The sequence below is a fragment of the Salmo salar genome, chromosome ssa02 (genome assembly GCF_905237065.1).
Source record: "Salmo salar chromosome ssa02, Ssal_v3.1, whole genome shotgun sequence".
Taxonomy (NCBI): Eukaryota; Metazoa; Chordata; class Actinopteri; order Salmoniformes; family Salmonidae; genus Salmo; species Salmo salar.
In genome coordinates this window covers 40,427,186-40,559,425 of record NC_059443.1, presented here as the reverse complement: position 1 = coordinate 40,559,425, position 132,240 = coordinate 40,427,186, and the positions used below count along the sequence as shown (strand labels likewise).

Below are 132,240 nucleotides of genomic sequence, written 5' to 3'. Positions count from 1 at the left end.
TCAGGACAACAAAGTCAAGGTATTGGAGTGGCCATCACAAAGCCCTGACCTCAATCCCATAGAACATTTGTGGGTAGAACTGAAAAAGCATGTGCGAGCAAGGAAGCCTACAAACCTGACTCAGTTACACCAGCTCTGTCAGGAGGAATGGGCCAAAATGTACCCAACTCATAGTGGGAAGCTTGTGGAAGGGTTACTTTTTTTAAAATGGTATAGAATCAGCTTGATCCCCTCTGTTGAAGACGCTTGGACCTTCTTTTTTTATATTTTCAGTGATATTGTTAACAAACACGCCCCGAATAAATAAAATGAGAATTAAAAACAGGTTTAGCCTCGGCACACGCATAATCAGGCTGAGTGGCTATTGTTCAGGCAAATGAGAAATAAGTGCACACAGGCTATCCGGAAGGCCAAAGTTAGTTACTTTAAGGGGCAGTTCTCTCTCTGTGGGTCTAAGCCCAAGAAGTTCTGGAAAATAGTTAAATACCTAGAGAATAAACCCTACTCCCCACAGCTGCCCATGTCCCTTATTGTTGATGGCGGGGTTGTTACTGACAAGAAGCACATGGCTGAGCTCTTTAATCACCACTTCATTAAGTCAGGATTCCTATTTGACAGCCATGCCTCCTTGCCCGTCCAACATTTCCTCATCTCCCATTCCTTCTAATGTGACTATCCCCGATGCTTCTCCCTCTTTTTCCCCTGCCCTGCTACAATGTTTCTCCCTGCAGGCAGTAACTGAGTCCGAGGTACTAAAGGAGCTCCTTAAACTTGACCCCAAAAAAACCATCTGGGTCAGATGGGTTAGACCCTTTGTTCTTTAAGTTTGCTTCCCCCTATTATTGACAAGCCTATCTCCAACCTTTTTAACTTCTCTCCTTTCTGGGGAGGTTCCCATTGCTTGGAAGGCAGCCACGGTTCATCCTTTTTTTAAAGGGGGAGATCAATCTGATCCAAACTGTTGTATACCAATTTCTATTTTGCCCTGTTTATCAAAAGTGTTGGAAAAACTTGTCAATAACCAACTGACTGGCATTCTTGATGTCTATAGTATTCTCTCGGGTATGCAATCTGGTTTCCACTCAGGTTATGGATGTGTCACTGCAACCTTAAAGGTCCTCAATGATGTCAACATTGCCCTTGATTCTAAGCAATATTGTGCTGCTATTTTTATTGACTTGGCCAAAGCTTTTGATACAGTGGACCATTCCATACTTGTGGGCCTGCTAAGGAGTATTGGTGTCTCTGAGGGGTCTTTGACCTGGTTTGCTAACCACCTCTCTCAAAGAGTGCAGTGTATAAAGTCAGAAAATCTGCTGTCTCAGCCACTGCCTGTCACCAAGGGAGTACCCCAAGGCTTGATCCTAGGCCCCATACTCTTCTCAATTTACATCAACAACATAGCTCAAGCAGTAGGAAGCTCTCTCATCCATTCATATGCAGATGATAAAGTCTTATACTCAGCTAGCCCCTCCCCGGATTTGGTGTTAAATGCTCTACAACAAAGCTTTCTTAGTGTCCAACAAGCTTTCTCTGTCCTTAACCTTGTTCTGAACACCTCCAAAACAAAGGTCATGTGGTTTGGTAAGAAGAACCCACAGGTGTTATTACTACCTATGAGGGTTTAGAGCTTGAGGTAGTCACCTCATACAAGTACTTGGGAGTATGGCTAGTTGGTGCACTGTCCTTCTCTAAGCACATATCAAAGTTGCAGGCTAAAGTTAAATCTATACTTAGTTTCCTCGACCGTAATCGCTCCTCTTTCACCCCAGCTGCCAAACTAACCCTGATTCAGATGACCATCCTACCCATGCTAGACTACGGAGACGTAATTTATAGATCGGCAGGTAAGGGTGCTCTCGAGCGGCTAGATGTTCTTTACCATTTGGCCATCAGATTTGCCACCAATGCTCCTTATAGGACACATCACTGCATGCTATACTCCTCTCTAAACTCGTCATCTCTGTATACCCGTCGCAAGACCCACTGGTTGATGCTTATTTATAAAACCCTCTTAGGCCTCACTCCCCCCTATTTGAGATATCTACTGCAGCCCTCATCCTCCACATACAACACCTGTTCTGCCAGTCACATTCTGTTAAAGGTCCCCAAAGCACACACATTCCTGGGTCGCTCCTCTTTTTAGTTTGCGGCAGCTAGCGACTGGAACAAGCTGCAAACAATCAAACTGGACAGTTTTATCTCAATCTCTTCATTCAAAGACTCAATTATGGACACTCTTACTGACAGTTGTGGCTGCTTTTTGTGATGCATTGTTGTCTCTACCTTCTTGCCCTTTGTGCTTTGTCTGTGCCCAATAATGTTTGCACCATGTTTTGTGCTGCTACCATGTTGTGTTGCTACCATGTTGTTGTTATGTTGTGTTGCTACCATGCTGTGTTGTCATGTGTTGCTGCCTTGCTATGTTGTTGTCTTAGGTCTCTATGTAGTGTTGTGTTGTCTCTCTTGTTGTGATGTGTGTTTTGTCCTATATTTATAATGTATTTATTTTTTATTTTTAATCCCAGGCCTCCGTCCCCGCAGGAGGCCTTTTGCCTTTTGGTAGGCCGTCATTGTAAATAAGAATTTGTTCTTAACTGACTTGCCTAGTTAAATAAAGGTTAATAAAATTAAATAAAAATATTTACACCACTGTAACTAGCAAAGGGAAGTTAGACTTTTCCACTCATAGCAATAGCTTTGTTCTCAAGACGCAACACAGCCTATAACAGGGCCTGCTGGCAAATAACCTAAAGACAGTTCTTGCTTTTGTCTTTAAGTCCTGTTTTCTACTGTGTAATACTTGTTCTGTCAAGTGGAAAACTCATTGTGGGACAACCGCATTGAGTGAAAGAGAAAAACATATCTGACGACAGAATGACACTAAGCTCCTTGTGAAGCTTAGTGTAGCGTTACTGGCATGTGTGGCATGTCATCATCAATATTTAAAGAGTAGGGCCTGTATTCATAGATCTAGGTTCAGATCCCCCTGTCCATGTAATGTTACTCATTATGATTTTGAATGTAAAATTCATCCTACATCAGCATTCCTACTCTGAGATGCTTTGTGAATATGGGCCCTGGTCCCAAAATCCTCATGTAAGATAAAAATCCTAATTTAAGATAAAAGAAAATAAGAGGCCTTGGAAGGTTTAAACCTTGAAACAGCCTGCCACTTTTGCCAGAAACTTGGACAGCGATGATGAACCTATTTTGCATGGTGAAGACAAATTTCTATAACCAAATGTGTGGCACAAATCAATCTCAAAACAAATAGTGCTATCTGAGAGCTTATTTGATTAATTTAAAGCAGGAAGCCAAAAGCAAACGCCTACAGTACATTGTTTACCTCATGAGTAGATGTAAGAGCAGGCAAAGTAGGGGTCAGTGGTTGTAAAGTGGTTAAAGTGTCAAAGAGAGTTGTCTCTCCATCAAGCAGGGGTTGATTTGCAATGTTTACGGTTCAAGAGTTCGCATTGTAAGGGGTCACCCACCAAAAGGCCTCAGTATCGTACTCTTTATCCACAGAAATAATTTAGCTGCAATACTTTTATTGAATACACTGTGTGTGTGTGTGTGTGTGTGTGTGTGTGTGTGTGTGTGTGTGTGTGTGTGTGTGTGTGTGTGTGTGTGTGTGTGTGTCGGTGTCGGTGTCTGTGTGTGTATGAACTAAAGAGTGGTTTTGCATTAACACTTACAGTTGAATAGTTGCCCCCTGAGTCGCGCCCCTCATGGACTTCCCCACCTACCCTATTAGACCTGGACTGTGACCCACAGAATTGGTATAACCCACGAGTGTACAGACAGCAGGGAGGTTTATTTTTGGGCGACCCACCTGACACCACTTTCTCCATCTGTGCCTGGATAAACGAGGTCTCACTCCCCCACATACTGCCCACCTGTTGGAGCCGTTTTCTCCCTAACTGACAGGTCAGGACACACAGGTCTTTACAATATCCAATCTAACTTCCAGAAAACCGCCCTCATCTGCAGGGGTCCACAGACAGTGTAGTTTCATAGTAAAGAATAACATAAGATACTGAAGCAGGAGATGCTTATGGACGACAAGCACAGACTCAACCAACACCTAATGTGAACCTCAAGCAGAAAAAAATCTAAACTCTACTGATTGAGATCAATGATTAACCAATACCTTACTAGGGATCAAGGACACACTTTAAATAGAACGTGACGTGAGCACTAATATCACAAATGGACATGCAGTCTGAAACAGACATGTTTTCTCAGAAGCACTTCTGAATTTGACTATTTTCCTTTTGCCCCGTGCCAGGGATTTTGCATGATATTGTTTTAAAGCCTTTTAACCATCTGTTAATGGTTACCACATCGTGGAGGGATCTACAGTTTAGCAATACAGTTGGTCATGTTTCGATTATTGAACTACGAAGCATTGTGATGACATGAAGGCATTACAGATGTATTTATTTAATTTATTTAAACAACATTTTCAAGATTCAGATCAATATCTCTGTAAAGCCCAGACTATGTAAGTGATGCACAGAGCAGTGATACATAGAGCACGTAGTGGTGCACACTTTCGCCGTTTCCTGCCCGGTAACAGCGGTGTGGGGAGACGTGGTTGGTTGGAGCCAAGACGCCATGCTATCGTCAAATCCCACGTCAAGTCCCAAATCCAGCCTCTACTCACTTTCCTACTCCATGCTGACACAACCATGGCACCTGTTCCATGCTCTACAAAGCACTGCTATTCAATTACAGGCCTTTTTTATGTGAGCCTCTTGCAACTACCCAGCTACAAAGGATCCCAAAAAGGTCAGCTTCAAAGAAGAGGCCTGTGAATTTAGATTAAATTTAAAGGATTCGAGTTGAGGACCCATAAAGGTCTACTTTTTCACCTAAGTACAGAGGCCTTTAACCTTTCTAACCAAGGTTAGAATGAATTGAAGGAGTTTATTGATTGTCCTGATTCAGGTGGGGAAGTCCATATATTTCACAATGTCCCATACAAATTATTAAGAGAAAACAAATAAATGAAACAACAGTTCAATGTCCATTACCCTCTGTTGACTGTCACTACTATTCAGCCCCCAAACTGCATTTGATTATGCTTGTCTAATCTGTTGGTGTTTGCTATCCATTGAAGGATGGGTTCTTTTTGTGCCACAAGGCTAGAATTAGCGACTTCAAGAATATAAATGCCAGTGTGTGGGAAAGTACATTTCACCATTTCAGTTGTAAATCCCTAAAGCCACAGACCACCATCAGATGTGTTAACAATCTTTATATTTCAAGATGGTAGAGTTAGTTAGATGTCATATTTATTCATAATGAGTCCAGTAAATTGATATGCGATGTCTCTACCATCTGGCCAGTCCTATCGTAGTCCACAATCAGTCTGGACATCTCACACTTTACCAAGTCGGACTCCATGTCTCTCTCAGTCTCTTCGTCCTCTTCTTTGAAAGACAGGCCGGGGCTGACCTGTGGTTGGGTTGAGAGGATGAAACCGTTTGTGGGGGCAGCTACCCATGACTCCAGACTGACTCCAGAGGGGCTGTCACCCAGCTGTTCGGAACCTCTTATCACCTTCTAGATGTTTCCAGGAACCTGAGGGCTCGGACCTCCTCAGACCACATCGCTCTGTGTCAGCGCTCAAGGGAGTCGAGGGTCGGAATCCAAGGAGGTGCCATCTGATCTAAGACTTTATCGACCGTGTCATTATAATCAACAGTCCAAATTTGCTGAGCAGACAGATGACACGTAAAGTTGACACGCAGATTTACGATCATCTTAATTGATGCAGTTCTTTGCCATTACATATCAAGAAATGTAGAACAGAAAGGAAACCTACACCCTGGTAATGCTCCCAAACTGTTAGTTTAATCAGAAAAAAAACATTTATGCTGGTGCAACTGGGTCTGCACCAGCATAAACTTGTCACCAGCATACCAGCATAAACCATCATCAAAGTGCTTCATTATTTAAAACAGTACATTACATACAGAGCATTCGGAAAGCATTCGGAAAGTAGTCAGACCCCTTCACTTCTTCCACATGTATTTTGTTCCTCATCAATCTACACACAATCTACAGCCATAATGACAAAGCAAAAACACGTTTTTAGAAATGTTTGCAAATGTATTAAAAACAAATAACAGAAATACCTTATTTACATAAGTATTCAAACCCTTTGCTATGAGACTCGAAATTGAGCTCAGGTGCTTCCTGTTTCCATTGATCATCTTTCAGATGCTTCTACAACTTACAGCTCCAAGACAGGATCATTTTTTTGTAATTCATTATTTATTTATTCTTTATGTAACTAGGCAAGTCAATTAAGAACAAATTCTCATTTACAATGACAGCCTACCAGGGAACAGTTGGTTAACTGCCTTGTTCAGGGGCAGAACAACAGATTTTTACCTTGTCAGCTCGGGGATTCAATCCAGGAACCGTTCGGTTACTGGTCCAATGCTCTAACCACTAGGCTACCTGCCGCCCCTGATTGGTGTCAAGACACAGATCTGGGGGAGGGTCCCAAAAAACGGCTGCAGCATTGAAGATCCCCAAGAACACAGTGGCCTCCTTCATTCTTAAATGGCAGAAGTTTGGAACCACCAAGACTCTTGGAGCTGACCGCCCGGCCAAACTGAGCAATCGGGTGAGAAGGGCCTTGGTAATGGAGGGCAAGGTTTTGTAAGACCAGCTCAACCAGCATAGACCAGCATGAACCAGCTTTGTCACCAGCATACCAGCATGAGCTGGTCACCAGCACCATTCTGTATACTTCTGGCCCTTCTTTGGACACTGTGTTAACAACCCTCCAGACGAGCTTCAATGCGATACAACTCTCCTTCCGTGGCCTCCAACTGCTCTTAAATACAAGTAAAACTAAATGCATGCTCTTCAACCGATCGCTGCCTGCACCTGCCCGCCCGTCCAGCATCACTACTCTGGACGGTTTTGACTTAGAATACGTGGACAACTACAAATACCTAGGTGTCTGGTTAGACTGTAAACTCTCCTTCCAGACTCACATCAAACATCTCCAATCCAAAGTTAAATCTAGAACTGGCTTCCTATTTCGCAACAAAGCATCCTTCACTCATGCTGCCAAACATACCCTTGTAAAACTGACCATCCTACCGATCCTCGACTCTACTCAATAAACTGGATGCAGTCTATCACAGTGCCATCCGTTTTGTCACCAAAGCCCCATATACTGCCCACCACAGCGACCTGTACGCTCTCGTTGGCTGGCCCTCGCTTCATACTCGTCGCCAAACCCACTGGCTCCAGGTCATCTACAAGACCCTGTTAGGTAAAGTTCCCCCTTATCTCCGCTCACTGGTCACCATAGCAGCACCCACCTGTAGCACGCGCTCCAGCAGGTATATCTCTCTGGTCACCCCCAAAGCCAATTCCTCCTTTGGCCGTCTCTCCTTCCAGTTCTCTGCTGCCAATGACTGGAATGAACTACAATAATCTCTGAAGCTGGAAACACTTATCTCCCTCACTAGCTTTAAGCACCAGCTGTCTGAGCAGCTCATAGATCACTGCACCTCTACATAGCCCATCTATAATTTAGCCCAAACAACTACCACTTCCCCTACTGTATTTATTTATTTTGCTCCTTTGCACCCCATTATTTCTATTTCTACTTTGCACTTTCTTCCACTACAAATCTACCATTCCAGTGTTTTACTTGCTATATTGTATTTACTTTGCCACCATGGCCTTTTTTGCCTTTACCTCCCTTATCTCACCTCATTTGCTCACATTGTATATAGACTTATTTTTCTACTGTATTATTGACTGTATGTTTGTTTTACTCCATGTGTAACTCTGTGTTGTTGTTTGTGCCGAACTGCTTTGCTTTATCTTGGCCAGGTCGCAATTGTAAATGAGAACTTGTTCTCAACTTGCCTACCTGGTTAAATAAAGGTGATATAAAAATAAATAAATAAATCACCAGCTTGACCAGCTGGTCGGCCAGCCTAACCAGTTAGACCATGCTAGTCAGACCAGCATGACCAGCATAGACCATTGTGAACCAGCATAGACCATCTTGAAATTTAGGATGGTCTATGTAGTTTTTTTCGGCAGGGAAGTCTGTCTAAGGTAGTAGTGAGTTGGTTATTGTTCCGTCGCTGGCATTGCTATGGTTCAGATTCCCAAAACTGCCCAAATTTCTCGTTTCTGTACATCTGGATTCAATTAGCAGAGCACAAGATTAAATATGAGTCCCCATTAACATGGCTAGCCTTTTCCTGAAAGCTAATTTAGGAGTCCACAGGTGAATGTATTTTTTTTATTTTATTTAACTAGACAAGTCAGTTAAAAACAAATTCTTATTTACAATGACAGCCTACCCCGACCAAACCTGGACAACGCTGGGCCAATTGTGCACCGCCCTAAGGGACTCCCAATCACAGCCGGATGTGATACAGCCTGGATTTGATCCAGGGACTGTAGTGATGCCTTTGCGCAACTCGGCTGCCAAATCACTTACATTTTTACTGTGCTACACTTGTCAAACTACTCTGAATTTTTTTGTTGATGCGGAATCTGTTTCCTGACAGACATAATCGCTGTTACAATAGTTGCGGAATTGTTCCAATTTGATACATTTAAGGTAAATACTGTAAGATGAGTAAAACTCAGCTATAATGGCATATGAATGATAAGTCTGCTAATTGTGTAAATGGTTACATGCAGTAGAAACAAAAAATGAATGTATAGTACTGTCTGTATGTACAGTAGTGAGGCAGTTTTGGCCAGTCATTAGATGAATGGACTGGCTGAGGATAATTTCATCCAGAGACGAGATGTACTTTAGAGCCTTGTCACAAACAGGATGCATTTTTTTGTTGTTGAATATTTTGATTATGTAGAGGCTTCCTTCTTTTCCTTATGTCAGTTAGGTTCATATTGTGGAGTAACTACAATGTTGTTGGTCCATCCTCAGTTGTCTCCTATCACAGCCATTACACTCTGTAACTGTTTTAACGTCATCATTGGCGTTGTGGTGAAATCTCTGATCGGTTTCCTTCCTCTCCGGAAACTGTATCTTTGTAGTGACTGGGTGTATTGATACACCATCCAAAGTGTAATTCACAACTTCACCATGCTGAAAGGGATATTCAATGTCAGCTTTTTTTTATTTTTACCCATCTACAAATAGATCCCTTTTTTGCGAGGCAATTGTATGTGTGGGGTACAGAGATGAGGTAGTCATTCAAAAATCATGTGAAACACTATTGTCTATGCAACTTATTATGTGACTTGTTAAACTTATTTAGGTTTGTCATAACAAAGGAGTTGAATACTCATTTACTCAAGACATTTCAGCTTTTCATTTTTAATTAATTTGTAAAAACTAAAAAAAATAGAAAAACATAATACGACTTTGACATCATGGGGTATTGTGTGTAGGCCTGTGACAAAAAAAAACCTCTAAATTTAATCGATTTTAAATTCAGGCTGTAACAAAACAAAAACCTCAAGCAGTTTGACAAATGTGATAGAAGCTGTCAGCAGAAAAGAAAACAAAGGACACTACTGTATTTAACTGGGCCAATGACAGTGTATACAGTTGAAAACAGTATCAGTAGGTTTGCGGATTAGCACTGGTTTCACTATTTATTCCCTCATGAGAATAATTAACCAACATACCAAGCATTTCTGGTCTTTAGAACTCTGGTGGAACAAACATAAACGAATGATGTTTCTGTGTCGTATTATGACAGGGATGAATAGGGCTAATACATTTTAAGTAAACAGTGTCATTAGAAAAATAAGAAGAAGTCCATACAAGGAAGCTAATGTGTTTTCCAAAATATACCCTTTGCGTTGGAAACACATATTTATGGGAAAGATGTTTGAAAAGGGTATTTTGTTCTTAAATGATATTGTACATTGTAATGGTAGAGTTATGTCCTTCATGGAGTTATCAGAACTGTACTGGAAGGTCTGCTCAATCCAAGAGTACAACCAATTGATTACAGCATTGCCCCAAAAATGGAGGAGGCGGGTGGCAGCGGGAGGAGGTAGGGAACTGGTCTGTCTGCCCAATATAAAGGATCAAAACTGGCGGAGGAATAAAAATAGCATAAATAGGAAAGTATTCCAGTTACATTTGAGGACCAGGATGTTGACAACTGTGCCATACAGATTGCAAAATAGTTGGGAAGAGATTTTTGATGTACCAATTCCATGGTACAGGGTGTATGAGTTGATATATAAAACAACGCAAGATTCAAGAGTTCATGCTTTCAGCTAAAATTATTATATAGAATTCTTGCCACCAACAAAATGTTGAATATTTGGAGCATAAAATCATCGAAGCTCTGCAGAATTTGTTGTGAGGATACAGAATCAATAGACCATTTATTTTGATATTGCCCTCAGGTAGCCTGTTTCTGGTCTCAGGATCAGGATTGGCTGAAAATGCATAGCATTGATCTAATATTGACCCTGGAAATTGTACTGTTCGGAGATCTGGAGAGACCGGGTCAGTCAATTACTAATATACTAATACTCTTAGTAAAAGTATTTATCTTCAACACGCAAACTGTAGATGCTATTCAATTAGATAGATTGAAATGGTACATTAAACATCATAGCATAGTTGAAAGATATGTGTTGCGTAGAAACACGAAGTGGGTGGCCAGCAGACATAGATGGGATGGGCTGAGGGAAGCTGAGGGTTGGTATGTGGAATTGGAGACAAGTGGAACTGGAGTTGCTGTGTGAAAGAGAGAATGATGGTCAAAAGATAAAGGGGGAAAAAAGTCTAAATAAAACATAATAAAAGTACATTTGAATGACACTATGTGGCAGTGTTTTTACAACTAATGCCGGTTTGCCTGAGGCTGATGCCGTGCAGGTGTTTGTAGACATGCATATACACACACTCTCATTCAAATAAACACATACAAGAACACACACATATATCTAATAGTGCAAGACATGGACATAAACACATACAGTTGGCATTGCTGTTATGATTTCAGTTGTCCTTGATGTCCTTTGTTTTAAATTTATTATTTTAGTTTTATTTTTTTGCATTGTTGTTTGCTGGTTTCTTCTGTCTTTTCCTTTTTTCTCTTTAGTTCATTCTCCTGGTTGTTGGTGCATTGGGGGGGTTCTTGGGGGTTGGGAATGGAATTAATTGTAATTTTAATTTTTTTTCTCTTCCGGGGGGGACTGTGGGAGGGGTCTCGAATGGTTGAGGGACAACTATTGGGGAACTGTGGGGGGATCTTGGAGGGTTCGGGTTTCACAAGATTGTGATCATGAAAAAGGAAACTATAACATATATTTTATATCACTATCATGCACATGCACCGTCACACATAAGGATGGCTCTGTTGTGGAAAGACTGATACATGTTTGATAGTGTCTTGATGCTGTATTGTTTGTCCTTCATGTTCTAATACTTTAATGTTACCCCTTCCTTGTGTTTTTTGTAATAAATAATAAAACATTTAAAAAATGTAAATAATATAATAATAATAATAATAATGTTTTTGAAGAGAACCGGCCAACGCATAATAAGACAGTATTTAATTTCCTCTGTAGACTAGACCCACGTAGTTTGGATTTCAGACTTAGAAAAGAGACTGTGTCATGGTGAACCTGAGCTACAGTGCCTTCAGAAAGTATTCATACCCCTTGACTTATTCCACATTTTGTTGTGTTACAGCCTGAATTCAAAGTGTATTAAATTCGTTTTTTTCTCACCCATATACACACAATATCCCATAATGTCAAAGTGAAAACATGTTTTTAGACTTTTTTGCAAATGTATTGAAAATGTAATATCTAATTTACAAAAGTATTCACATCCCTGAGTCAATACTTTTGTAGAAGTACCTTTGGCAGCGATTACAGCTGTGAGTCTTTCTGGGTACATTTTTAAGAGCTTTCCACACCTGAATTGTGCAACATTTGCCCATTATTCTTTAAATAATTCTTCAAGCTCTGTCAAATTCATTGTTGATTATTGCTAGAAAACCATTTTCAAGTAGATTTTAGTCAAAACTGTAACTCAGCCACTCCGGAACATTCAGTCCATAACGATTACAAGAATACCCATAACATGATGCAGACACCACTATGCTTAAAAAGACGGAGAGTGGTACTCAGTAATGTGTTGTATTGGATTTGTCCCAAATATAACAGTTTGTAATCAGGACAAAAATTGAATTGCTTTGCCACATTTTTTGCAGTATTACTTTAGAGCCTTGTTACAAACAGGATGCATTTTTGTTGTTGAATATTTTGATTATGTAGAGGCTTCCTTCTTTTCCTTAAGTCAATTAGGTTCATATTGTGGAGTAACTACAATGTTGTTGGTCCATCCCCAGTTGTCTCCTATCACAGCCATTAATCTGTAACTGTTTTAACGTCATCATTGGCCTTGTGGTGAAATCTCTGATCGGTTTCCTTCCTCTCCGGAAACTCTATCTTTCTAGTGACTGGGTGTATTGATACACCATCCAAAGTGTAATTAAGAACTTCACCATGCTGAAAGGGATCAATGTCAGCTCTTTTTTTTTTTACCCATGGTCCAATAGATCCCCTTTTTTGCGAGTCATTGAAAAATCTCCCCGGTCTTTGTAGCTGAATCTGTGTTTGAAATTCACTGCTTGACTTAGGGACTTTACAGATAATTGTATGTGTGGGGTACAGAGATGAGGTAGTCATTCAAAAATCATGTGAAACACTATTGTCTATGCAACTTATTATGTGACTTGTTAAACTTATTTAGGTTTGTCATAACAAAGGAGTTGAATACTCATTTACTCAAGACATTTCAGCTTTTCATTTTTAATTCATTAGTTTAAAAAAAATTGAAAACATAATACAACTTTGACATCATGGGGTATTGTGTGTAGGCCAGTGACAAAAAACTCTCAATTTAATAAATTTTAAATTCAGGCTGTAACAAAACAAAAAAAACTCAAGCGGTTTGACAAATGTGATAGAAGCTGTCAGCAGAAAAGACAACAAAGGACGCTACTGTATTTAACTGGGCCAAGGACAGTGTATACAGTTGAAAACGGTATCAGTAGGTTTGTGGATTAGCACTGGTTTCACTATGTTTTCCCTCATGAGAATAATTAACCAACATACCAAGCATTTCTGGTATTTAGAACTCTGGTGGAACAAACATAAATGAATGATGTTTCTGTTTCGTATTATGACAGGGATGAATAGGGCTAATACATTTTAAGTAAACAGTGTCATTAGAAAAATAAGAAGAAGTCCATACAAGGAAGCTAATGTGTTTTCCAAAATATACCCTTTGCGTTGGAAACACGTGGGAGAAAATGAAAAACTAAATGTTTTTGAAGAGAACCGGCCAACGCATAATAAGACAGTAGGTAATTTCCTCTGTAGACTAGACCCACGTAGTTCGGATTTCAGACTTAGAAAAGAGACTGTGTCATGTTGAACCTGAGCTACAGTGCCTTCAGAAAGTATTCATACCCCTTGACTTATTCCACATTTTGTTGTGTTACAGCCTGAATTCAAAGTGTATTAAATTCATTTTTTTCTCACCCATATACACACAATACCCCATAATGACAAAGTGAAAACATGTTTTTAGACTTTTTTGCAAATGTATTGAAAATGTAATATCTAATTTACAAAAGTATTCACATCCCTGAGTCAATACTTTTGTAGAAGTACCTTTGGCAGCGATTACAGCTGTGAGTCTTTCTGGGTACATTTTTAAGAGCTTTCCACACCTGAATTGTGCAACATTTGCCCATTATTCTTTAAATAATTCTTCAAGCTCTGTCAAATTCGTTGTTGATTATTGCTAGAAAACCCTTTTCAAAGATATGCTTATCCACATTCCAGGAGGTGGCTTTGACACAGCTGAAATAGGCCTTTGAGAACACTACTTCAAGTCTGCTGGTATAATGCTTCATTACTTGTATGAGCTTTCATAACCGTTTCATAATGCCTTATACTTGAAGGTTTCGGTAAAGTGTTATCAGGCCTTTTTGTGCATAGAGTCAATGACTTGAGAAGGCTTAGTAACAGAGGAGATTCTCTCTCTCTCTCCTGGCCCAGGCCTCTTTCCTCATCTAAGTTTGGTTCTTAAGCCCCTACTTAGAGGTCACTGCCAAGAGGCCAGACCTAAATAGACTTCCCCTGTTATAATGCACTGCGGTGCACTCATAAAATAGGAACTCTCCCCGCGTGTGGCTCACACACACAGCAGCTGAGTCAGTTGGAGTTACTGCTAAAGAGCAGTCTTTACGTCAAGCAGGGGAGGAGGGGAGTGGTGGTATTGGGGGGTACAACCATTTTCCACCTGGGGGACTTAAGAGGGAAGCCTTGAGCTAAAATTGAATGGCAAAATATTTGACCTATATGAACCCCCCTGGGTGGAAAGGCCTGTGGGCGGGTTGGGGGGAACAAGCGGGAGGCGGATTCTGCCCTAACATGATTCGATTTATGTTGTTTATGGCTTTGTCCGTAGCTGTAGTCATAACTCATCTCAACGGAAAGGGACCAGCAGCTGGCAAAGTCATTAAAACCTCTCCACCGATGACCAATACATGCTCAGAAAGTGAACTCAGAGGGGTCCAAGGCCACATGACACCTCTTGTGGTGGATTCTCCCCAAAGTAATTAATGAGATGTGAAATGAAAACCTGCTGTCAGGTTGCCCAACTTGCCTTTCATTGCCTTTGCAATGGAGTTCCTCCAGTTTGATAGATCCTCGACCATAGGATACCAGACAGAGTAGCGTCACCCCAAGATCAACTGGAATGTTCATCTTCAGACCCAAAATTCATGGGAGCACTTTGGCATGTTCCGGGCCTTCTTCCATGTAAGGAACAGATAATATGGCACCGATGTGAAGCATGATATCGCACAAGTAGCAGCTGACACATGACATTTCCATCTACTATGTGCTGATAAAATACATTTTCTTCACTGCGTTCACTGGGGTTTATATAAAACCCAACTGATCCCTATTAAACTCAGATCAGACCAAATGGAATGGAATTAGACATACTTATGTAATTGACGGAATGCTTCTGCAACAGCCTCCTTCCACAACTAATAAGGCTTCAGCTTCTTCATAGTCAATATCTACATTTCTGTTGAACATTTTAGAGCTAGTCTTGGAGAGTTTGTGTGTAGAGAGAAACGAGAACAACGCACACATCCAGCATGGAGCCGACATTATGCAAATGGTTGTGCGTTTGTGAAGCTCATTTCTCTGAGGACGGCGATAGTGTTGTAAACAATACAGGTGGGGCCACACAAAAGACACAGTGCTCCAGTTGGGCAGGTTGTGTGTACGTGTGTGCGTGCATGCACGTGAGTGTGTGTTTGTAAGGAAGTATGTTGAAAACATGGTAAAGTACAAACCAGCTGCCTTCCCAAACTCTTAGGAAGAACCAGAGACCCTAGGCCAGAGGGATGCCCAGAGGAGCAGATTTTATTGGGCAGGGGGAGGGGGGGGCAGCTGAGACCTTGATTCTACGAGGGTTAACAAACTGAACCGTTTGCTCCATAGCGATAGGCTCAATCCCATGGTGGGAAGGTTGTGATCTGTTATTTCAATAAAGAAGAATACAAGCAGGCTCTATGGTCTGACACTGTAAACAGGTTTCTCTTCGCTTGAGGTGAAACATCACAAACACGTCCCTGATGGAACCCCATCTGCCTACACATTCCACATGCACACGCACACACACGCACACAGCACACGCACGCAAACACTCCACACAGACTCTTACCACAATTGCACCCCAATTCCCCATCCCCCCACCACCCATGCACGATTGGGTAAAATGAGTGCCCGCGCAAATCCCACCCTACCTCGGACACCCTATCTCCCAGGCCTGTCTGTCAACATTGCAGGCTATTAACGATCTCGCTTACCGTTAGCGTTACAGAGTATCACTGGTAACCGGAGATCGTGGGTGAGGGATGGGGCGACAGTGAACGCTCCTACGGTTTCCATCATAAAACGTTCATATGGCCTTCGCTGACACCCGAGAGTCCAGTTTGCTTTTTTGTCTGGGAGGCTTGAGATTCATATAGCACATTGCTAATGTACCTCTAACACACACAGAAAGAGGTTCAAGGGGAGTTCATTTAAACTTAGTTTGATAATCATTTGGTCTGTGAATCTACTCCCACACCCCAAGTCATTTGTTTTCTCTTCGTGTCCCCTCTGCCCTTTAGAAGTGCCCCCAGAAGCCAATCAATCAATCAATCAATCAATCAATCAATCAATCAATCAATCAATCAATCAATCAATCAATCAATCAATCTCTCTCTCTCTCTCTCTCTCTCTCTCTCTCTCTCTCTCTCACTCTCTCACTCTCTCACTCTCTCACTCTCTCTCTCACTCTCTTTCAACAGAAAACATTCTGCTCTTTTCTTGTAACGGTGAAACTGATTCGGCAGGGTGGGCATGCAATAAATCTTGTTTATTTGTTGGTCTTTTCCCTCTCTCATTTACTAGGAAGAATATTTTCAAAAGGCCATCTCGTTTGCCGTAACTTAATCGCAGCAATCAATGGCTGACATACAGTACTTTATTTATGCCAGTCTCTATGAGCTTTGGTTTGTCCCCATAGGGGAACCTTTTTTGAACCCTCTGTAAATGGTTCTACCTGGAACCCTATTAATGGTTTGCACCTGACGTCATAAACAGTGGTGCCTGCCGTGGTGCCCTCAATACTGTTTCCCAACTCGTTAGCATCATTGCATTAAAATCAGTTGCGGAGCATTAGCATTCACACTATTTTCCTCAATAGTTTTATCTAAATTGCTGAATTAGCCAACATGCCTGTAATATGTTGTGCTGTCGAGTGTAACAATTGCATCATAATGGAAAGGGTTATCTTCCATCTGTCACGCCCTGGCCATAGAGAGGGTTTTATTCTCTATTTTGGTTAGGCCAGGGTGTGACTAGGGTGGGCATTCTATGTCCTTTTTTCTATGCTTTGTATTTCTTTGTTTTGGCCTGGTATGGCTCTCAATCAGGGACAGCTGTACATCGTTGTTACGGAGCTAGCCAGCTAGCCAGCTGAAGAGTTCCGTCAGCCACTCCTGGGCTATTCCTGAGCTAGCCAGCTGAAGTGTCTCCTGGGCTACAACTCACCTATCCTGACCCGTTTTACTGCCGATGCGGAGCCCCATCGGGTCTTCACGACTGGACCACCGACGTTATCTGCCCGAGGGAGTTATCCAACTGGCCCCTCCGTCGCGACGTAACCTGATCGCCCATCTGCGGCCCGCTAATCGTTAGCTGTCTTTTCGGCTGCGATCTGAATAGGTCTATCGGACACTTTTCTTGGGCCACTATAACTAACTATTTTGCCAACTTGGACTGGTCCCCCCTTCCACACGGAACCCCACTAACCCACAGACGGAAACGCACGAGGTGGCTAAAAACAGACCTCCCTCCCATCTTCCACCAGCTTGCTACCTATGGCCCGGCTAGCTGTCTGAATCTCACTGGACCCTTTGATCACTCGGCTAAGCATGCCTCTCCTTAATGTCAATATGCCTTCTCCATTGCTGTTCTGGTTAGTGTTTATTGGCTTATTTCACTGTAGAGCCTCTAGCCCTGCTCATTATACCTTATCCAACCTCTCAGTTCCTCCACCCACACATGCTATGACATCTTCTGGTTTCAATGATGTTTCTAGAGACAATATCTCTCTCATAATCACTAAATGCCTAGGTTTACCTCCTCTGTACTCACATCCCACCATACCTTTGTCTGTACATTATACCTTGAAGCTTTTTTATCGCCCCCAGAAACCTGCTCCTTTTTCTCTCTATTCTGGACGTCACAGACGACCAATTCTTATAGCTTTTAGCCGTACCGTCATACTTATTCTTCTCTGCTCCTCTGGGGATGTAGAGGTGAATCCAGGCCCTGCAGTGCCTGGCTCCACTCCTACTCCCCAGGCGCTCTCTTTTGATGACTTCTGTAACCGTAATAACCTTGGTTTCATGCATGTTAACATTAGAAGCCTCCTCCCTAAGTTTGTTTTATTCACTGCTTTAGCACACTCTGCCAACCCGGATGTCCTAGCTGTGTCTGAATCTTGGCTTAGGAAGTCCACCAAAAACTCTGAAATCTTCATCCCTAACTACAATGTTTTCAGACAAGATAGAACGACCAAAGGGGGCGGTGTTGCAATCTACTGCAGAGATAGCCTGCAGAGTTCTGTCCTGCTATCCAGGTCTGTACCCAAACAATTTGAACTTCTACTTTTAAAAATCCACCTCTCCAAAAACAAGTCTCTCACCGTTGCCGCCTGCTATAGACCCCCCTCGGCCCCTAGTTGTGCTCTGGACACCATATGTGAACTGATTGCCCCCCATCTATCTTCAGAGCTCGTGCTACTAGGTGACCTAAACTGGGACATGCTTAACACCCCAGCCATCCTACAATCCAAGCTTGATGCCCTCAATCTCACACAAATTATTAATGAACCCACCAGGTACAACCCCAGAGCCGCAAACACTGGCACCCTCATAGATATCATCCTAACCAACGTGCCCTCTAAATACACCTCTGCTGTTTTCAACCAAGATCTCAGCGATCACTGCCTCATTGCCTGCACCCGTAATGGGTCAGCGGTCAAACGACCTCCACTCATCACTGTCAAACGCTCCCTGAAACATTTCAACGAGCAAGCCTTTCTAATCGACCTGGCCCTGGTATCCTGGAAGGATATTGACCTCATCCCGTCAGTAGAGGATGCCTGGTTATTTTTTTTAAATGCCTTCCTCTCCATCTTAAATAAGCATGCCCCTTTCAAGAAATTTAGAACCAGGAACAGATATAGCCCTTGGTTCTCCCCAGACCTGACTGCCCTTAACCAACACAAAAATATCCTGTGGCGTTCTGCATTAGCATCGAACTGCCCCCGCGATATGCAACTTTTTAGGGAAGTTAGAAACCAATACACACAGGCAGTTAGAAACGCCAAGGCTAGCTTTTTCAAACAGAAATTCGCTTCGTGCAACTCCAACTCTAAAAAGTTCTGGGACATTGTAAAGTCCATGGAGAATAAGAACACCTCCTCCCAACTGCCCACTGCACTGAGGATAGGAAACTCTGTCACCACTGATAAGCCCACTATAATTGAGAATTTCAATAAGCATTTTTCTACGGCTGGCCATGCTTTCCACCTAACCACCCCTACTGCATTCAACAGCACTGCACCCCCCACAGCTACTCGCCCAAGCCTCCCCCATTTCTCCTTCTCCCAAATCCATTCAGCTGATGTTCTGAAAGAGCTGCAAAATCTGGACCCCTACAAATCAGCTGGGCTTGACAATCTGGACCCTTTCTTTCTAAAATTATCTGCTGAAATTATTGCAACCCCTATTACTAGCCTGTTCAACCTCTCTTTCGTGTCGTCTGAGATTCCCATAGATTGGAAAGCAGCTGCTGTCATCCCCCTCTTCAAAGGAGGTGACACTCTTGACCCAAATTGCTACAGACCTATATCCATCCTACCCTGCCTTTCTAAGGTCTTCGAAAGCCAAGTCAACAAACAGATTACCGACCATTTCGAATCCCACCGCACCCTCTCCGCTATGCAATCTGGTTTCAGAGCTGGTCATGGGTGCACCTCAGCCATGCTCAAGGTCCTAAACGACATCGTAACCGCCATCGATAAGAAACAATACTGTGCTGCCGTATTCATTGACCTGGCCAAAGCTTTTGACTCTGTTAATCACCACATCCTCATCGGCAGACTCAGTAGCCTTGGTTTCTCAAACGATTGCGTCGCCTGGTTCACCAACTACTTCTCTGACAGAGTTCAGTGTGTCAAATCGGAGGGCCTACTGTCTGGACCTCTGGCAGTCTCTATGGGGGTACCACAGGGTTCAATTCTTGGGCCAACTCTTTTCTCTGTATACATAAATGATGTTGCTCTTGCTGCTGGTGAATCTCTGATCCACCTCTACGCAGACGACACCATTCTGTACACTTCTGGCCCTTCTTTGGACACTGTGTTAACAACCCTCCAGACGAGCTTCAATGCCATTCAACTCTCCTTCCGTGGTCTCCAACTGCTCCTAAACACAAGTAAAACTAAATGCATGCTCTTCAACCGATCGCTGCCTGCACCTGCCCGCCTGTACAGCATCACTTCTCTGGACGGTTCTAACTTAGAATTTGTGGACAACTACAAATACCTAGGTGTCTGGTTAGACTGTAAACTCTCCTTCCAGACTCACATCAATCATCTCCAATCCAAAGTGAAATCTCGAATTGGCTTCCTATTTCGCAACAAAGCATCCTTCACTCATGCTGCCAAACATACCCTCGTAAAACTGACCATCCTACCAATCCTCGACTTCGGCGATGTCATTTACAAAATAGCTTCCAATACCCTACTCAACAAGCTGGATGCAGTCTATCACAGTGCCATCCGTTTTGTCACCAAAGCCCCATATACTACCCACCACTGCGACCTGTACGCTCTCGTTGGCTGGCCCTCGCTTCATAATCGTCGCCAAACACATTGGCTCCAGGTCATCTACAAGACCCTGCTAGGTAAAGTCCCCCCTTATCTCCGCTCACTGGTCACCATAGCAGCACCCACCTGTAGCACGCGCTCCAGCAGGTATATCTCTCTGGTCACCCCTAAAGCCAACTCCTCCTTTGGTCGTCTCTCCTTCCAGTTCTCTGCTGCCAATGACTGGAACGAACTACAAAAATCTCTGAAACTGGAAACACTTATCTCCCTCACTAGCTTTAAGCACCAGCTGTCAGAGCAGCTCACAGATCACTGCACCTGTACATAGCCCATCTATAATTTAGCCCAAACTACTACCTCTTCCCCTACTGTATTTATTTATTTTATTTATTTTGCTCCTTTGCACCATATTATTTATATTTTATCTCTGAAGTTTCTTCAAACTACAAATCTACCATTCCAGTGTTTTTCTTGCTATACTTTATTTACTTTGCCACCATGGCATTTTTTTGCCTTTACCTCCCTTATCTCACATCATTTGCTCACATTGTATATAGTCTTATTTTATTATTTTTTTTCTTCTACTGCATCATTGATTGTATGTTGTTTTACTCCATGTGTAACTCTGTGTTTTTGTATGTTGTCGAACTGCTTTGCTTTATCTTGGCCAGGTCGCAATTGTAAATGAGAACTTGTTCTCAACTTGCCTACCTGGTTAAATAAAGGTGAAATAAATAAAATAAATAAATTATGAACGCCTGCTCTTTCCATGACATAGACTGACCATGTCACGTTCGTCGTAAAGATGGGACCAAGGCGCAGCGGGAATGTGTATGCTCATCTTCTTTATTGTGAAAAATTAACCCCACTTAAAACGAAAACAACGACGAGACAACAGTCCTGTGAGGCACACAGCTACACTTACGGAACAACTACCCACAAAAACCCATGAAAAAAACACCCCTACTAAATAGGACCTTCAATTAGAGGCAACGAGGAACAGCTGCCTCCAATTGAAGGTCCACCCAATAAATTACACATAGAAATAGAAAAACTAGAACGAACATAGAACATTAACCAAAAAACCCAGAAACACATTAAACAAACACCCGCTGCCACGTCCTGACCAAACTACAATGACAAATAACCCCTTTACTGGTCAGGAAGTGACAGACCAGGTGAATGCAGGTGAAAGCTATGTCAAATCAAATCAAATTTATTTTTATATAGCCCTTCGTACATCAGCTGATATTCTCAAAGTGCTGTACAGAAACCCAGCCTAAAACCCCAAACAGCAAGCAAAGCATGTGAAAGAAGCACGGTGGCTAGGAAAAACTCCCTAGGAAAAACTCCCTAGAAAGGCCAAAAACCTAGGAAGAAACCTAGAGAGGAACCAGGCTATGAGGGGTGGCCAGTCCTCTTCTGGCTGTGCAGGGTGGATATTATAACAGAACATGGTCAAAATGTTAAAATGTTAAAATGTTCATAAATGACCAGCATGGTCAAATAATAATAATCATAGTAGTTGTCGAGGGTGCAACAAGCACGTCCGGTGAACAGGTCAGGGTTCCATAGCCGCAGGCAGAACAGTTGAAACTGGAGCAGCAGCACGGCCAGGTGGACTGGGGACAGCAAGGAGTCATCATACCAGGTAGTCCTGAGGCATGGTCCTAGGGCTCAGGTCCTCCGAGAGAAAGACAGAAAGAGAGAAAGAGAGAATTAGAGAGAGCATATTTAAATACACACAGGACACCGGATAAGACAAGAGAAATACTCCAGATGTAACAGACTGACCCTAGCCCCCGACACATAAACTACTGCAGCATAAATACTGGAGGCTGAGACAGGAGGGATCAGAAGACACTGTGGCCCCATCCGATGATACCCCGGACAGGGCCAAACAGGCAGGATATAACCCCACCCACTTTGCCAAAGCACAGCCCCCACACCACTAGAGGGATGTCTCCAACCACCAACTTACCGTCCTAAGACAAGGCCGAGTATAGCCCACAACGATCTCCGCCATGGCACAACCCAAGGGGGGGGCGCCAACCCAGACAGGAAGACCACGTTAGTGACTCAACCCACTCAAGTGACGCACCCCTCCCATGGACGGCATGGAAGAACACCAGTAGGCCAGTGACTCAGCCTCTGTAAAAGGGTTAGAGGCAGAGAATCCCAGTGGAAAGAGGGGAACCGGCAAGGCAGAGACAGCAAGGGCGGTTCGTTGCTCCAGCCTTTCCGTTCACCTTCACACTCCTGGGCCAGACTATACTTAATCATAGGACCTACTGAAGAGATAAGTCTTCAGTAAAGACTTAAAGGTTGAGACTGAGTCTGCGTCTCTCACATTGGTAGGCAGACCATTCCATAAAAATGGAGCTCTATAGGAGAAAGCCCTACCTCCAGCCGTTTGCTTAGAAATTCTAGGGACAATTAGGAGGCCTGCGTCTTGTGACCGTAGCGTACGTGTAGGTATGTACGGCAGGACCAAATCGGAAAGATAGGTAGGAGCAAGCCCATGTAATGCTTTGTAGGTTAGCAGTAAAACCTTGAAATCAGCCCTTGCCTTAACAGGAAGCCAGTGTAGGGAGGCTAACACTGGAGTAATATGATCAAATTTTTTGGTTCTAGTCAGGATTCTAGCAGCCGTATTTAGCCCTAACTGAAGTTTATTTAGTGCTTTATCCGGGTAGCCGGAAAGTAGAGCATTGCAGTAGTCCAGCCTAGAAGTAACAAAAGCATGGATTAATTTTTCTGCGTCATTTTTGGACAGAAAATTTCTGATTTTTGCAATGTTACGTAGATGGAAAAAAGCTGCCCTTGAAACAGTCTTGATATGTTCTTCAAAAGAGAGATCAGGGTCCAGAGTAACGCCGAGGTCCTTCACAGTTTTATTTCAGACGACTGTACAACCATCCAGATTAATTGTCAGATTCAACAGAAGATCTCTTTGTTTCTTGGGACCTAGAACAAGCATCTCTGTTTTGTCCGAGTTTAAAAGTAGAAAGTTTGCAGCCATCCACTTCTTTATGTCTGAAACACAGGCTTCTAGCGAGGGCAATTTTGTGTCACTTGTTAAGTCTGCTTCAGTCAGTGTAGATGAAGGGGAGGATTTTTAAGCCTTGAAACAATTGAGACATGGATTGTGTATATGTAACATTCAGAAGGGGAATGGGCAAGACAAAATATTTGAGTGTCTTTAAACCGGGTATGGTAGTATGTGCCAGGTGCATCGGTTTGTGTCAAGAACTGCAACGCTGCTGGGTTGTTCACGCCAACAATTTCCTGTGTATTATGAACTTTTTTATTTATTTTGAATTGAATGTAATATCTTATGATGTTCTTGTCTATTACTGTTCTGTACTTTGTCATGTATTTGTACATTTTATGTGTACTAATAAACTAAACTTGGCCATCTGGTGATGGCTGTTTAACAGTCTGAATCCCTGGGAATAGAAGCTGTTTATCAGTCTTTCGGTTTGCGGATGGTGCAATTGACGTACCAGGCTGTGATACAGCCCAACAGGATGCTCTCAATGGTTCATCTGTAGTTCGTGATGGTCTTAGGGTCTTAGGTGCCAAGACACATTTCTTCAGCATCCTGAGGTTGTATATATCAGCTTCTCCGTTTTGTTGACGTTGAGGGAGAAGTTATTTTCCTGGCACCACTCTGCCAAGGCACTCACGTCCTCCCTGTGAGCTGTCTGTTGGAGATGTGTGTGGCCACACAGTCATGGTTGAACAGGGAGTACAGGAGGGTGCTGAGAAAGCACCCCCGTGTTGAGCATCAGAGTGGCAGACGTGTTGTTGCCTACCTTCAACACATGTGGTCAGCCCGTCAGGAATACCAGGACCCAGTTGCACAGGGAGGGGTTCAGAGCCTGAGCCCTGAGCTTAGTGATGAGCTTGGAGGGCACTATGGTGTTGAAGGCTGAGCTGTAGACGATGAACAGCATTCTTACATAGGTATTCTTCTTGTCCATGTGGGATAGGGCAGTGTGCAGTGCGATGGCGATTGCGTCGTCTGTGGATCTGTTGTGGCTATATGCAAATTGTAGTGGGTCTAGGGCAGTGGTTCCCAAACGTTTTATAGTCCCGTACTCCTTCAAACATTCAACCTCCAGCTGCGTACCCCCTCTAGCACCAGGGTCAGCACACTCTCAAATGTTGTTTTTTGCCATCATTGTAAGCCTGCCACACACACACTATATCATACATTTATTAAACATAAGAATGAGTGTGAGTTTTTGTCACAACCCGGAGCGTGGGAAGTGACAAAGAGCTCTTATAGGACCAGGGCAAAAATAATAATAGAATAATAATTTTGATTTTTATTCAGCCATCTTACATATAAAACCTTATTTGTTCATCAAAAATTGTGAATAACTCACCACGGGTTAATGAGAAGGGTGTGTTTGAAAGGATGCACATAACTCTGCAATGTTGGGTTGTATTGGAGAGAGTCTCATTCTTAAATCATTTTCCACACACAGTCTGTGCCTGTATTTAGTTTTCATGCTAGTGAGGGCCGAGAATCCACTCTCACATAGGTAAGTGGTTGCAAAGGGCATCAGTGTCTTATCAGCTCGATTTTCCAAGGCAGGATACTCTGAGCGCAGCCCTATCCAGAAATCTGGCAGTGGCTTCTGATGAAATTACATTTTCACAGAACCGCTTGTTGCAATTTCCATGAGGCTCTCTTGTTCAGATATTGGTAAGTGGACTGGAGGCAGGGCATGAAAGGGATAACGAATCCAGTTGTTTGTGTCATACGTTTCAGGAAAGTACCTGCGTAATTGCGCACCCAGCTCACTCAGATGCTTCGCTATATCCCATTTGACATTGTCCGTAAGCTTGAGTTCATTTGCACACAAAAAAATCATACCATGATGGAAAGACCTGTGTGTTGTCCATGTTAATGGAGACAGAGAAGAGCTCCAACTTCTTAATCGTAGCCTCAATTTTGTCCCGCACATTGAATATAGTTGTGGAGAGTTCCTGTAATCCGAGATTCAGATCATTCAGGCGAGAAAAAACATCACCCAGATAGGCCAGTCGTGTGAGAAACGTGTCATCATGCAAGCGGTCAGACAAGTGAAAATTATGGTCAGTAAAGAAAACGTTAAGCTCATCTCTCAATTTAAAAAAACTTGTCAATACTTTGCCCCTTGATAACCAGCGCGCTTCTGTATTTTGTAAAAGCGTTACATGGTTGCTGCCAGTATCATTGCATACAGTAATGCAGAAAATACACGTGAGTTCAGGGACCTTGCTTTCACAAAGTTAACCATTTTCACTGTAGTGTCTTTCAAGCTGTCAGGCATTCCCTTGGCAGCAAGAACCTCTCGGTGGATGCTGCAGTTTACCGGGAGCAACCGCTTACACGCACGTTACCACTCCACCACATCTCCCTGTCATGGCTTTTGCACCATCAGTACAGATACCAACACATCTTGACCACCAAAGTCCATTTGATGTTACAAAGCTGTCAAAATATCCTCTCCTGTTGTCCTGGTTTCCAATGGTTTGCAGAAGAGGATGTCTTCCTTAATTGACCCCACGTAAACGTAACGGACATATACCAGGAGCTGTGCCAGGCCCACCACGTCTGTTGATTCATCCAGCTGTAACGCATAGAATTCACTTCCTTGTATGCGAATCGGTAATTGTTTCAAAACATCTCCTGCCATGTTACTGATGCGTCGTGAAACAGTGTTGTTTGATGAACGCATTGTCTGTATAGTTTCTTGGGCCTTTCCCCCCAGTATTGTCCCAGCTATATCTGCGGCAGCAGGAAGAATTAAGCTCACCATATAAGACTCTTCTAGCCCCTTCTTATTAATGGTATCTGTTGCTTTTATACATGTCTTACTACTCGAAAGTCGTCTTAATTCTCGCTCCAAAAACTCCAATCGCTTATTTTTCTAATTGGCATGTTTTATTTATAAATGTCTGCACAAGAGTGAAGGTTTCCCGCAAGAGAGTAACGGTTAATGTGATTGGATGTTAATGGTGGATGTTGTTATTTCACTGAACACTAGATGCTTACATTTTATTTTTGGCAGTGAAACGAGGCTACTCAGGCAGGAAAAAACCTCACCCAAATGTATAACGCCATTGTAAAATCGAGATGGACTGTTTGAAAACGTGAATCACATTTTTATTTGGCGTACCTCCGACGGTATTGCGCGTACCCCTGTTTGGGAATAGCTGGTCTAGGGTATGGAATTGGTATGGTATAGCTAGGAGTTGGTATAGCCTCTCAAAGCACTTTATGATTAGTAATTTAGTTCAGTTACCTTGCATTGCTTTTGGGCCGGCAGCCTTGCGAGGGTTAACGAGCTTAAACGTCTTATTCATGCCGGCCATGGAGATCGGGAGCACGCTGTCCTCATAAACGGAGGGGGCCCACGTCAGTGGCTCTGTGTCCTTTTCCTCAAACCAGATTCTGTGCGGAGGAATTACTTACAGTAATAAGTTGTTGTTTTGTTGTAACAAAATTACAACAAAAACATTTACCTGTGTGTTACATAATTTTTTTTTATGCCATGTTCACATTTTTGTCATTTAGCAGGCAGTCTTATCCAGAGTGACTAGGGTTAAGTGCCTTGCTCAAAGGAACATTGGCAGATGTTGTCACCTAGTGGACTTGAACAAGCAACCTTTCAGTTACTAGCCCACGCTCTTAACCGCTAGACTAACTGCCACCCTTGTCTTGTGCTAACGGATTTCATGCTGTAGGCTAACTAATTTCCAATAGGCTATATGGAAATATGGCTGATTAACCTTTTCCTTTTGGAAATAGTCCCATTATTTTTAATTAATCGAGTAGAAAGAGAACGTTTTAGTCAAATGCCAACTCTGGAAAGGCAGCATTGATCTGTTTGTCCAGAAACACCACATCAAACCTCAAAAGGCATCTGGAGGTTGTGCACAAAGGCACAAAGCTAGTTGCCAAATGCATGAAAGAGGAAAAATCTATACACATTATGATAATAAACAGAGATGCATCAATAATATTTCCAAGTGTAATTAAAAACGGCAATAATTCACATACTCTGAGTGTACAAAGCATTAGGAACACCTGTGAAAGGTATGATCCCTTATTGTTGTCCCTTGCTACATCCACTTCAATCATTTTAGATGAAGTGGAGGAGACAGGTTAAAGAATTTTAAGCCTTGAGACAATTGAGACTGGATTTTTCCATGCTCATCGGTTTCCCCTGTATATCAAGAACGGTCCACCACCCAACTTTCAGCACCTTGTAGAGTCCATGCCCCGATGAATTAAGATTGTTCTGAGGGCAAAAGGGGGTGCAACTCAATATTAGGAAGGTGTTCCTAATAGTGGTATAGTCAGTGTATGTGTGCCATTCAGAGGGTGAATGGGCAAGACAAAAGATTTAAGTGCCTTTGAACGGGGTATGGTAGTAGGTGCCAGGCTCACCAGTTTGAATGTGTCAAAAACAGCAACGTTGCTGGGTTTTCACGCTTAACAATTTCCCATATCAAGAATGGTCCACCACCCTTAAGGACATCCAGCCAACTTGACACAACTGTGGGAAGTATTGAAGTCAACATTGGCCAGCATCCCTGTGGAAGGCTTTTGACACATTGCACAGTCCATTCCCCGACAAATTGAGGCTGTTCTGAGGGCAAACTCAATATTATGAAAGTGTTCCTAATGTTTTGTACACTCAGTGTATATTGCTATGAATGTGAGTAGGGTGACTCCCCTAGCAGGTATTGAACCCAGGCCACCACATCGAGGCCACCAGCATCTTTAGCTGACTCCATCAAGATGATTTAGCAATATGCAAGAGACTATGGTTGAATTACAGGAATTGGAAGGTCAAGAAATGTCTGAAAATGGAATTCTAAATGCAGGTGTATTTAATTAGTATTATAAAATGTATGTATTCACATACAATACATAAAGCTTAGGTTACAAAGCATTAACACGCATTACAAGGCATTATTTTATGCATGATCAGAGACGGAAAGAGAGAAAAATAATCCATGGCTTGTACGATGGCCCAAAGCGTTTTGGGGAGAGAGAGAAAGAAAGCGAAAGAGAGAGAGTGACCACAGCAGGTCAGGAACAAATAGAGAGTGAGAGACAATCAACCCTTTTATATCCATTTGACCAGGTTTGGATTCTAGATCTGAGCTGTTGACCAATAGCATTACTGTTAACTTCCTATCAGACATCAGACCTACAGGATGTTATCACAACAGAGATAGCACAGAGAGAGGCTGAATTCCTGAGAAGACAATTCAATCTCTTGCGTAGAGTGTTGATAAGAGTCACTTCCAACATTAGACAACTATACAGATAGCCCTTACATTGCTGAAATAAGTCAATAAAATCAACGATGAGAGAATAGTCAGATTGACTAATACCTGACATGGACATGGTCGCGTAGCAGGAAGATCGGAGTACCATGAACTAAGAAGTTGTGAGTTCAAATCCCAGGGGGAGACGTGTTGAATAATAATTAGTGAATAAATGAACATGCACAATGTAGTCAAGGTGTGTCAAATATGTAAAGTTGAAATCACTGTGTGCTTGAGTATTTCTAATCTTGCCAACAGACAAAGAGTTATCAATGGTTCACCAATCAGGGCCTTAATTGGCTTGGCAACAATAACAAGACTTGATGTGTAAAGTCATTTTTTACACATAAATGTTCTTGCAACGTTCCAATGAAACATGTCTTAAACATTTTATGTTCTAAGAACATGGCAACCATGTTCTGTGTATGTTTGGTGGGAGATTGATGGAATATTCTCCTAACCCACAGAAAACTGGACACATTCATGTTTTTGCCATGTTCCCATGAAACGTGTCTAGAACATTAATATCTTATATTCAGAGAACATGGTAACCACGCTCTGGGTAAATTCTATTTGACATTAAGTGAATGGTCTCTTGGAAACATGCCCTGCACATCACAGGAACATTCCTATGAAAACGTTAGTTAATGACCTAATGAGAATCTTAAGGGAACGTTCTCTAAAGTTGTGGGAACGTTTGTTGTTAACTGGGGAGAGAGACGTAAAGAAACTTTGTCTCATGAAGACGATACAGCTGCCCACTGGGTTCTATCACACCGCTTAACTTAACAACAGGAGACAAACAGAATAAAGGATCAAATAAAATAGCAAAGCTCACAAACAAACAACCAAAACACCGAGAAATAAATATTCAAAAAACAAAACATCAGATTCAGCTGTGTTTAACAATCGTTGGCATTAAACATACACTGGTCGATATATGCCTACTGCATTGAGAAATAGCTTTTATGATATCCAAAACCTTGCTTCAGTGGTTTTCCTCTCTCGAAAGTGTGTGGCTTTTGGAGGAAAACAAAATGGCCAGTCCCTCCAGGAGACATAGGGTCAGAGAGGAATGCTCTTCGGAAACCACAATGTGAGTCCCTTCTAGAATGCTCCAGGGTTGAATCTCATTTTCAAAGAGAGAAAGAGAGACGGAGAAACAACTAAATTAAAAAGATGTTTGGTTCCTATTATGCCACGCCCCCGGTTCCATTCTTGCCAGTCATGGGATGGGATTTAGAGGTGGGCATGCATCGAAATTAAACATTGGCGTCAGTCACGGCACTGGAAATAGCATCTGGAGGATGGCCAGACCATTCCAGTATCCGCTGGTGTGGATCCGTTTAGGCTTTAGCCGGTGGTCAAACTTGTGGGAAGAACACAATGGCTTTTGGAGTATTTCAAGTTCAACACTGAAGTCATGCCATGTTTCCTCCAATGATGGATAAACAATATTTGTATGTCTATGGTTTTCTCTGTTAAGGCACCCAATGGCTCTCTTGGGCCTCACAGTGGCTGATAAATCAAATCAAATCAAATCAAATGTTATTTGTCACATGCGCCGAATACAACAGGTGTAGACCTTACAGTGAAATGCTGATTGAGTCTGTAATACCAACATGTTTCAAGCAGACCACCATAGTCCCTGTACCCAAGAACACAAAGGCAACCTGCCTAAATGACTACCGACCCGTAGCACTCACGTCCGTAGCCATGAAGTGCTTTAAAAGGCTGGTAATGGCTCACATCGACACCATTATCCCAGAAACCCTAGACCACTCCAATTTGTATTCCGCCCAAACAGATCCACAGATGATGCAATCTCTATTGCACTCCACACTGCCCTTTCCCACCTGGACAAAAGGAACACTTATGTGAGAATGCTATTCATTGAGTACAGCTCAGCGTTCAACCCCATAGTACCCTCAAAGCTCATCACTAAGCTAAGGATCCTGGGACTAAACACCTCCCTCTGCAACTGGATCCTGGACTTCCTGACAAGCCGTCCCCAGGTGGTGAGGGTAGGTAGCAACACATCTGCCACTCTGATCCTCAACACTGGAGCCCCCCAGGGGTGCGTGCTCAGTCTCCTCCTGTATTCCCTGTTCACTCATGACTGCACGGCCAGGCACGACTCCAAAACCATCATTAAGTTTGCTGATGACACAACAGTGGGAGGCCTGATCCCCGACAACAATGAGACAGCCTATAGGGAGGAGGTCCGAGACCTGTGTGGTTTGTGATGCTTGATGCTTTGATGCTCTCATGCATGTTTCAGTGTTACATGTTTTGAAGTGAGCATAGAAGTTATTTAGCTCGTCTGGTAGGCTCGTGTCACTGGGCAGCTCTCAGCTGTGCTTCCCTTTGTAGTCTGTAATAGTTTACAAGCCCTGCCACATCCGACGAGCGTTGGAGCTATGGTAGTACCATTCGATCTTAGTCCTGTACTGACGTTTGATGGTTCGTTGTTGTGTAGACCCCAGATGTGTAGGGCTCTGAGCCTATTCTAACCAAACCAAATAATTCTGAATCTGATCAGTGCTAAATTAGTCCAACTGGAGAGCAGAAAAATGGTGGATGAAAGACGGCAAAGCCAGAGACCACAACCTCAATGAGGAGGGAGGAGGTCACATTTCTGTCTCTCGAGTCAACATGATAAGAAATTGGAGGAAGAAAAATCATCCTAAAAAATTTGATGAAAGATGAATCTTCCTTCAACTATTATAAACCTCATTTCACAGTGATATAATATTGCAGTAAAATGTTGCATTTCTGCTGATAATCCAAAGTCTATTTTCCATCCAGGCTCATTAGTATTCTTCAGTGTGGACTATTCCATTTAGCTTAGCTTTGCGGGTATTGTGCATGGCTTTGGGCTGAGCATGGACTGTGACCTACAGATTTCACCACCACCAGAATAGACCACCCTAGCAACTCCAGAGCCAAAGTAGGCATACATTTAGAAGTGTTTGCCAATTTAAACGGCACATCTCACAAACAACACCTCTCACAAGCCACTTCAAATGTTGTTTCCGTAACACCAACTCCCTCAGAGACAGAGCACATCACAAAGAAGTTTCTAATGTTAGGTCTTATAAAATGTTGTAAAAGTGACACCTCTTCAATTCACACCCTGTAAAGATAACTGAATAGATCAATGGACACTACTGTGTGGTCCTGTAGTTTACGTTGCTGGAGTGGAGCTCGACCTGCAACTGTAACCAAGGAGACATTAGTTTCAGCTGACTGGAGTTGTTTACAGTAGTTGCCCCAGGCCTCTCCATGGCACTAAGTGGAAACTGTCATCCTTCAAGTGAGACATCGCCCTCCCTATCTCTTTCTTGCCTGAGGCGACTGAGGTGCACCCCCTGAAGACTTCTTCAGCATTTGATAGGTCACATTTTCCTAACTGAACTACAAGGTATTAACAAAATACAGATGCCTATTTGAGAGAGGAAGAGTGTAAGGCAAAAAAGATCATGACACTGCAGAACATTTTCCAAAGGGCTTTCAGTTGGTAAGAAAAAAATAGAAGACCTGTTATGAATGAGGATGTTGGACTAGATAGACCAATTGTGTTCCCATTTCATTTTGAATGCAATTTGCTGTAACTTGATGACTGAATCAAAATGTGCAGCGTTGTTTAATGGGGTAATTGAAATCTGTCAGACAGAAAAGCTATTGTGTAAGTGTAAATTTGTTTACATCTGAAATACAGGTATTTTGCCAACAGTTAGCCTGCAAAAATCTTTTAATAGAAATTGGCTGCAAAAGTATATTGTGTTTGTGATCCTTCTAGTATTGCACGCAGAGGATTAAAATTCAACACAGCACCATTTAGTTTATCAGAATAATGTGTACTATACACTCGCTGTCTCATTAAACACACTTAAAAAATACTTCAGCAGACACACACAAACCACTTCTGTTGGCTGGTGAAGAGAAAATAAACATGATGGTTCTGGTTTGTAATTGTCAAGCAGCAAAACAATAGCATTAATCAACCTAATATTGCTGAGTGGGACAGGAAAGACAGAAAAGAATCAGCAGGGAGCAGCAGTGACTCATACACTCTGAAAGTGCAAAAACACACATTTAAATCTGCTATTTCTACATCCATTTCAAGATATTCAAGATATATACAAATGGATTATTGAAGAATATAACTTGTAAATGCCTCAGGAGCTTAGTTCAACTGTTTTACCACACCAGAACGCAAAATATAAGCATGTAAACAAACTAATCGTAAACAAACACTGCATAGCCTGAAAATATAGTTAAAACGATCATTTTGATCTTATGGATGGTCAATCCTTGCATCCATAGCTCTGTCTATGAATTTGAGAGTGATTACATATCTCCAGCCCCTTCCCTAAGCTATTTACCAGTCCAGTGGTGGGGTAACTGCTTGGTTAATGTTGGAACTGCAAATTGCTTTATATTTTCGCAAAAAACAATTACATAGATTTTGTGATTGTTGATGGCACTACAAGCTCTTGACCAGTATAGCTGATAGAGATAACATTATAGTCTGGGATAGATTTTTTTTTAAATGGTGTATATCTTCTCAGGTGCACAAGGGTCTTTAAGGACAGCAGGGCAGGGGAACGTGAAGTGAAAGAAAAATTTGCTTTGGTTAGGAATTCTCATGAACAATCATCGGACGCAAAGCCAGTTCCTGTCTAGGTAGCAGTCGATATGGAGCATGAAGAGTAAGACAAACATTATAAATAGGATCAGCAGATACACTGCTAACACCAGACGTAAGGTCAGTTTTGCATTTTCTCACCCTAATGGTGAAGGTTAGAATTGTGGGAGTGTAAGCTGATCCTAGACCGCACTGGTGTCTACTTACTTCTATGGGACTTTCTGTCAGTTTTCATCAGCCAACCATCTTAACTTCCATAAACAAATTCCTAATCCTCTAGACCAGGGATTCCCAAACACTGAGACACCCCTTCCAGAAAAGTTTGCAGGTTTAAAGCTTATTTCATGCGAATCTACACATTTTGTAAATGGGTGCAGAGAAATTGTTGCAGTTTTAAAGCTCATTGTCTTGCAATGCCATGTCTTACACTTATGTATGTTACTCAAACATTACAACAAAATGGATGGGCCAAAAAATCTAGCAAAAATGTATACTAAAGCCGGACTTTAGTCAGCTGAACCACAGCACACACAACTGTCCTGAAATGAAATCGAGCTATGGGCCATCTGTTGAAAGTCTTTTTAAAGTATTATACTCAGAAGAGGCCATGCCGCTTACATACCCTCCAGTCTACATCATATCTCACATTGATGCATCGCCATCGCTGCTTCCACTAAATCCCATCCAGTTATGCAAGAAATGTGGAGAAGGAACCAAAAGTATTCACTTTGGTGATCTATTCTTTTAATCCTGGAGGTCGTCCGACCCTGGGCCGCGAGAGCCAAAGCAACCCATCTGGCTTTGATTCCGCACCACATTTGGTTACTTAACTAAAGATAATCATATAATTATTTCCCACAGGCCTACTGCTTAGAATAGAGCCTGTACAAAAAGCCTAATAAGGTAGCCATTCGTATCAGATTTTGTGTTATTAACATCCCCCGCCCCCCCATCTGTCCGTCAAAGTGGTCCGGTCCAATTATCACCTCGTTTGGCAGTTGGTGCTGTGGAGGCCATAGAGCCTTGGCGTTCAGGGTTTGATGAAGGCATTCAAAATGTTCAGTTCAGAGTCTTAGCTACAGTGTGTACCGGTGCGGTTATACAAAACAACCGCTGTTTCTCTACACATGGCCAGAGATAGGGAGGGAGGGATGGAGCAGAGGGATGGGGATCAAAGGGGAATCAGACTCATAGGAAGGGATTTATTCTTCCACTCCCCTACCCAGATGAAAACAGTTCATGTCTCCTGCACTTCTGAAATGAAACAACCCAATGAGGAGCGAATGAGGTTCAGGGTGCTATTTGCATACAACCGAAAAAGAGACCAACATTTTTCTCTCTCTCTTGTCCCCATAGCTATGCCATTGCCGCGAGGCGAAACTGAACTGTAAGACACAATAACCACTGCTGTGCCGCTGTTTTGGAAAGGAAAATACTTTCTTTTCCATTTTCTTCTAATTTTCGCTTGACGTTCTTTGAATGTGAAAAAAAATGGTGGTCTCATTTTATACAATTTCCGAATACTGCCAGGGAAAATGCTTGGTTTGAATAGACCCACTGTTCTGCTCTGCTTGGATCTGTTCTATGCACAGTCTCACTCCCACTAGGAGTCTGTGATGCTGGCTCCATGAGCTCTACTCTTGTGGCTCTTGGGCACAGTCCAAAATTAAGTTAAGCAGCATTACCCCCTTTCCTCACCTCTGCTCCATGGTGTAGACACATGTACTGTAAACGCACTCTCCGTGACACACATTCTGTATAGTGCAGACAGAAATGTTCACATGCACACACTCACTACCCCTACACGTACATGCATACCCACACCCAAACGCGTGCACATACAAGTAAGCGCCAATGCACACACAGACAGAGACAGATAGACAGACACACAGACACACATTACAGACACACATATTCAAGTTTACCCTCACTGTATACATTTGCATGTAAACTTACTTCCACACACTTAAAAACATCGTTTTGACAGCACCAATCCTTAGACGGGCGACCATCCAGGGGCCAGATCGAGAGGGCAAGTTTTCTATCAACGAGACAGAGGGCTCAAAGGCTCTTAGCCTTCACAGAGTAGCTGTGCCGACGTGACACCATTGTAATCTCGCCAGGCACTCTTAAAATCTTTCCTCTCATAAATGGCTTTAAGGTCTGAACGATGAAATAGTATACTCTACATCTGGTTCAATCTAAGGCCAGATATACAGTATTTTACCTCTTTTTTATTTGTCTCTATCACATACACATACGCTGGCACACACACACACACACACACACACACACACACACACACTGCTTTCTTTTTCAATTACCTCGAAGCAACACCAAATCACGGGCAACACCATGCTAAACTTCCATTCCCATTAACTCTGATTCATAGATCCCATAGCTACATCCCATACCTTTGAGTCATCATGGCCATTGTATATTATATTAATTCAACCACACAGCCAAGCCTTGGTTCTTTATAGACTACCACACACAATCATGCACTGAACCACACACAGTACTCTTTGTCAGCAACATCCCACACATGTAACTACGCACTAACAACATCTGCACTCCACAGCTGAGTCATACTGCTAGCTTAACCATCTGAGTAGAACTGGAAGATCTGGCAATGAAGATGTTGAAGAACACAACACTACATGAATCTGGTCTTCCTCCAGTTTGCATAATGTTAGACTAACGTTACCCCAGTCCCTTGATCCTACTAAAAGACAAGATGTTGCGCAAGTTGGACATCTCTCTGGTTTCACAATCATCTTTATGCAGGCTGATAATTCTTTACACTATTGATATGGAGAGTTTTACTACCATCACATGCAAAGATGTTTGGCTTTGCATGGGTATGTTGTATTACAGATGTAGGATATTAATTTGATCACCCTTTGCAGGAAAACTTTCATGCGATGCAGGAAATGTAAAGCTTGTATTGTATTTGACGTTTAAAAAGACTTCCGAAGTTTGTAATTTCCACTTTGAAATTTCAGACTTCATTTTCCCTTATGAAAAATGTATCAACCCCTACAAAAATGTCCATTAATTATAATCCACGTAATAATTCACATTTCCAGTTGCTGCATGATTATTTTCCTGCTGTTGTTAACTGGCTCAAATTAAGATCCTACATCTGTATTATGTGACTGCCCTGGAGATACAGTTGGTGGACTTGTAGATTACAGGCCGGTTCTCATCCATTCTCTCCAGTCTGACTTCCTGAGTCCCAATGCCTGTGGAGATTGCCTCTCCCTATAGAATACTGATTTGGTGCCTCTTTCACACCAGATGAGGAACACATGTCTAGAAATCCGGTCGTTCTCTCTTCCCAGTTCTTTTCTCCCTATCTTTTTATGGAAAAGACAAACAGATGACAGAAAAGAACAAATATATTTTGTGCAGAGGGAGGAGCATTCTCCCATGGTCATTTTAATAGGCTCCTGGACAGAACGAGGCCCATGAACTTAAACTTAAGCAGGTTTTATTGATTTTGGTACAAGGTGCCATGTGAGTGGCAATGGCCTGAAATGGCCTGCTCTTAGTATTGCCCTGCTGAGCCTGGTCCTTTAGAATGACAAATGACCTTAAGACTTCCAGTACGGTGGTCCTTGTTGACCTTTTCACGTGCAGTAGTCTGTTGCCACAAGATATTCTCACCAGTATACATTACAAGTTGTCTATTAAAGAGCACTTTTTTCTCTTTCTATAATTTATTCAACCTTTATTTAGCCAGGCGAGTTGGTTAAATACTTTTTTTAAGTTAAAGGGATACTTCGGAATTTTGGCAATGAGGCCTTTTATCTAATTCCCCAGAGTCAGATGAACTCGTGGATACCATTTTTATGTCTCTGTGTGCAGTTTGAAGGAAGATGCTACAGCTAGCGCAATTGCTAACTAGCATTAGCACAATGACTGAAAGTCTATGGGTATATGCTAGCATGCTAGTAGATACCCATAGACTTCCCGTTTTACGCTAACAGTAATTAGCATTGGATCGCAAAACTACCTCTAACTTCATACTGGACACAGAGACGTAAAACTCTGGGGAAGTAGATAAAAGGCCTCATTGCCAAAATCCTGAAGTATCTCTTTAAGTCGATCAAAAAGCATTGATGGTGTTTGGGTGGTAGATCAACAAGTGAGACGTTTCCAAGAAGGCAGAAGGATGGGGAGAGTGGAATGCTGTGACCCAAAAGGGTAGACAGTTTGTGTGCTATGTCTTTCCATAATTGTAGGTTAGGTGGACAGTGTCATGTGGTGTGAAAGAACAAATTCTTATTTACAATGACAGTATGGCTAAACTGTTCAAGTCTCCTACAACTCAAGCAGGATCCAACACAGACGAGACAACAACATCACTTTCATAACCTGTAATCAAACCCCCTCTGTTTTCTCCAGATTGATCTCTTTTGTTATTCAGTTGGTGTTTGTTACATAAGGGGAACCAGATCCACTTGGGAACACATTGTGCTGCTCCTCTGTATGTCTGATATCAACTACCCCACTTCTCCTGAACAGTGTGTCCTATCCGGTTACAACCCTACTTTACTATATTTACAGACGATCTTCCTAACATCAAGACCAATAGGCCATGCCAAAGGCCACATGTGTAATGTGTGTGTTCTATGTGTGTATCAGTGGAGGCTGGTGGGCGGAGCTGTAGGAGGACGGGCTCATTGTAATGGCTGAAATGGAATCAAAGCTGGAATGAAGTCAAACGTGGTTTCCATATGTTTGATATCGTTCCACTTATTCCATTCCAGCTAATACAATGAGTATGTCCTCCTATAGCGCCTCCCACCAGCCTCCACTAGTGTGTATATGTGTGTATGTCTGTTCATATGTGAATGCATGATGCAGCGTGTATGTGTGTGTGCATGTGTGTATGAATGTGTGTATTTGTATCCCATCCTTCCATGCTTATCACCCAGCTTGGCAGCACAAGAGGCTTCTCGACGATTCAATTGAACTAAATCAAGTCCAGACAGCCAGGCAGCAAGAGGGTCCACAACATCCAATGCCAACCAAACTGCTTTATTAATGCCAACCATCAGCAGCTATTTATTAGCTTGGCAAATTTAGCAGTAGAACAGCTCCACTTTAAACCGTAGGAGTCTGGAGCCTATTTGTGATGCAAATGTTCTGCTCACAACTTCTAGGCAGTATACAGCATCCATATTAGGGTCCCTGTATTGCTTCCAATGTGGGTGATCAAAAGAAGTCAGTTGGAATATTTTGAACCTGTAAGTACATCTGTGATAATACTGAGCCAGACACAACAAAATGAGAAAATAAAAAGGAGGATGGTGCTGAGAGAAGTAGGGGGGAAATAGCTGAAGTATGAGGGGTTGCTGACTGCTGATGGCATTTCTATGAAAACACAAGCTTCATGGAATGTATACTTTTCCCAATGTATACTTACTATGTATCCTAAAGAAGAAGGCCTGCAATTCTTAGCCCTGTGGGGAAACTTGACTTGTCTCCCCAGGACTCGTCACCTCTGTGGGTTTACAGCCTGCACTGAAACGGTTTATTTTTAATTAAGTGGGGCCCGCCAACTTGGGGGAGTAAAATGGACCAAGGGGTACTGTCTAGATATGGATGGGATCCATTGACAAGCTTTACTAGGTTGCCATCTGAGGCACTTTGGTGGTTCAATTCTCTACCATTGGATTTGGACTCCACCTCATAGATTTAAAAGCATTGGAATGGTGTGAGCATGGGTTAGAGAAGGTTCCACCATATTTCCTACACCAATTGCATGCATTTAAATTGACTCAAGAGGGTTAAGGGAGCAGGACATTTTGGAAGCAATTGAGAAAATCTGTGTTGTTGATCTTAACACGTATTGATGGTTTAAAGGTGCACTATGCAGAAATCGCTCCTCCATTTCCTGGTTGCTAAAATGCTAATAGTTTGCCGAATTTCAGTTTGTGACAAAACAACCAAGTATAGCGTAGAGAATCATTGCACCATCTAAATATATTTTCCATAACCAAACATATTGTATTTTCAGCTGTTTGAAGCTGGTGTTCAAAACCGAAAGTAAAAAACAAAACTTAAGCACAGGAAGCATAAAAATAGCGCACATCGAACAGATCTACCGCTTCTTAGAATTGCTTTCAATGAGAATGACAGATCTATAACTCACATTTCTATGTGGATTTGGTCACATATTAAAACTAATATGATCACTCTCTGGAAAGATGAGACTCTCACGAACACAATGGTTTTGCGGTACCAGTTTAAAAAATGAATGGAAGTATGGAGGTAGATTTGTGCCTACCCAATAAAAGGGGTTAAATACGTATCTCCTAGAGTTTTAAGAAATGGGCTATAGTAGTAAAGGCCCAATTCAATATCTAAAGGGATCCTAAAATTTAAGAGCTATTTAAGAAAGATTTCTTTTACACATATTTAACCCCATTTTTTGGGTCGGCACAGAACCAACTCTATACTTCCATACATTTTTTTTAACTGGTACCGGTCACCTTCAGACGAGTCCCGTGATAGTTGTCGCAGAGCAAAACAGAGACCACCGTCTTGTTCGTGAGAGTCTCATCTTTCCATAGAGACAGACACTTCAAAACCTTATTACATATGATAAAAAATGTTACTGTCTTTTTTGCCATTTATAAATGTGTTATTCAATTCATTTCTATGAGCTATAGTAGTAAAGGCCCCCCCAACGGCTTAGACTTTTAGAGGTTAACGAGAGATCCCCTCAAGATAGAACTGTGGCTAACATAAGCCCTTCATGTTTTTGTTTCTTGATTTGAAACAGGCCTTCTGAAGGCTGTAACTTTGGCAAACATGGAGTCCAACTAATATAGACTGAAATCTAAACTGTTATGCTTCGTGAAACAATGAGTTTCAGGCTACTAACAGTCCATCTATTTGCAAAAATGTCTAAAAACATGTTTTCCCCTTGTCATTGCGGGGTATTGTGTTTAGATGGGTGAGAATTGTCTTTTTTCATTCAGGCTGTAAAGCAACAAAATGTGGAATAAGTCAAGGGGTATGAATACTTTCTGAAGGCCCGGTAGTTAATTATAGTTGCCTTGGTGAGTAACCCCCACACATCAGACTTTGCCGGCTTGTTTTCAGCTAGTTGTTCAGCGTTAGTTGATTGCAATATGCTGACTGACTGTCTGTGTGAGTGTGTGTGTGTGTGTGTGTGTGTGTGTGTGTGTGTGTGTGTGTGTGTGTGTGTGTTGTGTTCTTTAAGGAATACCTGGTATAGGATAAAGTAATCCTTCTAACCCCCCCCAAAAAAAAAAAAGATATAGATGTACTATTGTAAAGTGGTTGTTCCACTGGATATCATAAGGTGAATGCACCAATATTTGTAAGTCGCTCTGGATAAGAGCGTCTGCTAAATGACGTAAATGTAAAAATGTGTGTATATGCGTGCGTGCATGTGCGCACAGTGAGATGCCCTGAGCTCTCTATTGTAATGGGGGTGTTGATGTTGTGTTGACACACACCGACTCATTATGAGATGCACTGAGCTCTCTATTGTAATGGGGGTGTTGATGTTGTGTTGACACACACCGACTCATTATGAGATGCACTGAGCTCTCCTTGGCATTCATGGTGTTTCTGTTGTTTTGACAGTGACTGTATCACACATGACCTGTTGACTTGTCTTGAAACCAGATCTGAACTAATGGAGTTAGCTAGCTTCGGCTTTGATAATAGCACTTCCATGTGCTGATTAATAATATATATTTATATTAATATATATTTTTGCAATTTTGTTTTATTAAGTTGTTTGTTTCAGTGGTTTAACGTAAATCACAGAAGTTCCACAGGTCCAGTACATTTCCAACCTGTATATCTCTCTGATAGATTTTGTGCTGTTTGTTTTGCTTAACAGTGAACTTTCCAACTACCGTTATCAGGACCGCTGGTTTCCCAACTCTACTGCTGGGAAGTAACACACCCCCCCGGGGGAGTCACCCCTGGAAATCCTCCCACAGAATGAGCTAACACTAGACAGGATAAAAGCCAGGGTTGGAGAGTGAAGGCACTATTACAGACCCAAAATCAGTGGTGGAGATGTGGGTCGGCAACTTGCTGTGTCTGGCCACTCTGGCTGTAGCCCTCTCCTTACCTACCTTATCTGATGGAGCTGCTCTACAAGTGTTGTCAGCTCCTAACCTGCTTCGTGTGGGCAGTAATGAGAACATCTTTGTGGAGTCTCAAGACCATATAGGAGGTCCCCTGGATGTTAAGATCATGGTGGAAAAACCACCCTACGCAGAGCAAAGAGCTGGTCTCTAAATCAGTGGTTCTGAATCAAGCAAACAACTTCCAGGCTATGACACAACTGGTCATCCCAGAGGGGGACCACTTTGTGGATGACCCCAAGCAGAAGCAGTATGTGGTCCTGCAGGCCCAGTTCCCTGACCGCCTCCTGGAGAAGGTTGTCCTGGTCTCCTTCCAGTCTGGATACATCTTCATCCAGACTGACAAGACCATTTACACACCGGCCAGCACCGTCTACTACAGAGTGTTCTCTATGAGTCCTGGCCTGGAGCCTCTGACCAGGGAGATATTTCAGGACAAAGAAGTTGCCAAAAACAAAGAGATCGCAGGCTCTGTGGAGATCATGACTCCTGAAAACATCACTATCTTCAGGGAGATCATCAACCCAGATAAGGGAGTCAAATCTGGACAGTTCATTCTCCCTGCGATCGTCAGTTTCGGGACATGGCATGTGGTCACGAGGTTCCAGAGCACTCCTCAGATGACCTTCTCATCTGACTTTGAGGTCAAGGAGTATGTTCTGCCCAGCTTCGAGGTTAGTCTGACCCCAGGTAAAGCCTTCTTCTACATCGATGACAAAGACCTGACCGTTGACATCACTGCCAGGTATCTATACGGTAAGGAAGTGACAGGGACAGGCTATGTGGTGTTTGGTGTCATCACAACAGAGAACGAAAAAAAGAGCTTCCCCGCCTCTCTGCAGAGAGTAGAGATCAGTGAAGGTAAAGGAGTGGCTTGTCTGAAAAAGGAACACATCACATAGACTTTCCCCAACATCAATGATCTGGTCAAACAGTCCATCTTCATATCAGTCAGTGTGTTAACAGAGGGTGGGGGTGAGATGGTAGAGGCAGAGAAGAGAGGGATCCAGATCGTCACTTCGCCATACACCATCCTCTTCAAGAGAACTCCCAAATACTTCAAACCTGGCATGCCCTTTGATGTCTCGGTTTACATTACGAATCCCGACAACTCTCCAGCCAATGGAGTGGCGATTGAGGTGGCTCCAGATAATGCTAAAGGGGTGACCAGGGCTAATGGCTTTGCCAAAGTTACACTTAACACTGTGGCATCAGCCAAAGAACTGCCAATCACTGTGAAGACCAAGGACCCGGATATCCTCCACACCAGACAGGCGGAGGCCACCATGAAGGCTCTCCCCTACAGGACTTCCACCGGGAACTTCCTCCATGTTGGGGTTGACTCTAATGAGCTGAAAATAGGAGACCCCATTAAGATCAATCTGAACCTGGGACCCCTCGCCATACAAAACCATGACCTTACATACATGTTCCTGAGTAGAGGTCAGCTGGTGAAAGTGGGCAGATTCAGAAGACAGGGCAATGCACTGGTGACACTGTCAGTGCCCGTCTCCAAGGAAATGCTTCCGTCGTTCCGCATCATAGCGTACTACCATGTGGGAACAGATGACCTGGTGGCAGACTCTGTCTGGGTTGACGTCAAGGTCTCCTGCATGGGCTCACTGAAAGTGACGTCGACCAGGCCCAAGGCATCCTATGAGCCTCGTAAGGCTTTCAGTCTGACCATCACTGGAGACCCGGGAGCTAAAGTAGGACTGGTGGCTGTAGACAAGGGAGTCTACGTTCTCAACAACAAACACCGTCTCACACAGACCAAGATCTGGGACACCATAGAGAAGCATGATACAGGCTGTACAGCTGGAGGGGGAGCAGACAATATGGGGGTGTTCTACGATGCTGGTCTGGTATTTGAGACCAACACCGCTAAAGGGACTGTGATCAGAACAGACCCTGGCTGTCCTGTTAGTTCCAGGCGGAGACGAGCAGTGACCATCAGTGACGTCATCACTACTATGGCCAGTAAGTACAATGGTCTGGCCAAGGAGTGTTGTGTGGATGGGATGAGAGACAACACCATGGGGTACACCTGTGACAGACGGGCCCAGTACATCATAGATGGGGATGTCTGCATCCAAGCCTTCCTCGTCTGCTGCAATGAGATGGCCACAAAAAAGGATGAATTCAAACAGGATGCACTGCTGCTCTCACGCAGTGAGGAGGAGGATGATGATGCTTTCATGCGGTCTGAAGACATTGTGTCTCGTAGTCAGTTCCCTGAGAGCTGGATGTGGGAAGACACTAATCTTCCTGAATGCCCCGCCCAAGATAAGCACTGTGAGACCACGTCTATAATAAAGAACAACTTCCTGAAAGATTCCATCACAACCTGGCAGATAACAGCCATCAGCCTGTCTAAAACACATAGTATCTGTGTGGCAGATCCGTTTGAGATGATAGTTCTAAAGGAGTTCTTCATTGACCTAAAGCTGCCCTACTCAGCTGTCCGCAACGAACAGCTGGAGGTCAAAGCAATCCTCCACAACTACAGCGACAACCCCATCACTGTGCGTGTTGAGCTGATGGAGAATGGTGAGGTGTGCAGCTCGGCAAGCAAGAAGGGTAAGTACAAGCAGGAAGTGAACATGGACCCCATGTCCACCCGGGTTGTCCCTTATGTCATCATCCCTATGAAGCTGGGTCTGCACTCCATTGAGGTCAAGGCATCTGTGAAAAACTCTGGCAGCAATGACGGGGTGAAGAGAGATCTGCGCGTTGTGGCTGAGGGAGTGCTGGTCAAGAAGGAAAACAACGTACTCCTGAACCCGGTTAACCTGTTAGGGCTAGGGGGCAGTATTTGCACGGCTGGATAAAGAAATGTACCCGATTTAATCTGGTTACTAATCCTACCCAGTAACTAGAATATGCATATACTTATTATATATGGATAGAAAACACCCTAAAGTTTCTAAAACTGTTTGAATGGTGTCTGTGAGTATAACAGAACTCATTTGGCAGGCAAAACCCTGAGACAGATTCTGACAGGAAGTGGATACCTGATGTGTTGTATTACCTTTAAACCTATGCCATTGAAAAACACAGGGGCTGAGGAATATTTTGGCCCTTCCTATTGCTTCCACTAGATGTCACCAGCCTTTACAAAGTGTTTTGAGTCTTCTGGAGGGAGATCTGACCGAACAAGAGCCATGGAACGATGATGGCCCATTAGACACCTGGCGCTAGGTCATGCTGGGTACCCTCGTTCCAATACGTTTTAAAAGATTTTGCATTCGTCCGCCTTGAATTTTATTCATGTTCTGGTTAAAAAAGGCCCTAATGATTTATGCTATACAACGTTTGACATGTTTGAACGAACGTAAATATATTTTTTTCCCCTCGTTCATGAAGTGAAGTCCGGCGGGCTTAGATCATGTGCTAACAAGACGGAGATTTTTGGACATAAATGATGAGCTTTTTTGAACAAAACTACATTCGTTATGGACCTGTGATACCTGGAAGTGACATCTGATGAAGAGAATCAAAGGTAATGGATTATTTACATAGTATTTTCGATTTTAGATCTCCCCAACATGGCGGCTAGTCTGTATTGCAACGCGTATTTTTCTGGGCGCAGTGCTCAGATTATTGCAAAGTGTGATTTCCCAGTAAGGTTATTTTTAAATCTGGCAAGTTGATTGCGTTCAAGAGATGTAAATCTATAATTCTTTAAATGACAATATAATATTTTACCAATGTTTTCTAATTTTAATTATTTAATTTGTGGTGCTGACTTGAATGCCGGTTATTGGAGGGAAACGATTTCCTGAACATCAACGCCACAGTAAAACGCTGTTTTTGGATATAAATATGAACTTGATAGAACTAAAAATGCATGCATTGTCTAACATAATGTCCTAGGAGTGTCATCTGTTGGAGATTGTAAAAGGTTAGTGCATAATTTTAGCTGATTTTATGGTTTTGGTGACGCCTGTCTTTGAATTGGCACAACATTACACACAACTCTTGTAAATGTACTGTCCTAACATACTCTAAATTTATGCTTTCGCCGTAAAACCTTTTTGAAATCGGAAAACGTGGTTAGATTAAGGAGATGTTTATCTTTCAAAGGGTGTAAAATAGTTGTATGTTTGAAAAATTTGAATTTTGACATTTATTTGGATTCAAATTTGCCGCTCTTGAAATGCACCTTCTGTTGATGGAGTGCACCACGGGTGGGACGCTTGCGTCCCACCTAGCCCATAGAGGTTAAACATGGTGGTGAGCAGACGGCACACATACCCAGTGGAGTGCCCCGGAACCAGGTGCCTAACTCTGATGCTGACACACTGATCAGTGTGACAGGTGGAGAGCAGACCAGTGTGCTGGTGGAGCAGGCCATCAGTGGAGACTCTCTGGGCAATCTGATAGTTCAGCCAGTCGGATGTGGGGAACAGAACATGATCTACATGACCCTGCCTGTCATTGCTACACACTACCTGGACAACACCAAAAAGTGGGAGGATATTGGCCTGGACAGACGGAACACAGCCATCAAGTACATCAACATTGGTTACCAACGTGAGCTGGCCTACCGTAAAGAAGATGGCTCCTACGCTGCCTGGATCCACACAAAGAGCAGCACCTGGCTGACAGCGTACGTAGTCAAGGTGTTTGCCATGTCCAGTACATTGATCAGTGTTCAGGAAAAAGTGCTGTGTAGTGCTGTCAAGTGGCTGATCCTGAACACACAACAGCCAGACGGCATCTTCAATGAGTTTGCTCCTGTCTATCACTCAGAGATGACGGGTAACGTGAGGGGGTCGGACAGTGACGCATCTATGACAGCCTTTGTTCTCATCGCCATGCAGGAAGCAAGCTCACTGTGTGAGCAGTCTGTCAACAGCCTACCAGGCAGTATGGATAAGGCAGTAGTGTACCTCGAGAAGCGTCTTCCCCACCTCACGAACCCCTATGCTGTAGCTATGACTTCCTATGCTCTGGCCAATGCAGGGAAACTCAAAAAGGAGACCCTACTGAAGTTCGCCTCTCCACAGCTGGACCACTGGCCAGTCCCAGGTGGTCACCAGTACACGCTGGAGGCCACGTCGTATGCCCTGCTTGCCCTAGTCAAGGTGAAGGCCTTCGAAGAGGCCGGCCCAATAGTCAGGTGGCTTAACAAGCAGAAGAAAGTGGGAGTGGGATACGGATCTACACAGTCCACCATCATGGTGTTCCAGGCTGTGGCTGAGTATTGGAGCCACATTAAGGACCTGAAAGACATTGACTTGAACATCAACCTAGAGGTGGCCGGCAGGGCATCAGTCACCAAGTGGTCCATAAACAACAAGAACCAGTTCCACACTCGTACAGACAAGGTCAACTCCATAGACAAGGACTTGACAGTAAAAGCCTCAGGAAATGGTGAGGCGACCTTGTCGGTGGTGACACTATACTATGCCCTGCCAGAGGAGAAGGACAGTGACTGTGAAAGCTTTGACCTCTCTGTCACCCTCACTAAGATGGACAAAACAAGCCATGAGGATGCTAAAGAGTCATTTATGCTCACTATTGAGGTGTTGTATCGTAACTCAGAGAGAGATGCGACCATGTCTATCCTGGACATCGGCTTGCTGACCGGCTTCATCGTAGACACAGATGATCTGAAAAAGTTGTCCAAGGGGAGGGAGCGCTACATAGAGAAGTTTGAGATGGACAAAGTTCTGTCTGAAAGAGGATCTCTCATCCTCTATCTGGACAAGGTGTCCCATAAGCTGGCAGACAGAATATCCTTTAAGATTCACAGAGTACAGGAAGTAGGAGTTCTACAGCCTGCTGCCATCTCTGTATACGAATACTACAACCAAAAGCACTGTGTGAAGTTCTACCACCCAGAGAGGGAGGGTGGTACTCTGAGCAGACTGTGTCTTGGAGATGTGTGCTGAAGAGAGCTGCAGTATGCAGAAGAAAGATGAGCCAGATGTCAACCGCATAGACAAAGCCTGCGGTGCGGGACTGGATTACGTTTACAAAGCTACGGTGGTGGACTCTAAGCTGACAACACACACAGATACTTACACCATGAAGATCGATGACGTCGTCAAGCCAGGTACTGATGAGGTAATAGTGGGAAGGAATCGTGACTTCATGGCACTATCTTACTGCAGAGAGGCTCTGGGTCTAAAGCAGGGGAAAACATACATGATTATGGGGAAGTCTGAAGACCTGCACAGAGTGGAGGAAAAAGGACTTTTGCAGTACAAGTATGTCCTAGGAGAACAGACATGGATAGAGTACTGGCCCTCACAACAAGAGTGCACGTCCAGAGACTACAGAATAGTCTGTCTGGGCATCGACAAGTTCATTAACCAGATCACAACTTTCGGCTGCCCTGTTTAGTTTCTCTTCTTGTTTTGTTAAATTTACATTTTTGTAACATTTCAATCCAGGTTGCATGCCCTGTCATAACTCATTGTAACCTAGAGAGTGTATGGCAATGAGTTTGACCACTTGGAATATATTCTGAAACTGACCAGTAAATTAAGTACACTGTGCACAATAAATCTGTTTGGGAAAGAAAAGGTTTTTCTTAAAAGTTAACCTATGATGATGACCACTGCAAATGACACACTTACACATACATTTATATGTGCCATTTGCTGTCATCATCGTCATAGACTACTATGCCATAGTTACATTTTATATGCCTTTATTTTAGCACTAAAATGACCCCTGCCTGCTGTAATAAACACGAAAGAAATGCATTAAAAAAATGTCTTGTCTCATTCCTTTGTGTGCGTACCACTAGTCATTTTGTGGATTTAATTGTTTTTTGGTTTTAAACACCAAATCAAAGACTACTTCAGTTTAAGGTTGAGTGGGATGATAACTGTTTTTGTTCTCATTCTGGTCCATATGGTAAATCAGTACAGTGCATCTTTCAAATCAAATCAAATCAAATGTATTTATATAGCCCTTCTTACATCAGCTGATATCTCAAAGTGCTGTACAGAAACCCAACCTAAAACCCCAAACAGCAAGCAATGCAGGTGTAGAAGCACAGTGGCTAGGAAAAAATCCCTAGAAAGACCAAAACCTAGGAAGAAACCTAGAGAGAAACCAGGCTATGAGGGGTGGCCAATCCTCTTCTGGCTGTGCTGGGTGGAGATTTTAACAGAACATGGCCAAGATGTTCAAATGTTCATAAATGACCAGCATGGTCAAATAATAATAATCACAGTAGTTGTCGACAGTGCAACAAGTCAGCACCTCAAGAGTAAATGTCTCTTGGCTTTTCATAGCCGATCATTGAGAGTATCTCTACCGCTCCTACTGTCTCTAGAGAGTTGAAAACAGCAGGTCTGGGACAGGTAGCACGTCCGGTGAACAGGTCAGGGTTCCATAGCCGCAGGCAGAACAGTTGAAACTGGAACAGCAGCACGGCCAAGTGAACTGGGGATAGCAAGGAGTCATCATGTCGGGTAGTCCTGAGGCATGGTCTTAGGGCTCAGGTCCTCCGAGAGAGAAAGAAAGAGAGAAAGAGAGAATTAGAGAGAGCATACTTAACTTCACACAGGACACTGGATAAGACAGGAGAAATACTCCAGATATAGCAGACTGACCCTAGCCCCCCAACACATAAACTACTGCAGCATAAATACTGGGGTCAGGAGACACTGTGGCCCCATCCGATGATACCCCCGGACAGGGCCAAACAGGAAGGATATAACCCCACCCACTTTGCCAAAACACAGCCCCCACACCACTAGAGAGATATCTTCAACCACCAACTTACCATCCTGAGACAAGGCCAAGTATAGCCCACAAAGATTTCCGCCATGGCACAACCGAAGGAAGACCACGTCAGTGACTCAACCCACTCAAGTGACGCACCCCTCCTAGGGACGGCATGGAAGAACACCAATAAGCCATTGACTCAGCCCCTGTATTAGGGTTAGATGCAGAGAATCCCAGTGGAGAGAGGGGAACCGGCCAGGCAGAGACAGCAAGGGCGGTTCGTTGCTCCAAAGCCTTTCCTTTCACCTTCACACTCCTGGGCCAGACTACACTCAATCATAGGACCCACTGAAGAGATGAGTCTTCAGTAAAGACTTAAAGGTTGAGACCGAGTCTGCATCTCTCAGACCATTCCATAAAAATGGAGCTCTATAGGAGAAAGCCCTGCCTCCAGCTGTTTGCTTAGAAATTCTAGGGACAATTAGGAGGCCTGCATCTTGTGACCATAGCGTACGTGTAGGTATGTACGGCAGGACCAAATCGTAAAGATAGGTAGGAGCAAGCCCATGTAATGCTTTGTAGGTTAGCAGTAAAACCTTGAAATCAGCCCTTGCCTTTGTAGGGAGGCTAGCACTGGAGTAATATGATCACATTTTTTGGTTCTAGTCAGGATTCTAGCAGCCGTATTTAGCACTAACTGAAGTTTATTTTCTGCTTTATCCGGGTAGCCGGAAAGTAGAGCATTGCAGTAGTACAACCTAGAAGTAGCAAAAGCATGGATACATTTTGCTGCATCATTTGTGGACAGAAAGTTTCTGATTTTTGCAATGTTACGTAGATGGAAAAAAGCTGCCCTTGAAACAGTCTTGATATGTTCTTCAAAAGAGAGATCAAGGTCCAGAGTAACACTGAGGTCCTTCACAGTTTTATTTGAGACGACTGTACAACCATCAAGATTAATTGTCAGATTTAATAGAAGATCTCTTTGTTTCTTGGGACCTAGAACAAGCATCTCTGTTTTGTCCGAGTTTAAAAGTAGAAAGTTTGCAGCCATCCACTTCCTTATGTCTGAAACACAGGCTTCTAGCGAGGGCAATTTTGGGGCTTCACCATGTTTCATTGAAATGTACAGCTGTGTGTCATCCACATAGCAGTGAAATTTAACATTATATTTTCGAATGACATCCCCAAGAGGTAAAATATAAAGTGAAAACAATAGTGGTCCTAAAACAGAACCTTGAGGAACACTGAAATTTACAGTTGATTTGTCAGAGGACAAACCATTCACAGAGACAAACTGATATCTTTCCGACAGATAAGATCTAAACCAGGCCAGAACTTGTCCGTGTAGACCAATTTGGGTTTCCAATCTCTCCAAAAGAATGTGGTGATCGATGGTATCAAAAGAAGCACTAAAATCTAGGAGCACGAGGACAGATGCAGAGCCTCGGTCTGACACCATTGAAAGGTAATTTACCACCTTCACAAGTGCAGTCTCAACACTCAACAGTTTCAACACATCATCATTGTTTTTAACAAATGCAATCAGGATTAGCAAACATTTTCTCCTGCCCCATATGTCACTCAGCAAATAAGATGTACTGTATACAAGTCAGTCAGGGTAATAGACACTTTCATCACTGCATAGACACTTTCATCACTGCTTTTACTGATATGGAAACTTGTTTATTGAAACAAGATAATTTATAATCAGGGGTTAATTTATTATGAGCAAGGCTTTTACATTAGGGGTACAGACAAAGGACACTGACCCTTACCAGGAGGAAGTGTGTCTCTGTGATTGATGGGAGATATGCAGTATGTATTTTAGCAGACAACAGTTGTAGTGGGATCACACGCGCACACACACACACACACACACGTGTAAACGCACACACACACACTGATGCGGAACCTTTCATGTAAGCCTTGGGGATGACACAGCCGGAGTGGCTCTGAGTGTTTGAAGGACATTTCAGTCTCAATCAGTGAAGATTAAAGACAAAAATATCAATAATCACCCCACATTAACCATAGCCCAACATCTTCACTCTCTTCCTGAACCCAGATGACAAAGCCTGGTGCTAACATGCGTCCTTTGTCCTGATCTTGTCAACATTCTGATTGAATCCACATTTTTTGACAGGTGTAGACAATCAAAATACACATTGTGAACTAATTGTAATCAGATCTTTCTGACCACATCTGGAGGTAGTCAGGCACGCATTTCATTTTTATTTCTTTTATTTAATTTTTATTTAACTAACTAAGTCAGTTAAGAACCAATTCTTATTTACAATGACGGCCTACACTGCATTGTATCTTACAAGTGTACAGATCTGGTTGGTGAAACAATTTAACACATCATTATAGCGAAAGTAAAATGATTGACTAAGCATGGCATTATTTTGAAACAATATCTCTCTTTAATACATGGAAGGACCAGGAAATCTGGTCACAATGCTGAGAGAATGGACAGTTAACACATTTTAATACCATTTAATATTTTAACAAACCTAACGCAATGGTCAATCTAAGTGCAGGCAATAGTGCTATAAGTTCAGGGTTGGGTTTTGAAGAATAAATATGTTGTCGGTGTGTCAAGGCGTGGTCCCTCACTGGCCAATCAGAATGTGCTCCATGGCGAAATATGTAGATGCTTCAGGTTGTGTATTTGCAGTTTTTTATGTATTGCCTTGGAATCAACTCCAATTCCAATGTTAGTCCGTTGTATTTTGTTAAATGGCTTACAGAAACGAAATAACAAACTATAGACCTATCCCATCTTTGCTAAATAGGCTAACTTGAACCCATTTGCATTCCACATTCTTCTAAATAATTGCATGGCCTCAATCTCATTCACACTGATATAGGGGCTATTGACATTGTCAATAGGCAAGATTAAATTCATTATTGATAAGGCCTAAAAAGAGAAAGAATAATTCTAATCAAATTCTAAACAAAACGAAACAAATAGTTTTAAATAGGAAAATGGTATGTTTGAATCAACGTTATTGTTTCGACGTCATAGACTAAGTCAAAGAACATACAGCACCAGTCAAAAGTTTGGACACACCTACTCATTAAAGGGTTTTTCTTTATTTTTACTATTTTCTACATTGTAGAATAATAGTGAAGACATCAAAACTATGAAATAACACATATGGAATCATGTAGTAAGCAGAAAAGTTTTAAACAAATCCAAATATATTTTATATTTGAGATTCTTCAAAGTAGCCACCATTTGCCTTGATGACAGCTTTGCACGCTCTTGGCATTCTCTCAAACAGCTTCACCTGGAATGCATTTCAAATAACAGGTGTGCCTGAAATTTGTGGAATTTCTTTCCTTCATTATGCGTTTGAGCCAATCAGTTGTGTTGTGACAAGGTTGGTATACAGAAGATAGCCCTATTTGGTAAAAGAACAAGTCCATATTATGGAAGAACAGTTCAAATAAGCAAAGAGAAATGACAATCCATCATTACTTTAAGACATGGAGGTCAGTCAATCCGGAACAGTTTCTTCAAGTGCAGTTGCAAAAACCATCAAGCGCTATGATGAAACTGGCTCTCATGAAGACCGCCACAGGAAAAGAAGACCCAGAGTTACCTCTGCTGCAGAGGATAAGTTCATTAGAGTTACCAGCCTCAGAAATTCCAGCCCAAATAAATGCTTCACAGAGTTCAACACATCTCAACATTAACTGTTCAGGGGAGACTGCGGGAATCAGGCCTTTATTGTCGAATTGCTGCAAAGAAACCACTACTAAAGGACATCAGTAAGAAGAAGAGACTTGTTTGGGCCAAGAAACACGAGCAATGGACATTAGACCGGTGGAAATCTATCCTTTGGTCTGATGAATCCAAATTTGAGATTTTTGGTTCCAACCGCCGTGTCTTTGTGAGACGCAGAGTAGGTGAACTGATGATCTGTGTATGTGTGGTTACCACCGTGAAGAACAGAGGAGGAGGAGTGATGGTGCTTTGTTGGTGACACTGTCAGTGATTTATTTAGAATTCAAGGCACACTTAACCAGCATGGCAACCACAGCATTCTGCAGCAATACACCATCCCATCTGGTTTTTGCTTTGTGGGACTATCATTTGTTTTTCAATAGGACAATGACCCAACACACCTCCAGGCAGTGTAAGGGCTATTTGACCAACAAGGAGATTGATGGAGTGCTGCATCAGATGACCTGGCCTCCACAATCACCCAACCTTGTTACGCAAGGTGGAGCAGGTGAACCCAAGTGCAGACTCAGGCGAGGAGACAGGAGTAAGCTAACCAAGGTATTTATTGAAAAGTGGGGTGGGGGGGTTGCAGGACAAGGGGAGCTCGGGCAGGTAAGCAGGTCTGAAGCGGAATCCAAGGAAGCGGTACTGACAACAGGGACCAGAGTCAGAGCGGACGGAATGAGCAGAGACTACTATCTGACAGTGTGGAAGTGGCAGGGCTGAGTATTTGTAGAGGTCTTGATTATGGAACAGGTTGCAGCTGGTGGGGATCTGCTCTGACTCCAGCACACCTGTCTCCACTCACACAATCAGATACACCCACACAGAGAGAGGGATGGAGAGAGCAATGGGGGAGTGGTGGCAGGTTAGGGAGACACAGGGTGAGAAGTAGAGGGCGTGGCAGGGGCAGATGTAACATACCTCAACCCAATTGAGATGGTTTGGGTTGAGTTGGACCGCAGGGTGAAGGAAAAGCAGACAAGTGCTCAGCATATGTTGGAACTCCTTCAAGACTGTTGGAAAAGCATTCTATGTGAAGCTGGTTGAGAGAATTCCAAGAGTGTACAAATCAATATATTTAGATTTTTTTAAACACTTTTTTGGTTACTACGTGATTCCATGTGTGTTATTTCATAGTTTTGATGTCTTCACTATTATTCTACAATGAAGAAAAAAGTAAAAATAAAGACAAACCCTTAAATGAGTAGGTGTGTCCAAACTTTTGACTTGTACTGTATGTCTAATTAAATATTAAATTCAGCATAATTTCAACCACCTTCCTAATGTTGAATTGCACCCTCCCATTTTGCCTTCAAAACAGCCTCAATTTGTTGGGGCATGGACTCTATAAGGTGTCAAAAGAGTTCCACAGGTACGCTGGCCCATGTTGACTCCAATGCTTTCCACAGTTGTGTCAAGTTGTCTGGATGTCCTTTGGGTGGTGGACTATTCTTGTTTCCCACAGGAAACTGTTGAGCGTGAAAAACCCAGCAGCGTTGCAATTCTTGACACAAACTGGTACGCCTGGCACCTTCTACCATACCCTGTTTAAAAGGCACTTAAATCTTTGGTCTTGCCCATTCACCTTCTGAATGGCACACCTACACAATCCATGTCTCCATTGTCTCAAGGCTTAAAAATCCTTCTTTAACCTGTCTCCTCCCCTTCATCTACATTGACTTAGGTGGATTTAACAAGTGATATAAGAGATCATAGCTTTCACGTGGTCAGTCTATGTCATGGGAAGAGCAGGTGTTCTTAATGTCTTGTATACACAGTGTATAATAAATATAGAATGAAAACAATTTTTACTTTTCTATGTGGAATCTTCAAAGCAATTTCTACGTATACATTGTTCTGAGGATTATGTTGAAATTAGATTGATGGAACAACCTGTTTGTCAGGTTAAGTAAATGTATTTAAGTTTAAGTTTATCCTCATTCTAATGTTTACAACACTGCTTGAAATGAGATGAAAACAGTACTGTTTGTTTTTATCCAATGTATTTCCCACACTGATTCCATGTCACAATACGTTGACAAATTACACTGAAACAATGATGATTCAACCAGTGTGTGTCCAGGTGGGAAGGTCCAGGGGGTCAATCTAATGTGGTTTAGGAGATAGAAGGTACTTCCAGTTGTGTTGAAATACCTGGCATCAGAGTTGAATATGAGAGAAACAGCATGCCTGCTCACTATTCAAGTGCTCAACTCTGAGGAAGTACATTTCCTTTGCTGCTCAACTGGAAAAGTAACTTGTGTCAAATATACTGCAAGCCTTGACCACCACTTCTATCACGACTATGATCACTTCCTGTCCCTTTGCTAAGTTTAGCCTCCCAGGGATGGGTAATTCCAGTCCTCGAGGGCCTGATTGGTGTCACAGTTTTGCCCCTGCCCCAACTAACACACCTGACTCCAATAATCACCTAATCATCTTCAGTTTAGAATGCAATTTGATTAATCAGATGTGTTTACTAGGGATGGAGAAAAAGTGTGACACCAATCAGGCCCTCGAGGACTGGAGTTTAACCTGACCCAGTAAGATGAGCAGCAGGGCAGTGTGGGAAACCAGCAGTGGGTGTCATGCTGTGATTAGATTATTATTTTTGAATCAGACCAAATAGGAGATAACTCAGAGGCCACTGTCGTGGTGGATTGTAGTTTTGTTTCGCCACTCCCGTACTCCTCATTCAAACTCTCCAGGGTCCCAGAGCAGCTGTTCTCACATGTCACACATGGATACACATACATGCATGCAGACACACATCTTATTGACCCCTTGGCAGTAAATTACTATGATCTGAGAGGTGGGGGTCATTTATATAATCATTTTTCGATGGAGGATGAATTAAGAACGGTAAGATTTAGTGCTGGTCTAGAAACATGAACTGAGCAGGTCACAGGCAGGAAGGTGAAATTATACAGTAACATATTGTCTTGAAAATTTTATTTATTTTGTTTAAAGACCGAGGGTAATTGAAAGTTCACACCCAGAAAGGTTTTTCAAACCATTTGAGAAATGTTTAAACTACTGGATCATATGATGTCAACATTCAAACCATTTCTATCCAAGTTATTTTTCAATTTAAGCTCTAAAGTTGGGTGGGTGATGGTGGTGGTGATATGAAAAACAACTTGTACTAGATAAAAGTAGTGTGTTACAGAGCTGCCTTGCATAACCCAGTGGAAAAGAAGACACTACAGGTGCACCCCAGAAAACTGTGTAGGGAGTCCGCCTGTACTACTCCACTGAATTATAACCCTTGTACCAAGGGCCTGATTTAGCTAGCCAATAATAACACAGGCTTGTGCTATGGAGGAGCTTCTTTCTACTTTACATGTATCTGGCCATCATCTTTTTTCCTTCATTGGAAAGCATCCAAGAGACAGTGCTACAGCAGCCTACAGCAGCACATTATTACTGTAGCCATAGAAATATTATGACTAGAACATTACACTTATGGGTGCACTTAACAGTATTTCAATGATTGTAGACTGCTACTGAAGGTGCAATGGGATTAATAGAGAATTACTAGAATGAGAAAAGTCCGTCAGACAGCATTTTGACAGCACACTCATGAGTACTCTCAATATGTAGTAATTATATTTCTATGACTGTAGATGGCAAGCCCACTCCTGCTCCCTCCCTCCGGCGCTCGACGTCGCCGGTCTACTAAGCACCAGTCCTGGCAACCCACATTGCGCACACCTGCTCCCCATCATTAAGCACACCTGGACCATCACCACCCTGATTAATCTCCCTTCATTTAGCCCTCACCTACTTGAGTCATCAGGTAGTATTGGTTCTGTTTTCATGTCCAGACGCTGCTCTTGTTTTGTTACTCTCTATGTTCATTATTATTAAACTCACGATCTGCACCTGCTTCCTCACCATCTGCACCTGCTTTCTTTCTGCGTCGTCGTTACAGTAGCCTGCTACTAATGTGCAGTGAAATATAGTTGATACCCAGCTATCCCTGGGAACTGAAAATAACCAACACACTGCAAGCTGGCAAAATTGAAGCCTGAGGCTGTGCTGGGCTAACGGCTGGGGATGTTGTAAACCATGTCCACTGTCAGCGTCGAAATTAAGAGACAAACAGATCCAGCAAATCAAGGCTGTGTCACCGGCCGAATCCGAGACGTGAATGCCTTGGTGTAACCATGGTATATGGTGCAGTGAGTCAGTGACAACATCGGGCCGGGCTCCACAAGGGGGCAAAAGGGGGCTTAGCCCCCTCAGTTGAAATCTGTGCCACCTCAGTTTACATTTTCTGTCTCTATATAAAAATAGCAAAGAAATTCCAATGATTGAGTGACAGGTTGGCGCGAAATCTGTATCTGTGCTGTATCAGCGTCGTGGAGAGTGTGTATGTTTGTGTGTAGGGGGGCTATGCACTGGGTGGTTAGGTATGACGCTGCTCATCTAGGGTAGGGTATGTGAATAGTGTGATACACCTCCGCCTGTAATATTTGATTTTGATTTATAAAGACGGGGTCAAGTTTACAGTTCAAGCTGCTTCACTCAACTCTGCCTCATGCCCCACCACTACAGAGTTTAGTAAGCTTCTTAGCCAGCTGTAAAAGCTGTCAGTGTTATTAGCCTATTTCACTCTAACCAGCTAATCTGCCACTGCCACAATGGATATCGGAAATCAAACCAGAGGCTGCCGCCAAGCCCAGCAGTGATGATGCTGCCGAGCTCCAGCTAGCCTTCCACTAGTACCGCCGAGATAATGGCTCCACAGCCTGCTCCACCTACAACTGTTCCTGACGATCTTGGAACAGAGGAGCCAGCCCAGGTTAGCCTATAGAATCCTACCCTAGCTGCAGGTTTTCTGTTCAAAAATGTTATTTTAGTAGCAACTGGTTCATAGGAAGAGCGCGGCTGGAATACTCGGTTACTGCAGATGCGTCACTTGGTCAAAATCACTCAATGGTCTCAGCATTTGAACTTCAATTTTTATTGTGGTATAGCGTGATATAAGAAGAATTCAGCATAATTTCAATGCAAGAACCCAAATAGGTATAGCTACATATGGGTACGTTTCATCATAGAAATAGATAGCCTACAATTACATTTTTATGGTAGCCTATTGCTTTTCGTGGTTGTAAATGGAACTGTATGTATTGGAAATGTGTTTATGGTAGGCCTGCATTGCTTAATTGATTACGAGGGTGGGTCGAATTTGATCCACCGAAATGTCTTGGCCCATATTGCAACGTGTTGCTGAACTAATGAGCTGAATGATTTTCCATGTTTTAAGCTGTCTGCATCTGGGTCTTATCCTGAGTTCTGATAGTACAAACTGGCCAAGACTGACCCAGCAGACTCAGACCAGCTCCACAATGCTGTCTCTCTGCAAGGAGCCACCATTAGAAGACACGAGAAGTTACTGCAATGTACTATGGAGGGACTCCATACCTGCCGGGCTTTTCTCTCCCAGTGCTTCCTCATTTTCGAGCTGCAGCCTTCTTTGTTCCCCTCAGACCAATCGAGGATAGTGTATATCATAACGCATAATGTCCTGGAGGGCACTCGCCTGGACCACGGCGGTGTGGGAGTAACAGTCCGCCGTCTGCCGCAGTCTGGAAGAGTTTGTGGCGGAAGTTCGGAGGGTTTTTGATTCTCCGTTGTCCGGGAGAAAGGCTGCTTGTAAACTGCTCCAGCAGTACTCTGGTGGGCCGTACAGAGAACTTTTACTCTCCCCTTACTCGCATCACTTTCCATGCCACGTTGCTGTCGGAGAACCAGTCGAAATCTCTCTGGGTTCTCATCGACTCTGGAGCTGATGAGAGTATTTTGGATGCTACCCTGGCATCCGAGCTGGGCATCCACACTCAGCCCCTCTCCATTACCATGGATGTTAGAGCGCTGGACGAATGCTCTATAGGCCGGGTCACTCACAACACCACTGCCATTAACCTACGAGTATCAGGGAATCAAAGCGAAGCAATCCAATTCATGCTGATTAAGTCTCCTCAGGTTCCTGTGGTATTGGGATTCTCTTGGCTCCAGCAACACAATCCCATCATAGACTGGACTGCTGGTGCCATTATGGGCTGGAGCCCGTTCTGCCACACCCATTGTCTGAAGTCAGCACAGCCTACCCCAGGACGTCTTCCCGTGGGCTCGGAAGTTGCCCCAGGCCTCTCTGCCATTCCCGCGGAGTACCAGGACCTTTTCAGTAAGGCCCGGGCCAGTTCACTTCCTCTGCACCACACCGCCACGGGGATGACTGTACTCTCTATCAGATCCGGAGACCAAGGCTATGGAGACCTACATCGAGGACTCCCTAGCTGCAGAGTGTATCCGTCCTTCTGCCTCCCCTCTCGGCACAGGGTTCCTCTTTGTGGAGAAGAAGGACAAAATCCTGCGCCTGTGCATCGACTACCGGGGCCTCAATGACATCACTGTGAAGAACCACTACCCGCTACCACTCATCGCCTTGGCCTTCAAGCTGCTCCTGGGGGACACCGTTTTCTCCAAGTTGACCTGCGGAATGCCTACCATCTGGTGCGGATATGGGAAGGGGACGAGTGGAAGACTGCCTTCAATATGGCCAGCGGCCACTACGAATACCTGGTCATGCCATTTGGACTTACCAACGGCCCTGCTGTGTTCCAGGCCCTGGTTAATGACTTTCTCCGCGGCATGTTGAACCGGTTTGTTTTCGTCTACCTCAATGATGTCCTCGTTTTTTCCCACTCAGTCCAAGAACACGTGCTCCATGTCCAACAGGTCCTCCAGCGCCACCTGGAGAACCAGCTTTTCGTGAAAGCGAACAAATGCGAATTTCATCGCTGCACCATCCCTTTCCTTGGTTACATCATCACTGCAGGGAATGTACAGATGGGTCCCGGGAAGGTGAGAGCGGTGGTGGATTGGCCCCAGCCTAAGTCCAGAGTGCAGCTGCAATGTTTCATGGTATTTGTTAACTTCTATCAGCGCTTTATCTGGGTTACAGCACCCTGGCTTTCCCCTTGTCTCCATTCACCCCTCCCAAGGTGCAGTTCACGTGGTCCCCAGCTGCTGACCGGGTGTTCTGGGACCTCATGCACCGCTTCACTGCTCCCATATTGGTTCATCTTGACCCGTCATGTCAGTTCGTGGGGGAGGCTGATGCTTCGGATCTCGGAGTGGGGGCTGTCCTGTCCCAGCGTTCTGCCCTGGACCTCAAGTTACATCCCTGCGCCGCCTTCTCCCATCGCCTCAATGCTACGGAAAGGAACTACGATGTGGGAAATTGTGAGCTTCTCACTGTGAAGATGGCATTGGAGGAGTGGAGACACTGGTTGGAGAGGGCTGAACATCCGTTCATTGTGTGGACGGACCACAAGAACCTGGAATATCTCCACACCGCCAAGTGTCTCAATTCCAGGCAAGCTAGGTGGGCCCTGCTTTCCACCCGGTTTAACTTCTCCCTCTCCCACTGACCAGGATCCAAGAACATCAAGCCGGATGCACTGTCACACCACTATAGCCCCGCGGCTACACTCTGGCCTTTGTGAGACAAAGCTTTTGGTGGGCTACCATGGTTCCGGACGTCTCTGCGTTCGCCACCACCTGCACGGTCTGTGCGCAGAACAAGACTCCTCGGCAAGCTCCGGCTGGTCTTCTTCAACCACTGCCTGTCCCTCATTGTCCCTGGTCTCACATATCCCTGGACTTCGTCACGGGTCTTCCCCATATCTGATGGCAACACCGCCATCATGACAGTAGTGGACCGGTTTTCCAAAGCCGCCCACTTAATTCCTCTCCCCAAGCTACCCTCTGCCAAAGAGACGGCCCAGCTCATGGTGCAGCACGTTTTCCGGATCCATGTACATGGTCTCCAATCGGGGCCCTCAGTTCGCGGCCAGTCGGAGCGAGCCAATCAAGACCTGGGGACGACTCTTCAATGCCTTGTCTGGGTTGAATACGCCCCCAACACCCTCCTCTGCTCTGCCACTGGGCTCTCGCCTTTCGAGTGTTCCCTGGGGTATCAGCTGTCGCCGAACCTGGAAGAGAGCCCGGTCAGCTCTTCTCAAGACCACCTTCAGGTATCAACGACAAGCGGACCGCCACCAGACCCCGGCTCCCTGGTATCGTCTCGGGCAGAGGGTAAGGCTGTCCACTCGTGACCTGCCCCTGCGGGTAGAGTCCCGCAAACTATCCCCCCGCTTTATTGGCCCTTTCGCCATCTCCAAGATCATTAGCCCCTCTGCAGTTTGTCTTCTGTTGCCACGTACCCTCTGTATTCATCCCACTTTTCATGTGTCTAGGATTAAACCTATGTCTCACAGCCCTTTGTCGGTCTCATCTACGGCCAACCGGCATACACAGTGAGGCGCCTCCTGAAGGTTTGACTGCAGGGCAGGGGATTCCAGTACCTGGTTGACTGGGGGGGGTTATGGCCTGTAGGAGAGGTGCTGGGTCCCCGCAAAGGACATCCTGGACCCAGGCCTCATCGCTGAGTTCCAACGCCGGCACCCCGGTCAACCAGGTATGCGTCCTGGTAGGAGGGGGGGGGGGTGCTGTCACACTCTCATCTGTTTCACCTGTCACCTGTCGCCCATCTTCCTCATTATCCCCAGTGTATTTATACTTGTGCTCTCTGTTTGTCTGCTGCCAGTTCGTCTTGTCAGGTCTTACCAGCATGTTTTCCCATCTCCCTGCTTTCTCAAGTTCTGTTTCCTAGTTTCCCCAGTTCTGATCATTCTTTCTGCCCTGACTTCGAGCCTGCCTGCCGTTCTGTACCTGCCTGACTCGGACCCGTTTACAAACCTCTGCCTGCTGTTTTGTACCTTATTGACTCTCTCCTGGATTACAGACCTTTGCCTGCCTTTGACCTGTCTTTTGCCTGATTACGGACCTCTTGCCTGCCTTTGACCCTGTTTGGGTCAATAAACATCTGTGACTCTAGCTGTCTGCATCTGGGTCTTATCTGATACCACCTACCTTAGTCACTTTGTCTTGGCGCCAGGTCTGGACATCATGCATCCGGCTCCTGGTTTGCAACCAAAGTGCAAACCTTGACCCATATTTATACTCTCCTTCTCCCCTCCTTGTCCCATATGGCCTGTTCATCTGCACCTTATACTGACTATTATTTTCCGACCGATTATCTACAGAACAAATGACAGAGCAGCAAATTTCGTTTTGTTTTTATTCATCAGTGCCAAGGGTTAGAGACCGAAAATGTATTTCTGTCTCTTTAGAATCCTAGGAAGACATATGCAAATGATCAAAGAATGTCCACTGCAGCTGGCTGTGTAGCAGATGTACAGTAGCAATCAAATGTTTGGACACACCTACTCATTCAAAGGTTTTTCTTTATTTGTACTATTTTCTACATTGTAGAATAACAGTGGAGACATCAAAACTCTGAAATAACACATATGGAATCATGTAGTAACCAAAAGTGTTTAGCAAATCAAAATATATTTGAGATTCTTCAAAGTAGCCACCCTTTGCCTTGATGACAGCTTTGCACACTCTGGCATTCTCTCAACCAGCTTCATGAGGTAGTCACCTCGAATGCATTTCAATTAACAGGTGTGCCTTGTTAAAAGTTAATTTGTGGAATTTCTTTCCTTCTTTATGCGTTTGAGCTAATCAGTTGTGTTGTGACAAGGTAGGGTTGGTATACAGAAGATAGCCCTATTTGGTAAAAGACCAAGTCCATATTATGGCATGAACAACTCAAATAAGCAAACATAAACGACAGTCCATCATTACTTTAAGACATAAAGGTCAGTCAATCTGGAAAATTTAAAGAACAGACACATCTCAACATCAACTGTTCAAAGGAGACTGCGGGAATCAGTCGAATTGCTGCAAAGAAACCACTTCTAAAGGACAACAATAAAAAGAAGAGCATTGCTTGGGCGAAGAAACACAAGCAATAGACATTACTGGTGTAAATCTGTACTTTGGTCTGATGAGTCCAAATTTGATATTTTCGCTTCCAACTGCTGTGTCTTTGTGAGACGCAGAGTAGGTGAACGGATGATCTCCGCAAGTGTGGTTACGACCGTGAAGCATGGAAGAGGAGGTGTGATGTTGTGGGGTGCTTTGCTGGTGACACTGTCTGTGATTTATTTAGAATTCAAGACACACTTAACCAGCATGGCTACCACAGCATTCTGCAGCGATACGCCATCCCATCTGGTATGCGCTTGTGGGACTATCATTTGTTTTTCAACAGGACAATGACCCAACACACCCCCAGGCAGTGTAAGGGCTATTTGACCAAGAAGGAGAGTGATGGAGTGCTGCATCAGATGACCTGGCCTCCACAATCACCCATCCTCAACCCAATTGAGATGGTTTGGGATGAGTTGGACCTCAGAGTGAAGGAAAAGCAGCCAACAAGTGCTCAGCGTATGTAGGAACTCCTTCAAGACTGTTGGAAAATCATTCCAGGTGAAACTGGTTGAGAGAATGCCAAGAGTGTGCAACGCTGTCATCAAGGCAAAGGCTGGCTACTTTGAAGAATATAAAATATATTTTGATTTGTTTAGCAGTTTTTTGGTTTCTACATGATTCCATATGTGTTATTTCATAGTTTTGATGTCGTCACTATTATTCAATGTAGAAAATAGTACAAATAAAGAAAAACCCTTGAATAAGTAGCTGTGTCCAAACTTTTGACTGGTAATGTATCTATAAAGCTCATGCTTCCCTTCTCAACAACACCAGTCTGTTCTAACTTAACACCAACATGCTTTTCTTCACAATGTCGTGCACACAAAGTTAACATTGCATTTCTTCAGAGGACTGCAATGTGTGTGCCGGTTGTCACAGACCTAAAGGGCCCGAGGGCCCACACACCACTCTACATCAACCCAGGGGGACCTCATCAAAGAGTGGCCCAAGGAAATACCTGAGTGAAAATTAACTCCAAAGGTTGGTCAGAGGCCATAAGAACCCAAGGGTCCACTCCCTGGGGGTCCACACTCATCAAAGAGTGAATATGCCTGCATGAAAATTAACTCCAAAAGGTGTGACAATGCTCCAGCTGATACCTTTCTAGAGTCAGCTACTCCCCATGGGACGTGGGCCCTGAGACCTCCCTGGAACTTCAAACAGCAACTCCATAACAACAGGCACTGAAGGGAGGTGATAGGTTCTGGTGTGTGTCTGTCTGTGTGTGTGTGAGCGTGAGATGGGGTTTGGGGCAGCTGTTAGAAACCCTTGTCTCTCATCAGAGCAGTTGAGAGGCCATGTCTGCTTGGAGGTGGAACAGCACCTCCAGGGATAAAGAAATGGGCTCATTTGGAGTGCCTGCCTTTCTGTGGCATGCCATTAATGCGTTGCCATCAGATAGCAGCTGTGTAAAGGGGTCCTGTTGTTGTTGCTGAGCAGATAAAGGGGGTGCAATGTACTGTAAGAGGGGTGTGTCTGTGTGTGTGATCGTGTGTGTGTGTGTGTGTGTGTGTGTGTGTGTGTGTGTGTGTGTGTGTGTGTGTGTGTGTGTGTGTGTGTGTGTGTGTGTGTGTGTGTTTGAACACTAAACAGAAGTTGGTCTCTCTCGGGTTTTTCATGGTTCAGATGCAGGCATGGCTTGACCCCTCACTGACCTGTCTACCTCGTTAAATCCGGCAGGCGCAGATGACACATTTGCGCTTCCACACCGTTTACAAGATTCCACGGGTCAAAAGGTGCAGGGGGTTTACGACAAGAACAACAGCGAACGCAAGTTGTACCACGTCGTGAACGGGAAGTGAGGCAGACTTAGACATGACTACCAAAGGCATCAGGCTTTTTACAGTAGTTGGATAGGTAATGGGTAGTATAACAGACAACCAATGTTGATCTTAGAATACCCAGATAAAATGACAAAGTCATAGAGGACTGAATTAGCTCTGTTAATTCCTATATTACTGTTCTCTATAAGGCTAACTCCTATGGACTCCTCCACCCTTTGAAGAGGAATGCGATCTAAGAATAGGGTTGAAATGGCAACACCTCCAGTACACCTATCAGCAGGCCGGCTGGGCAGCTCTCCGTCCCCCGACGAGGAGATAATAGACCGACACAACAAAGTGACATTGCCAAATCTGCACCGCCACTATGCCACCCAGCCCTGCTATTCCAGGAGGGTGAGTGGCAGGCTCTAACTCTGACCGACAGGCACCTTTATCTTGCTCCATGTCCATCAGAGCCTCGTAAATCTAGCGAACACACGCTCTCTCTCACACACAAACACCCACACCACACACACACCACACCACACACTCTTTCACACACACACACCTCCTCCTCTTTTCACCCTCCATTCTCTGAGAATGAATTCAGCACCTTGGCATTGCCCACTGTCCCTTCCATTACTCATTACTTGCCTGTTGACATCCGCCTAAAAATAGTGCCCCTCACCCTCTAGGCAGCACTATGGGCAACTGGGATTTGACTTAGTGGATCAAGAGAGGGAACACACTAAAGCTTGACTACGACTATACCATTTCTATTGACTGTTTTATGACTGTCTTTTTGATATGTTTGGGATTTGAATGTGTGAATCGCTCTCTCTCTATATGACACACACTGTCTTTCTCTGGTTTCGCTGGTAGGCTACCCTATTGACTGAGAGCATCAAATCAAATGTATTTATAAAGTCCTTCTTACATCAGCTGATATCTCAAAGTGCTGTACAGAAACCCAGCCTAAAACCCCAAACAGCAAGCATTGCAGGTGTAGTAGCACGGTGGCTAGGAAAAACTCCTTAGAAAGACCAAAACCTAGGAAGAACCCTAGAGAGGAACCAGGCTATGCGGGGTGGCCAGTCCTCTTCTGGCTGTGCCGGGTGGAGATTATAACAGAGCATGGCCAAGATTTTCAAATGTTCATAGATGACCAGCAAGGTCAAATAATAATAAACTGGAGCAGCAGCACGGCCAGGTGGACTGGGGTCATCAGGAGTCATCAGGCCAGGTAGTCCTGAAGCATGGTCCTAGGGCTCAGGTCCTCTGAGAGAGAGAGAGAGAGAGAGAGAGAGAGAGAGAGAGAGAGAAAGAGCATTGGAGGTTGGTGGGAGGAGCTCTAGGAGGACGGGCTCATTGTAATGGCTGAAATGGAATAAATGGAACGGTATCAAACACATCAAACACATGGAAACCACGTTTGACTCTGTTCCATTAATTCCATTCCAACCATTACAATGAGCCCGTCCCCCTATAGCTCCTCCCACCAGCCTCCACTGACTGAGAGGTCTGAGAGAGTGAACATGTGTGGGGAAATGTGATCTGTGGTTTGACACCTCTGTGTTGCATGGCTGCCCTCTGCTGGGCCGGATGAATACAGCTGTTAAATAGATTTTCTAGTGACTATTCTAATCTAAGCAACTGCGTCAGTCGGCTAGATGTTATCCCAGTGCGAAGATTTATACGGTTAGATAATGTGCTCATAAAAATCTAGTTGATACTCTATAGGGACACGTAAACATTCTATCAATATTCACTGATCCAACGACACAGGGGAGGTTAAGTCAATAAGAAAACCAATACGTCTTCATTTCAAGACATGAATCAGGCAATACCCGAGAAACCAAACTAAATGTGAGTCAAAGATAGAGAAGAGATTCTCTAAACTTTAGAGGCATTACAGGGACTTTTCAAGACACCAGTAGTGTGGCGAAGGCAACTCTGTGTTTGAAGTAATAAGTCAAACATACTTCTCCCTAGCCAAGTCCATTACTGTCTAGCAATAAGTCATAGACATTACTCATTAGTCTCGCCACAGTGCATTAGCGGTTATAAGTCATATTAGTCAAATGAGAGGTACGTGTGATGATCGGTACTGCATGCGTTTGCGTTGGGGAGCGGAGGGACATAAATCGTGCTGGTAATAGAGTCCAGCTGCTTTTGCAGGGAAAACGAATGGCAAATGGCGAACGTTCATCAACATTGTCAGCCCCCCTCTCACCACCAGAATGTGGAAACAGTGGGGGTCTGATGGGGTAAGGGCATGGGAGGCATGGACACCCACTGGGTTTTGGGAAAAGAAGACCAAATTGAAGGGGACACCTGAGCTAAGTCACTGTACCCCCCTAAAAGACAAGTCACTCAAAACCATCTCCAGATCTGGTTTTCTGGTGGTTGTGTGGCATTGTGTTTTGTTGCTCAGGCTGTCAACAGCGTGTCTAAATAAGTTGACATTGGACTTTGAGGGCTTAAAAGGGGGAAATATTTCCTAACTGTACTACTTGGTGAAACGTCATGCGCTTTGTCCGATTTGTCGGTTTCTGATAAATGACGGACATTGAGAGAATCAATCAGCACATTCAACCTCAACATACTCTACAGTATGTCTGTCTTTTCAGGCTGGTCTCGCCAGTTTTGTAAGTGACAGTGTTTTCTTTGTCGTCTTTTTGCTGGTTTCAAGTGTCATTCCAAATCTCATCCAACAAATGAAGGAAAACTAAACCACAGACAACAATTTTCTCTTTAATAAGACTCCGATACTCCCTCTGACCCTTCAACACACAACAAAATATATTTATAGCATATACACACACACCAGCATTTCCTTTTCAAACACATTAGAATCTGTGGAATCTCAATGGAGGCAACATATCATGCTTCTTGCTCAGGTTTAGAAAAAAAATAAACTGCATACTGACTTTTAAAACGATGCCCTCGTGTACATTCTGTTTCAACACTGATTTAAACTGAATGGATCACTGATTAGACCCAAGGCTTACCAATTCTGAATCTGGAGTACCCATGTGTGTGCTGTTTTTTATTCAACTGATCCCTTGTTCATTTCTATATTCATTTCAGAGTACAATCAATCATAATTGAGGAATGGAACAGTTCAAACAGAAAACCTGTCGACACAGCACTCCTTGGAGACAGCTGACGCTGTGCTGCAACAACATCATTCTTACATTGTCAAAACGTTGTCAAACGTCTTCTTCAGTATTTTGGAGACATTCTATTTGCAGCGAAGCTCCATTTACAGAACGTTTACAAAATATGCTTACAGAGGCGGTATCATTATGTTTTCAATACATATTAGTTACTGGGCAAACCTTGAAAGGCAGGAGTTAAGTAAACATCGGGCTTCCTTTCATAAATTCATACACTATTTATTCCACAGACCCCTCCCTCCTTTAGTCCAACGCTCAAGTTTTCATTTACACTATTCACATAAAACTGTACCCAGTCTTTACATTTCTCTTCAACTTAAATAAACTAAACATTAGAAACAAAAAAGCCAACTCATTTCTCTTTCAACTCATCATAATAATAACAATTACTCATTAGTGTCAAATGTGTATTTTTCCCCCCTCAGGGCTGGTGAAATCTACCATGGACGATAGTGTTATGGAAGAATTGATGCTGTGATATCGTCTACCATCTACAAATGGTAACACTGATGCACCCTGTCGGGTGGCGATGATGTCATATCCTGTTTTGTATTTTGCTTGTGTCTTTTTTTTGCTTCTTCTTCATCGGCCCTTTTCCCAGGTAAAGTTTATGTTTTTTGGGGCCTAGAAAGCAGTCTGTGATTGGTTTGGCACATGTCATAGGGGAAGTGCCCCTTCGGGAAGAAGGGTGCTCTCTACCCGTACGAGCGGAGGCTGGGTTCGGGAAGGTGGGGGGCCTAAGAATCGCCTTCCGTGAGTGGCACACCTCACAGGACCTCTGGAGAGATAATAGACGGAGAGGACAAGATGAGGGTCAGTTTCAACACAGTGATACACCACACAACAACAAGGAAAAACACCAGCGATCCAAAATGGTGTCCATTTTGAGCCGTTCTGAATGTGCCATCTGAATGGTGAGCCAAAATGGTCGCCAATTTTAGCATTTGTAAATGTGTGAGGAGGACCCACCCTCACTGACCCTGCTAATGACAAGGCGTATAAACCCTTGACCTGGCTAAATACTACATTTGAAAAGGTCCTGAGTGCATGTCACGCAGGGCATGGACCCATAAGGCTTTATAGGCGTGTTTTTATAGGGTTATGAAGAGGCTAATCAAACCAAGCAGCAGATGCTCCAGACAGAATCCTGACTCCTTTTAATGGCAGACCATCAACGACCATTCAGTCGCCCATCATGTGAGTGAGTGATAGCTAGCTAGCGCTACGAGTGTGATAAACACAGCCTGATTGATGCTAACAGTAGCAATAGATTGACAGAGGCACCTGTCAGGCTGCTAAACGGTCCACCACAATAGCTCACAAGTATCGCCATTTGAATTAGCCCCCGGCGGTATGTTTAGAAATAAACATGTCCCCGATTGCCAATCTATGGAATTACATCGTAACATTCAATCAGCGTCGATACATTAATCTCCCCAGTCACAAACCCCCAGCCCCACGGCCATAAACCAAATAACCCCTCCAAGTCATCATGGTAAGAGAGTGCGGGGTATGCAGACAGGGCAGATTAGAAATGTGATGTTAACTTGTGAAAGACTGAGACTGTGACTTGAAGGCAGTGTGTGTGGCAGAGTGAATTCACTCTGATTAAAGTGGTTCATATTGTTGGAGCTCGTGTGGCTGAAGCTCTGCAGCTGGGTTACCCTCTTCTGTTTGCTTTGGATATAATTTATGACCTGCTGGCAGGCTGGCAGGTGGGGACTAAGGGGAGGGGCAGTAATGCTGACCACGCCGTGGGGAGGAGGGTGAGGGGGATGGGGGTACATAACTGGGCCGGGGTTCTGTTTCCATCCCTGGCAGCTAGCTAGCTCCCCAACACTCATGGAATTCAACACTGGGTGTTGAGAGTAGCAACCGGAGCTCTGGGAGCGAAAGCAGTCAGTATTAAGATACCTCACTCCCCCTCCTCCCCTCTGTGTCCCCTTAGACCCACTGGGGGCTGGAGGATTCCCTCTGTCACCCTCTACCTCCCTTTCTCACCCCCTCTCTTTCCCTAGGGACACTCACGTACGCACGGGTGACGAATTGCATCTGAGACGGCACTAAACTGACCTGCTCAGTCGGATGGCTCTTCGTTGCCAAGGACAACACTACGAACCCATGGCGCCGCTTTATGGCACGTTGTGAACCCTGGCCCTAATGTGAGGAGTCAACTGCCAGAGCAGATGCGAGACCATTATTACTGCTGTAAATGAACCCCAGCTTAATCTATAGTTAAGAACACTGTAAAAAATAATCCTTCAAAGTCTTCGGAGGTTGAGGACACCGAGATACGATTCCTTGCTTGGATCACTGCAAATATTGGCAGAGCTGATGTAATATTATTAGGTTAAGTTGTCATTTGAGGGCTGTTTCCAAGACACAGATTCCAAGACACAGATTAAGCCTGGTCTTAGACTGAAAAGCATGTTCAATGGAGATTCTCTATTCAAATGCATTTTAGTCCAAGACTAAACATGATCTGTGTCCGGGGAACCGGCCCTTGGAGTTCCCTCTCTCTCCCTCTGTCAATGTACCTGCGACATGCTGAGGCTTCATGGGGCCCACTTTTTTCAGGAAGGGCTCATCACTTTCAAAGGCCAGGATTGGCTCAGTGGGCATGTCACTCTCTGATTTCTCCCGCCCCCCATTGCTGCTGTTGCCTTGATTGGCTAGCTGGATGATCTCCTCAAAGTGTGCGGTGTCCCCCTTGCTAGGCAGGCCATTCTCGTGACTGGCTGGCTGGACACCGTTGACCACATGGACCGTGGAGCTGTGGGAGGGAGATGGTTACGGTGGGAGGGAGGGTGAAACATGGTTACAGACAAAAGGACTGCGGCCCCAAGTGGTTCAGTTGCAGATTTTCCCCTCGGGCCTGTTCAGGAAGATGTAACATTATACTGTAGATATAACGTAGATAGAAATGTCTACAAATGTGTAGAACAGAAATGATTGTCAGATAGAATGGTGACAGCTCTATATCTATCTATCTGCAACATTCATAACGTCTGACATGACGGAATACAACCCTGGTCTGCCCTCAGAGGCTAACTGAAGTCCTCAAACCTTGTATTACACTATCCCTCACAAACAAAAACATATTTCTATAGATAAATAAACAATATCTCTACTATTCTACTGTAGGCCTATGTATTGAGGCTCTCTGTTTTCTTTTGTGGTTTGAAACTATACAAATCGGCACAAGTCTTGATTAGAAGGCATCCAATACTGCTGGTTTCTGGTTTGCTTGTTTTCTAGCGCGCATGGTGGTCTTGTAATAACAATAGTGCACGGCTTGCTATTTTACATTTCTAACACAAGAGGAAATAGAGGACATGGTTGTTGAACCTTACCTGTCTCTCTCACCACTATGGTCGTTCTCTGTATTCTTGTTGATCTCGGGGCTTGGCTGGTAGTCAGCAGAGGCTGCGGAAACAAATAAAATCCGCTGTAAAACACACACTCAGTTCTCAGGGCCACCCTGAAGCAAGCACAGACAGAACTCAATATGCAGGATGGATCCGACCAGTGCTGGATTCATGATTAGATACTGCGTGTGTGTGTGTGTGTGTGTGTGTCCATATTTGAGCATGTGTGTTTGTGTGAGTATGTCCAAAGGCCTGATTGGAGAGGAGTAACGCCACCCAACTTGCCTGGACTCCCAACCACATCAGTGCCTCCAATAATGGTTTCCACCATGCTGGAAACCTGGCCACATGTACCCAAATCCCCTATTCTCATTCCTACTCATACTTCTCATTTGCAAATGTTGTGTGTGTACGTGTGCATGTGCGTGTGTGTGTGTGTGTCTCTGGTCAAATGGGGATGAGGGTTATATAAGTAGGAGTAATATTTGTGAATATTTGTATTTATTGTGCCTTATGTTAGAAGAAAACTGAATTGAATTGATGGGCTGAATGTGGTGAGTTGTCCATTTACAGTCACTAATCCAACCCTGCAATGCAATGCATTGCCATAAAATATTCCCAGAAACTGAAAATCCCCCAGACTGGGTTTGGACTGCAAACAATAAGCACACACATGGGTTATACTGTCCTAAATGAAAGCAGTGGGTCCGGGATTCTAACAATAGTATTAAATACTCTTCATATGAGAAGGGGAACACAGTGCAGATGGCGATGAAACAAAGATCAACATTCTACATATCAGAAGGGAGGTCCCTTTTTATCCTTTTATCCATTTTGTCCGTAACTATAGCACTTTACTAGCAGCACCACATATTAACTTCATTCATGCTTTTAGCCTAGTCTAATGAGATAATTGTGCCACATATTTACATTGGCTGTTTTTGACTGTGCATGTTCATATGTATGTTTATATTGTTCTATTGTTTGAGAGCTCTTACGAAACGTGTTTTTTAGTACTTACAAATGGGTTAGATAAACTTGACTTGACAAAGTACTGAAGCTAAACTGAGAGGTGGGAAAAAGTAGAAGTTCAATCCCTGCATTCTAATCAACAAGATTCCTATTATATAGGAAGAGGAAGGGAATAGATCACGTAAACGTAAGCAACACACAGTCGGCTAAATCCTAACTTGGAAATTGGCCTAAATCTTGGGGATTTGCATTTTCATTTTGAGTGAACAAATGTCAAAGTTAACATTAAGACAGATACAGCCATCCAATCAAAGAAGCCATATTATCCCACTGGGCACACACTGGTTGAATCAACGTTGAACCAACTTGGAATAGACATCTGTGCCCAGTGGGACTTAATTCGTTTATTAAACCAGTCAGTATCTAGAGCTGAACTTCCCCATTAATGTGGCAGTGAAACATAGGCTGGAAAAGGACCAGGGACCCACTGATGTTTGAATCCGTTCCCCCCGGATATCATTGATGAACTAATCTAAATTATAATGTTTTTATTTAACTAGGCAAGTCAGTTAAGAACAAATTCTTATTTACAATGACAGCCTACACCGGCCAAACCCAGATGACGCTGGGCCAAATGTGCGTGATACAGCCTGGATTTGAACCAGTGTCTGTAGTGACGCCTCTAGCACTGAGATGCAGTGCCTTAGACCACTGCGCCACTCGGGAGCCCAATACATTTACAATACATTTCCTTTCAGGATTAATTGAGATGAATTGTTTGACTCCGAGTCCAAACATCGATTTCCTGAACACAAGAGCAATATAATGAACAAAGATGGACGCCATTTACACTGCTCTTCATTTTCTGCTTACCTTTGCTGCTCTCGGCCTCTTTGCCATTGGCTTGGGAAGGAGGTGGGGACTTGGTGTCTTTCTACAGAGATAGATTATCACGTGTTACATGCATTTTAAATCGAGTGAAGTGCATTGCCATTGTGCCTTCACAACAAACGTACCTTTTCCCCTCCGTCTGTCTTGCGCGTCCTCTTCATGATCTGCTCGAGACGCTAAGGAAGAAGGCACAACGATCAGAGAGAGGGAATAGACTGAGAATGTTAACAAAATGGCGGATGCAGATTAAGTGCTCAGTCCCCATGGGTTGAATCACAGTAATACAGTAACTGTGCAGTAACTTCATCTCAATGGACTCCTTGTTGGCACCGAACAGCTAAACAAACACCCAAATCCTACCTGGTACAAGATATTTATTTTTATTTAACCTTTATTTAATTAACCAGGCAAGTCGGTTAAGAACAAATTCTTATTTACAATGACGGCCTAGCTGAATGCAAGATAGCCATGATGCTAAGAGAAGAGCTAGCTGCCATAAATCAAGTAAAGCATACAGATATGCCAGATGCGGGGCAGCTCTGATGTTGAGTTTTGATACACGCTATTGGTAAAGTGGAAAGTTAGGTGATCCGTGTGTGCCACAGGAGGTTGGTGGCAAATTAATTGGGGAGGACGGGTTCGTGGTAATGGCTGAAGCGGAATAAGTGGAATGGTATCAAATACATTAAAGGGATACCGAGTCAGTTGTACAACAGATGCCACTCCACGTGTTCCGTTCCAGCCATTATTATGAGCCGTCCTCCCCTCAGCAGCCTCCACTGGTGTGCGTGATCCACAGAATCCATACCCAGTCAGGTATGTAACAGCAGCTGTGGAGCAGTGTGCAGAGGCGTGTGACTCAGCAGGCGTTTGGGTAGAGGACATACTGTTCTTGTGCAGTAATACCACTAGAGCCTGGCTCAACACACAATGTGGAGCTGCTTCGACCAGCTGAGCTGCATGGGCCTCAGATAAGAGAGGGGGGAGAAAAGAGGGAGCGAGGAGGGGAGAGAGAGAGAGGGAAAGAGAGAGAGAGGGAAAGAAAGAGAGGGAGAGAAAGAAACAGAGGGAGAGAGAGAAACAGACAGAAAGAGAAGGGGGGGGAGAATAGGAGAGTGAGGGACGAAGGTGGACAAGAGACAGGCGGAAAGAAAAAGAGAGGGTGAGTAAGAGAGAAAGAAAGAGCAAGAGTGAGAGAGCAGACTCAGAGGGTTGCAGTATGGTCTGACTGTGAGTGGTACACCAGGTGCGGGCAGAACACATAACCCTGGACTGCACACTGAACTGGGCCAGTTAGGACTCACTCTCCACCATAACTGTTTATATATAGCCTGAGGTCTTGGACCTAGTATATAATCTTCTGCTCAAACAAACAGAGACTGTTTAAATCAAAACAAGTAGCCAGGATAAGCCAACATCATTCTTCTTGGCGGCAGGAATATGAGAGTTGATATTATGTTCAACAAATCCTTGTCTAAAGAGTGAAACAAAAAGAAACGTAACCATAAGCTAAAGCATAATTTCCTGTTGCTACTAGAACAACGTTCCTTTTGACTGATCTAAGGCCCTGTGTGTGCTTACTGTAATGTGTACTAAACATTTCCCTCTGTACCTTTGGAATATGTACAGTACAGAAGAAATACAGTAGTCTGCAAGTCTGTTACGGTGCCAGTCTGTTTGGCATGACAATTCTAGAAGGAGATGGCAATAGTGGCAATAGCTGGAATTCGATAGGAGTTGGCTATACACACAGATATGGGTACCAGGGTAGAGAGGACTCTGGTGGGGTATACTCATGTAGTAGAATGAATGCATGGATCTTTTCTTACCTTTTTCCTCTCCAGTCTCTCCTGCTCCTCCTTCTGGAAGTGTTTCTCTCTGTCCAGACGCTGTTTCTCAGCCTCCTCCTTGGCCTTAGCCTCAGCCTCCTCTCTCTGGAAAGCATACAGATTACAATGTAATCAATGTAATCTTATAGAAAAAAAAAATACATTTCACATGTGTTTTTGGAACATATGCTTACGCGCATGTGGTTTCATGTTAACACATTAACTTCATTCACATGGGATCACATGTGAGATTCATGTGAAATCCGTAAGGATTTACCGTAGAGATACCGTAGAGATACATTATATTACTGACCAAGACGACAGCCCTTTTAGTCACACTGCTGGGACGCCAATGTCCATTCTAGTGTGCTATTTATCGTATGGATTTTACGAGGCTAATAACATGCTACTACCACCAATAGTGTTGTTGTATATGCGTTATCCTGAGGGAGATAGTATTTCCTGTAGCTTTATACAGTCACTGTTTGTGGTATCAGAAGTGAATATTTCTAACATTGTTAGAATTTTGTCATTGTATTGAACCTGTCATTGAACACAATACCCTTTCTAGCCTACTGTATTTTTTAAATACATCATTATTGAAACTACGAATGACACTTCATTGACAGCGCACTAGAGGGTATCAAAGGGTCGTCAGCCAGAGAAAACCACCACTTAGACAGAAACCAAACAACCCCAGGGGCAGCTCCTATCTCCTATCACACAGTCTATGTTGACACTGCAAACAAACCCTTCTCTGAATCAGTGTTTTCTGGCTCACTGACTGACATCTGTTTGTCGGGATCCTAGACTCGACTGCTCCTGAGCAACGGCGGTAAAACCATTGGTAGACACAGGAAGTTGTCAGTGAGTCAAACGGACTCGGGCCTTTTCTGCTGATCTCCAAACAGTGAAAGGGGCGATTCAATGTGCCATTAATGTCAATGTCTGTAGCCACTGGGAAAATATTGACCGACGCTAACGACAAATCACATTGGTTGAAATTGATTTGAACAAATATACGAAACAAGGTTGGTTTTGAGATATGCCTTATCAAATGAGGTCAGGTAGATGACCAACTTGGCTAAAGTAGTGATATGGGACAGACAGGGTTACAGAAGGCTCTCTGTCACAAAGCAGGTGGACAATAAGAAAAGCAGACGGACAGACGGATGGACAGACACAGCCCCTCTGTCTGCTGGTAGTTGGGGGTGCTTGTTCACCTGTTTTTGTAGGCGCTTATTCTCCTCCTGTTCTGCCCTGGCTCTCTCCTGCGCCTCCTTCTCCTCATCCACACGCTGGGCCTCGTCTCTCAGGCGCTGCTCCTCAGCCATGAGGCACGCCTCCTCCTCTCTGCGCTGGCTCTCCTCCGCCTCCCGCAGCTTACGCTCCTCTCGCAGGACCCTGAGCAAAGGGCGACAAGCATTTAGCAATCCTACCTATAATGCAGTCTCCTACCCACCTTCGCTGTGTCGCCATGAGTCTAGCGAGCAATACAACCTATAATGTATCACCAGGGGCTCTCTATCCAACCAGTCTACCAATCAAAGCATAGGCTCATTTACAAATGTGCAGTGCCTTCGGAAAGCATGACTTTTCTCACATTTTGTTATGTTACTCTTATTCTAAAATGGATTTAAAAAAAACTAAATCCAATCTACACACAATACCCCAGAATGACAAACCAAAAACAGGTTTAGACATTTTTGCAACTGTATTAACAATAAAAAACAGAAATACCTTATTTACATAAGTATACAGACCCTTTGCTATGCGACTCGAAATTGAGCTCAGGTACATCCTGTTTCCATTGATCATCCTTGAGATGTTTCTACAACTTACAGCCCACCTGTGGCAAATTCAATTGATTGGACATGATTTGGAAAGGCACACACCTGTCTATATAAGGTCACACAGTTGACAGTGCATGCTAAAACCAAGCCATGAGGTCGAAGGAATTGTTCGTAGAGCTCCGAGACAGGATTGTGTCGAGGCACAGGTCTGGGGAAGGGTACCAAAACATTTCTGCAGCATTGAAGGTCCCCAAGAACACAGTGGCCTCCATCATTCTTGAATGGAAGAAGTTTGGAACCACCAACACTCTTCCTAGAGTTGGCCGCCCGGCCAAACTGAGCAATCGGGGGAGAAGGGTCTTGGTCAGGGAGGTGACCAAGAACCCGATGGTCACTCTGACAGAGCTATAGAGTTCCTCTGTTGAGATGGGAGAACCTTCCAGAAGGACAACCATCTCTGCAACACTCCACCAATCAGGCCTTTATGGTAGAGTGGCCAAATGGAAGCCACTCCTCAGTAAACGGCACATGACAGCCCGCTTGGAGTTTTCCAAAAGGCACCTAAAGACTCTCAGACCATGAGAAACAAGATTCTATGGTCTGATGAAACCAAGATTTAACTCTTTGGCCTGAATGGCAAGCGTCACGTCTGGAGGAAACCTGGCACCATCCCTACGGTGAAGCATGGTGGCGGCAGCATCATGCTGTGGGGATGTTTTTCAGCTGCAAGGAATAGGAGACTAGTCAGGATCAAGGCAAAGATGAACAGAGCAAAGTACAGAGAGATCCTTGATAAAAACCTGCTCCAGAGCACTCAAGACCTCAGACTGGGGAGAAAGTTCACCTTCCAACAGGACAACAACCCTAAGCACACATCCAAGTCAACGCAGGAGTGGCTTGAGAGGATCTGCAGAGTAGAATGGGAGAAACTCCCCAAATACATGTGTGCAAAGATTGTAGCGTCATACCCAAGAAGACTCAAGGCTATAATCGCTGCCAAAGGTGCTTCAACAAAGTACTGAGTAAAGGGTCTGAATACTTACGTAAATGTGATATTTACGTTTTTTATTTTTAATAAATTAGCAAAAAAATTCTAAAAACCTGTTTTTGCTTTGTCATTATGGGGTATTGTGTGTAGATTGATGAGAGGGAAAAAAAAGATTTAATCAATTTTAGAATAAGGCTGTAACCTAACAAAATGTGGAAAAAGTCCAGGGTTCTGAATACTTTCCGAATGCACTGTATACATCTAGATTTACAATAAATCAGTTAACATGTGCTCTAGCTTAAAGAGTGAATCTTTGTCTTTGTACTACTTTGGCAATAGCTGTGTCAGGAAAATAAAAAGTTCAACACAATCAGGAAATGAAACTATTTTATAAGGAAATAGTTGCCTGCTGATAAAATGGAAAGGAACAGAGAGCAACAGGAGCCCGTTGCCCAGCCTGACAGCTGTCACGACATAAATACCCAGTGGTCACATAGTAACTATTGTCAACGTGCTACAATAGGCTGACGCAGGAAATCCTTTTTAGCTCATAAACCTGAGCGGAGGGGGGCAACTTAAGCCGTTACACAAATGTCAACAGCTCCACACCTCCGGGGGGTAACACGAGCACCACACATACTGTATCATAGACAATGCCGAGTGGTCTAATTCTGCCATGCATATGACATGGTGGAGAACTGTATTGTACTCCATATGTTGATGGTTTACACTTGAAATTATTCAAATTGTGATGTGCTGCCATGGTTACTTCCACCTTGTCCCTTCAAGCTGGTAAGACATAGGTTGTATTTACAGTAGAAAGGATAATGGTCGAATCCTCCAACCGAAATTTCAGCAATTTTGCAACCCGACTAGACGCTGCAGTGGCTCTCTCCAGTGTGGGTTTATGTACTGTACATGAGGATAACATGACTCTCACTTCTCTCTCTCCTCCAGCTCGCGTTTCTCCTGCTCCTCCCGCTCCCTCTGCTCTCGGGCCTGCCTCCTCTTCTCGGCCAGGGTCCGGGCGGCCTCCTCTGGGTTGTTGGTGCCCGCCATGGGCTTGGCTGATGAGGAGGCTGGGGCTGGGGACGATGCAGGGACACTGGGGGTTGATTGGGCGGAAGGAGGGACCTCAGAGGGAGTGGCGGTGGCCGTCGTGACTGGTGTACTCAGTGAAGGGGGTGTGGCCGGAGCGGAGGATACCACGATTGAAGGAACGGGGGAGCCTGGAGAGAGAGTTGAGCAGGAAAAGAGGAGAGGAATGGAAAAATACAATAAGAGTGGTCTAAAGACAAATCACTGTTCAAACTATCGTCTTCTTTAAGCTGAAACGCTGATAAAACTGAGTAATTACATTAAGACAAGTACACTAGACCTCCGGTCTAGATTCCTCTTGGTTGATGTGAGACACTCTGTGATGTTCTTAATTCAAACAGTGGCAAAGCATGGAAACTTTGGCCATTTTTGGATTCTGTAAACTTGTAATTATAGCATTTTTGCAGTAATTAGCACCTCCTCTGCTTTTCCTCGCTGTGTGTGAAGGAGAGAAAGACAGAGAAGCTGTGTAACTCACTTAACGAGCTGGCATTGTCGGCGTGCCTAATTAACTACGACGGTAATCATCCTGAGGCTGGGCCGGCGCTACAGTGCACCGACGCGCACGCACGTGCGCACACATTCACTTTTTCCAGTTTGATTTTCAGGTTCACTCTTCTCAGCCATGGGAACAACTGAGCCAAACCACAAAGAACTGAAGAAGCAAAGTATGAATCAGCCGTGGCAGGGCGACGGCCAATAGAAAACAGACACACTAAAATCCAACTTGTGTCAGGGGGAAATGAAAAGGTACTGAATTATATGGGTATATAGTGTTCTCACGGCTTGTGTGCCAAGTGCATACAAATCTATCAAATTCTAAATTATCTAGGGTGAGTGAGTCCATATTTTTCAAACCATTTTTCAAACCATTACAAACCACACCATAACTAGACTGAAGACAGGACTTCCATTCACAGAGCTTAATGTCAATGTAAATATAACTGGCTTTAAATGTGACATAACACAGGAACTACTCTGGGGCATTGCAGAAGCAGTGGGTTGTTTCCCTGCTCCACTGGAAGCTTAACTTAACATCAATGCGAGCAGAGGCCGAACCACTTTATCAAGTCAGCTACTTTGAAATCTTGAAAATAGAACCAGAGAGTCATTTGACACTGAGCAGCGCAAGCCTGTCACGAACCGCACTGCCTACGCGCTTCATTGAAATGAAAAGGAGTGTCTCACGCTCGCCGAGAGTTACGCGTCTAGTGTTACAATTGAACTCATTCCAACAACATAAACAATACACCCCCCCCCCACTTAAAGTGAATGTGGTTACGCTGATTAAGCCCTTTAAAATGATCCTGCACAGTTGTGATCCCTGTAAGAGTACACTTTACTTACACATATAACCCTCCACCTGGGGGTACTAACTAGCTACTGCATTACTCACTCTTGCCTTTGGGCTCCTCGGGCGTGGCTGACCTACGGCCGCGGGTCTCCCTGGCCCTCTCCAGGGTAACGGGGGAGGAGGTGCGCCCGTGGTCCACCCGGGCCGGGGTCCTAGCCCTCTTGGGCCGGGCTTTGGGGGTGGAGGGGCTAGCCCGGGCTGAAGAGGGGGGTTTGGGGGAGGCAGCGGGGCTGGGAGAGGAGGAGGAAGGTCTTGCTCTAGGAGTAGTGGCGGGTGAGGCAGCTCGCTGTCTGGATAAGGGACTAGGACTGGAGGGAGGGAGGGAGGGAGGGAGCTATTATGTAAAACATGAATACAAACAGTATGTCCGACAAATCATTAGAAATCATTAGAAATATGTAAATAATAATAAGCAAACAACAGTTAAGTAAAGTTTAGTCGAACATTTAGTCATGTCCAGCCCTAGGGATAAAAAAATAGTCCATCTCTATACACAATAAAGCAAGGAGACTACCACTAATACCTCCAATGAAGTAATACTATTAAAACTGTTTCTGTTACATATGTGCCTCCCTAACCTCAAGTCTCAGACAGCAGTCAATAAACATGACCTCACCAGGTAGCAGGGTCAGACACTACACAACCTAACACGTGTAACATAGTGTGGTCTGTGACAGAGCATTATGGGATGGTTTCCCAGCAGTAGACAGTGTAATAGTCGTCCCATTATACCAGAGTGGTGTGTGTGTGTACTTCTCTTCCTTAAGGCATCTGGCATTCTCATCTCTCTCTCAATTCAATTCAAAGGGCTTTATTGTCATGGGAAACATGTTAACATTGCCAAAGCAAGTGAAGTAGATAATATATAAAAGTGAAATAAACAATAAAAATGAACAGTAAACATTACATTTCTCTCTCTCTCTCTCCCTCTCTCTCTCTCCCTCTCTCTCTCCCTTTCTCCCTAGACCCTTTTGTTAAGTCAGAGCACTCGTTTTTTCTCTCTCTTCCCTCCATCTGTCAGTGAGCCCCATCCATTTCCATGTCCCGCGGCCGGCTATGATTAACGCGCTGGATAAATATCCTTCGGCTCAGGGGCCTCATGCTTTTAAGTCTTAGCCTGAGTTCACTTCAACACACTGACACACTGGTTTCACCATCTGCACTCGCAGTCATGGTTATCTTTGTCTCTTACTGTATCCCTAACCTCAGGAAACACTCTAAGCTCTAATTTTAAGTCTTATACCCTATTCACACTATAATGTCGACCCAATCTACATATGCTGTGCTGGCTTGTATATGTTCTTTAAACATTGTCCTTTCCTGAAAGTTTTCAACAACTAAACAGGCCAATACACTACAGCTGGGCTTGGCTTGGTTCGGCTCGGCTCAGTAGTGTGTACAGGGTGTTTAGTGCTATACTGTGCCAAATGCAGATACAGTAGATCCACGTGAGAACAGGTTACCTTGGGTCCGGTCTGTGCCTCATGCTGGGTAAGGACTGTCTCTTCTTCAGCACCTTGTCTTTGCTGAGAGCACTCTTCTCCTTCTCGTTCTCCCGCTCCTTGTCCTTCTTCTCTTTCTTTTTCTTCTCTATCTGCAGAGAGACAAGAGACACAAACCATCAGAAAGGTATTAATGAGGATAAAAACATCTCTCTCAAAACCAAATGACACATAGTACATTCTAGCTTATTCAAAGTGCCAAACGGTGTTCTATTGTGTTTAAACGTTAAGGGATGGTTGTAGTCGGCGCTTCAGATTTCGGACCACGCAGGCCTGCGGGCGACAGGGGTCGAGTCGTGTCTGTTTGTGCCCTTCACTGTCTATGACCCTCTTTCGATTTGTATCTCTCTATCTTCTCTCCTCTCTATCCAGTCAATGAAATTGAAAAATACGAAAGGAAAGAAAAAAGGATGGTTGACGTACCGGCGTGGAGTCGCGTCGGCGCTGGGTGATGTCGGGCGTGCTGGACGTCACCCTCCAGCGGTCGGAGCAGCGGTGGTGAGGCCGGTGGGCACACAGCGTCAGCGGGCTGGCCGAGGCCGAACGAGGGCATAGGGGCGACTCTGGAGGGGACGGGAAGGAGAGGCACATAGAGAGCAGGCGAGAGATAGAGAGAAGGAAGGAAGGAAGAGAAATAAATACGACACCCATATCTAAAAACGCAAGCAGAGCACAGGCAACAAAGGTATTCATTGCCACACATCACTTCACACACCCTACATCAGTGTTTCTCAAACCTCTCGTCGGTGCCCCTCAAACGTTTCCCAATTGTGTCGTGTCCAGAATTATCGTAGTTCATCAGCTCATTCAAGGGCTTGATGATTAGTTGACATTTGGAATCAGATGTGCTAGCTCTGACTGGAACAAATGATCAAATAGCTGGAAGTGCTGGGGGCCAAGAGGAGAGGTTGGAGAGATGCTGTTCTAAATGACAAACAACCCCCGCCAATAGCAGGTCTCATCTAACCCAGTGGGAGTGGGATAACTACTTACGGCCTTTACCGTTGCTGAGCACGCTGGCGACGCTGCGGCTACGGGCCAGAAAGGACAGGGTGGGCGTCATCAGTCGGTCCACAATGCTGCTCTCCCACGGGCTCAGATGGAGGCTACGGGCTGCGGGAGAGGACAAAACACGACCAATTTTATCACATATATTCAAAGTCCTACGCTGGCCTTAAGGGGCAAACCAGCTTCATTTTCAAAGCCGGTTTGCCTCTTAGAGCCACCGTGAACATCTCCACTTCTGTCTCGCCACGTCAGACGACGTCAGTGTTCAAACAGTTTTAATATGCACCTTATACCCACTAACTGTTTGATAACTATTGCAACCCCATTTTAGTAAATGACTCAAATGTAATGATCCAATATCGCATTGTCATCACAGTGTCACAGAAAGGCCTTTTGCTTCTCGTTCTTTTATATAAAATATCGACAATGAGATAATCTTTGCTCAGTTAGCTTTCCTACGTTATATATTATAACGACAGATCAAATAAGACAATATCTCACCCGCATAAACCCTTATGCCTCTAGTAAACACTCACACCAAATAAAGCCTCAAACCAACCCAGGCCTACGCCCCATTCTTATGCTCTATGGGGAAATGGTGGGTTCCATATTAGACTGGGAAAACTTCCAGACGCATAATAACATGAGAGGGAGGAAGAACACAACCTTTATGCCAGAGCAGTACAAAGTAAGCACTGCCAGAGTTAGCAAAAAAACCCTCTGGCTACGGAGGCATCTGTTCAGAACATTGACATTGAAAAACGAGGGAGGAGAGAGAGGAGAGGGAAGAGAGAGATGAAAGAAGTCCAGCGCAGAGGTTTGCTCTGGGTCTCGGTACACAAAAATCACATCTCACTTCCCTATTAAACCTGCCCTGAAGGATAATAAGGTTATCCAGCAGAGAGGGAAAGCGAGAGAGAGAGAGAGAAAGTGTGCGAGAGAGAGACTGAAATAACAAAGAGAGGAGAGTGAGCTTTTGATAGACAATGAGTGAGACAAAAGAACTAGGGGGTAGAGGAGAAAGAAGAGGAGTAGAGGTAGAGAGGAAGAGACGAGAGAGAGGAAGACGAGAGAGGGGAAGAAGAGAGAGGAAAAGAGGGAGAGGGTTACGCTTTCAGCAGAGTCCCCTTAATCTATTTTCAAGCATCACAGGTGTTCCTGTGGAGTTTTCAGAATGCGCTTTCTCTCAAAACGCTGACTCGTCTTTCAGTGGTTGACTTTTTATTTATTTTAAACACTAAAGTTCCTATGTGTTCGCACCGGTACACTGCGACCTATTTAGACATGTACTTCTGAAAGAACTCTGCACCTGCAGAGGTGTTCTCGGTGCACTGAAACACCACTGACTTGTGTGAGTAACTCTGAATATGAGTTACTAGGTTCCACATAGTACAGTGTATTTACTTCGGGATAGCATAGGCCTGAAAACCCATTCATCATCATCATCATCACCATCACCATTCAAGACATTGACCAAGACTCTCCAGTGAGTGAAAAAACATATACTGACACACATACCAAAGAGCATGAAATGACCATCACCAGCAGATGAATAACCCAAGAACACCAAAAATGTGGGACATAAAATATGAAGACAGAGTAAATGAACCCATATATTCACACCAAAGTATGAAGTATATAAATGCAGGGACTGAACAAAATGCAGAGGGAGGGAGAAAAACCATAACCCATGAACCACAGAAGAAAAAAAACTAGGGTGGATTTGAATTTGGAAGGTGAAAATCATTCGGTAATCAACCATCGAACACAGACAGGCGATTGGATTGGAGACAGTGGGGAGAAAAAAAACTGTGGAGAATGAAAAAAAAAAAAATTGTGAGGGAACGGATATGAAAAGTGGGTGTTCCCGGAAAAGGGGGCCTGACGTGTCTTACTTCTGTTGGGGGAGTTCCAGAGGGTGGCGGAGGACTTGGAGAGTCTCTTGTTTATAACCGAGTCCACGTGTTTGGGCAGGTTGACCGCCGACACCGAGCATCTGCCTGCGAAGCCAAGAGAGTAGTCCACAGAGATGGTGGGTCACACTGTTTCACACAGCGGAGGGAGACCTCCAGGATGTGTCACGGTGATATCAATCCCCCCCACACACGCATACATACATACAGCAAACATCCAAATACCAAAACAGTGTATTTCCAGAGGGCAACTATTTCTGATTCAGTAAAGAAACCAAATAATAAAATCTCTGTATTGAACGTTTCTCATCTGACAGTGTTATTTTACATTCCTTTCCACATGGAGATGATGGGAAACAGAATAGACATTCTAACTGTCAAAGTGTCATGTCAAAGTATACTTCGAGGAGCCTCCACCAAAAATCGAATACAATCTGAAAACAGACAATTGATGGTAGAGGGAAATAACGCAGCTTTTTCTACGCACTGAAAAAATACATTGAAAGAAATATTGTGTTGAGTCTACTGGGTCATGCGTCATTCAGTTAGGTGTTGATATTCAAAATGGACACACTTGACTGTTTGTGAACGAGTGACACCGAAACACGGAAAATGACTGACTATCAATGGCCTGTGAACACATATGTCTAACCTGCAATGACATGATTAGAATGTGAAAGAGTACACGTCCCATCTTCGTCCCAACCTGAGCCCTGCCGTACACAAAGTAGTAACAGTGTTATTGTTACCACAACATGCTGTACTACACAAACGAATACCAATGTCAGTCAACACAACTGACACGCACGTAACACAACTGACACACACGTAACACAAATGACACACATGTAACACAACTGACACACATGTAACACAACTGGCACCTAGTGGAGGGAACTACTGAGACAACCCACTGATTAAACACCCCCCCCCCAAGAGCCTCTAATGGAGATTAATCAATGAGTGGACATTATTCCCTTCATTAAATGCCACTAGACATACGACAGTACAGTCTAATGTTAATGGGGGAATTGGATGTCTCTGTCCTAAATGTCCCTCGTCAGATATGGGTTGTTGTTAGAGATGGGCAGGAAGAGGTTCTTTGTCTGCAGGCCAAGATAGACCTCTGCTGCCTCTTCCTAAATAACTCTATTGGATTCTCAGTAGTCCACTGTATCCTGTTTGTTAACGCTTGCTACGGTTCAGTCTTTTCCTCTTTTTTTCCCCCTACCTTTCGGTCTTCGACTGCACTGGGTCTGAAAAAGGAGGCTGGGGGGCAGGTTGATTTGGCGGTAAACATTTGCCATTACTCATGGCTCATAAAGTACGTAGTCTGGTCCCAGATTTGTTTGGCTGTCTTGCCAACGTCTATGTTCATTGTGACCATAAGAGTTGGCAAAGGTGGAGAACAGCAGGAAGAGAGAGAGAGAGCGAAAGAGAGAGACATCCCCGGTTCATACACCTCTTACCACGTACATTGATGTTACCGACTCCATTTGACTTGAAGGGGTATTTGGCAACGTGAATCAATGCTAGCGAAACATGAATCGACCACTAGTCTGATGTGTGTTGATGATTGATAACGCCGCGCTTACTGCAGGCTCTAAAGTACCAGCATACGGGAATCACATTGAAGAACCAATACTTTATCTGTATCTAGGGGCTAAAGACCCTGAATGAAACATCCAGTCATGCAGTAGCCTACACTATGTGCCTGAGGTTGGTCGTGCACATACAGTCTGTAACCCTGCTTACGTGGGTTCGAATCCCGGTCGAACCCCTCATGCTACTTATATTCATTCTAGCTGTCTCCCCTTCATTCCTTTCAATGAAATATGAATAATATGAAATCCTTTAAAAAAATGGTTCACCGTAGAATCACCAGAGACCCTCTACAGAAACATTTTGAGTATGTCGCACAAACGCAGACCGGGAAAACGCAGGGCATCACTACATATCTGGCACATAACCCCCCCCCCCCCTCACCACACACACACCACACATATACACCTCAACCATGCCTGGACATCTCATATTCACCTCAGCCGTGTCATTACCCAGCTATTTCCTTCCGGAATGAAGCCAATGTTCCCTCCGTGTACAGGGAAATTAGACTGCTGTAGTGTAGTACAGCCCAGCAAGAGCAGATAGGGACATCAACCCACCTGTCGTGTGTGTGTGTGTGTGTGTGTGTGTGTGTGTGTGTGTGTGTGTGTGTGTGTGTGTGTGTGTGTGTGCGCGTGTGTGATATCTTACAGTGATTTAACTAGAGATAACTATGTATCTGTGATGAGGCTGAGAGGAGCTGCTCAGGCTGATTGATGCCAGACTGAATCACGGAGAACCTCCTCTGCTTAATAGGGTTGAAGGTGCCTGGAATTCAAGTTTGACTGTCACTAACTGACTATATACTGTAAAGTGAGTGACCTAATTTATGGTTTACTTGAAGTGCAAAACAACCGTAAGACTGTGAAAAAAATGGCTCGGTAGAATGTGAATATCTGCACAATAGTACCTTTTTCACACTACTGAAGTGAGCCAAAACGAGCTGTACTGGGCTGGCCTGGTAACGCATCCACCATAGTTGCTGAAACCGTGCTGGGAAGGACCATGTGAAAAGAAATGATCCAAGCCAAAAAACAGTCGTTTGGCTCGGCAAGATAGTGTCCAGTGTGTATCGGTGAGGCAGTGTCTGGGTCGGTGGGTTCCAGTTCTGGGTTCCTGTTTCAGAGGTAGGTACTCACTTTCTCTCTGGCTGGAGTTCTGGCTGAGGCCCCCGGCCCAGGACAATCTCTGCTGACGGAGCTCAGCCCAGGTCTTCTTAGTGGACCGCTGGAGGGCAGCCTCATACCGCGCCTTCATACCAAACATGGAGAAATACTAGGTTAGCACCACTTAATAATTCTCTGACTCATTCTCTTCTTGTTACCCACCCACCTTATTCTCTTGTTTTACTAAGGTGAGTGGAATTCCACCACTCCTTTAGCATAAAAATGCTGACCTTCATCGAGACAGTGTGGAAATAGATGGGGGAGACAGGTTAGTAGAAGGGAAAGCAAGAAAGGCGGACGTGGGGATTGAACTCACGATCATCGGGGCTCTAATATTGGCTTGCTGTGAGGAGTGTTACCACCCGTTCTGGGGGTGAAGTTTCCCCTAGGTACAGATCTAGGATCAGCTGCCCCTCCCCCAATACTAACCTTTGCCGTTAGTGAGGAAAATGCTAAACTGACCTAAGATTAGCGTCTAAGGGTACTTCACCCTTCTCCCTCACAACCGACCTTGTTCTTCTCTAGTTTCTGTTTCTGCCTCTCCTCCAGGGCGGCGCGACGTTTCTCTGTCTTGATCCGCTGCTCCTCCAGCTTCCTGCGCCGCTCGTCCAGCTGGCTCTCCCTCAGCTGCCGGGCCTTTTCCTCTTTCTCCAGCCATTGGGACTTCTTCGCCGCTACGGGAGAACCACATCAGGAGGGTTAGAGAGGCAAGATAACAAAATTGGGATCAAGAGAGAACTCTCTCTCTCACTCTCTCTCTCTTTGAGGCCCTGTTCAAATATTTCAAAAGTGCATCCTTCATTTCTCCCTTCCTTGAGGCAATCACTAATTGGAAATGACTGGACAAGTGAAAGCTACATGGGGGAGCCTTCGCTCTCTTCCTGTCCCAATTATTTGAGAATCTTCTATTCTCTCTTTGAATACAACACCCTTGCAGCTGATAGGCAGAGCCCTGTTGATTTGTTAGATGTTGACCAACATTTTAATGTTGTTTTGCTATGGACCAAACAATTTAGTCCCTTGTGTTTTAATCTGTTTCAATAAAAAACAAAAGCACAAGCAAATCTATGGTAAACAGTATTTGAAGTACTTTTAAATAAAACACAAACGCCTCTTCACTCTGATGTTGACTGGGCTTTAAAATCTCAAATCCCTCAAAATGTGGGTGTGTGAAGCAGTGTTTCTTTTCAACAGGGAAATCCCACTTTCCCTCGGATATAAATTGCAACACAGAGGCAGCGTTATGCAAGGTTCGGCTGTTACCCCTGGACTGACACTTTACCACGTTAATCGCATCAAGCGCCGGTTTCAATAAACTGCACGCTTTGATATGGTAAGCGTCCCCACCCCCTGGGCCATTCAAAGAGGGCTTACAAGGTGGTATTATGCCACCACCTCTATGACTGCCTCTGCGTCTCAAATAGCATCATATTCCCTGCACAGTGCACTACTTTATGACCAGAGCCCTATAAGGAAATAGGGCACTAAATAGGCAATAGAGTGCCATTTGGGACACACAGTGCTTCTCTCTCTTTGCACATAAGCGACTGTATCTTTTGGCTTTATTGAATAAACCCCCGTGAAGTATCAGCTTCTTGGGGGGGTACCTGATGCAACAAAAATTACTGGTTATTTGGCAGTTATCCGATTACGTTAGGGGAATACTGGGGCAACATTGGAGGCAAACGCTTAGATTTATCACAAAGCGCACAGCTGTGCTTTTATTTGAGAGAAGTAGGCTCAGAAAGCACCATCACACCATGCCACAGCAGGCCAGGGGGCCCCAGCACTAACTAAATGAGTTCCCACGTCTTATCTTCTACAGTCAGTGTGCATTTCGGTTCAACGTAATTACTTTTAATAACAGTACTTTGACTCCAGTAAGGCAAGGTCATATTATTAACTTCTGTCGAGGCAAAGCTTCGAGGGCTAGCAGTAGAGGTAATTGCGTGTAGACTGTCTCGGGGTTTCAGCCTTGTGGAAATCTGAAGTATGGTGAGTGAGAAGGAGGGAGTGTGGGAGAAGAGAAGAGGAAGGAGAAGCGAGGCTTCCAGTGTCCACAGAGGCTACATGCCAGGGCTGGCTATGGATGGAGAATTACACAGCTCTCGCCTCCACTGACTCAAAAGGCACAGCGACTTGTCACAGTGAGAGCATGACAGACCGCACACCACCCTCACACATCAAATATGTGACAGCGTGAGTGTGACACTGACAAGGCCCACATGAGATCTTGGCACATTGCCAGGGAGCAGCACAGCGGCCATGCTAACCTAGAACACACATAGCATCGAGCAGTAGGAGAAAGATAACGCCATAGGGAATTTTTATAATGCTGGTGTCAAAGAGACAATTATTTGGTGCGATAAATGGATACTTTAGGTCAATAACTGATCTTAGGTCATTTACTAACGTCCCCATGTGATCTGATATCAGTTTTGACATGGTTTGAATAGGATGGCGTAGTGGCAGTTGAGCCAATTAAAAAGTGTGTGTGTGTATATTGAAGAGATCAACAACACTACATTCCCCCTGTGGATGTGACTTAAATACGATCTTCCCTTCATCGCCCCCTAATGTTTCCCTACATTGACACTCAACATCTAGGTCTGCTAGGCAGCAGCCAGAGCCATGAAATAATCATTAACTGAGTCCTGTTCCCTCCCTGTCCACATTAAGTATGCATTAAACTCTACAGAGAGCCAAGAACGGACAACTCACGCGGTCACAGGGCCAAACACGTCTTCTTGCTGCTTAGTGAACATTTCATGCATTACTCAGCAGAGGCCTATCAGAACACTTAAAACACGCAGGGAGAAAATCCGATCTCGTTTGAGGAAGAAAAAAAAAAAAAACGAAAAAACAAAGGCACTTTATAGCCTACATGTGAAGAAGACACAATACGCTCCAGCTGTTGATACTTCAAAAGACTGGCCTTGTTAGCCGGCATTGCCTCCTAGCTGGGATTGCAAACACTAGTTTATAGATTGAATCTCAGTGATTGAAGGAATTAGATCAGGGAGAAACCCTCTGTCTGGTCTCCTGCCCCAGTGGACTGACAATTTGACTGATCCATGATGGTATAACGCATTTTATCCAAGATTTACTACACTTTACTATGATGATGAAGGCTGGATTTACCAGAAGGCATATAATGTTACTTCTATGACGTTCTTTACTTAAGCAGCTTCCAGCTTTGTACTCCCAATTGTGACAATGGAACATATGGGACAATGAACACGACCTTTATAGTCTGTGTCTTAAGTGGTCTGTGGTCCCCACCTGCAGAACCACTCCTTTATTGGGGGTGTCTTGCTAACTGCCTATAATTTCCACCTGTTGTCTATTCCATTTGCACAACAGCATGTGAAATGTATTGTCAATCAGTGTTGCTTCCTAAGTGGACAGTTTGATTTCATAGAAGTGTGATTGACTTGGAGTTACATTGTGTTGTTTAAGTGTTCCCTTTATTTTTTTGAGCAGTGTATATATATACAAATTTGTGGAACGAACAGCTGACTGAAGACCGGACGGCCGGGCATTCATGCAGTTGAGTCCGTTTATGCGGTAACATGGGCAATTTACAACGTTGCTCTTTGTTGAAACAAGCAAGGTGTTGTAGCGAATGAGTCTTCGGTTGCCTAGGCAACACCCCCCCTCCCTGCAGCAGCAGCTCACATAGAAATAGAATGAATAGAATGGGCTTGGATCCTCTAACCCTGGACATTTGACTGAAACTCATTGGTACACTTACAATGGCTGCCTGGTACTGTGAAGCAATCATTTCCATGGTAATGTAGAAAGTTCATTCAAAATATTTTTTGTAGAGATTGAGACGAAAAACAGACACAATTGTTAAAATCAATCAAGGTAACAGGTCAAAACTGCAGGTCACGACAACGAGAATCACCACCACCAACTACCACCACCACCACCACCACCACCACCACCATTACCACTACCACCACCACCACCACCATTACCACTACCACCACCACCACCACCATTACCACTACCACCACCACCACCACCACTACCACCACCACCACCACCACCACCACCACCAACTACCACCATGGGCACTCAGGGTGTGGTTTACCTTGTATCTGGCCGAGCTTGTCTGGAGGGGGGATGGGCGAAAGAGAAGACAAGAGCAACTGTCAATCATGCAAAGCAGTGCACGTCGCCAGGGTGTCACTCGAGCCAAGGACAGCGTGGCTTGTGAAACAAACAAACAAAAACACTCAAGCGGGTGACAGGCAGCCATCTTGACTGACAAAAGAAATAGAGCCAGAGAATTGTTAAGGCAACTTGAAGCATGGCATTGACATATGCTACTATCAATTGAAAACGTGTCTGTATCAGTTGATGTTGGGTTAAACATAAGTTCAGAGCTGGGGATCATTAAAGCGTTTGTGAGTTCAAACAAAAAGGGGTTAGCTAGGCTATTGTTTTAATAAAATGCAGATGAATATTTATTTGGCGCTCGCACGTTGAAAACTGTAATGTGTCTTGAAAGCGAAATACTAAATCATTGACTTGGTTTTTGTATTGAAGTGCTCAGCTTGAGCGACCGCCTAGGTTGGTTTGACGTTCATTCAACGTTTCTGTGATACATGTGCACACCATGTGTAGGCCTGAAAACAAAGCCAACGCAGATACAACCTAAAACTAAATCTGCCACCACCCCTTACCCCCCAACACTAGGGGGCATCCTCTCCCTGTGTACAGAGTTTCCTCCTCTCAACCCTCCATCTCAGCTTACCCAGATATTTGGCCTTCTCCTCCCTCCGCTCCTTGGCCAGCTTCTGTCTGTCCTCTGACTTCACTGCGTCTAGGGTGAGAATGAGAGAACGAGAGAAAGTTTTTAGACTAGAATAAAAACTAGTCTCTCATGACAGACTGTTGACATAAATGTTTACTAATGAAGTAGCTGGCCAGGAAATGTGAGATTTGGATCTGGGTTCCCAAGATTAAGTATAAACACATTTGCCGTTTAGCAAGGGTGATGTGACTTTTGATTCCTATCCTCTCTTTATAATTCCTGTATAAAATGGAAAAATAACTGCATATAGAGGTAATAAATTATATAATTATACAGGTAACTGACAAAATAAAGGAAACACCGACATAAAGTGTCTTAATAGGGCGTTGGGCCACCACGAGACGCCAGAACAGCTTCAATGCACCTTGGCATAGATTCTACAAGTGTCTGCAACTATTTTGGAGGGATGCGACACCATTCTTCCACAATAAATTCCAGAATTTGTTGTTTTGTTGATGGTGGTGGAAAACGCTGTCTCAGGCGCCGTTACAGAACCTCCCATAAGTGTCCAGTTGGGTTGAGATCTGATGACTGAGACGGCCATGGCAAATGTTTTACATCGTTTTCATGCTCATCAAACCATTCAGTGACCACTCGTGCCTGTGGAGGGGGACATTGTCATCCCATGGGGGCATAGCCATGGTAGCCAAAATAATGGCAAAAAGAATGGCCTGTCCAGTATTTTTATACATGATGGGATGATATAATGCTTAATTAACTCAGGGACAACACCTGTGTGGAAGCACCTACTTTGTATCATTTACTCAACATGGCAGGAAAACATGTGATGGAAGTAGACACTAGGCTAACGTCCTACAAACAAAAATGTACACCAACGCAATGTGGGGCTGGTACAATTACCATGTAACCGACGGTTATGGATAAAGACCGTCATGAAAATAAAATAACCCTCATAACTGTATAAAATATATATATATATACACATTTGTGGAACGGACAGCTGACTGAAGACTGGACGGCCGGGCATTCATGCAGTTGAGTCCGTTTATGCGGTAACATGGGCAATTTACAACGTTGCTCTTTGTTGAAACAAGCAAGGTGTTGTAGCGAATGAGTCTTCGGTTGCCTAGGTAACACCCCCCCTCCCTGCAGCAGCAGCTCACATAGAAATAGAATGAATAGAATGGGCTTGGATCCTCTAACCCTGGCAATTTGACTGAAACTCATTGGTACACTCACAATGGCTGCCTGCTACTGTGAAGCAATCATTTCCATGGTAATGTAGAAAGTTCATTCAAAATATTTTTTGTAGAGAGGGTGATTGAGCGACAAACAGACACAATTGTTAAAATCAATCAAGGTAACAGGTCAAAACTGCAGGTCACGACAACGAGAATCACCACCACCACCACCACCAACTACCACCACCACCACCACCACCACCACTACCACCACTACCACCACCACCACTACCACCACCACCACCACCAACCACTACCACCACCACCACCACCACTACCACCACCACCACCACCAACTACCACCACCACCACCACCAACTACCACCACGGACACATAGGGTGTGGTTTACCTTGTATCTGGCCGAGCTTGTCTGGAGGGGGGATGGGCGAAAGAGAAGACAAGAGCAACTGTCAATCATGCAAAGCAGTGCACGTCGCCAGGGTGTCACTAGAGCCAAGGACAGCGTGGCTTGTGAAACAAACAAACAAAAACACTCAAGCGGGTGACAGGCAGCCATCTTGACTGACAAAAGAAATAGAGCCAGAGAATTGTTAAGGCAACTTGAAGCAGGGCATTGACATATGCTACTATCAATTGAAAACGTGTCTGTATCAGTTGATGTTGGGTTAAACATAAGTTCAGAGCTGGGGATCATTAAAGCGTTTGTGAGTTCAAACAAAAAGGGGTTAGCTAGGCTATTGTTTTAATAAAATGCAGATGAATATTTATTTGGCGCTCGCACGTTGAAAACTGTAATGTGTCTTGAAAGCCAAATACTAAATCATTGACTTGGTTTTTGTATTGAAGTGCTCAGCTTGAGCTTGAGCGACCGCCTAGGTTGGTTTGACGTTCGTTCAACGTTTTTCCAAATGTTTCTGTGATACATGTGCACACCATGTGTAGGCCTGAAAACAAAGCCAACGCAGATACAACCTAAAACTAAATCTGCCTCCACCCCTTACCCCCCAACACTAGGGGGCATCCTCTCCCTGTGTACAGAGTTTCCTCCTCTCAACCCTCCATCTCAGCTTACCCAGATATTTGGCCTTCTCCTCCCTCCGCTCCTTGGCCAGCTTCTGTCTCTCCTCTGACTTCACTGCGTCTAGGGTGAGAATGAGAGAACGAGAGAAAGAGCGAGGGAGAGGAAGTGAATGTGAGAGGTCATTGTACACAGAGAAAAGAGCCCCAATCCAGCCCCACATTTGCAGAGCGATAAAACACTGGAAGCTGGCAGTCAAATGTGGCAACTATATCAGAGCCAGATAGAGACTCCACCCTAGTGTCTAATAGAAGTGAATGAGCAATGCGGAAAACACTCTGATTAGGACTGGTGGTTAGTCACACCTTGTCTACAGTGTCCTGGTGAGGATTCATGAGTGAACATGTAATTGCATTCAGTTAAGTAATGCACATAACCCTAGACAGGATATGGCTATAAACAGGGTTTATTTTTCACTTGTGCCAAGTCAACAATGTTCTTTCAGCATTCAATTTAGCCATTACTGGCTTATGAGGAAATACATACACCACATAAACAATCACTTTCGGGAAGGGAGAGATGTTCTTTGTCTAACCTTGTGACAAAAAACACTGTATATCAGAATAATCCATTTCTATAGAGGTCCTCTTTGATCTTCAAGCAGAGCTGTCTTGCAAGTCACTGTATATGTTCAAAAGTCTCTGATTGGTGCTGACTGGAAAAAATGTGGTGTCTGGTGTCTGCATTCTTCTGAGCACCTTAACTCATGCCTTGAGAGCATAGTCCTACTGTTACATGAATACTACTGCACCCTTCTGGGTTGTTTGGAATGGATTCCATGTGGAACATTGCCACCGACCCATAACCAATTATCAATTTAACCCCAATTGCTTTTGAATGATAATCAAAAAATAATTCATATAATTAGACGATCATGTTGTATATGATTCATTGCATAATTATGACCCAAGCAACAACTCCCTGGACGAAAACACCATATTGTAATTACTATGATGTAATTCTCAAATGCCAAGCACCAATTACTACCGTTTCGTGACAATTGATCGGCATTTAACTGGCCAAGTTGAATTCTACTGTATGTGTGAAGGCTTACAGCATCATCTTCCATCCATTACTTCCATACACAGACCATATGTTGTACCTCCATGTCACGATTCATACTTCAGTGGATTCTAACACATTAAAACACAATCATCACAGTGCTGAAACAATCCGCCAGATAGGACAGAACAGCAGCGGCCTCCCTATAATATCCTCTGACCCACTTTGACACTACGTCTGATTATGTATAGTGCTGTAACAAGCGCTAGTGTCTCTCTGTGTGTGTGTGTGTGTGTGTGTGTGTGTGTGTGTGTGTGTGTGTGTGTGTGTGTGTGTGTGTGTGTGTGTGTGTGTGTGTGTGTGTGTGTGTGTGTGTGTGTGTGTGTGTGTAGGCCCTGACCATCACGATGAGTCACCCACAGGAGCCTCCGAGACGGAAACAGAATCAAGCTGACCCAGAAACACTGCAGCTTGTTTGGGTTCCAGACTGTTAGCAGCACACTCCTCAAATCTCAACAATATGGTTCTCTGTCATCTGTTTTACTTGCCTTTTTGAAAAGAATAGAGGAGCAGTTTGATCCATAGATGTCATGGCAGACTGTAAAGACAAAATAGCTAGCTAGCGCACACAGGATTTGGTTCTGGGTTCCGAGTTGAATGCATAGGGAACTTTTGTCCGGGAATATCCAATGGGTATCCTTTCAAATGGACCACTTCTCTCATTGGAGAAAGATGGGCATAGTTTTCTGGCTACACAGTGCCTTCAGTAAGCATTCATATTATTCCACATTTTGTTGTGTTACCGCCTGAATTAAAAAAATATATAATTATGTTTAGATTTTTTCCCTCACCCATCTACACACAATAGCCCATAATGACAACGGTGAAAACATGTTTTTAGAAATTTGTGCACATTTATTGAAAATGAAATACAGAAATATCTCATTTACATACATATTCACACGCCTGAGTCAATACAGGTTAGAATCACCTTTGGCGGCAATGACATCTGTGAGTATTTCTTTGTAAGTCTCTAAGAGCTTTGCACACCAATATTTGCCCATCATTATTTTCTAAATTCTTCAAGCTCTGTCCAATTGGATATTGATCATTGCTAGACAACCATTTTCAAGTCTCACCATAGATTTTCAAGCAGGTTAAAGTCAAAACTGTAACTTGGCCACTCAGGAACATTCACTGTCTTCTTGGTAAGCAAATCCAGTGTAGATTTGGCCTTGTGTTTTAGGCTATTGTTTTGTGTACAGGCTTCCTTCTTTTCACTCTGTCAATTAGGTTAGTTAGTATTGTGGAGTAACTACGGTGTTGTTGATCCATCCTCAGTTTTCTCCTATCACAGCTATTAAACTCTGAAACTGTTTTAAAGTCACCCTTTGCCTTATGGTGAAATCCCTGAGAGGTTTCCTTCCTCTCCGGCAACTGAGTTAGGAAGGACACCTTTATCTTTGTAGTGACTGAGTGTATTGATACACTATCCAAATTGCAATGAATCACTTGCTAAAATGAATATTACATTTTTTTAGGTGCCCTTCTTTGCGAGGCATTGGAAAACATCCTTGGTCTTTGTGGTTGAATCTGTGTTTGAAATTCCCTGCTTGAATGAGGGACCTTGCAGATAATTGTATGTGTGGGGTTCAGAGATTATGTTGTCATAAATTTACTCCTGAACTTATTTAGGCTTGCCATAAACAAAGGGGTTGAATACTTATTGACTCAAACATTTCAGATTTTCATTTCAAATTAATTAGTAAAAATGTCCAAAAACATGATTCTACTTTGACATTATGGGGTATTGTGTGGAGGCCTGTGACAAAACATCTAAATTGAATCCATTTTAAATTCAAGCTGTAACACAACAAAATGTGGAAAAAGACAAGGGGTGTGAATACTTTCTGAAGGCACTGTATTTATTATGTCCATGGGCAATCCACAAGAAAGTGCTACAGTAAAAACCAAGTCTCTATGGCAACAATTAACAAGTGCCATGGAGAGGAGTTTGGGGGAGCTGTGTGTGTGTGGTTGGCTGAACTGAAGCTGCAGGGCCCCCTGACAGTGACAGTGAAGAGTAAAATCCCTGGTCTTTAATTTTTATTTAACTAGGCAAGTCAGTTAAGAACAAATTCTTATTTTCAATGACAGCCTAGTGGGTTAACTGCCTGTTCAGGGGCAGAACGACAGATTTGTACCTTGTCAGCTGGATTTGAACTTGCAACCTTGTGGTTACTAGTCCAACGCTCTAACCACTAGGCTAGCCTGCCGCCCCAAAATGATCTCTTGAAAACACAGGGACCCTGAAAACCTCCCGGAAGGCAACGGACCGCCGGTGGCCGAGTGCCATGACCTGTCAGACTCGAGGCTGAGATGTGCCAAAGTTTAATTAAAGCGGCCATTATGGAGGTAGTGCTCCCAAATACATGCCTTGCCATTTAATTTAGCTAATTAAGAGCTGCAGACTGTTTCTCATCCTTTTCCTCCTACCCTCGGGGTAAGATAAAACACAGAAATGAGCTTGCATGACTGAGCATGAAGGCAACCCGAAGGAGAGGAAGTGACAGAAGCCCTTTTAGAATGTGCTGTCTCAGAAGTTTGTTGACTTATTGGTGCTCAAATGCTTCCAACAGACCTTCTAGAGACATAACAATATAACCCTCGTCATCAGACACTACAAAGGCTTATGATAGGTTATAAAGCATTATACCTGTAGGCTTTAAGTAAAGTGCTACCAATATCTTTTACTTTACAAAATCTGATCTGAGATCTGTTATCTACTGGGGGATCCTGCAGTTCAATCGCTAAAATGAGCTCCTTGATCTGACTATATCTGATCTGACACACCAAAACCAGTATCTAATTTGGTGTTACAGTGATCATCTCGGGAAGTTAGTCAGTAGAACTAGCTCTGCCACATCACGCTACAGTTAAATAGACCATGACCACAGTCAATAGATGAATGGGCAAAGAATAAAATGGGCAGAGAGGAAGTAAGACAATGTTCACAAAACCCCCCCAAACACATTTCTTAGTGTTTGCATGTGCTACAGCGCTGGGGCCAGGACAAGTAGTGGCATTGTGGAAACAAATGTGGTGGTGGTGCAACAGCGGGTCAAGCTAGGCTAAATGCCCCCCCCCCGACATCACTCGGTGAAATGAGATGCCCAGTCAGGTTAATTCCTCCAACTTTTGTTAGAGACCGGAGGTGATTAGCAAGCAGGCTAGCTATAGCCTGTTAGCGATTAGCCTGTTAGCAAATACATTCTTATCCAGAGCGACTTACATTAGTGAGTGCACACATTTTCATACTGTTCCCCCGTGGGAATCAAACTCACAACCCTGGCGCTGCAAGCACCATGCGCTACCAACTGAGCTACACACAAATAGCACTAGTCATCCACTCAACATTACATCAGAAATTCAACAACAACAAAACAAAACAAAACATTTGGCCAAATTCTATAAATCTACTGCAAAACAATTCAAGCTTAATGGATTTTGTCATGTGAGCTGTAAGCGCTGTACCTAACCCCCTGCTCCAGGTCTATTGGATTTACCCCCAGCACTGAAAGCCTATGGTCAGGACAATTCTGGACTGAACCATTTTGTTTTCTCGAGGGGTTGGATGACATCACCTGAGTTCTGAGGTAATTGCTCAATAATCACAGGAAGATAGCCTTTATTACACAACCATGGACGTCTAATGCTGTGTTCCTACCCCTGAAAATGGTCATAAACTACTTCAAATGCTCTATGGTAGATAGAAACACATACTAATGGGCATTGGTGGAAAAAGTACCCAATTGTCATACTTGAGTAAAAGTAAAGATACTTAATAGAAAATGACAGAAAGTAAAAGTGAAAGTCACCCAGTAAAATACTACTTGAGTAAAAGTCTAAAAGTATTTGGTTTTAAATATACTAAGGTATCGAAAGTAAATGTAATTGCAAAAAATATACTTAAGTAATAAAAGTAAAACTATAAATCATTTCAAATTCCTTATATTAAGCAAACCAGATGGCACTGTTTTCTTGATTTGTTTTATTTACTAGTAGCCAGGGGCACGGTCCCACACTCAGGCATCTTTACAAATGAAGTATTCGTGTTTAGTGAGTCCGCCAGATCAGAGGCAGTAGGGATGACAAGGGATGTTCACTTGGTAAGTGCATGAATTTGACAATTGTCCTGTCCTGCTAAGCATTCAAAATGTAACGATTACTTTAGGGTGCCAGGGAAAATGTATGGAGTAAAAAGCACATTCTTTTCTTTGGGAATGTAGTGAAGTAAAAAAATAAACGTTTTCAAAAATATAAATTTTAAAGTAAAGTACAGATACCCCAAAAACGACTTAAGTAGTACTTTCAATTATTTTTACTTAAGTACTTTACACCACTGCTAATGGGCAGCCATTTTCACACCATTTCCTTTATTACTGGTAACACCACATTATAGGGCGACTTACCTTTATTAGGTTTGGGGCTAGGACTTGAGCCAGGCACAGGCAACGTCGGTGTAGCAGGTGACTTCGGGATGACGTCCAGTTTTGTGTGGGTCTCCACTTTCTTTTCTTTCTCCTCTTTCGTGTAGGTTTCCATTATCTGTGCTGGGCCTGTTTTATGGGGGCTTGTCAACCCCTCAGTGTCTTCCTTTGTGGGGTTTGGGTCCTGAGCCGGATGGGGAGCTGGTCGGAGAAAGAGGAAGAGAGAAGCCAGGTGAGAAAATGGCAGAGTGAGAAGCGTTAACACACCGCAATATAGAGAAGGAATTCAACCTGTCCTCATTCCAAAGCAAGCAGCTTGTCTGGAAGTGGGTCTGAGTGACGTTGTATTGATCTACTTTATAGTCTCTAGAGGCTAACAGGGGCAACAGGTGGAATCAAGGTTGATTTAGAGGAGTGGAGGAACTTTATATAGCACAATGCTTATGATCATAAAATGCTCAGGATCCCATAACATGCGAATGACCGTAACGCAAATAACTGCGGTTCACTGTACATACATACTAGAGGTCGACCGATTAATACACACTGTGCCAGCAAGTCATAGTATGAGATCAAAATGCGTTGCGGTCTCTGCTGAGCTACTCAACGAACTCTCAGCCTCAATAATGTAAAACAATAAACACACAAGAACGATAAAGCGCATCGTGACAATAACAATGTGAAACTGTTTTCTCACCCACTGGCGAAACGGAAGAGTCGAAATGACTCAAGATATGCTTGGTCCACTAAGATCTCTAATAGCAACAAGATCTCGGTTCTCTGGTCTGCTTCTCTAACTTCACCCCACGCTCCTCTCCCAGAACGACCGGCTGATTTATCGACAGTCAGGGCTGAGTGAATTCTCTCCCTGGCAGAACAAAACAAGGTAATTGCCTCTCTGCATCTTGATGATTCTACCGGGGAGGAATGGATTGTTTTAGGGGGGGGGGGGGTGATGATACATGCAGGTTCCTCTCTTTATGACAAAAGTCATCCTTAACTTAGCCAAACAGAACATTTTAAAGGTGTAATCTGTAGTTTCATACTAAAAAGTATTGTCTGTCTTTTTGAGTATACTGATCACTGATTAGGTGGCACAAAGTTTGTTATTGTGTGTGTGCAGCTTAATTGGGCCTTGGGTGTGTGTGCATTTCATCCTGTGACCACATAGGACAATGGATTTACAGGTTGCACCTGCAAAAACCTTTAGGCATAGAAAAAGTTGGACAGGGTGTTGGTTGCGAGAGCTCTACGGCTGGGTCAGTGCCTCAGTGGCAGTGTGACTCACACTTGGCAGCTTGAGCCTGAAGCTCCCTGCTCAAACATAACTTTGCCCAGGCTTTGGAGGCCTCACAAAGTCCTAGGGGGAAATATTTGGCCCCTTTGTCCACTCAGCACTGTCGCCCTACATTCCCTATGCAACACTCAGCATTGAGCCGAGTTTCTTCCACACAGTGTCTCAGGGTAAACACTGGGGCAACGTGCTTTAAATGATTCATTCATGGCTAAAAACAACGACGGTGGAGCAGGTATGTCACAAAGGACCACAGACAGGAGATGTACTCTCTTCTGTGCAACACGGTGGCAAGTATGATAACGCCGCACAGCGCAGCAATGCTGGAAGAAGCAAATAGTGCATGACTTTGGGAAGTCATTATGATGTACTTAGTATCGAACCTAGTGTAGGTTACAGTATAGCTATATTGTTTTGAATTGTACTCTGATACTGAACAGTAGGTGGGTATAGAAATTGAATGACTAGAACAGTCATGCCCATCTAGCCATTCTATTTCTATGGGAACAGGTCTCCTCCATCACATAGACTATATATTTTTGTGGGACGCTGGCAGGCACCTGGCAGAGCGTGAACCTGTGTGAATTACACATGTTATGGTCTGCTTGAGGCAGTGATGAAAATACGACAGGTATTCAGGCAACCTGCTGCTTACCTCCGCAAAGAAGAGAGAGTCATCAGGGAGGAACAATGCATTATTACCACACAAAAGAAGGACCCACTCCACGAAGCACAACGTATATCAATATAAACACCAGTTGACATTTAAACTTTAAATTTGAATTGATTCACATCATCCGAGAGTGCTATATATATTTATGTTACATTCCAGTCCCTCCGAGCTACTCCTCTAGTCATAACTGAGCTCTCCTGCATACCTCTGTTGACATAGACAACAGACCTCCTGGAAAAGACCAGCCAGAGTTCAGCTCATGGAAAAGACCAACCAGAACTCAGCTCATGGAAAAGACCAGCCAGAGCTCAGCTCATGGAAAAGTCCAGTCAGAGCTCAGCTCATGGAAAAGACCAGCCAGAGTTCAGCTCATGGAAAAGACCAGCCAGAGCTCAGCTCATGGAAAAGACCAGTCAGAGTTCAGCTCATGGAAAGGACCAGCCAGAGCTCAGCTCATGGAAAAGACCAGCCAGAGCTCAGCTCATGGAAAAGACCAGCCAGAGCTCAGCTCATGGAAAAGACCAGCCAGAGCTCAGCTCATGGAAAAGACCAGTCAGAGCTCAGCTCATGGAAAAGACCAGTCAGAGCTCAGCTCATGGAAAAGACCAGTCAGAGCTCAGCTCATGGAAAAGACCAGCCAGAGCTCAGCTCATAGAAAAGACCAGCCAGAGCTCAGCTCATGGAAAAGACCAGCCAGAGCTCAGCTCATGGAAAAGACCAGTCAGAGCTCAGCTCATGGAAAAGTCCAGTCAGAGCTCAGCTCATGGAAAAGACCAGCCAGAGTTCAGCTCATAGAAAAGACCAGCCAGAATTCAGCTCATAGAAAAGACCAGCCAGAGCTCAGCTCATGGAAAAGACCAGCCAGAGCTCAGCTCATGGAAAAGACCAGCCAGAGCTCAGCTCATGGCGTGTGTGTGTACTGGCATGTGTGTGTGTGTGCTGGCATGCGAGTTGAGCTGAGACGAGTCTCTGAGGGAGCTCAGCTGAGATGAGACAGATACACAGCGGTCTCCTTCTCAAAGCCTGCCACTGTTAAATAAGTACTGAGCCAGCGATGTAGATGAGCTCAGTGATGTACTCAGAGAGAGAGGAGCCATTGTTGGCGTCTCTGTATGGCACCGGGCCTGCTGCCAAACACACTGCAATGACAGGGAGAAGAGTCAGAGGGGAAGATATATAGAGAGGGGGAAACAGAAAGAGGGAATAGAGAGAGAGAGGGCAGAGAGAGAGAGAGAGAGAGAGAGAGAGAGAGAGAGAGAGAGAGAGGAGATTTAAAAAGGGTGGATAAATGGAGAAAGGGAGAGAGAAACAGAAAGAGGGACAGAGAGAGAGAGAGTGCGCAGAGGATGGCAACTAGTATCCCTCATCATAAGGGGATTTAGTAGGTGGCCAACTTGGATGCACACCACAAACCTATGTGAAACCAAACAAATAAGTGAAAATAAGTTAAACCAAAACACAAAACCTAGCCTACACAGAATAAAAACAGAACTGCATGTACTGACAGAAGAACACAGAGTGAAGGAATCACACAGCTTCCCCATTCGAGAGCAAAAGTAGATGGCAGAGCCCATATATAGTTGGGGGTTTGAGACTATTTTGGCTAAAGCCGAATGGGTGAAGTCACGCTCCAGTCTCCACCACCCCAAATTACCACCACCGGGCTACCTCTTCCTTCCCCCTCTTTCCGCTCTCTTATGCTCTGACAATGTGGGAGGTTGTGATGTCATCCACATGGGACAGTGAGAAATCTGGAACTATGTAATGATAAAGCTAACCCCTCTTTCCACCCTGCCTCCGTCACAGGCTTCAGACAACGACAGACCACATCTCAATGGATCAAACTGACTGACGAGGAGGAAGTGTCCTAAAGAGACAATATCACAATGTCCCAAAACCAAACCCCTGATGTGCCCTTTTGAGTGGATGAGAAAGTGTTTTCAATCCACTTTAACAATAGCTACGATTGCTTTGCATTTGATCTTTTGATATAAAAAGCAATCAGCGTATTCAAGATTTGCCGAGTCCCTGCCTCTCTCAGTGATCTAATAGCGAGGTTAAAAAATTGCAGTCGTACTGAGCAAAGTTATTCAACTAACGTTGTGAACCCCAGCCGACACATCACACAAACACAACTCCGGTAGACAAAAAAAATACACCCCCCCCCCCCTTCTTACTATTTTACCCTACTTCACATACAGTCACACACGTACGTGTTACATTCCCTGGGCTAGATACGGCAAGGTAGAATCCAAAGGTCGCAGCCAGTGGAGTCTTTGACAGACAGGAAGCATATCATAGCAGGCTCATTAACACCTGAGGACTATTGTCATCAAGAACACAATGGGTAGCAGTGCTGAGTGCGACCGCTCTGATAATCTGCATGATGTATTCAGTCCATGATATAAATGTGCAAGAAAGCCCGGTCTGCAGGCACAGTGTGTAGGCTGAATACAAATGAAGCCTTACGCTACTAAGCATAAGAGTCGTAGGAAATGAGAAGAGAAGAGGTGTTGTTTTCTGCTGCGCTGCAGGCCAGGGGAGGTTTGGTGTTTTGGTGCATTGGAGAGAAACGAGGGACATTAAGGACGTGATATTCTGGCTGACTGCAGCCCTTTCCGACAACAGAGAAAGGATGGCTGATACAAAGACCAAGAGAATAGACACTCTGTTGGTCTCACTGAATAATATTTTATGTGGTATTGGCATTTAGTAATCCGTGCCCAGAGTATGAGTGCCGATCTAGGATCAGTTTGGACTTGAATATCATCATGAATAAGATGACATGGACAAACAGGACCTGATCCTAGATCAGCACTCCTACTCTGCGATGCTTTATGAATACAGGCCCTGACCAACAAGCCTGGTAACCCCATGCCAGTTACCCTGACAGCAAACAGGATTGGGGCACAGCACAGCAACGAAATGTTAACACACTACCTGCAATTGAACTCGCTGTGCTTTTCAAAATGCAAATCCGATGTTTGCACAGATGTACTCAATGAATTCCCGACATAACCACTACTTGATTTACTGTCGAGTAACCATTCAAATGCTTCCTTCTGGCGTCGGACAGGGACCCGAGTCATCTGAGCGTAAACACATCTAAAACAACTTCTAAAAAGGGAATGTAATAAGGATGTGATGAGGGAGACACCGCTGTCCAACCGGTGTGTTTTCAAGTGCGAATTGTCTTCGAAATGAACTGTTTCGCAATCATTCAGTCACTTTATTACTCACAGAATAAACTGAAACTTTGTTGAGTGAGCGATAGGCACGTTCTTTGTTTGGTCTCTCGACATTTTGAAGAGACCAAATACAGTACCTTGAAGCCCTCCCTTTTCGCCATTACCTTCACAGTACTGTAATGTCTCCCCCTGAATCTTTCTACCCTGGGAGCCCCTACGGTCAAAAACCATGAGAGAGCCTTTCTCCCTTTTTACAAGGGGGTCCCCATTTACATTATTCATAATACATATTGCATAAATTAACCCATTGCCACCACTTTGATACTTTTCCACAGCCACCTCTCTACTCAACACGGAAAATCCCTTTGGCACAGGATATCATTGAGGGAGACTCGATAAAAAGAGAGAACAAGGCAACGCATTTACAGTGCAATTCAATGCTCGATAACAGCGTTTTACACAGGTGCGCGCGCGCACACACACACGCGCACACACACCGACTTAATGCGGTTTTACGCTACTTGGAGTGTTCGAATAGTATTTGAGCCCAGGTCTGCAATGGGTATATATAGACAAACAGTGAAAAGCAGAGGGGTGAGCAGGCCAGGCCAGGGCCTAGAAGGTTGGACAGACAAGCATCAGGAATCTGAGGCATGCTGGTCCTGTACACTGGGTGTCCAGTTCGCACCGTCTGTCTGTGTGTCTGCCATGTACTCCATGACCTATCTGTCTAGGCCCTCTGTGTCCCCCGTGCCCAGCGTGTGTCAAACAGGAAAGCTACTGTAACACTCACAACCCAATACAAACACCGCAACAACCAAAAAAATCACACAGGCACGCTCGTATTACACACAAACAGCCATACTCATCGAATTAAATCTTAGGTCTCGTCTTATCTTAAATGACACGTTAAGAATCAACGGGCAGCAGAGCAGCTCTAATTTGTCTCACCGTGTCTTCCTGTCGGAGGCAGAGGAGAGGACTGAGGAGTGTTGTGGTTCCAAAATAAGCTATGAAGAGCTCTACGTTAAATAGCCTTTTCCAATCACCTCAATTATTTATGGGATGCTAACTAAGCCAAGCCTATATCTGCACGGGACCACAAAAGCTCTCGAGGGAGAGACCAGTGCCCAAATGTGCATGCTCAGGGCAAGGTAGTGCTAACACTATATCGCTGAATGTTCTTTTTTATACATTTGCAAACATTTCTACAAACCTGTTTTTGCTTTGTCATTATGGGGTATTGTGTGTGGATTGATGAGGGGGAAAAAACGATTGAAAAAAAATGTTAGAATAAGGCTGTAACATAACAAAATGTGGGAAAAGTCAAGGGGTCTGAATGCACTGTAGTTAGGGATAAGCTAAAGTCACTAGGCAACAGGATAGACAGTAAACAGCAGCAGCAGCATATGTGATGAGTCAAAAGAGTGCAAAAAGGCTCAGTGCAGATAGATAAATAGTTAACCAATAGCTACCCGGACTAACTATTTGTCAGTCTTATGGCTTGGGGGGTAGAGGCTGTTCAAGGTCCTGTTGGTTCCAGACTTGGTGCATCAGTACCGCTTGCTGTGCAGTAGCAGAGAGAACAGTCTATTGCTTGGGTGGCTGGAGTCTTTGACAATTGTTTGGGCCTTTCTCTGACACCGCCTGGTATAGAGGTGATATATACTGGGCCGTACGCACTCTAGCAATGTTCCCTCTAAGCTGCGCACGTGCGCAGTAGCCTCGAGACTGTATTAGCCCACAGAGCGAAGCACGAGATTGAACTTCACTCAACTTTCTAGAGCAGTGGTCGCCAACCGGTCGATCTACAAGGCATTCCTAGACGATCCCCAAATATTTCTGTAAAAAGAAAAAAACGATAAAGCCTTGTGTTCCTATTTTGTTTTATCCATCTTGGGCTGTTAGCGGTAGGTGCACCCAATTCAGCTGCCCTGCGTGCCGGGTACGCGAACTGTTGCCATTTTTAACCATTTCATGTGTCTGAAGGTACAAACTCTGCCTTCCTTGCGGGCCCGGGGAGCAAATCAAGTGCACTATAGGCCTAACACTGGCCAATCGGATGGCTCAGATTACCGTGTCTGCAATAACGGAGCAGACATAAAAGAAAGTTCATACTGTGATATTTAAAAACGTTTAAAACCATGACTAGAGAGAGGCTGTCAATAAATACAGCAGAGAGCGGCTGTTTTTATTAGGGAGTTCATGTTTAAGTTCTTACTCAGCACTGTCAACACTTTGTATTCACCACTTTTATCATCCATAAAATGCTAATTCTTCCTATTTCCACTCAGAGCTACAACCAGCACTGCAGCTGTAATGAATGAGTAGGAAGGTGTATCGATAGGCTTGCGTTGTTGTTATTATTAGCGGCTTGGGTCTTTTTTAATATCGAGGAATATTTCACTTTCTCTGTTCATAGGAGTAACAACAACGAAATAATGCGGCGCGACTCGAGTTTCGCCATCAGCTGGAAGACGGTGTGGCGTCCCTTTTTGGTCAGTGTCAGTGGAGGAAAGGGAACACGTAGGGACGTTAAGAGGCGAACCTTCAGTCTGCTGCTCTCTCCCTCCGCTGAGACTGACCATCAGATACAGGCACCACCAGCCCAGTAAAATAAAAACAAAAAGCAAATGATTTAAATGTATGGTCACTCAGCTGTGCCTCACAAGTAATACAACAACGGATCTATTCCCAGTGTGATCATATAGCCTACCTCAAATTTTGAAATATAATTTTTTTTAAATGTCCCGAACAACAATGCATTGGAAGGGCAATTCAAGCTAATATGCGGTGATAATGTATTGGGCCTATAGCTTACTGCACAAACCTCATTGCTACAGTACTGTTTTTAATAGGTTAATGTTGCATAGGCTTACGTTTTTTAAGTCATGTTCTAAAAAAATCTGAGCTATAGATCTCGGCTTGCATTCTGACTCAGAAAGTGATCTTGCCTTGTTGTTGACCACTATTCTAGAGTTTTTCATGTTAACACTATCATCGTTTCCCTTTACTGTGGCAATTGTGATTGAATCAACGCAATATTAGCCATTTTCAGTGCAACATACTGAAACAAAAGGAACTATGCAAGATATTTTGTTGTAGGCCGAACGCATCGGAGTAGGATTCTATTGCATTGACACGCACTACTCAGCCCGTACTCTACTCAGACCGGTGCGGCATAAACAATCAGAGCTGCAGTAGGCCTATATGCAAATAGACCATTGCCATATATGGATCTGTGCCATTTACTTTGAACTGGAATGTGTTTACAGCATGAGCGATCATGAGTAGATGAGCTTGTTTTGAGATCAAAGCAAAAGCTGCATGTAGCAACGTATGCACATTGTGTTCATATCCTTTGCTAGTTAGTGAGTTATTAACCCAGGTGTAGATCATTTGTTGTCAGCAATAGGGGAGTGATTGCTTCCTACAAGAGCCCAAAACATGTACATTTCTAGACATATTTAAAAAATGAGTCAGGTAAAGAGCTTTTTATTGTCTTAAAGGGGCAGTGTAGTATTTTGAGACAGGCTTGAATAAGCTACGTAGCCAATAGGAAGAGAGTAGCATGATTTGTCTGAATAATAATGCATTGTATTTTATAAAGTGTTTTTTTTGCATCAAACACAACAACATTTTCAGTCACATCCTTGTCTGAAGGACAAGTGGATAAATAGGTTAATGTCAAGCCCTGCATGTTTTTTTATGTCTTAAGGAATGTAGGCCAACATTGAACACCACACATTGGCTGCTACTGTAGGATGAATGATAGAACAGCTATTTCCATGTTAAAATGTTATGGGATGCATTTTTCTCCATTGTTTTTGATGGTAGGTCACTTTGGTAGGCCTACATTATGATTAAATAGCCACAGCAGTCTACTTGGCCACTATTAAAACTGTAACTTAAAGCGGGTACAGCCTCAGGGTTCACAGTAAACGCGCGCTGGAAGTTGCACAGAATTTTCACAATGTTCAAGTTTTTGCACTCAGCAGTAGGGCTGGGCGATATGGCAAATAAATTATCACAATATCTATATATTTTTTCATTCGATAACGATAATTATCACGATATTAATCAAATAATGTTTAAAATGTGCATATCTGCTTCAAACTCAAGAATGCCTGAACAAACCGTGGTTAGAGTGTTGGGCCAGTAACCGAAAGGTTGCTGGATCGAATCCCCGAGCTGACAAGGTAAAAATCTGTCGTTCTACCCCTGAACAAGGCAGTTAACCCACTGTTCCCCGATAGGCTGTCATTGTAAATAAGAAGTTGTTCTTAACTGACTTGTCTAGTTAAATAAAGGTACAAAAATATATATTATGTGAGCTACACATAAAATTATACTTTAAGGAAAATTGTTCCATGTTTGCGGCCAGGGGTCAATTAAATTGATAAGCCTCTTGAAACCTTATTTTTCGACTGTGCTAATTGGTATAATGTCCTTAGCAATGCAATGCATTAATAGCATTTGTGATGACTTTGTCTTTTCGATGTTTGCTTATAGGGCATAAACGCTGTCAGTGTTGACTGCTTCGGGCAAACATCCCTAGATGGTGGTCTGCTTGAAACATGTAGGTTTTACAGACTGGGTCAGGGAGAGGTTGAAAATATCAGTGAAACCAATTGCCAGCTGGTCAGCGCATGCTCTAAGTACGTGTCCTGGTAATCCGTCTGGCCCCGCTGCCTTGTGAATGTTAGTTAACCTGTTTAAAGGTCTTACTCACATCGGCTACAGAGAGTGAGATCACACAATCGTCTGGAACAGCTGGAGCACTCATGCATGGTTCAGTGTTGCTTGCCTCGAAGAGAGCATAGAAGGAATTTAGCTCATCTGGTAGGCTCGCTTCATTGGGCGGCTCGTGGCTGTGTTTCCCTTTGTAATCCATGATAGTTTGCAAGCCCTGCCACATCCGACGAGCACTACAGCTGGTGTAGTAGGATTAGATCTTAGTTCTGTATTGACATTTTGACTGTTGGATGGCACTTCGGAGGTCGTAGCGGGATTTCTTATAAATGCCCGGATTAGTGTCCCGCTCCTTGAAAGTGGCAGCTGTAGCATTTAGCTCAGTGCGGATGTCACCTGAAAATACATGGCTTCTGATTGGGATATATACGTACGGTCACTGTGGGGGCGACGTCGTCGATGCACTTATTAATGAAGCTGGTGACTGATGTGATAAACTCCTCAATGTTACCGGAACATATTCCAGTCTGTTATAGTGATACAGTCCTGTAGCTTAGCATCTGGTTCATCGGACCACTTCTGTATTGAGAGCATCACTGGTACTTCCTGTTTGAGTTTTTCCTTGTAAGAAGGAATCAGATAGAGTTATGATCAGATTTGCCAAATGGAGGAGGGCAAGGGAGAGCTTTGTATGCGTTTCTATGTGTGGAGTAAAAGTGATCTAGAGTTTTTTCACCTCTAGTTGCACAGGTGACATGCTGGTAAAAATGAGGTAAGACAGATTTCAGTTTACCTGCATTAAAATCACTGGCCACTAGGGGCTCCACCTCTGGTATCAGAATACAGAGGTTTGGTCTGTTTAAAGAGGATGAGGACATCAGGGCTTTGCTGCACTGCATCTTTACCAGGTCCAGAGGTAAACTGTACATTCACTGCTCTTCCTCTTCTAAGTGGCTTTCCATATCATGGTCTGACTGGAAAAACGGCTGCATATAGTAGCTGCGGAGGCCACTGAGATAACAGAAAATGGCAACATTACAACTGAAAATGTCAGCAATTCCAATTCCATCAATGTGAGTGAGTCATACCAAATAAATGTCTCAAATCAAAGCACTTCACATAAAAATGACTGATGTGACATCTCTGATAAAAAATGACAGAAAAAGCCCCAAGGTCTGACAATCAAAAAATACAAAAAACATTTATGCATGTGTGCTTCTATTTTCAAAGCCCAAAATACATATGAAAGCTGTAAATGCCATCAAATAGAAAAAAATAAACATGTTATGATTGTGTCCTTGATAAGTTGATCCCTTTAGAATGTAAGGTATTTCATATCTCAACACTGTTCACTCAGGCCTTAAGTAACTGCCTAAATCAGCTGTGCCAATCTGGGTGCCTGAGGCCCTGGCGGTTGTAAAAAGTGGGGAATTCGGACTGTGTGTGTGTGTGTGTGTGTGTGTGTGTGTGTGTGTGTGTGTGTGTGTTTCCACACCCTGTCTGTTGGCAACCTGTTCTTCAAACTCCGGCTCATGTGATTGTGAGGCGGCGTCATCATGCAGTCATTGAGGAACAAAGAGCAATGATATTGTCTCATCCACAACACAAACATATGACTCAAATTCCAAAGTATGACAAAAATTACTCCCAAAAACATGAATTACAGCTGAGAGGAGATTTTGTCTTTGGAAGCAAACCATCACATAAGGCAATGGGAATGTGAAACTAAGGAATCTCCTAGCCTGGTCCCAGATCCGTTTGTGCCGTCTTTAGTGCCTTTCCAACTCCTATGGTCATTGTCACGCCAAACAATGACCATAAGATTTATCAAGAAAACATATATCGGACCAGGCTTGGATTCCCGCTATCCACAGAAAAGCACATGGGTAAAACCCATGTAGATCCTGGTCCCAGGACATCAACCAATTAGATCAGATACAAACACAGCCGGTCACTCATCTGCACCCAAACATCAAATCCCGGGTATTATCATGGGCACTGGCAATCCCCAGGACATGATGGAAATATAGGACAGGGAAGGAATGAAATATTCATAGATCCAAGCATTGCTCTCTCAAGCACATCTCTCTTCCCGTCTCCTGCCAAACCAGGCAAAATAGGACCGAGCACAGCAAGACAACCACCGGTAATAAATCAGGGCTAGTGATATGTGGACTTGGAACTGACTCGCAAAATAGAAGCCCAAGCATAAAAATAGACTTCAAACCGAACTTGCCAGAAAAAGAGCACTGAGTAAACAGGGTGGGAACTCTCTCTTGGTTCTCTTGCAAAATGGAAATGAGGCAAACAACAGTCTAGGAAACAGCATCGTGTCCCGAACCGTGAAATCAGAGAGTGGAAAGGGAAAAGGGCTGCTCCGAAAAAGAGTAAAGAGGAACTCGGGAGGCCGCAAGAGAATAGGTCTGCATCTCATTTGAATGGGACAGGGAACTAATGAATTACCTCACCGTCACCCCCCTCGCTCCTCTCTCGGCCCCCACACTTTCACCCCGGATGGGGTGATGTAAGGGGCTATGGTGGGGCCCCAGACAAATTGGAAGAGCCGTGTAAACAACAACAACCAATTCTGCGCCAGAAGGCTCTCACTGTGTGTACGTGTGTGTGTGTGTTAAAAGTTCCAACTATCGGGCTTGCCAGCCTGCGAAATGAGTGTATTTGCACTTTGTTTTCAAGTTCCTAGAGTTCAAGCGATGACGGGTGTGAGAGAGAAATAGATAACAAATAAATCGCTAATTCACGTGTACACAGTTTCATTCTGCATTAGCACAATAATCACAACATTGCAGGTTACTTTTTAACTCCACAAAATATAATTGCTTGCTTGTGCCTGGCATTTGCTAAATGCTTTCCTCCCAAGCTCTGTCATCCTTTTCGAAGCCATCGTGGTGATGAAATGCCCAGAAGACGCACACACACACACACACACACACACACACACACACACACACACACACACCAGTATTTGATTGGTTGAGATACCCAGCAGTAATAGGGAGTGATAGGACCTTCACACTCAAGCCACCCTCAACTGGATATCTGGCCGGTGCAGCTTGGCTGTCATCCATTCATAACTGAGCATTCTATCCAGCAGTCAGCCGTGGCAACCTGCTCCAGCCCAGATGAATCCTCCACTGGTCTATGAGAGGTGGCCTCATGGCACCAAATACACCCCTGTCACAATGCGTTTACACAGAGGCAGGACGGGGCATTAGCAAGGAGGAGTAAATGTTTAGTAGCTGTAAAGGGTGTGGATTTAAGTTTCGATGTGTACAAACCCTCTACAAACAAACTCAACTGATTGAAGTCCCCTTAATTGAACAGTCAATATTTCATGGAGCGTTTGAAAACGGACCTCAAGATGTTACCAGACCAGCAGGGATTTCACTGACAACACTGTTCTAGGAGTGAGTAGTGACTGGCTGGGTAACATACAAAATGGACGTATCAAAAACAATACGAAAAATAAATGAAAAGGGAAAGAAAATGAAAAAAAAACCAGTAACAAAAGAGCAATGCAATAGTGAAATGACCGTAACATCACATTCCAAGCCCAACACAGCCCCATTAGAGACTTAACTGGTAGATAGAGGGGGTTTACATCAGATAATCAGATCCAGTTTAAACAGTCATGCTTACAATAGAGACTTCAATCGCATGACCTTGTTGTTGGCCAGACACTCATTACAAAACCCAGCTGTGCCTGGATAGCTGGTTAGTCATTGAACATCTCTGCTATCTGCTATTCCTCTTCTCTCTGTACATCCCCAACGAGTGACACAGCCAAAATTCCTATGCTCTCCCAGAGGGTTAGCTTTCTAACTCAGCAGTGATTTGGAGCCAGCAGACGGAGAGATGAACAAAAGAGCTGGTTCAAACTGTTTCTCTGTGGAAAACCGGGCTACAATGCTAAATTCCACAAGCGTGCATATACTGTAGCTAGATCGTACATTGATGAAAACCAGGCACCATATTGGTGTCATTTCGTATTATTATGACTTTGTTGACCGATGCTGGAGATAGGGATGTCTGGGACTATGTGTGTTCCTGCGTGAGGTACTGTAGGTGGGAGGGTGACGGAGGTTGTTTCGTTCAAACATAGTCCTTTTCAGGGCCATTACTTCAGGCAAACAACATCAGGTTCCAGCAGTAATCATGTCAACAGTCTCAACACCAAACATACAATAAAGGAGAGTCCAAAAGTCCTTGTTCGTTGCTGTATAGTGTTAGTGTTTTTAAGGTCCCACCCAACTGTTCAGAGATTCTCTGCATAATGGCAAGAGCTTGAATTATAGCTTCCACAAGAACACAACAGACCATAAGAGTAATGTGTAATCTCTCAAGGCCTAGACTCTTAGAAAAAAAAGGTTCCAAAAGGGTTATTTGGCTGTCCCCATAGGAGAACCCTTTTTGGTTCCAGGTAGAAACCATTTTATGTTCCATGAAGAACCCTCTGTGGAAAGGGTTCTACATGGAACTCAAAAGGGTTCTACCTGGAGCCAAAAGGATTCTACATGGAACCAAAAAGGGTGCATCAATATGTCCTGCAAAAATGTGAGGTTTAGTGCCAAAAGGAGCCCTTGTTCAATATTCTCCAATGGGAGAAATGTTTTTCCTGTAGTTCCGCACTTTAAGTGCTGTCAATATATATCACCCAACATACCAGTTACAGCCCATCAGAACTGCTAACAGGAGCACAGGGTCTGTCTGCCTGCCTATCGGCTCTTTCACAACAGATGAGATCCTTACACTGCCTGATACACCAGAGCGTTCTTTGCGCTTAACTCAGCGGTGAGTTAAAAAACACCATGGACTCGGTTATGGCTATCATAAACGTTATGCAATCAACATCTAGCCCGCAACATCGCTTGTTGCGTAAGTCTGCTGAGCATCATGATCTACTTTTACGTAATGATGTTCGGTGGCTAAGCAAGGGTAATAATGCTCTCAAGAGAGCAGCCCGTGTCAGCTGAGGGAGGAGATAGTTGCTTTTCCCAGCGAAAGCCGCCACAAGAAGGCCAACACCTGTCTAGCGAAAACGCTTGACGAGGAGTTCGTGTCAGATGTTTTTTTGGTGACATCTTCAATCAATTGAATGCACTTCATTTGAGACTACAGGGGAGGGATAAAACAGTCATTGACATGATTGACTTACATTTTTTATTTTCTCCTTTGATTTGAGCCCCACCCCCCCAAAAAAAATATGCTACATTTCCCTACACTGCGCAACTACATTCAGTCATCATCAGTACAGATCACTCCTGTCACGTCTGAGATTTTAGGAGAAACTGAAAGATAACTTTGCAATGAGATTTGACAAGTTTAAGTCCCCACAGAGGTTGTGCTGTTTGTTATAGGGACCCGTTCTGTACTGATACGGGGGGAGAGAGACTTCTCCGCAAAAGCTAGTCAACTGAGACATGCCATGCATAAAAGGTTTCTATATGTGGGGGGAAAAACAACTAGACAAAGAAAATAACGAAATAATAAAGAAATAGAAAATAGAACAGAATATGATGCTGGTGAACTGAGATATGCCATTCATAAAAGGCTTCCTATGTGTAAACAAAAACGAAAGATGAAGCTATGTATGTAAAACGGACAGGAAAGTAGAAATGATTTAATGTGATGCAGGTCAACTGCGTTATAAGTACAAATGTGTTCCATTATTTAAACAATTTGATGCACTGAACAAGGCTAATCTTAAAGCACTTCAAATGAACTTGTAGCAACAAATGAATTTGAATAAAAGTGTTTTATAAGATTAGAATTGTGCTAGTGCATCGTTTTTTATACCAATCTTAGGAAGAGTAATCTCATGTAGAAAATAACTTTTTCAAATCTGGCCCCTGTAAGAATATGGTTGAATAGCCCTGGTGTACAGTCCCCATCATCCACAACATGGGAGGCTAGTGAACCTGTGGGTCAATAGTACAACAGGACACTTGGTGGACAGTCAGAGGTTAAGTTCAAAGTGCTTTATAAACCAACAAACGACTACCACAACATTTGGTTCAAGATATTTCTGACAAGATGGCCACCACCACCAAATGATCTTTCTGATCGGTGCAGGGGGGAGAACACATTGAGGTGGCCTATAAGAACAGTACCAATTCCTTTAGCTGAACAGGGTCTAATATTAGCTGATGGGTCTGGTGACTGGGACTTTAAGAAGACCAAGAGAGCACAGAGCAGCCTGTCTGGGATATTTTGAGAGGAGAGGAAATGGCAGGATAGGAAGCAGCTATGGAGTTCAGAGCTAGTTTCTTACCATAGCCCTTCGCATTCAGCAACGACCTAGTCAGGGAAGTGGGGTACAGCTGTTTGGTGATATAATTAGGCCACGGCACCACGCCAAGTTACTGAGTGACAGAGATAGAGAAAGAGAGAGAGAATGAGGGGGTGGGAAGTGAGAATTAAGAAGAGGAAGGTTGGTAAATAGCTGATGTGTGCGTTTCAGGGCCCCTCGTGTTTTGAGAGTGAGGGGTCAGGCGGTCAGCTATTAGAGAGCATGTGGCTCTGGTATTCGGTCACTTCCTCTCTGTGTCCTTTTGGTTTGAAATTCTTGTGTAGCACCCTGTCGAGGCCTTACTACAGTGTTTGTCCAATGTTTTGGATGACACATTCATGAATGCATGAGCTCTTCAGACGATCGACATGTACAAACCTGGATGTATACAGCAATTACCCTTTCTTTATAGGGAACCACTCTGCCATAAATTAGCTGTTTGAATGAGATTGTATGTTACATTTAACTCAGCCACTCAATTTACTTCAAAGCACTTCGTTGTCATCTGCTATTAGCCTTTCATCACTATACCTGGAGCTTTGGAGTTACAGGTCCAATGATAAGTCTGGAACCATCTGAAACATCAATGGTCTCCTATTTCAGAAGGCTAGTATTATGTGGGGATGACCAAAGGGATTGAAGAGGCTACCGCAACTGCCAGGCCCTGTTAAAAGCGTGACTAATAACATATTTAACGGGGCTGTGAATGCGCATGAATACGCATACAACTTAACTCCTTAAGAGACCAAATTAACATCATAAGCCATGGGCGACAAAAAAACGATCACATTCATTTTAAAAGCAATGGTCTTGCTCCCGAATTAACATAAACAATGACTGGTTGTCGTTCTGGCAGCAGAATTCAGAGCAGAAAAAGGTTGAAAGGTAACTATTTCCCCCATTTTCAGTCTACACATTTATGTTTTTGTTTACCTTTGAGCGTGTCTGAGGCGGAACTCCACAAAAGTGTTATCAGCTAAATTTAACGACGCTTAGTCGTTACCTTAAGTGTGGTCAAAAGTTCACAACAATAAACAGAAACTGCGTCTGATTAAATTCAGTCAAAAACACTTAAATATCCACACACAGCCTGATAAAATATTATGGAACATTACGAGTTTGCACAGTTTGAGTGCCGGTTTCCAGTGAGGTGGGCTGGAGGGCTACCTCCACTCCCCTGTGAGAAGTCAGTGTCTGAGGTAAGTGTGAGTGGTGTGATTTACACCAGCTGGGTGCTGTAGAGGGGACCATAGCTGACATGATGCTATCTCTATGTGTGGGGATTCGGAAGTTTGGCCCTGGTGAAGATATCTTTCCACTGAGCTCTCCTTCATCTCTTCTCCCCCATCTCGTTGGTTCTTATATACCTCTTCTCCACCCTCATCGAAACTCTTCCTCTGAGGGAGAAACACCACGCTGAAAACATACACATAGGCACACACACACACACATGCCCGCTAGCGCGCACGCACACACACAAACAGGGAGGCCCCTGCACCGGAAGAAAGAGAGAAATGCCACCCAAACATTGTTAGCATTCGAAGAACATTAGACTCTCTAGCGACACAGACTTGCCTGTTGTTTAAAGACCTGACTCCAAACACTACGAATCTGGCATGACTTCTGTCACTCTGTGGCCGCTCCCTCTCTTTTCTTCTTTCTCTCCCGTCCTCATTCAAAACCCACCTTGTCTGTGCATTTTGCTGAGCATGGCCTTTTTGAACATGTGGGAGAGGAGGGCTACTTCCTAACCCTATCCTTCTAAATCATCCTCCCTCCTGCATCAACAACATACCAGCATTACTAGGGCCCAGAGTTTTCCCTGCTTAGGTTGAGTGGTCTGGAAAACTCCTGTTCCTATACTACAAACTTAGAAGGGTAACCCTTTCCATTAGCATTCGAACAACGAGCCATACCTCTTAAATAGGAGAGCAAAGTAAAGCCTTCTCCTTATTCTGCTGATTTTATTTCCAAATTCTATAGGGGATTTAGGATTTGCCTAATCCTTTTAACCATGCAAATACTTTTTAATTCTTCCCAAAAAGTAAACCCGATTAATATGTTGGGAAACGGGGCATTTGATTGGCAACGTAATCTTGGGTAGAAGAACCATTCATATGGAATTAACTGGATTATACTGGATATAGAGCCTTCATCCTTCTGGTGGGTCTTCCTTCTGCACTGTAACCGGTAATAAATAAATGAGATGATAAAACAGAGGAGTGAAATGATAAATGAGATTATATAACGAACAAGACATTCTATTTGCTCGCCATCTCTCTCGTCCTCCCTCAAATCAAGAGATTGAAAATGGGCCCCCTTTTGAAATCTCACTCTGCGATAAAATTGAAATCTTCAGAGGATGAATTATTTCTGTGCTAGCCGGAAGCTCATCGACACACACAGCAGCAAAAACACGTCTTTTCTAGACCAGCTTTGATGTTGATGAAGCGAAAGAGCACTGACACAACTAGGCTATAGTAGGATGCACAGTCTACATCAAGGGGGGGTGGCAAAGTACGACCCGTGGACCCTAACCGGCCCGCCGGGCACTTCATTCCGGCCCGCTGGACATAAAAAAAATATATATATATATATATATATATAAACATTTAAAAATGCCTTAGGCCGCTGCGCCACTCGGGAGGCCCCATCAAATTCATTTAAACAAACAGAGCCTAAAAAATGCGTCCCTCCGTTGAATTTCAAAATCCTGATGTGGCCCTCGAGCCAAAAAGTTTGCCCGCCCCTGGTCTACATAGTCTCATCCACTCGCTGACTCATTCACAACTATGCAGGAATAATGTATGGTAACATCCATATGTCCAGTTGAAATGAAGTATTTTCTGAGGAAAGTTATGCGAAACAAGTTGATCCAACAATGACATTGTTAGAAGCTCAAGATGATCAGTAAGATGATCACATATTACCCAATATATCAAATCTGACAACTAAAATGTGTCTAGAATACCAATCTTAGGCTACATCTCTATACGACAGCAATGTTTACATTTGTGATCACCCTTACACATATATATTTTTTTTAATCAGGTGAAAAAAAAAAACATGTTTTTCAGAAATGTGTGAAGTTTCAAATTTATATTTTTGTGGATTTTATTTTACCCAACATGTATATTTTTCACATTTTCACCCCTTTCAGCTACATCTGGTCTCCAGTCCAGGGCTGACCAGAACCAACCCTGTTTAGCTTCAGAAGGAAACCAGCAGTGGGATGCAGGGTGTTATGTTGCTGAAAGGAATGTACCACAACTTGCAACTAGAAAAAAGGCAGGAAAAGCAAAGGCCAGGGTAACATAACCAAAGATAAGTCAAATTGCAGGAAAGAGGGAGGTGTTTAATTTAGTTGCTCATAAATTATTTTTTTAAACTGAAATACAAAATGTTGCATCCATTTACAATTAATTTGCTCTCGCATTTAAAAAGTATTTCCTTGCTATACTATACAGTGTTTGTTTACATTTACTTTGTTTACAAACATTGGAGTTTTCTTACATGTGAAACTGAAAATTGGATTTTCACTTTCTCATGTGGAATTGCAAGTTCACATGTGAAAAACAATCACTTGTAAAAATCTAACTTGCAGTTTCACGTGAAAAACTTTTACATAAAAAATATCACTTTTTTACATGTGAACCTGCAAATTTGCCAAATCCGCCAAATCTTAGAAGCCATTGGTCTCCAGTCCATGAACCTCAATTTCCATCTTTCTCACGTTCATTCTGAAAAAGCTGAGTGGAAAAAGCCTGGAAAGTAGGGATGCACGATATATCGGTGAACATATCGGAATCGGACGATATTAGCTAAAAATGCCAATATCGGAATCGGCCCGATGTCTAGTTTAACGCCGATGTGAAAAACTGATGTCAATGCTGACCTGCATACCTATGTAACGTAGGTACCTGACGCCACGTAAAATGTTGCACTACACGTGCAACACAGCATTCCTAACCTAGCCTATAATGTTTGCTGTGTGGATTGAGCAGTCAACAAGTCGAGCAGTCATTTGAAAGAGTACAAACATTTCAGCGAGATAACTCAATGGTGAAATCCATTAACGCCAAGATAATGGAATTCATTGCCCTTGACAACCAACCGTTCTCTGTCGTGGGTGATGTTGGCTTTCGCGACTGGTCGAGCACCGGTACACATTAACGTTACCAAGTGTGCTATTTTTCAGATGTTGCCCTACCGGAGTAACACAGTAATAGCGTCCCTGCTGTTAGCTTCACGACATATTATGGAACGTTGTTTGGGGCTTTGTGTGTCAAAAAAGATACACGTCAAATAACACTATTTGACGCGTTAAATAAGCTTTTAATTTGACACATCAAATAACACAGTTCTATTATAGAATGTTGTGTGTTCTGAATTTGCACGTGCAAGCCAAGCACCACTACTACTATCAGTAGCACTGTCAAAGCTGTACAAAAAAGACTGCAAACAAGCAAACACCGGCCACGAACGATGTGTTTACAATACCGCGTTGGTAATGAAGCATTTTTTGATCGACCGCAACTTCTGGGGTAGCTAGCTAGCTTTAGCTTGATACCTAGCTAGCACCAATACAACCAGCCTGAAAACAATGACCAGTAGAAACTGCAGTCATTTTCACTACTCTTGGCAATGATTTTGGAATCCTGGTGAGTAACTATTAGCTAGGTAGCCACTTGTTGTTTGCCTATTTAAATTGAACTTCAGTTCATGAAAATAAATAGCTAGCCAGCTACTTAACCCTGTAGCCCAAAGCTAACGTTATAAGCAGCCAGCTAGCTTCATCTGGCTAGTGAGGCTCGACCTGACCGGGCTATGCGTTGTGAAGCTAGCCACAGTAAGTATTAGGCACAATAGTGGAATTTGCGGTTTGCATTCAAAAGTACCTATTTGAAAGTGATGCAGAAGGTCACAATTGGTGAAATCATGCCATATTTAGACTAGATAATGTTAAACAAGGTTGGAATGTGAAGCAATGAAATGGGGTATCAGTCTACACGGTGACACCCACAGAACACAACTGTGAAGAGTTTACGCAAACATTAGTGTTGTGTGTGGCTCAGTTGGTAGAGCATGGTGTTTGCAACGCCAGGGTTGTGTGTTCGATTCCCACGGGGGACCAGTACGCAGAAAAGAATGTATGAAATGTATGCATTCACTACTGTAAGTCGCTCTGGATAAGAGTGTCTGCTAAATGACTAAAATGTAAAATGTAGCTCTTATCATGGGACTGTGTGAAATCACCTCCCCAGTCAGCCTTGTATTGACATTCATATTGCACTGTACAGCTTTACCTAAGGATTGGGGATCAATGAAATGGGGTATCAGTCTACTCAATACCCAATATATTTTTTCCCAACGTCCTCCTCAGAGTTATCAGACTACCAAAACATCCACACAGTATTGTTTTTCCTCAGGAATAGTGTTCAGTACACATAGTTTGACAATAAATGTGGCTCAATTCAGTTGTTTCAGAGTCCCGCAATAAGAGCTACGACGCTAATGTTCTCTGGGTGTCACTGAGTAGACCGATACCCCATATCATTGATCCACAATCCATAGGTAAGGCTGTACAGTGAAATAAGTATGCCCCCAATGCAATTTTAAAGCATAGTACATCCAGTGTGATTTCAACAGATTTTGGTCAAATTAACAAATTATTGTCATTTGCTGATTTTATCTAACAACATTCCAACCTCGTTTAGCATTATCTTTTAAATTATGGCATTATTCTACTATTTGTATTCATTTGCAGCAGTCAATTACATACTTTTATTTTGAAGGCTAACCGCAAAGTCCACTATTGTGGCTAATCCTCATTGTGGCTGGCGTCACATAGATGGGTCCGACCACCATTAATCAAATAAGAACTGTCTTATAAATTAGGGTTATTTTAGATGATGACACCTAGCTATATAGTTAGCTAGCTAACTATAGCTACTGAAACAGATCATGTTGTTTTGCTGTGTTTTTGGGGAAGAACATTGTTGGCATCCATGATGAGCTAGCTAGCTTTTTTTATGACCAGCACTGTAGGTGCGCCAGACAACTTTACCAGCATCAGAGCATACATATCGATGAATCTTTGTGACATATGAAATACGAGTGATAGGGTAATCAATGTGTAATAACTATGTAAAAAAAACATGAACACATTAAACTATTATGTGACGTGCAGTCCTATTCAGGTCCTGATTGGTCAACAAGCTTATTTGACACTATAACTGTCACGTCCTGACCAGTAGAGGGTGTAGTTGGGTCAGGACGTGGCAGAAGGGAGTAAGTGTTTTATTGTTTCATTTAATTTTGGCCGTGTGACTTCCAATCAAGCACAGCTGTAGAGGGTTGTGGTTGATTGGGAGTCACACATAAGTTGCCTACGTTTCCGTTGTGTGGTGTGGGTAATTGTGCTTGTCACTGTTGTTGCACCTGACAGGACTGTGTTGGCTGTCAGTTTTGTTGTTTTGTTAATTGCATAGTGTTCGTAACATTAAAAATGACGAACCCTAACTCCGCCGCATTTTGGTCCACTTCTTCCGTAGACAGCCGTTACAGAATTACCCACCAAACCAGGACCAAGCGGCGGAAGAGGAAGGAGCAGCAGGACTACTGCGTTATGGACAAATGGACATGGGAACAGATCCTGGACGGAGAGGGACCATGGACTCAGGCTGGGGATTATCGCCTCCCGCAGTGGGAGATTGAAGCGGCGAGAGCGGAGAGGCGATACTACGAGGAGAGAGAGCGCAACGAGCGCGAGAGGCAGCCCCAATATTTTTTTGGGGGGCACACGGGACAGTCGGTGGAGCTGAGGTCGGAACCAGAGCCAGTCGGGATGACATTGGAGGTGAGCGAGGGCTATGAGACAGAGACTGTGACGGGGTTAATGGGAAAATTAGGAGAGAGAGAGATGAGAGAGCTGCTAGTGTGGTGCATAAAGTACGGCATTCGCCCTAATGAGCGTGTCGTGGGTATGATGTCACCTGAGGCAGCTCTCCATACTCGTCCTGAGGTGCGTGCTGGTTGTCTGGTAAAGACTGTGCCTGCGCCCAGAAACAGGCCTCCTCCATGTCTTCCCAGCCCTGCACATCCTGTACCTACGCCCAGAACCAAGCCTCCTGCATGTCTTCCTATCCTGGTCAAGCCCGTGCCTCCTCCACGGACCAGTCCTCCAGTGGGTCTCCCTATCCTGGTCAAACCCGTGTCTCCTCCACAGACCAGTCCTCCAGTGGGTCTCCCTATCCTGGTCAAGCCCGTGCCTCCTCCACGGACCAGTACTCCAGTGGGTCTCTCTATCCTGGTCAAGCCCGTGTCTCCTCCACGGACCAGTCCTCCAGTGGGTCTCCCCAGCCTGGTGAATCCTGAGTCGGAGCTGCCCGCCAGTCAACAGTCGTCGGAGCTGCCCGCCAGTCAACAGTCGTCAGAGCTGCCCGCCAGTCAACAGTCGTCAGAGCTGCCCGCCAGTCAACAGTCGTCAGAGCTGCCCGCCAGTCAACAGTCGCCAGAGAGGTCAGACTGCCCTGAACTGCCGGAGTGGCCAGACTGCCCTGAACTGCCGGAGTGGCCAGACTGCCCTGAACTGCCGGAGTGGCCAGACTGCCCTGAACTGCCGGAGTGGCCAGACTGCCCTGAACTGCCGGAGTGGCCGGACTGCCCTGTCCTGCCAGAGTGGCCGGACTGCCCTGTCCTGCCGGACTGGCCGGACTGCCCTGTTCTGCCGGAGTGGCCGGACTGCCCTGTTCTGCCGGAGTGGCCGGACTGCCCTGTTCTGCCGGAGTGGCCGGACTGCCCTGTTCTGCCAGAGTGGCCAGACTGCCCGGTTCTGCCAGAGGTGCCCGCCTGCCCTGATCTGCCAGGGTGCCCGGCCTGTCAGGATCAGCCCGAGTGGTCCTCCTGCCCTCCGGTCCAGCCCGAGTGGTCCTCCTGCCCTCCGGTCCAGCCCGAGTGGTCCTCCTGCCTTCCGGCCCAGCCCGAGTGCACCGGCCCAGCCCGAGTGGCCCGCATGCCTTCCGGCCCAGCCCGAGTGGCCCGCATGCCTTCCGGCCCAGCCCGAGTGGCCCGCATGCCTTCCGGCCCAGCCCGAGTGGCCCGCATGCCTTCCGGCCCAGCCCGAGTGGCCCGCATGCCTTCCGGCCCAGCCGATGGCCCGCATGCCTTCCGACCCAGCCCGAGTGGTCCGTCTGCCAGGGTCAGCCCGAGTGGCCCGTCTGCCCGGCGCAGCGATCGGGCGCCAACAGAGTGGGCGACGCCGAAGGTGGAGCGAGGTCCACGTCCTGCACCTGAGCCACCTCCAGGATAGGTGGGTTGGGGAGGGAGGGTGTAGCACAGTGCCGTCGGTGACGGCAGCCACCCTCCCTTCCCTCCCTTATTGTTTAGGTGTTCCTTTTTGTTGGGGATTTTTTTGTGTTTTCCTTTTTTTAGGTGCATCCCGGGGTCTGCACCTTGAGGGGGTACTGTCACGTCCTGACCAGTAGAGGGTGTAGTTGGGTCAGGACGTGGCAGAAGGGAGTAAGTGTTTTATTGTTTCATTTAATTTTGGCCGTGTGACTTCCAATCAAGCACAGCTGTAGAGGGTTGTGGTTGATTGGGAGTCACACATAAGTTGCCTACGTTTCCGTTGTGTGGTGTGGGTAATTGTGCTTGTCACTGTTGTTGCACCTGACAGGACTGTGTTGGCTGTCAGTTTTGTTGTTTTGTTAATTGCATAGTGTTCGTAACATTAAAAATGACGAACCCTAACTCCGCCGCATTTTGGTCCACTTCTTCCGTAGACAGCCGTTACAATAACACTATTTGGCGTGTATCTTTTTTGACACGCAAAGACCCAAACGCCGTTCCAGAGAAATCCTCGTTGAGAATGAAATGACTGAAAAAATGAACAACGAAACAGCACAGCACATAAATGAAAGAAATAGGTTTGATTATGTTTTACAGGTAATGGGGACATACGTAAATGTCACGGCCCCTCCTCTGCAGTGCAGGGGCGGTTCCTCCTGCAGGCAGAGGAGGGTCGTTAGTGATTTGAGCCACCTGGGCTCAGGGTATTTAAAATGCTTCACTAACCACTCTTCTCTCTCTCTCTGCTCCTCCAGGTATGAACCTGTTTTGTTTGTTCCTTTGTAGTTTTACGTAGTTTCCACTCAGTCATATTCACACACACAGATTCATGCATTCCTGCACTTTATATACACCCTACATTATGACATTTCCACACCTCATTATTTTTTCTTTGTTTAAAGTTAATACTTTGTGGTTTATAATAAATAACCTTTTTGATTGGCCTATACTTGTTGTTCGTGTCCCCTCATTTTTGCCACAGGCTATGAGCCGGCCTGTGACACAACCAAATAACTTTTTGGTCAGTGTGGTGTTTGTGTGTGTGTAACCTTTATTTAACTAGGCAAGTCAGTTAAGAACAAATTCTTATTTACAATGACAGTCTACCGGGGAACAGTGGGTTAACTGGCTTGTTCAGGGGCAGAACGACAGATTTTTACCTTGTCAGCTCGGGGACTCAATCCAGCAACCTTTCGCTTACTGGCCCAATGCTCTAACCACTAGGCTACCTGCCGCCCCAATGAATGCTTAAAAGGCCGCAAAAATGTTAAATATTGGTTATCGGTATCGTTTTTTTGTCAAGGAAAATATTGGATATCGATATCAGGCAAAAATGTCATATCGGTGCATCAGTACTAGAAAGTGTGTCAACGTGAGACTCGTAGCCCACCAATCTCTAACTAATTCACAAATATACTCAATAATGCAGCTTTGTCTCCAGAAAACTGGACACTGGCTTCACAATTCACATATTCTCCTAATTACGTAAGAGCAGCTCCTGCAGCTGAAGCTGTGCCTGCGTAGCTAGCTGAGTAATCCTGTTCACTGCAGGCCTGATAGCCTGGTACTTGGGCTCCCTGACGGGGTTACACAATACAAAAAATCCTGTCAGACGCTACGATTTGTTTCCCTGTCAGTCTGCTAAGACTCTTCATCCTCCAGGATGACGAGCGTGTTTGTACAAACTAGGGTTAGTAACAGTAGGCTACAACATGGAACTCAGTGAACAAGCTATAACGCTTTAGGCAGGAAGACACGATCGCTCAGCTAGGCTCAAATATCTCCACAACAATGCAAGTACAGTCACAGCAATATTTGCTATTGATTAATGAGGCAACTTACATGTATAGTGCCATTTGGAATAAACGCACAACAAACAGTATTGACCTTGAAGTTTATTGATCTGTTGGTTAGATCTATTGAGCATTACAGTGCATCAGCAAGTGCGTGACCCAATATTACACACGTTGTTAAGATTTAAAGTAGGCCTAAACTGTGATACTATGGCCGACCCTCAATCAGTTTATAGGCAGTTACCATTAGCTGTGCAGTTACACACTTGACATTTACAGTAAATATCAGAACATGCCAGTACGAATCACATCAGTATTCACGTGATCTGCCTCCAGAGTTCACACGTCAAGATGGCTTCCCTTCACTTTGCTCCTCACAGGTACCTGACAAGTTATTCAGAAGGCCTGAATTCTATATGATATATCCTGTACTGTCTGTGACGTCTACAGTAACCATTTCAGACAAGTGTTATTTTTATAGTCCTCTCTGATGGGTAGAGCATACTCCGTGTGTGTGTCTGTGTGTGTGTGTGTGTGTGTGTGTGTGTGTGTGTGTGTGTGTGTGTGTGTGTGTGTGTGTGTGTGTGTGTGTGTGTGTGTTGTGTACATGTGTGTACATGTGTGTACATGTGCTCGTGCGTACGCGTGCGTACACGTGAGTGCATTCGCGTGCATTTGTGTGTGTGTGTGTGTGTCATGGTTAGAGTGCACTAGCAATGGTGTAGCTAGCCTCGAAAAAGAAAGAAAGCTCTTGATTCCAGTCAGCCTGCCTCAGATTTGCAGGTTAACAACAGAGAACAGATTAGAGAGAAAGACCAAATGGTTGCCGACTCCAAGGGCATGGAACGAGTGGTGGACTGGCGGTGCAGAGAGAAGGAGAGCTCAGCGGGGCGAGTGCCTGAATGCAAATCTAGCCTGCGTCCCAAATATTCCCCATAGTACCCTAATTTTGACCAGAGCCCTATAGTGCACTACATAGGAAATAGGGTGCCATTTGGGACACAACCCTAAAGAAAATAAGGATTAGAACATTAAAATATTGATTGAGTGTTCTACTGAAGTTGGGGAAAATCCCTTCTATAAATGTTCTCACACGACAACAGAGTTCGGCTAGGGCTTGACAGCTCACCCTTCATGCTTGAGGAATGTGACGATGAAGACTGGCTAAGATCTTTAACAGGACCAGTCAGTCAGTGGGCATGAGTCGTCACTTTGTTACATTTTTAGCTCATGTAACATGTTCCTCGTGAATCATTCCAGACAGCTTCAGAAACAGCTTCTGCTCATTGTCAAGGGGCGGAGATCATAGAAGAAGAATTCTGTAGGCTACAATGCACATAATGAGGATGGCGCGTTTCCTGGACACGGCCTTCAGTGACATAGCCCGGTTCCAGATTGGTGTGTGCTGTAGCCAACTCCCATTGTCACTGTCATCCAATGACCATATGAGGTTGGCAAGACCACACAAGCAGATCTGACACCAGGCTATCAATGACATAGCTGCTAGATAGATACAGCAGAGTCTAGTCAAGGTTTCCACGGTCAACAGGGTGGAGCTCCATTCTTATGAATCTCAGCCAAAACAAGTAACAACCCACCCATCCAGCAGCCCACAGGAAGTAGGAAGGAAGCTCTTGGTTGGACACTGTTGTCCATGGTGTGTGTGTTTGTCCTACTAACAGAGCAGGGTAATAGATCAATGCAATCGTTCTAGCTCTTTGACAACCTCAGCTCTAACCAGTGAACACCACCTCACCTGCATTATGACACAACTACCTCCTCTCATGAATTGCCTGAGAATCTGGGTAATTCCATCTTCCTTCTGGGGAGGTTTCGTTTTGAGGATCTTAGCAATCCGCCCCCAGCTGCTTTATTCTTTACTGGGAGTGTTATTACTCACACAGAGATAATTGGCCGACAGGCTAATTGCACAAAATAGGGCCTGGTGATTATCAGGTATGGCTGATTCAGAGAGAAAGTGCATTGTCCTCTATTTCACAATAAACCTATATTCATGTATTCAAATGGAGCTGCTTATCTGGCTGTGTGAAATGGAACATTAAAATAGCCTCTGATGCTCTCTTAACTGGATGACATCAATGGCTGTGCTCTGGTCTTCAGTCTAAAAGTCCTTCACTCACTCATAATTATACTTCATAATAGTCCTTATGCATTATGATGACACATGAAAAGCCATAGAGGCGAGGAGGCATTTCCCGAAACAATACGACAATCCTCTGATCATCTCTCATCTGACAAATACAGGGTTATGTTGTGTGTGTGTGTGTGTGTGTGTGTGTGTGTGTGTGTGTGTGTGTGTGTGTGTGTGTGTGTGTGTGTGTGTGTCCCGAAGGGAATGCACAACTGCACTCATACTCCTGCCACATCCGTTTTGACCGGTCACTGTTAAACACTCTTATGCAAAAGTCCACTGACAGAATGATAGCATACTGCTTATAAAATCCAGTGGATAACTTTGTCCTTGAACACTAGCTCTCCAGGACAACAAAGTCACCGATTGTAATTTGCACATTTAAAATCATAGCACTTGAAGAGTAAATCAATCAATCTGGCCAGATGATTAAGTTGGCCCCTGCCTGCACTTTGGCTCTGGACTTCTGATTAAAGGGCATGTGATCTCAGTAGGCTAAATCACAGTACTCATGTGTATTAATTTACAGATCAGAAGGCACCTGGATTAAAGATACATGAACCATGAATCCCTGCATTAGAACTGGGCTAGTCAAGATCAAATGGCACAGAACAGAAGCCGTTCGTTATCCGGTTGATGGGTGCTCATATGATAAGCCGGTTGAGGGGAAAACGGAACGGATGCCAGACCGGTGACCTCATAATGTAAACATGGGGAGGGGGTTGGGGACAGCGATTACCTCATCAAGCGCGCTGTATTAATTATTAATCATTTAGTTTCGATCGAATGGACAGTGTTTGGGTAAGGCTGTTAGAGACACTAGTCATACATTTGTTGTGAAACCTGTTGAGGAAAATCCAATGATTTAAACCCAGCATATTCTCATGTGTTGTTGTTGTCATACGGATTAGAGAAGAATTAGTAGACTAGGCTGTATTGTGGAAATAGACTAGGCTGTATTATGGAGCCTTTTTGGACGGAAGTCAATCCGGACTAGCCTATGCTATTATGAATTGTTTGTGAATGTGGTGAATGTATAGCTCTGCTTCCTCTAGTTGCTTCCTTTTGACTAGGCTAATAATCAACATTTAGACAAATCCTCGACATGTGTTGTTACACGTTTATAGAGTGGAAATATCCCTTATTAGACTACTCCACACATAGCCTAACAATGATACAGATGAGAAGATATTAAGCTCGTTCGATCTCAAACAATGTCGCATTCACACGCACAGCGACCGCGCAAATGACCGGTATGAAGATCATTCGATTATTAAAAAAAAGTTTTGTCGGGAGATACGTGAGAAAGGCCACCAGAAAATCCTCGAATTCATTGACAGGTCGAACCACAAAACGTTTCAACGTGCGTGAAATTTACACGAGGTTCAATAAAATAATAGGTAACTTACATATTGCTTCAGGCAACGCATTTCCCACCAAATCGGTGTCGAGGTCTTTGCTTTGCATTTTATTCATTCAAATCATGCGCTTTTGGGCTCGTCCTCTCCCGACCGTATGTATACTCATTCCTCAGACAGAAGGGAAACTTGGTTGAGTCACTCTAGTTGCTCACCAGCGCGCGCAGTCGACCCCTATTTCCAAATGGAGAACGCTGGAAACGCACCGGGTAGGTAGAACAACAATGTGTTTGGTTGGAAACTATTTGGGCTGCAATACCATCAACGTTCCTAAATTGTCAGGATCAGAAAGATACAGAGGGGGAGGAGAGAGGGGAAATAAGTCAAACCCACACAACAGCTGACCGTATGTTCATTGTACGGACAGTCAGATGCTGGCCTCCGGATCGGACTGTTCCATAGTCAGTAGGGGTGTGAATATGTTATGGAGCACGTTTATTTTCAATATTTATACCGCATTATATAATTCACAACGAATAACATATATTTGTAGTATTATGTTGTAATGACTTATATTTGACTATGTACATGTTTAAACGTGTTTAATCAAATACTTCACATATGATACAAATGTATACCCCTTTCATTCCAAATGAAGCCAGCCGTCTATAAAAGAATACAACCTCTGGTCCATTCCAGTGTAAAGTAATTCAATGCTTTTCATGTGTTGAATGCCTGACCACTTGCTTCAACGATGCTTCAACGACCCAAACAACATTGAAAACAAATGTTTTCAAAGCCATTTTTTAGAAGTCACATATGGTAGCCTAATTATTAGTGCATCACTAGCCTACCAGGTGATGCACACTGACTAACAAAAAAACACACAAACTATCACATACACACACACACCTCATACTCACATGCACAGCCATCACTGCTGTCCCATGTCATATAGAGCGACATTGAACCACTGGTCACTTCTCGTTTTAACACTGAGTATTTATAAACTGTATTTGCGACATCACTCATTCTAATATTTATACTACTGTACTTTGTATTCAGCTACATTGTTTATACAGACCACATATGTATTAATGTAATGGATTATTGACATAGCTCACTCTAATATAGCCTAGGAGGAGTATTTCTGTCTGTATTAAAGCCCTTTAATGGGGAAATCTCATTCCGATTGGCTGGGTCTGTCTCCCCAGTGGGTGGGCCTGGCTCCCACATGGGTGGGCCCATGCCCAGTCATGTGAAATTCATATATTAGGGCCTAATGAATTTATTTCAATTGACTGATTTCCATCTATGAACTGTAACTCAGTAAAATCTTTGCAATTGTTGCATGTTGCATTTATATTTTTGTTCAGTATATTTTGGCACACTTATTGTCCTGCTATTGACCACGAAAAAAGTAAAACCTAAAGTATAATTCACTCTCCAGAAGTGTTTAAATATTATTATCTCTCTCCAGGGGCGCAACTTTGGTTTTAGAAGTGGGGAGGACATTCAATTTTTTATCCAGTCGGATAAACACTCCAAACAGACTACCCGACCGCTCAGAGGCATCCGCATCGGCCTAAAGCACACCATTGCCTCGTTGGCACACCATCACATTCCAATTATAAAACTGTGGGGGACAAAAATGCAATTTCAGAATGTGGGGGACATGCCCCCCTCCCCCCACCATCCTCGTCCCCAGTGAAAGTTGCGCCCCCGTCTCTGGCAGAAATTAAAATGAGACTGCTGTCTAAATTCAGTTGTTACTTTATGTTGGCATGGCCAAAAGTCAGGCCAAGGTTTTGCCCTATGATTAATGCCTTAGTCTTGGTCTGCACAATTTCAAAACAACATCAAGACACCAGAGTGACAACACTCTCTGTGACTACACGTTTGTAGAAGTTTGTGAAAGACCCCACAAGTTCAAGGCCATCATCAATGGAAACTGACCATATAAAATGCAACATTGTACCATGTGAGAATGATATTCTCTGAACACATGTGTTGTTCAAAACGCTCATGTGTGCATCTCAGGTAGGCCTAGACTGACCCTAGTCCCTAGGAATTATGATACCAACATGCACAACCTAAATCTCTTGACCTTTGACTCAGGAGTGGGATATACACTCACTTTAATTAGGATTCTCATCACAGTGTGTAAAAGATGCTGATTCCGTCGACCGTTCCAGTCTGATGGATTAGAAATTTGCTGGGGATTTGGACTGTGAGGGCACATGCAGTGAAAACAAGAGAAGAGGGTGCACAACGGCACAATTATTGGCACATGGTTTGGCATACCAAACACAATAATTGGCATGAAACATGCTTCTCCTTTATAGTAAAATAATGGAACATTTCAGCGAATGATATGATAAAGTTATCCTGCGTACATTGCTACGATATATAATGTTCTTTGTAGAGAGACAACTCTAGTCAGTGTTCTTGTGTGTGAATCAGATTTTTTTGTTGTTGCTGTG

General features: G+C 43.9%; 1 protein-coding gene and 1 pseudogene across 15 annotated transcripts; one reads left to right on the top strand and one right to left on the bottom strand.

Moving 5' to 3' along the window:
* The first annotated feature begins 41,534 nt into the window (after positions 1–41,534).
* LOC106583087 (complement C3-like) lies at positions 41,535–48,629 on the top strand (annotated as a pseudogene).
* Positions 48,630–67,460: 18,831 nt separating this feature from the next.
* LOC106583045 (MAP7 domain-containing protein 1) lies at positions 67,461–130,166 on the bottom strand. Of its 15 annotated transcripts, XM_014166879.2 has the most exons (22): positions 129,809–130,166; positions 116,088–116,178; positions 99,934–100,152; positions 94,454–94,522; positions 93,770–93,790; positions 92,158–92,226; positions 91,492–91,512; positions 87,903–88,066; positions 87,366–87,477; positions 84,604–84,708; positions 82,694–82,813; positions 82,124–82,263; positions 81,662–81,792; positions 80,241–80,506; positions 78,687–78,975; positions 76,189–76,369; positions 74,966–75,070; positions 73,262–73,312; positions 73,119–73,179; positions 71,259–71,331; positions 70,443–70,678; positions 67,461–68,683 (listed from the first exon to the last, which is right to left on the bottom strand). In XM_014166879.2, the coding sequence occupies exons 3-22, from the start codon at positions 100,064–100,066 to the stop codon at positions 68,673–68,675; spliced, it is 2,358 nt and encodes a 785-aa protein (XP_014022354.2). In that variant the 5' UTR covers positions 100,067–100,152; positions 116,088–116,178; positions 129,809–130,166; the 3' UTR covers positions 67,461–68,672. The 15 variants fall into 15 exon arrangements, with proteins under 15 accessions (XP_014022354.2, XP_014022287.2, XP_014022281.2 ...); XM_014166812.2 differs by lacking the exon at positions 116,088–116,178 and having other exon boundaries at positions 82,703–82,813; XM_014166806.2 differs by lacking the exon at positions 116,088–116,178 and having other exon boundaries at positions 129,809–130,165.
* Between the last annotated feature and the right edge of the window lie 2,074 nt (positions 130,167–132,240).

Bases quoted from the DNA above. Each gene is read 5' to 3' on its own strand.
- LOC106583045 (XM_014166806.2), bottom strand. From the start codon at position 129,875: ATGAATAAAATGCAAAGCAAAGACCTCGACACCGATTTGGTGGGAAAT. The intron at 100,153-129,808 runs GTAAGTTACCTA...TTCTCCGACCAG, and splicing joins TGCGTTGCCTGAAGCAATAT to CTCCCCATCCGGCTCAGGAC. The intron at 92,227-93,769 runs GTAAACCACACC...TTCTCACCCTAG, and splicing joins CAAGCTCGGCCAGATACAAG to ACGCAGTGAAGTCAGAGGAC.